The sequence below is a fragment of the Eurosta solidaginis genome, chromosome 4, assembly GCF_040869045.1.
Source record: "Eurosta solidaginis isolate ZX-2024a chromosome 4, ASM4086904v1, whole genome shotgun sequence".
Lineage (NCBI taxonomy): Eukaryota > Metazoa > Arthropoda > Insecta > Diptera > Tephritidae > Eurosta > Eurosta solidaginis.
This window is the reverse complement of record NC_090322.1, coordinates 222,378,296-222,522,474: the sequence shown is the minus strand read 5'-3', so window position 1 is coordinate 222,522,474 and position 144,179 is coordinate 222,378,296. Positions and strand designations below refer to the sequence as shown.

The 144,179-nt window shown below is 37.3% G+C and overlaps 1 protein-coding gene across 1 annotated transcript; it reads right to left on the bottom strand.

Moving 5' to 3' along the window:
* Positions 1 to 28,018: 28,018 nt before the first annotated feature.
* On the bottom strand, positions 28,019 to 134,852 carry LOC137249075 (odorant receptor 63a-like). The gene is made up of 10 exons (XM_067780227.1): positions 134,732 to 134,852; positions 134,563 to 134,662; positions 131,260 to 131,398; positions 130,981 to 131,172; positions 64,188 to 64,286; positions 53,219 to 53,384; positions 52,954 to 53,059; positions 46,656 to 46,757; positions 30,875 to 31,030; positions 28,019 to 28,660 (listed from the first exon to the last, which is right to left on the bottom strand). The coding sequence occupies exons 3-10, from the start codon at positions 131,384 to 131,386 to the stop codon at positions 28,607 to 28,609; spliced, it is 1,002 nt and encodes a 333-aa protein (XP_067636328.1). The 5' UTR covers positions 131,387 to 131,398; positions 134,563 to 134,662; positions 134,732 to 134,852; the 3' UTR covers positions 28,019 to 28,606.
* Positions 134,853 to 144,179: the final 9,327 nt, after the last annotated feature.

Sequence of the window (144,179 nt, the reverse complement as noted above, 5' to 3'; positions counted from 1 at the left end):
TGCCCCCTTTAAAAAAAAAAATTTTTTTAATTAAAATTTTTACAAAAAATTTAATATCTTAACAGTATATAAGTAAATTATGTCAGCATTCAACTCCAGTAATGATATGGTGCAACAAAATACAGAAATAAAAGAAAATTTCAAAATGGGCGTGGCTCCGCCCTTTTTCATTTAATTTGTCTAGGATACTTTTAACGCCATAATTCGAACAAAAATTAACCAATCCTTTTGAAATTTGGTAGGGGCATAGATTTTACGAATTTAACTGTTTTCTGTGAAAATGGGCGAAATCGGTGGATGCCACGCCCAGTTTTTATACACAGTCATCCGTCTGTCCTTCCGCATGGCCCTTAACATGATAACTTGAGCAAAAATCGACATATCTTTAATGAACTTAGTTCACGTGCTTACTTGAACTCACTTTATCTTGGTATGAAAAATTAACGAAATCCGACTGTGACCACGCCCACTTTTTCGATATCGAAAATAACGAAAAATGAAAAAAATGCCATAATTCTATACCAAATACGAAAAAAGGAATGAAAAATGGTAATTGGATTATTTTATTGACGCTAAATATAACTTTAGAAAAAACTTTATAAAATGGTTGTGACACCTACCATATTAAGTAGAAGAAAATGAAAAAGTTCTGCAGGGCGAAATCAAAAGCCCTTGGAATCTTGGCAGGTATTACATATATAAATAAATTAGCGGTATCCAATAGATGATGTTTTGGGTCACCCTGATCCACATTTTGGTCGATATCTGGAAAACGCCTTCACATATACAACTACAACCACTCCCTTTTAAAACTCTCATTAATACCTCCAATTTGATACCTATATTGTACAAACTCATTCTAGAGTCACCCCTCGTCCACCTTTATGGCGATATCTCGAAAAGGCGTCCACGTATAGAACTAAGCCCCACGCCCTTTTAAAATACTCATTAACACCTTTCGTATGATACCCATATCGTACAAACAAGGTCTAGAGTCACCCCTGGTCCACCTTTATTGCGATACCTCGAAAAGGCGTCCACCTATAGAAGTAAGTCCCACTCCCTTTTAAAATACTCATTAGCTCCTTTCGTTTGATACCCATATTGCACAAACGAATTCTAGAGTCACCCCTGGCCCACCTTTATGGCGATATCTCGAAACGGCGTCCACCTATGGAACTAAGGACTACTCCCTTTTAAAATACTCATTAACACCTTTCTTTTGATACCCATATTGTACAAACAAATTCTAGGGTCACCCCTGGTCTACCTTTATGGCGATATTTCGAAACGGCGTCCACCTATAGAACTAGGGCCCACTCCCTTTCAAAATACTCATTAACACCTTTCGTTTGATGCCCATATTGTGCAAACAAATTCTAGGGTCACCCTGGTCCACCTTTATGGCGATATCTCGAAACGGCGTCCACCTATGGAACTAAGGATTACTCCCTTTTAAAATGCTCATTAACACCTTTCTTTTGATACCCATATTGTACAAACAAATTCTAGGGTCACCCCGGGTCCACCTTTATGGCGATATCTCGAAACGGCGTCCACCTATGGAACTAAGGATTACTTCCTTTTAAAATACTCATTAACACCTTTCATTTGATACCCATATCGTACAAACGCATTCTAGAGTCACCCCTGGTCCACCTTTATGGCAATATCTCGAAAAGGCGACCACCTATACAACAACCACTACTCCCTTTTAAAACCCTCATTAATACCTTTAATTTGATACCCATATCGTACAAACACATTCTAGAGTCACCCCTGGTCCACCTTTATTGCGATATCTCGAAAAGGCGTCCACCTATAGAACTAGGGCCCACTCCCTTTCAAAATACTCATTAACACCTTTCGTTTGATGCCCATATTGTGCAAACAAATTCTAGGGTCACCCTGGTCCACCTTTATGGCGATATCTCGAAACGGCGTCCACCTATGGAACTAAGGATTACTCCCTTTTAAAATGCTCATTAACACCTTTCTTTTGATACCCATATTGTACAAACAAATTCTAGGGTCACCCCGGGTCCACCTTTATGGCGATATCTCGAAACGGCGTCCACCTATGGAACTAAGGATTACTTCCTTTTAAAATACTCATTAACACCTTTCATTTGATACCCATATCGTACAAACGCATTCTAGAGTCACCCCTGGTCCACCTTTATGGCAATATCTCAAAAAGGCGACCACCTATACAACAACCACTACTCCCTTTTAAAACCCTCATTAATACCTTTAATTTGATACCCATATCGTACAAACACATTCTAGAGTCACCCCTGGCCCACCTTTATGGCGATATCTCGAAACGGCGTCCACCTATGGAACTAAGGACTACTCCCTTTTAAAATACTCATTAACACCTTTCATTTGATACCCATATCGTACAAACGCATTCTAGAGTCACCCCTGGTCCACCTTTATGGCAATATCTCGAAAAGGCGACCACCTATACAACAACCACTACTCCCTTTTAAAACCCTCATTAATACCTTTAATTTGATACCCATATCGTACAAACACATTCTAGAGTCACCTCTGGTCCACCTTTATGGCGATATTTCGAAACGGCGTCCACCTATAGAACTAGGGCCCACTCCCTTTTAAAACATTCATTAACACCTTTCGTTTGATGCCCATATTGTGCAAACAAATTCTAGGGTCACCCTGGTCCACCTTTATGGCGATATCTCGAAACGGCGTCCACCTATGGAACTAAGGATTACTCCCTTTTAAAATGCTCATTAACACCTTTCTTTTGATACCCATATTGTACAAACAAATTCTAGGGTCACCCCTGGTCCACCTTTATGGCGATATCTCGAAACGGCGTCCACCTATGGAACTAAGGATTACTTCCTTTTAAAATACTCATTAACACCTTTCATTTGATACCCATATCGTACAAACGCATTCTAGAGTCACCCCTGGTCCACCTTTATGGCAATATCTCGAAAAGGCGACCACCTATACAACAACCACCACTCCCTTTTAAAACCCTCATTAATACCTTTAATTTGATACCCATATCGTACAAACACATTCTAGAGTCACCCCTGGTTCACCTTTATGGCGATATTTCGAAACGGCATCCACCTATTGAACTAAGGCCCACTCCCTTTTAAAATACTCATTAACACCATTCGTTTGATGCCCATGTTATACAAACAAATTCTAGGGTCGCCCCTGGTCCACCTTTGTGGTAATATCTCGAAACGGCGTCCACCTATGAACTAAGGCCCACTCCCATTTAAAATACTCATTAACACCTTTCTTTTGATACCCATATTGTACAAACAAATTCTAGGGTCACCCCTGGTCCACCTTTATGGCGATATCACGAAACGGCGTCCACCTATGGAACTAAGGATTAATTCCTTTTAAAATACTCATTAACACCTTTCATTTGATACCCATATCGTACAAACGCATTCTAGAGTCAACCCTGATTCTCCCTTATGGCTATATCCCTAAATGGCGTCCACTTATAGAACTATGGCCCACTCCCTCATAAAATACTCTTTAATGCCTTTCATTTGATAGACATATCATACAAACACATTCCAGGGTTACCCTAGGTTCATTTTCCTACATGGTGATTTTCCTTATTTTGTCTCCATAGCTCTCAACTGAGTATGTAATGTTCGGTTACACCCGAACTTAACCCTCCTTACTTGTTTGAGACAGGTTGCCTTTTGTGTGGCTTTCCAACAAACGAGAACTCCATAGTATAGGAAAGGGCTTAAAATCGCTGTAAAAGCCCAATGAGAAAGAGAGGGCGATAAGCTCCACGTGCAGCCCAGCATTCTTTTACATGCATAAAGTGCCGTTGAAGCCTTCTTCACCCTCTCCTCCACGTTGAGTTTCCATGACATCTTACTGTCTAGGATGATTCTTAGATACTTTGTGGAAGATTTTTCCTATAGGGTCATTCCACCTAACTTAGGCGTGATGCAATTTGGGACCTTGTACCACTTTGTAAACAAGACCATATCCGTCTTATCCGCGTTGACTTTCAACCCGACATTTGATTCCCAGGTATGAATATCCCGAAGCGCCCGGTCCATCAAAGAGGTAATCATTGCAAGGAACTTTCCACTTATGACAATTGCAACGTCATCTGCGTAAGCCGAAGGTTTTACGGGTCCCTCATCAAATCGCCTGAGCAGTTGGTTGATGACCAGCGCCCACAGCAGAGGTGATAGCACCCGTCCCTTCGGCGTTAGCCTGTCCACTAATTTCGTGGCCTCGTACAATCCCCATTGTGATGTAATCTTCCTGCAATTTAACATGCAGGTGATCCATGTGGTTAAGGCTGGATGTACTTTAATGTAATTAAGACCATTCATAATCGCCCATTTAGAAACATTATTGAAAGCCCCGGCAATATCTAATAAGACTCCTAGAGCATATTCCTTATATTCCAGGACTTTCTCTACACTTATTACAATCCAATGCAATGCGGTGTCTACCGACTTACCTTTGGTGTACGCATGTTGTGTTGTGGAGAGCAGCTTTTCATCCACGTTGGACTTTATGTACACACCTTTCAGCCTCTCAAAATATTTGAACAGAAATGATGTTAAGCTAATGGGTTCATAATCTTTGGGATACACGTGACCAATCGTCCCCACCTTTGGTAGGAAAGCTACACGAGCAGTTCTCCAAGAGTGCGGTACATGATTCAGTCTTATGCACCCATCGAATATTATTTTAAGCTATTCCACGACCGCCCTGGTTGAAACTTGTAGCACGGCCGCGAATATACCATCTGGACCCGGCGATTTAAACTTAGAAAACATCTTCACTGCCCAATCGATCTTGGTATCGGTCACCAAACCCGGCACTACCCGCTCCGTTATCGAAGTGTGAGTGCTGTCTGCTGGCTCCACTAAACCATCTCCCGATGCGAAATATGTATCGAGAAGCACATCGTGGGATTCCTCACTATTACCTGACCATTCCCCATTCTCTTTCTTTATTTGTCCCTGGACTATATTTCCCTTTCTAGGACTTTCCTCAACCGTGCTGTTTCGCTGTAGCACTCTATGTCCATACAGAAATTCTTCCATGAGATTCGCTTCGCCCTGAAAATTTCGCGCTTGTAGATCCTGCTTTATGCAGATGGTGGAAGCTTTTTATATGCAGAAGACACTTTCGAAAATTTAATAAATAGCATTACACATGACTTGGAAGAAATCAGGAATTGGTTTGAAAAAATCTGCTTAAAATTAACTTTTCGAAGACGAGCTTTATAATCTTTAAGAATTTTAGACCGCTTCCAGACATAAATAAGTTCTCTGTGATCATGTATAATAATATAAAAATTAGAAGAGTGGAAAAACTTAATTATTTAGGGATATGGTTTGACTCCAGCTTAAGCTGGACGGAACACATAAATAATTTTAAATTAAAATTAATCTCATTTAATTCCGCGCTTTATAGAAATTGGAACATTATTTCTCGGAAACAACTATGGCTGTTATATAATGCCTAATTACTTTCGCACATCAACTGCTTAAACGCCATCTGGCGCCGATTCGCGGATTATAAAATGAACGACCTGCAGCGGTTGCAAAACAGAATAATAAAAAATATATTTTCACTCCCCATTAGAACGCCTACAGCAAGTCTGTATGAAAACAGACTAGACGCTAAAAAAATTAGTACACTACAAACGCTCTTAGCAGTGTTTAAAATTAAAAACCACTTAATAAAAAATAATCTCTTACTAAATATAATAGAAAATGCATTATACAATCTTCGAAATACAACAACTATTAGAACTACGTTTTTCAGAACAGGGAAGAGTGCAAATTGTATACGCAACTATGGCGTAAAATTATACAATAAAAATATAAAATAAATGTAAGGCGCGATAACCTCCGAGGAGATCTAAGGCCGAGCTTCTCTTCCAATTTCCGTCGTGCTCCTCTTGATTTTCCATGCAAATTGGCCGGACGGGACCTACATGTTTAATGCCGACTCCGAAAGGCATCTGCAAGGCAGATGAGTTTTCACTGAGAGCTTTACATGGCAGAAATACACCCGGAGCGCTTGCCAAACACTGCCGATGGGTGACCCCGCTTAGAAAAATTGTCTTCTAATTGAAAAACCTTATTTCGAAAATTTTGATGTTGCTTTGCCCGGAGTGTGAACCCAGGGCATACGCTGTGGTAGGCGGAGTACGCTACCATCACACCACGGTGGCCGCCAATTATACAATAAACTACCGGCAAATGTCAGAACGTGCCGTAGTATAGATACCTTTAAAAAATACGTAATAATGATGTTACCTCAAAACTATGATTTTAACATTGTATAAAATACACAAACATGGCCAGCAGGAAATTATCTGGGAAGTACTATACATGGATTTATTCCTTTCTTTTTAATATTTTCTTTTTGAAATACTCCTTTTTAATTCGAATGTTTTATAAACATGTAGTTTATTATTATTATTATTATTATCTTTTTTTTTTTTGTTACGTGGAAGGAGGAAATGCTTTATGCACTAACCGGGTAGGTAAGCCTCGGTGCTACTCTCTGTAGCAGCGAGCCTCTCCGAGTGTAGTACTCCCTTTCTTCTTCTTCATGGGCTACCCACTAAAACCTAACCTCCCACGGCCCGCGCATTTTCCGCACCTGGACCGCGTTTAGCATAACTTCGGGTACGGAAGCGCGCTACGTGAGCTCTTTGGCTACTCTCACGTTACTGGGCTAGGCAACCATCTTGCCGTTTAGCGAGGAGAATATTCCTTGCATATCTGCTGACCATGTCCCATCTGTCATTTCCGCAGGTCATTTTATGGATGACACTGCCCGGGCATAGGTCGCCTAGTGTTACTTCCGCTCTTCTTCGTTGCTGTGCGAAGTGATCGCATTCGAAAAAGGTGTGGCGTACTTCGTCTATGAGCCCACAGTATAAGCAATTCAGATTTTCAACCTTGCCCATACTGTGGAGGTATTCCCGGAAGTAGCCGTGGCCACTTACAAACTGTGTCAGGTAGAAGTCGACCTCTCCATGTGGCCGTTTTAACCATGGCTCTAGCTCGGGAATCAGTTCCCTGGTCCACTTGCCTGCAGTACTACAGGTCCAATGTTGTTGCCAGCGTCGGATAAAATCTTTTCGCGCCTGCGCGGCAGCAACATCTCTGCATACTTCTCCTCGGAGGTGGTAAATTGATTTCCTCTCCTCAGCGAGAAGATGTATCCGCATGGTTCCCTCAATAACAAGAACTGCGTCTGCGGATACCGTGCGGTAAGCTGAGGCAATTCGTAGCGCCCCTCTGCATTGGACAGAAGTAATAGCTGCTCGGTACTTTCGGAATTTCATTGCTTCCGCCCAAATTTCTGCACCGCACAAGAGTATAGAATCCGAAGCGGAAGCAAGCAGCTTTCTTGTACATGGCCTTGGCCCACCTGTGTTTGCCATTAATCGACTTAAGTATCCTAAGACGCAAGTATCGACGCAAGAATCCTTAATCTGCACGAGCTTACAGTTCCGTGCTGTAATTACGGCAGCCACGTCGTCTGCGAAAGCGACAAGAAAAGCACTTTCAGGCATGTCCAAATGAAGGAGGCTGTCATACGAAGCATTCCAGAAGTGGTGACCTAACACCGATCCCTGGGCTGCTCCGCCTGTTATCCTCACCTTTCTCTGACCTTGATTTGTTTCGTACGTGAGCCAGCGATCTTTTAGGTAGTCCCTTAATATGGCTAGTAGATAAGGAGGTACCTTGAAAGAATGTTTCAGTGCATCGAGCATGTCGTCCCACCTGACGGAATTGAAGGCATTTTTCACGTCCAGCGTGACCAGTAAGACAACCATCCTAGCTTGGTGGCACGCGGTTTTGGTTTTCCTTTCAGTATTTATAACCACGGCTATAGCATCAATTGTGGAGTGACCTTTCCGGAACCCATGCTGCCGATGGGACAGACCACCTCCATCTTCAATGGCTGCTATCAGCCGTTGTTTAAGGAGGTTTTAGATCATTTTCCCGCCCGTGTCGAGCTTGCATAATGGTCGAAAAGATGACGGGGAGTTCAAGTCTCCCTTGCCCTTCGGGATTAGCATGAGGTGCGCTATCTTCCACCTTGTAGGAAAGATCTTGTCTTCCAGGCATTTGTTATACATATGCAGCAGCAACTCAGGACTGCTCTTAGCAGCCAGTCTTATTGCTTCAGCTGGTATCCCATCCCTCCTGGCGCTTTACCGGGCTTCATTCTGTGTAGGGCCGCTTTTAGTTCACCTTCATTGAACGGCTGCACGTCGTGGTCTTCGTGGGTGACGTGCTCACCCTCTCTGCTTTTGCGAGTGAGGAATGAAGCTTCTACTATACTTCACATCTTTCCCTCATCCTCGTTTGGTTCGGTGGGCGGAATTTTCCCATTATTATTTTATACCCCTGTCCCCAAGGATCACGATCAACTTCTTTGCAAAGCTTTTTCCAGCTATCAAGTTTGCTTTGCTTTATGGCGGCACAGAGAACCTATTTTGCTCTTTTGCATGCCTCCGCATTATCTAGCGCGTCAGGCCTGCTGCGTGCGCGGTTTGCCAGCCTTCGCTTTCTGTGTTATACCCTGCGTAGTTCGGCGATTTCGCTTCTCCAGCAGTGCACTGCTTTTTTTACCTCTCCTAGGCCCTTTTCATGGCATTGAGGTCTTGTATTCGTGGTTCGGGCAACGTATGGTGGCTTCTACCGTAGCGTTCGCCGCTTCGGCACTGTCGACTATCTGTCGTGCGCTCGCTTGTACAACAGCGGAGAACTTTGCAGCGTCAAAATTAGAGGCATCCCATTTTGTTTTCATACGGGGGGTCTCCCTGTCCGACTTTGCCCTGAGTCATTAAGATGGAAGGTGATGTAGTTATGATCACTACCCGTGAGATCCTCCATCACCCTCCATCCAGCCGCCTTTGACACCAGGTTTTCCAATACTAATGTAATATCATTGATAAAGTGTCCAAAGCCTGGCCCCTGATATGTCGGGGTCGTGCCGGTATTCAGAATGACCAATCCAAGTCGGGCAGCCACTTCTAGCACTAGCCTTCCTCTGGACTTAGTCTGGGGCATTCTAGCTTATCTATAACCCCTTGAATTGGATCGTTTGGGGACAGGTAGCAGCTCACTAGTGTGATGTGCGCCATTGTTATGCGTATGTAGCCGTTTCCGACAACACGACTTCGTACGTGGGTGCCAGCGTCTACGATCCAGATCGCAGCAGCACCTGTTAAGTCTACGTGCCAGTCACTCCTGACTCTATAAGGTTCGCAGATAATGGCATAGCTGGCTCTGTTTTCAAGAACCAGTTGGCCCAGCAGACTATCGGCTAACCTGCTTCGGTGCAGGTTGCCTTATATGAACCTGGTCACTCGCACGCCTGTTTGGCCTTTGCGGCAGCTAGTGCCTCCCTGAAGGTGCTGCATGCTCCAGACCCGGGAAAGTGGTCGACCTTCTCTGACTGGCATAAAAAGCACTTTGGAGTTTCCGTGCAGGCCGAGGCCTGGTGGTCACTCTGTCCGCACTTCCAGCAAGCACAACTTCTATCAGGGCCTTTGCAGTCTGGTTTTTGGTGTTCGCTTGACACCTGAAGCATCGCTGCACGTCTACCCTCTGTCTAAGCCTGCATTGCCGCCAGCCGATATAGATCTTGCCATTGGCTAGTAAAAGGACGGCAACAGCTTCGTCCACTTCAATGGCTGCCATCTTCTGTTCACGCTGGTTTGCCTGTCCCCTCATTTCCCCGCCAGCAGCTTTCCTAACCGCCTCGGCAACTTATTATTATTATTATTATTATTAATATTAATATTATTAATGTTAATATTTTATGATATAAACATAATAACTAATTCAATTAGTATATACCTCATTAGTTTGTTTTCTTTTTCTTCTATTGATAATTATATAAACATGCTAATGTATGCGTAAAATTTGTAAATTGAATGGATAAATTCTCTCAAAAAAATTTTTTTTTTTTTTGAGAATGTATACGTAGAATTTACTGCGTATACGCATGAAATAAAAAAAAAAATATTCCGTCACTGTTTTTATCGCCAAAAAATGTGTTGTTCAAGTTTAAGTGTACATCGTCGAGCATACGTGATATCTACAAAACCGGTAAAAAAAAGTACTACAATAAGATTCCAGCAACTTACAAAGCAATCAGTTGAGAAGCTTCAAGTCTGCCAACACAATTCTCTAGACTTATTATATACCTTCTGATATGCCTCCTAAGTTGGGTATCAGGAATTCATTTCACGGTTGTCTCATTGGTACAGATCTAGGAATATACTCTGTAGCGTGATGCGATAGGAAAATCGATTCCAAAGCTATCAAAACTTAAAAATTTCCGTTTTCCCTATATCCTGTTCTATATCTTTTAACCTCATTTTTAAAATACGATTCTCTAAAACAAAATATTAATGATACTATATGCCTCTTTCGTATTAAAAAAATTTCAATTCATATTCAGAAAATCCACTTCATATTCAGAATGTTACAATTTTTATTAAAACTGTTCCAATTCATTTTCAGAATTTATATTTCATATTCAGAAAATTTCATTTAATATTCGGAGTTCCATTTTATATTCAGAAAGTTCCAACTCATATTCAGAACTTCCATTTCATATCCAAAAACTTGCAGTTAATGTTTTGAGTTGAAACAATTTAGTACTCTTTTTTTAAAATTTATTGAAATATTTATCATTTCCATCGCCTAAAAAGTTTTCATATTCTCACCACTGTGGATAAAACAGGTGTCATAACATCTGCAAAGACGTCAAAATTACAAAAGAATGGATCTACTGATTTTCAATTGACTATCGCCGTCTCATTCTGTATCTCATTCTATCAACCGCTGAAGATAGCTGGCCTTATGCGCCGCCATATTGAACACCTCGTCAAAACGCTGCCAAAATGCTAAAAAGTGGCCATATTGAACAACCTTTCAGGCCGTTGACGGATAAGATATCACACTTAATGATGCTCACGATCTCTCCAAAATTATATACACATTGAAAGAGCGTATTTAATCACTAAATAATTTTTTTCCAATTGATAAATTCATTTTTTCAAAAGCGAAAACAAGGGCTATTCAAAAATTTTTATATTGAAGTGCAAATCAGAATACATATACAAAAGTGTATGTGTGTACACTGAAACTTTTTTAAATTGAAAAAAAAAAAAAGTTTATTTTAAATCTTTAAAGACTTAAATGAATAAAATAAATTTAGAATTAAAATTTTTCTCAGTGCTACAATATTTTTAAAAATTTTATGTTGCCAATTTGTTGGTGTAAATTTGAACATCATACCGAAATGCCTGGCTTCATATGAAAGTGCTTTTTCTTTGCACTTTGCACAGCATAAAGGCTAGTTCTGTTTCTTTTATTGTGCAGTCGTCTGCGTAAGAGGCTATGGTGACTCCGTGGAAAAGATTGAAATTAAACTTCCACTTCTGTATGCACTTTATTATGTATTCTTGCTTATTTGAATTTTTCTATTTGCTCTGTTATAATCAGAGTTAGGCGTCGTTCGAATAAATTTTTATTAGGATAATTATTTGAATGAAAACGTATTTTATAGATAATTCATTTTTGAATAATATTCAGAATACAATTTTTTTTTTCAAAACCTCATTTAAATATGAAAAAAAAAAATATGTTTGAAAGGAAAAAGTTTCTTTTCTTGTTTGTTCATTATTCGAATAACAAACTAAATAATTTATTCGCCACTCAAATAAAATTCCTTTAAATTAATAAAAACTATCCGTATTCGTAAATAACCGACAAAAAATCTAATATATAAAATTCTTCTGTCACGGTTTTAGAGGCTGATCTCCTCCGAAACGGTTGAACCGATTCTCATGAAATTTTGTGAGCATATTGGGTAGGTCTAAGAATCGGCCAACGTCTAACTTTTTTTCGCTACGTGCCTAGGGTCTTGAAATCAAAACGTGGACCAGGGTTCCCCTAGAATGTGTTTATACAATATGGATATCAAATAAAAGCTGTTGATGTGTGCTATAGTACAGGATAATTTTCATACAACTGGGAAGCTAGGGTCTCGAGATATAGCCCAAAACGTGGACCCGGTTACCCCTAGAATGTGTTTATACAATATGGATATCAAATGGAAGCTGTTGATGAGTGCTATAGTACAGGATCATTATCATACAACTGGGAAGCTAGGGTCTCGAGATATAGGCCAAAACGTGGACCCCGATACCCTTAGAATGTGTTTATACAATATGGATATCAAATTAAAGCTGTTGATGAGTGCTATAGTACAGGATAATTTTCATACAACTGGGAGGCTAGTGTCTCGAGATATAGCCCAAAACGTGGACCCGGATACACCTAGATTGTGTTTTTACATTATGGGTATCAAATTAAAGCTGTTGATGTATGCTTTAGTACAGAGTAAGTTTTACACCGCTGGATGGCTACGGGCTCGAGATATAGGCCAAAACATGGACCCGGATACACCTAGAATGTGTTTTTATATTATGGGTATCAAATTGAAGCTGTTGATGTGTGCTATAATGCAGAGTTAATTTTACGCCGCTGGGTGACTAGGGTCTCGAGATATAGGCCAAAACATGGACTCGGATACACCTAGAATGTTTTTTTTATATTATGGGTATCAAATTGATGCTGTTGATGTGTGCTATAATACAGAGTAAGTTTTACACCGCTGAGTGACTAGGATCTCGAAATATAGGCCAAAACATGGACCCGGATACCGCTAGAATGTGTGTGTATTATGGATATCAAATGAAAGCTGTTGCTGAGAGCTCTGAAGTTCATTGTGATATTCGATTTAGTCGCATCAACAAGGCATGATAAATATGTATGCGAAGCCGAAATAAAGACAAGAATTAATAATACCCACATACCTATTTACATACGTCCTATTCGATTTGCCTGAAATTTCATATATAAATTTGCCTATATTGGCATTTACGATGCTTTTTTCCGGGAAGTATACCAGAGGCGGACTGGGACTTGGATTAGGACTAAGACTGGGACTGAGACTGAGACTCGGGGTTGGACTGGGACTGAGACTCGGAATGGGACTGGAACAAAATACATACCACCCTCTGGGACTGGAAATAAGAGATGAAGAAGAAGGAGAAAACCTTGAGAGAAGGAGACTGAAAAAGAGATAGAATGAGACGAAGATGGAGGTGACGGAGGGAGGAGTGAATAAAAAGATTAGGAAAAAGTGTAGAGGGGGGGACAGATAGGCCAAATTTAGGGCAGAACAACGTCTGCTGGGTCTGCTAGTGATTTATATATTTTCCGTTATTCGAATAAAATTTGCCCAACTCTTGTTATAATGTAGTGAGCGATTAAATTTCGTATCATTTCAAAACTCCGAGCGCTAAACGACAAATCAATACAAATAGTACTCACTTTAAAACTCTTGAAATGCTCGTTCATGAGTGAGTCTTTATAAGCGGGGAGTAGATTGTGATAAAAAAATTGCTCCACAACGCTTCTATGTAAGTGCGTATTTTGATGGTTTTCTGAACCCTGCATAAATGCCACACATTTTCTTTGCCAAATACATAGTAATGTTTCAGTCTAGCAAAAAAATTATGCCTAGCGTTGGACAAAGCAATTAAATGAACACAGCATTGGCTAAGCAAAGAAAATATTTGATAATAGCGAAGAAGGGTTAGTAAGTAAAATTATACCTAAACTAAAAACGCACAACAATACTGGCAACGGAGAGTAGCTAACATTGCTGTCAAATGCAGAATTGCATAGAAGAAATGTGGCATGGAATTTCGGTATTCAAACAATCTGCAAAAATGTAAATGTGTCTGGAGAGTGAAAGCGCAGTAAAAAAGCACAAGCAAACGGGTTTGAATGCATGCTTGTAGTATTTTTTTTTTTGCAGTAGGTATGTTCTTACAATGTGTAAAAGTCTGCTGTTAAATGTGAAGTACATACCTAAAGAGAAGATGCGAAAAAAATCGAATATGAAGTGAGATTTAATTCAAAGTTAGCAATTCGAGTCCATTTATAACAAGGGAAGTCATTTTTAGCAGATGTTGAAGCTGATGCAAAAAAAAAAAAATACTTTTTCCAAACCATACAATTATTCACAAACTGCTAAAAATTTAGCAATATGGACACCTGCAAAAAGAAAGAAAGGTTTTCAGTCACTTGGTCGACAATTCATGAAAAAAAATAACAATAATTAATTGTTTATGTTTTATGTTTTAAAATTTAGGCCATGATACGAATAACGAGAGCAAAATTCAGGTTTTGAAGGCATGATGCGTTTTTCTGATTTGTCTCCCCTCGTCTGGCAAAGGCCGTCCAATGCGGCCAAGCGCATGGCAGTTGGTTAAACCGCATTACTGATGACCTGACATGAAACTTCTTCCTCTCTGAAAGCACGCGAAAAGCTTACATTGGCCATAGATGGCATCATCCTTAAAAAAATTTGGTCATTTTAAACCAAATTTGACGTTTTTTACATGATAGAGTTTTAATTTATGATTTTCACTGAAAATTTTCTCAAACTGGTCAAATTTGGTATCGCAAGTTTAAATCAGGAGTAGAAAGTCGAAGAAAAAAATTATTATTTTTTACCCATTAAGAGTTTGTCCTTGAAAGGCCGCACTTGAAATTTGTTTTAGTAGTTACCTTCGATTGGTGAAAAGTTTTAATTCTTAATCTCCGTATTAAGATGAGAGGATGGTTAAAGGTCATGTCTTTGTGTTGCGTTGCGTGTTTCTTTTTTTGTGCGTTTTGCACATTAATGGTTTATTTTATGATTCCTACTGAAAGTAGTCGAATGGGTTATCCAAACACGTCTTTTTATATTATGGCTAAGATCTTGAAGATGGAAACAATTTTTTTTTTCCGTTCAAAAGCTATCTGTGGAATTCCGTTTCATTGGTGGCCCGCGAAGCAGAATGATATTCTGCGTTGGTCGCGAGTGTTCTTCCACTAATCTGGGATTAGGACTAGGACTGGAACTGAGAATGAGACTGAGACTTGGAGTGGACTGGATCAAAATACATACCACCCCCTTGGACTGGCAATAAGATATGAAGAAAAATGAGAAAAACTTGAGAGAAGAGAGAAGTAGACAGAAAAAGAGATAGAATGAGACGAAGATGGAGATAAATGAAGCGAAAAATACAGAGGGAGGAGTGAATACAAAGATTAGGAAAAAGTGTGGAGGGGCGAGGGCAGAGTTAGACGGAAAAAGCTTATTAAACTGTATGCAGACAGACCAAATTTAGGGCAGAACAACGTCTGCCGGGTCTGCTAGAATTGCAACGAATTTACTTGCAAATCCTCTTATTTGCAACCTTCTGCTAAGTTCGAATCACGAAACTGTTGAATAAATAACTACAATATTGAATAATGGAAAAATGGCCTTTATTAAAGTACTTCACAATAACTCTTATACTTTGCAACTATCTTTGCTTAATAACCAAACTGTTTGATAGCTCAAATGAAACTGACTTTTTGCGCCTCCTCTGTCATGCCTTTATACTTATTGATTTCTCATTGCATACTTCTAGGCTTTTCCATTCCAGAACTTACTAGTTAGTTCAGCTACAACTACAGATGTATAACTTTTATAGCTTCTCTCATACCCCATGTGCTTTTATGTATGAGCAACACTTCCACAATTATAATTGCATACATTTAGGAGCATCTCAGTTAAGATATCTGCATGTGTTTATGCATCTATTTTCTGCTGCGTGTACGTACATATGTGTAGACATAATGATTGAATTATTGATGTGCAGTACGTCACTGCTTAGCATCGGCTTAGAGATGGCAGTACCCCCTAATATTCGTAACACCACCCTCCACCTAAGTCTGATAGTCCCGTTTAGACAAATATCTCGATCTAAACGCTGCTAACCTCTCCACCTGAACCACTTTCATTTTGGTTCGTGGTTTGCCAATATTTTGAATGCGGTAATCTACATCGTTGATCCGTTTTACAACTTTGTATGGGCCTTCCCAGTTACACTGCAATTTCGGGGAGAAACCTTTTTTTCGTTGTGGGTTGTATAGCAGAACCAAATCTCCTTCCTGAAACCTTCCGAATTAATTGCTTCATCGTACCTTGCCTTCATCTTGCCATTCATAATCTTTGCTCGTTGCCTTACCAGATCGTGTACCTCTCTCAGCTCTTCTTCCAAGACACCAGTGGATTTCTTGACATTCCTCTCCGCATCGGCAACGATCCCATACTTCAAATCAGCTGGCGGTCGAAGGTCATTGCCAAAAATTACCTTTGCGGGAGTTTGGCCCGTTGTGTCATGTACTGCCGAACGGTAGGCCATCAAGCATAATGATATGTGTGTATCCCAGTCCTTATGGTACTTGTCTACTACTTTCCTTAAATGCTCTTCCAATGTTATATTGAAACGTTCAACCATACCATCGGACTGAGGATGTAATGCAGTTGTTCGTGTTTTTCGAATGCCCATCTTCTTGCACATTTCTTGGAACACAGCTGATTCAAAATTCCTGCCTTGGTCAGAATGTAACTCCATTGGTACACCATACCTTGCAACCCATTCGTTTGTAACCACTTCTGCTACTGTTTCTGCTTCTTGGTTTGGGATTGGGTATACCTTTGGTCATTTACTGTTATAATCCATAACCACCAGTACTTATTTGTTTCCGCGGTTGCTAGGAGGAAATGGACCTGCGACATCCATGGCGATCCTTTCAAATGGTGCACCTGAAATATACTATTTCATCTGGCCATGACTTCGGGGTTTGGGCCCTTTCGCTCTGTTGCATACCTCGCAATTGGCAATCCACTCGGTGACCGACTGACGGCAACCAACCCAATAGTATCTGTACTTAATTTTCTCGACCGTCTTCGTGATTCCAAGATGACCTCCACTTGGACCGTCACGTAGCTCACTGAGAACGTCGGGAATCATTTTCCTTGGAGCAACTATCAGTTTCCTCTTACTTTGACCATCCTCACTCACCCATACTCGATGCAAGCAACCGGATATCAATTCTAAACTGTTCCACTGTGCCCAATATGACTTCGCAATGGGACTCTCTGCTGACATCTCCTCTTTGCTTGGTCTTTCGTTTCATTCGAGCCCTTGCATAACATGTGACAGATCTGTATCTTCTAGCTGACACTTTCTTAGTTGTTCCTTGTCCTATTTATCCGTACACGTTATAGTCATTAGCCGGACTTCTATAATGTCTTCTTTAGCCCCGGCCTTTGAACAGTGCTTGCATTCCAAACTACATGGTCTTCGTGACATTGCATAGTCGCTCGATCCACCGTGCCAATTGTCCTTCCGGATTAGGGAAATGCTGAAGCCATTTCAAAGCTGCGTGATCAGTCCTGACACGGAATCGCTGGCCGTAGAGGTATTTGTGAAAATGTTTAATGCACTCTACCAATGGCAACAGCTCTCTCCGCGTAACGCAGTAGTTCCTCTCTGGTTTTCCAATCGAACGGCTGTAATATGCAACTACCTTTTCCTGTCCATCGACCAGTTGTGATAAAACGCCTCCTATAGCATATCCACTCGCATCTGTATCTAGAATAAATGTTGCTCTTGGAATCGGATATGCCAACAATGGGGCAGTGCACAAACGCTCTTTCAATGTTTGGAAAGCCAAGTCTTGCTGCTTCTTCCATTCAAAAGCTTTATTTTTTCTTGTAAGCTCGTGGAGGCAATGGGCTAGGCTGGAAAAATTTGGTACAAATCGCCGGTAATATGTGCACAGCCCAAGGAAACTTCTCAATTCATGCAGATTCTGTGGTCTTGGCCAATCCTTCACTGCTTCTATCTTTTCATTCGCGGTGCAGATGCCTTCTGTCGTTAACTTGTGACTCAAATAATTTACTTCCTTTTTAAACAGCGAACACTTTTTGGGACTAAGTTTCAGACCAGCACCAGCTATTCTTTGGAAAACCTACTCCAAGTTCTTCAGATGTTCTTCGAAATTGTTTCCCAATAAGATGATGTCGTCTAGGTACACTAAGAATGTTTTCCAATTTATTCCTTTCAGTACCTGATCCATGAGTCTTTCAAAAGTAGCTGGTGTATTACATAGTCCAAAAGGCATCACTGAAAATTGCCAAAGATCATCGCCGACACTGAAGGCTGTTTTCTCTTTGTCTTCCTCCTTCACTTCCACTTGCCAGTAGCCGCTTTTCAAGTCTAGTGTGGAAAACCATTTCGTGGGTAGCTATCCTTTTTCGCAACGTCATTCAACTTCCGGTAGTCCACGCAAAACCTCATTTTTCCATCCTTCTTCTATACAAGTACTACCGGTGAGTCCATGGACTAGCTGATGGTTCGATGACACCGCTGTCGCTCAATTGTTGTATGATTTGACTTACAGTTTCACGCTTCGCCAGTGGAACACTACGTGGAGCTTGACGGATCGGCCTCGCATCTCCATTGTCAATTTGATATTTCACAACATTGGTGCGGCCTGGTTTGGAACCATCCTGGTCAAATATATTTACGTACTTTAGGGGCAGTTGCTTTAACTTACTCTGATAGGCTTCCTCCAGCCCTTGCGTCCATGCCGTGATGTCATTTGAAAGATCAGTATTACTAGATTAAAAGTGTTCCTGGAGCTGTTCACAGTTAATAACTACTTCGGTCTCTTGGCATCTTCCCAAAATAGCTCCTTTGGTCAAATTGAATGGTGGCTTGAACTCATTGAGTACTCTTACCGGAATACGTCCATCTTGTTTTGTCATAGCCAGGGTTTTTCCTACAAGTATGTTCAGTGCTGATATATTTGTTGCTTCGAAAACCCACAATTTATTTGTCCCACAATCTCCATTAACCTTTACCCAGATGACTGCTTCTGATTTTGGTGGTATTTGCTGACTCTCTTCCACCAGCACTCGTTTACTGCTGTAGCCTCTCTCGTAGCCGAAATTAAGTGGCGCATCCATGTTCTTATATCGCATCGTCTTGCTTTGCATATCGATCTTGATGCCTTGGTTGATTAAGAAGTCCACTCCAATTATGATTTCATCAACAATACCTGCCACTATAAAATTGTGTAGTATCGTGACGTTCCCAATTCCTACTTCACATTCATCTTCTCCAATTACCTGGGTGTCCTCTCCCGTGGCTGTACGTAATCTTTCTCCAAGCAATGGTCTTATCATTTTGTTGACTAAATCCGCTCGAATGATGGAATGAGATGCACCCGTATCTACAGTCAGTAAACGTTCCTTTCCATCCACATGTCCTCCAACAGTAAGATTGCTCGATCTTCTTCCAATCCGCGAGATAGAGATTATGGGGCATTCAATTGCGGGAGCCAGCTGTCGCCCCTTGCGGCTGACTCGATTTAGTTTAACGATTGAGTGGTCTTGGAGATTTGCTCATCTCTTTCTGCTCTGTGTTACGACCACCCACATTGTTCAAACTATTAGGGTTGGTGTTGCAATAACGCGCAATATGCCCTGGCTTTCCACACTTAAAGCATTTGACTGCATCATTAATCTTCTGCTGCGTACCCTTCAATGCTTCCAAAATTGCGTCTACCCAGTCTGGCCTTTCCACTTCTACGCGATGAGCTTTATATGCGGGCTTACTCAAAATTGACGCTGTTTCCTGGGTCAGTGCGTGGGATACCGTTTCTGCGAATGTGGGTTTTGGGTTTGCATATGTTGTTCGTTTTGTTTCGACGTCCCGTATGCCATTTATATAACTCTGGATTTTTACCCTCTCGGTGTATTCCATGGGTGCGTCCGCATTTGCCAATGAGCCAACTTTTCAACATCCGAAGCAAACTCTTGCAAAGTCTCATTAGCTTTTTGGTAACGATTTTGCAATTCTATTTGAAATATCTGTTTCCTGTGTTCGCTTCCGTATCGCGGTTCTACAGCAGCCATCAATGCGTCATAACTGTTCCGTTCATACTCTGGAATAGTCTGTAAGATTTCGGCAGCTGGTCTTTTCAATGCTACGAAGAGTGCAGCAACTTTATCTTCAGCATCCCAGTTGTTCACTCTTCCGGTCTTCTCAAATTGTAGCTTAAAGGCCTGGAAAGGAACAGAACCGTCAAAGGATGGTGTTTTTACCTTTGGATTACTCATTGAAACTGCTGGGCGATTTAGTTGCAACTGCTCGATACGTCCTCTCAAAGCATCTACCGCGACCTCGATTTTTTCTTCAAACTGTAAAATTTTGTATCTTGCGCCTGCACTTCGAGGAAATACGTCCTTCTTGCTCTTCCAGTTGAGCAGAGATCTGCTATGATATCTGTTCCGAAATTTGTGTCGACATTTTAGATATACGTGTCTCTTGCGCTTCCAGTTGAGATGCCAAATAAGTCTTCTGTTCTCCAATTGTTATGTTTTACGGATTTCCTGCGATTCCAGTTGGGATGCCATCTTGGTTGTTATGCGTGACTCTTGTGATTCCATCTGTGTTGACATATACGTTTTCTGTTTTTCCATCTTGGATGTTATACGGTTCTCCTGGGATTCTAGTTGAGATGCCACTGTCGATGTTTGAGCAGATATTGCAGCCAAAATCATGTTTAAGTCTGTGCTGGTAACTGTCTGCGATGTTTCTTCCATTTTTGTTGTTTCCTCGCCATCAAGATGAAAGTCATACTCTTCCACGTTAATTCCTTCTAATTCCATTGCCTGTCGAAGTCGTTCCTGAAGTTCCAGTTTAATGTCGGTTGTATTCAGTCTACGGTTCTCCAACTCCTTCTTCAGTTGCTGGATCATCAATTCACTTAACTTTGGCATGTCCAAGTTGTATTCGAAGTCTTCGGAATTTATTCAACAATTCCTCTTCTGACACCAATTGTAACGAATGTATTTGCAAATCCTCTTATTTGCAACCTTCTGCTAAGTTCGAATCACTAAAATGTTGAATAAATAACTCCAATACTGAATAATGGAAAAATGGCCTTTATTAAAGTACTCCACAATAACTCTTATACTTTGCAACTATCTTGCTTAATAACCAAACTGTTTGATAGCTCAAATGAAACTGACTTTTTGCGCCTCTACTGTCACGCCTTTATACTTATTGATTTCTCGTTGCATACTTCTAGGCTTTTCCATTCCAGCACTTACTAGTTAGTTCAGCTACAACTACAGATGTATAACTTTTATAGCTTCTCTCATACCCCATGCGCTTGTATGTGTGAACGACACTTCCACTACTATAATTGCATACATTTAGAAGCATTTCAGTTAAGATATCTGCATGTGTTTGTGCATCTCTTTTCCGCTGCGTGTACGTACATATATGTAGACATAATGATTAAATTATTGTTGTGCATTACGTCACTGCTTAGCATCGGCTTAGAGATGGCAGTACCCCCTAATATTCGCAACAGTATTTACATAAATACTAGCTTAACCTGGCGTACGTTGTAACGCCCGAGATCGAATGAATGTTGCGTTATTTTTTCTGTTTTGTTTGTTGATAATTTAGTTTGTTTTTCTGTAAATTGAATTGAATTTTGTACGCATACTTGGTGAATTTCTCGTTTAAAACATTTTATTATTGTATCTTATTGTAATGAAAGTGGGTATAAAATTTTTTTTTTCGTTCGGTGCAAAGGTAAACAAATTTTTTGGCGTTCCAACTCTAGAGCGAGCAACATATATGTAGCTGGTCATGGGAAAAGTACGGACTCTCTAAATTTAATCCTGCAACTGTAAGTGATTGTCCTTGTGCTTTGTTGATTTTAATTGCGAAAACAAGGCGTACAGGAAACTGTAAGAGCTTAAAATTTAATGGCAAATCTGTAGGAATCATTGGGATCCGTGGTATGAGCACATCTTCACTTTTGCTTTTACCGCTGATGATTGTTGCTTCGATTACATTCGGCATTCATTTCTTAATGCAAAGTCTGGTTCCATTGCTCAATTTTTTAAGCATGATTGGTGAGCTAATTTACAAAGTTAATATATGCACAGGCATTCCAGGTGGTTCTAATGAGTTTATAAATTCAATTTGAAATTCACAATTTGATTTTCATCTGTAACTGTGTCGATCGATTTATATTTCGTCACTTCACCAGGAATTCAGTTTTGAATGCGGTTATTGATTTTGTTGACATGATCATTTTTGGGAGCTAAGATTCCTCGTTCGCGTAGCCAAAAAAAAAATTTATTTAAAATTCTTAATTCTGAAATATGAAATATGAAAAACCTTCTTCTTGATCGAAGAAACCTATAGCCAAAACTTGTTGTTGATGGAAGAGTGGGAAATACGTTTCCAGAGGGAACGCACACACAGAATTTGATTTTTATAGAAAATGCAGATAGACTGAAGCTAACAAATTTTTTTAACGGCGGCAGATTAGTAAACGTCCAAAAGGAAGAACAGCCAAACTCAACAATGCAGTCAAACTTTAGGTGTTAAAATATATATGGAAGGTGCCACAGCCCTTTTTTTCCCAATTCCACATTTTACTGGAGGTATTAGGACTTAACGTCACATAGCTCCTTACCAGTTTTCATTATCCTACCATTATTACATCCAGAGATATGCAGTATGATATATTCCATTTGTATGGGAGGTGCCGCGCCCCTTTTATATATCGAAATTATTTTTAGCCTAAAACCTTCGTGTTGATCGAAGGAGCCTATATCCAACATTTGGTGATGATTGAAGTGTGGGAAATACTTTTCCATGGCGAACACACACACACACACACACACAGAATTTGATTTTTATAATATATAGATGTACATATTTCCTACCCAGCAAACATTGAGAGTCATAAAGGAGCCAAAAAAGACACCGAAATCGGAGCGCTAAGGAAGCGTGCGAACACACACACACACAGGAAATTTGATTTTTATTTGTATAGATGTAGATAGACTGATGCTAACAAATTTTCTAACGGCGGCAGATTACTAAATGTCCAAAAGGAGGAACAGCCAAACTCAACAATACAGTCAAACTTTAGGTGTTAAAATAACCTAGGTTTGTACAGCAGCCAAAGTTCTGAAAAATCACATTTGTATGGAAGGTGCCATGCCCCTTTTTCCCAATTACACATTTTACTGGAGGTGTTAGGACTTAACGTCTATAGCTCCTTACCAATTTTTATTATCCTACCATTACTACATCCAGAGATATGCAGTATGATATATTCCATTTGTATGGGAGGTGCCACGCTCCCGTTTTCCCAATTCCGCAAGTTCTTGGTGGTGTTAGGGATTGACCTCATATAACTCCTTAGTGAATTTCAATGTTCTGGCATGTATACCTTATGTAGTACCAAAGATTCCATTCGTATGGGAGTTGCCACGCCCCCTTTATATATCGAAATTATTTTTAGCCTAAAACCTTCGTGTTGATCGAAGGACCCTATAGCCAAAATTTGGTGATTATTGGAGTGTGGGAAATACTTTTCCATAGCGAACACACACACATACACAAGAATTTGATTTTTATATATTTAGATATACATATTTCCTACCCAGCAAAAATTGAGAGTCATAAAGGAGCCAAAAAAGACACCGAAATCGGAGCGCTTACAATCGTTATGAGCTCATTCAATAGCCTGAAATAAGTGTATTTCCCTTCCTGCAATGGTTGTCCAATATAAGCCTTATTTCATACATTTTGTGAGCCTAAATAGGAGTCCGATCAGACTCCTGAGTAGGAGTCCAATATGAACCCTAAATAAAAATCCAATCAGACTTATATTACGCTCATACAAAGCTCATAATTTACTTCTTATATGACTCCTATCAGATCCATTTGTATGCATTATATCAGACATTAGGATTGCCCCATACAGGGCAGATATTTGACGCTAGGCATTAAAAATGGGTTAGAATATTGGGAACCCTTCTTGGAATGTACGAGGTTTGAAATGAAACCACTTAAAGGTGGGGCACAGCGACGTCAGCGCTTATCGAAGGTATACGAAGGCTCGAGTCTCCACTCGGGGTATACCGCAGAGGCAATTTGTTGGTACAATCAAAAAAGTACAAACAACTTACATGTATTGGTATTATGCGGATAATTAACAGATGGCTAAGCGAAGCGTCCAGAAACTCCTTTGCATGGTTCAACTATATGGTTGGCTCATTTCTATAGCAACAACATACTTTTGTTCAAATTGTCCAAATCTGCGTATTGGTGTGAGTCGAATGGAATGAAGAGAAAACATAAAACTTTGCAATTCTTGTGCGTTACGAGAAAATATTGCGCTAAATTGTGTATGTATTGTATTGTATTGTATTTATTTTATAAATTCGATTTACTAAAAAATAACTTAAAGTGATGTGAAACTACCACCACGGTAGTAAATAATTATCAATGTGTTAGTTCCATTTTGCACTTGCCATCTCCTTTTGACAATCCCTAAGCCAGTGAAATAAAAAAAAAAAATTAAGTGATGAGATGAGCAAACCATATACTTGAGCCATGTTACCCTATAAACTGAACACTTTTGAAATAAAGCTCAAATTCTTCACCATATCGGAGTCATAAAAGACTCCTTAATGATCATATTTCTGAGGGTCATATTTTTTACTTATTTCGGTGTCATATAGGATTTTTTAAATATGAGTGCTATGAGAATGTTGGAGGAGTTTGTACTCATTAAGACTGATGTACTTACTACTACTACGTCCTCGGAGCGCTCACAACTAAGGAATACGATAAGAGTTCGAAATATGTGAATAATATAGCCTCAGAAATTTTTTCTTATATGAGTCTTTATGACCCTCATTTGATAAAATTATATGCAAAATAATTATGAAAATCAATAAACTTGCCAGCTTCTGAAGAGAAGTTCACAAATTTCTTTTTTTTTTAAATTCTATTATAACGGACATATGTAATTACAAACAGCGATGGAAAAGCTGGTTGCTTCTGTTATGATCTGCCTTCCGGTTACTTTTTATACTCAGTTGAGCAGAGCTCACAGAGTATATTAAGTTTGATTGGATAACGGTTGGTTGTACAGGTATAAAGGAATCGAGATAGATATAGACTTCCATATATCAAAATCATCAGGATCGAAAAAAAATTTGATTGAGTCATGTCCGTCCGTCCGCCCGTTAACACGATAACTTGGGTAAATTTTGAGGTATCTTGATGAAATTTGTTATGTAGATTCCTGAGCACTCATCTCAGATCGCTATTTAAAATGAACAATATCGGACTATAACCACGCCTCTTTTTCGATATCGAAAATTTCGAAAAACCTAAAAAGTGCGATAATTCATTACCAAAGACAGATAAAGCGATGAAACTTGATAGGTGGTTTGAAGTTTTGACGCAGAATAGAAAATTAGTAAAATTTTGGACAACGGGCGGGGCACCGCCCACTTTTAAAAGAAGGTAATTTAAAATTTTGCAAGCTGTAATTTGGCAGTCGTTGAAGATATCATGATGAAATTTGGCAGGAGCGTTACTCCTATTACTATATATACGCTTACGAAAAATTAGCAAAATCGGAGAAGGACCACGCCCACTTTAAAAAAATTTTTAAAGTAAAATTATAACAAAAAATTTAATATCTTTACAGTATATAAGTAAATTATGTCAACATTCAACTACAGTAATGATATGGTGCAACAAAATACAAAAATAAAAGAAAATTTCAAAATGGGCGTGGCTCCGCCCTTTTTCATTTAATTTGCCTAGGATACTTTTAATGCCATAAGTCGGACAAAAATTTACCAATCCTTATGAAATTTGGTAGAGGAATAGATTTTATGACGCTAATGTTTTCTGTGAAAATGGGTGAAATCGGTTGAAGCCACGCCCAGTTTTTATACACAGTCGTCCGTCTGTCCTTCCGCATGGCCCTTAACACAATAACTTGAACAAAAATCGACATATCTTTACTGAACTTAGTTCACGTACTTATCTGAACCCACTTTATCTTGGTATAAAAAAGGAACGAAATCCGACTATGACCACGCCCACTTTTTCGATACCGAAAATTACGAAAAATGAAAAAACTGCCATAATTTTATACCAAATACGAAAAAAGGGATAAAACATGGTAATTGGATTGGTTTATTGACGCGAAATATAACTGTAGAAAAAACTTTGTAAAATGGGTGTGACACCTACCATACTAAGTAGAAGAAAATGAAAAAGTTCTGCAGGGCGAAATAAAAAACCCTTGAAATCTTGGCAGGTATTACATATATAAATAAATTAGCGGTATCCAACAGATGATGTTCTGGGTCACCCTGGTCCACATTTTGGTCGATATCTGGAAAACGCTTTCACATATTCAACTACCATCACTCCCTTTTAAAACTCTCATCAATACCTTTAATTTGATACCAATATCATACAAACAAATTCTAGGGTCACCCCTGGTCCACCTTTATGGCGATATCTCGAAACGGCATCCACCTATGGAACTAAGGATCACTCCCTTTAAAATACTCATTAACACCTTTCTTTTGATACCCGTATTGTACAAACAAATTTTAGGGTCACCCCTGATCCACCTTTATGGCGATATATCGAAACGGTGTCCACCTATTTCACTAAGGATCACTCCCTTTTGAAACACTCATTAACACCTTTCATTTGATACCCATATCGTGCAAACAAATTCTAGATCCACCTTTATGGCGATATCCCTAAATAGCGTCCACCTATAGAACTATGGCCCTCTCCCTCATAAAATACTCACTATACGCCTTTCATTTTATAGACATGTCATACAAACACATTCCAGGGTTTCCCTCGGTTCATTTTCCTACATGGTTATTTTCCCTTATGTTGTCACCATAGCTCTCAACTGAGTATGTAATGTTCGGTTACACCCGAACTTAACCTTCCTTACTTGTTTGTATTGGTATGAATGTTTTACCTTTTTTGCCGGTGTAAGTTTTGCATCTTATCGATTTAGGTATTTTAGACATTTTGTGATTGTGACGTTCGCGTTATTATCTGGCATGCCAGCTAATCCTGTCCTGCTTTTGTGTCCCCACATGACACCAACCATCTTTTCAATTGTAATGTGGAACTCACGCCTCTAACACCAGCCTCTCTATGGGCCGCCTCTGTTGAAACTGCCAGTTTCCTTGGACTCACGTTAGAGGACTTTGTTGAAGACTTGTGAGTGGTTGCACTCATTACATAGGGGGCGAAGTACTGCTCACACAATAACAACAACCAGCCCTATAAGCAAATTTGTCTCAATAAAAGTTTGCTTTTTGTCAACAGAGATATAATCTTAACTATATATGATCTATGCTTTCGGAATATATGTACATAGGCGAACGGATTCTCATTAAGAGCTCAAGTTTTCTTATTCCTCGGTTTGAAATATGTAGCGGGTTTTTTTCTCAGGTCACATAACAATATTGATTACAATTAGAAAAATAATACTTATTAGTGTGTGAGAACTTTAAGCGTGTTCGTCGATAGTGTTCTTACCTTTATTTACAATTTTAATCAAATTATAGCAAAATCAAAGTATTTAGTAACTGTAAAAGTGAGAATTGCACGTACATGTTGTAACTGTTTTGTTTGCTAGAGCTGTCATAAGATAGAGGCAAAAAGGTGCGAAACAGTCGCCAGGACCAGATAGTATCCATAACTGCTGGTTGAAAAAATGTACAACAAGGCATCGTGCAATAGTTCACCATACAACTTTCCTCCAAACAGGATCAATTGCTGGGGTAATTATTAACGAAAGGCCAAAAATATCTTCAAGAATATATAAGAAATGCCGAACCCCATAGGCCGATCGATGGGCTAAGGAGAAGTACACAATAACCCCTTTAGCTCAAACATCGGTATGCCGTGTTGAAGGGGTTTGTTTGCCTTAATGCGCCAAACCTCCCCACTTAGCTTGGAAAACGGGTGCGATAACCTTAATGGTGGCCATCCATCGTCTTAGCAATCAAAATGTTACCCTTGCCATGACAACATCCGCGACCTCTACCAAATATCTTGATTTCTCCCTAGGGTGAGACAAGATTTTCATAGTTAACAAAATGTTGGTTTGTGGTTTGATAAAAGCTTTTATTTTTTATAATCTACATATGAAGTTTTCGTTCAAGCTAAGAAAGAAGTAAACCATTAATAAACTTATTATAAATCAAGCACGGATATGATATCTATACGGAACTTTGATTAGGTTATAGCTGTTGTATCGGTACAATACCATAGTCTATGCTAGTACATTTATAGTCAAATATGAAAGTACAGTTGCGACATTTTTATCAATCTTCATCAGTTAAACTCTTGTTTTTTATAAAATAATGCATCGTATCGAAGAAATTGAAAAACAATCTCTTGGCAAACAAAAAAATTCTCAAAATCACTTCAAATTTATACAGACCTCAAACTTATACTTTGTTGTTTTAAAATTAATTCTGAAAACCCAATTAAGTAATTCGAACTTTACGTAAAATTTTCTCGAGTTTTCGAGTTATACGAAAACGTTTTAGAGATTGGCTTGCAAAAATTTGTGCAATTTTTTTCTTGAATTAATAAAAAAAAAATTCAAATCACGAAATTTTGTAAAAACTGACTGCTATTTTCGTTTTCGCAGCTGTATGTATATAAACATGTATATATATATGAATTTCAAAAGCACCGCTCATTCCTTGCTTAATCCGCTATATCCTGTAGAAGCAGGAAATATGAATAGCTCATTTTGAATATCTGAAATAAAAAGAACATATTTAAAAAAAATTTTTATCTATATATGTATATAAAAGAAACTCAAGAAAGGATGAACCGATTTGGCTGAAAATTGGTGGAGAGGTAGCTGAGAACCAGGAACGGACATAGGATACTTTTTATCCCGTTCTGGCTAGGGTCTTGAGATCAAAACGTGGACCTGTGTAATCCTGGGATGTGTTTGTACCATATGGGTATAAAATGGAAGTTGTTTATGAGTACTTTGAGACTGGGTATTTTTCGTACCCCTGGGTGACTAGGGTCTCGAGATATAGGCCAGGCCAAAACGTGGGCCAGGGCACCCCTAGAAAGTGTTTATACAATATGGATATCAAATGAAAGTTGTTGATGAGTGATTCAGTACAGGGTAGTTTTCATACCTATTGGTGACTAGGGTCTCGAGATATAGGCCAAAACGTGGACCTGGACACCCCTAGAATGCGTTTATACAATATGGATATCAAAAGAAAACTCTTGATGAGTGCTTTAGTACAGGGTAGTTTGCATACCTATTGGTGACTAGGGTCCCGAGATATAGGCCAAAACGTAGACCCGGCCCCCCTTGAATGTGTTTATACAATATGGATATCAAATGAAAGCTGTTGATGAGTGCTTTAGTACAGGGTAGTTTTCATACCTATTGGTGACTAGGGTCTCGAGATAAAGGCCAAAACGTGGACCCGGGCACCCCTAGAATGTGTTTATACAATATGGATATCAAATGAAAGATGTTGATGGGTGTGTTAGTACAGGGTAGTTTTCATACCAATTGGTGACTAGGTTCTCGAGATATAAGCCAAAACGAGGACACGGGCCCCCCTAGAATGTGTTTATACAATATAGATATCAAATGAAAGCTGTTGATGAGTGCTTTACTAGAGGGTAATTTTATAACCTCTGGTAGACTAGGGTCTCGAGATATAGGCCAAAACGTGGACCCGTATATCCCTAGAATGTGTGTGTATTATGGATATCAAATGAAAGTTGTAGATGAGTGCTTTCGTAGAAGGTAATTTTCATATCCCTGTGTGACTGGGGTCTCGAGATAAAGGACAAAGCGTAGATCAGGGTAACACTAGGATGTGTTTTTAAATTTTGGATATCAGATTGAAGCTGTTGATGTGTGCTTAAGTACAGAATAAGTTTTACACCGCTGGGTTACTAGGGTCTCGGGATATAGGCCAAAACATGGACCCGGATACCCATAGAATGTGTGTGTATTATGGATATCAAATGAAAGCTGTTGATGAGTGCTTTAGTAGAGGGTAATTTTCATATCCCTGGGTGACTAGTGTCTCGAGATATAGGAAAAAACGTGGATCAGGGTAACAATAGGATGTGTTTTTAAATTATGGATATCAAATTGAAGATGTTGATGTGTGCTTTAGTACAGAGAAAGTTTTACACCGCTGGGTGACTAGGGTCTCGGGATATAGGCCAAAATATGGACCCGGATACCCCTAGAATGTGTGTGTATTATGGATATCAAATGAAAGCTGTTGATGTTTGCCTTAGTACAGAGTAAGTCTTACACCTCTGGGTGACTAGGGTCCCGAGATAGAGGCCAAAACATGGACCCGGATACCCCTAGAATATGTGTGTATTAAGGATATCAAATGAGCTGTTGCTGAGAGCTTTAAAGTAATTTTGATTGTGATATTCGATTTAATCTCATCAACCTGGGAAAACTTATTTATATGCATGCGAAGCTGAAATAAAGACATTAATTAATAATAGCCACATACCAACTTACATACGTCGTATTCGATTGGCCTCAAATTTGGTATATAAATTTGCCTATATTAGTATTTACGATATTTTTTCCGGGAAGTAGACCAGAGACGGACTGGGACTGTGATTGGGACTAGAACTGGCACTGGGCCTGAGACTGAGACTCGGAATGGGACTGGAACAAAATACATACCACCCTTTGGGACTGGTAATAAGATAGATTGAGAGAAGAGAAAAGAGAGAAGGAGAAGCAGACTGAGAAAAAGATAGAATGAGACGAAGATGGAGATAGATGAAGCGAAAGATTCGAAGGGAGGAGTGAATACAAAGATTAGGAAAAAGTGTAGAGGGGCGAGGGCAGAGTTAGACGGAAAAAGCTTATTAAAATATATGCAGATAAACCATATTTAGGGCAGAACAACGTCAGCCGGGTCTGCTAGTTATAGATATTTGTATCACTTTTACCTTAACCATAGTATCGTAGTTCAAACGTGCAAACCAAGATATATCAAAATGAAATTCGTCTTTAGTTCGAAGTAACATCATTTGGACCAATTTTTGAAATTCCTTAGATTCTTGATACCATATACAATTATATAGAGCATGCGAGATCTCTTCACTCTGTAAAATAATCAAAAGACAAAAAAGCTTGGTAATTTAGAATGATGATAATTTCCTCAGAATCAACAAAAACAAGTAAGGGCAGAACCGTCTTTGGCTGTGCCGAAAAATGCATACATTTCATAAATGGAACCAAGCACTAAACTTCCTATGCGTAATATCCGAATAATCGGCTTTATAGGATATGTAATATATAGTAAACAGATGGACATACTTAAGCGACACTTTCGATAAATATAAAATAAACATGTAAGAAAGTCTAAGTTCGGGCAAAACCGAAACGCTGTTAACCAGTGTACAAGTAAAGTTGAGTATAAAAAGTAGGAGAGGCGATTTCGCTCATTTTCAGAGAATTAAAACTATAAAAAAATGTTTGTGCCAAATATCGTTCGGATTGGGAGATTTTTAATTAATTGTTATGCCTTCTAAAATACTTTTAATGGCATAAGTCGAACAAAAATCTCCCAAAAGCAGTATAAATAGGCTTTTTGACCATTATTTGCTTAGTGCAAAGTTAAACTAAACTCCACTATTTCGGCTCAACCTTTCGCTCCTGAAGAAACTAAGGTGCTTAGCGAAACGTTGATCCGAAATAGTGGAGTTTAGTTTAACTTTGCGCTAAGCAAATAATGGTCAAAAAGCCTATTTATATTGCTTTTGGGAGATTTTTGTTCGACTTATGCCATTAAAAGTATTTTAGAAGGCGTAACAAAAAAGGGGCTGGTCAGGTTCATTTTCAAAATTTTTTTAAGTTTTGTTTCTAGCTCAACCATACAACTACTGAGGTAGAATATCAGTCAAATATAGCTAAATACGATAGGGCTATTGCAAAATTTGTTAAGGTTAGACCGCTAGGAAAAGAGGGCGCGATTGTTAGCCGATTTTGATTATCCTCACTTAGTCTTTATAATTTGGCAAGGCCAATGTCTCCGCCAATTTTCAATGTAATATCTTTTGGTTTACGGCTTGTTAAACTTCCAAATTTTCTTAATCTAAATGTATGTGGTGCACCCCCAAATTCCAAAATTTTTTGAAATTAAATTTTGCGTCATAAGACCAATCCATCTGCCAAATTTTATTATCATAGCGGTATTTGTTTCAGAATTATCTAATTTTTTCCATTTTTCTAAATTTTTGATATCGAAAAAGTGGGCGTGGTTATCGTCCGACTTCGCTTATTTTCAACACCAATCTATTTTGGTAAGCCCGTATAACGAATCTCAATCTTTGCTCAAGTTATCGTGTTAACGGACGGACGGACATCAATTTTTTATTGATATTGAAGATTTTGATATGTGGGAGTCTATGTCCACCTCGATTTCTTTATACCTGTACAACCAACCGTTCTCCAATCGAAGTTATAATACCCTGTGTACAAGTACAGCTGGGTATAACAATAGATCGGTACTTTGTGTGGAGATACAAAATTTCTCATTTCTTGCGGCCTGCATAAGTCAGTTATGACCATAAATCACTTATCTGAAAAACATATGACATACACGCAAATATTTGATGAAATTTTAAGCTGCTAGTTGTGGGACAAAATTAACGAAAAGCTCCTTAACTGAACATTTGGTTTTATGTGACATCTATATACATATATAAAAATCAAATTCTGTGTGTGTGTTACCTATGGTAACGTATTTCCCACACTTCAATCATCATCAAATTTTGGATATAGGCTCCTTCGATCAACACGAAGATTTTAGGCTAAAAATAATTTCGATATATAAAAGGGGCGTGGCAGCTTCCATACAAATGGAATTTTTGGTACTGCATAACTCTGAAGGTATACATGCCAGAACATGGAAATTTAGTAAGGAGTTATATGAGGTCAATCCCTAACAACACCATGAAAATGTGGAATTAGGCAAAAGGGGGCGTGGTACCTCCCACACAAATGGAATATATCATACTGCATATCTCTGGATATAGTAATGGTAGGATGCAAAAAATTGGAAACGAGCTATATGACGTTAAGTCCTAACACCTCCAGTAAAATGTGGTATTGGGAAAAAAGGGTCGTGGCACCTTCCCCATAAATGGGATTCTTCAGAACTATGGCTGCCGTACAAACTTAGGTTATTTTAATGCCTAAAGTTTGACTGCATTGTTGAGTTTGGCTGTTATTCCTTTTGGACGTATAGTAATCTGCCGCCGTTACAAAAATTTGTTAGCTTCAGTCTATCGACATCTATATATAAAAATCAAATTCTGCGTGTGTTTTCCCTATGCAAACGTATTTCCCACACTTCAATCATCACCAAATTTTGACTATAGGTTCCTTCGATCAAGACGAAGGTTTTTCATATTTCAGAATTAAGAATTTTAAACTAAAATTTTTTTTTGGCTATGTGAACGGGCAATCTTAGCTCCCAAAAAAAAGATGATAAAAAATTTTTAAGGACTACCTTTATATAAATGGACCAAAAAATAGAAGGCAATTTTTCCTTTAATACAGACATAGTCTTGTTGAATTTCGACTAAAAAACTTTAACAATAGCTCTTGTAAAAGAATTTTGGGACTTAAAACTATACAGGTGGAGCGCAATCTTTCAATTTAAGACAAACCATGTACTTGATTAATTAATTGATTATTTAAAATTTAAACACGCACTCTACCTTTATAATTATAAATCCCAAAATTATTTTACAAGAGCTATTATTAAAGTTTTTTAGTCAAAATTCAACAAGGCTATGTCTGCATTAAAGGAAAAATCGCTTTCTATTTTTTGGTCCATTTATATAAAGGAAGTCCTTAAAATTGTTTTATCATCTTTTTATTTTCAATTTTTTAGTACTGTCTACAAAAAAGCAATTGCAACTTTGATTAGTAATTTAAGTAATTCCTAAGTGAAAATTCTTATCTTTATTTATTTCTTCAAAATAGCAAGATTTAAGAGAATTAGTGGAATTTTCGCTCACACCACTGGCGAAGACAACAGAATTCCACCTCGCATCATAACAAAAGAATTCCACCTCGTTTGTCAGCTACTTAATTTGTACAGCTGTAAACCGTGGTGAAATTCGCATACGCCTGAAAGTCTAAAAGAATCGTGGTGAAAGTCGCGTACGCCTAGAAAGTATGCAAGGACAACACTCAGGAAGCTAGCCATGATAGCTAAAAGTTTTTGATCAAACATTGCACTGTCACCGAGTTTTAAACTATATTACAGGTTTCAAGTCTCTAGATAACCAGGAAGTTAGTTAAAAATCGATTGACATATTCCTAAATTAAAATTAATTTTCCTAATATCTCGATCCGTACGCCAATCTGGAAATCGAAGAGCCTAGAAGTATGCAGCGTAAACTATAAAAGCGGGGCAGGCGAGTAAGTAGTAATTCAGTTTGAGTTGAGCAATCAATTAGTTATTGATTAAGCACGCGATCTGGCGGCCAATAGTAGAGTTTAATTTGAGTTATCAATCAGTTTTGTTATTAAGCCAGCGAGTAGCAAAGTATAAGTGTTATTGTGAAGTACTTTAATAAAGGCCATTTTTCCATTATTCAATATTGGAGTTATTTATTCAACAGTTTAGCGATACGAACCTAGCAAGAGGGCAAATAAGAGGATTTGCAAGTAAATTCGTTACAATATAAAGGTAAAAAAGTGATAAATTCGTGGTGAAGTGACGAAATATAAATCGATCGATACAGTTACAGATGAAGATGAAATTGTGAATTATCCAATTGAATTTCTAAACTCATTAGAACCGCCTGGAATGCCTGTGCATATATTAACTTTGTAAATTGGCTCACCAATCACCAATCTTCGGAATTTAGACACACCAAAATTGAGCAATGGGACCAGACTTTGCATTAAGAAATGAATGCCGAATGTAGTCGAAGCAACAGTAATCAGCGGTAAAATCAAAGGTGAAGATGTGCTCATACCACGGATCCCAATGATTCCTACAGATTTGCCATTCAATTTTAAGCTCTTACAGTTTCCTGTACGCCTTGCTTCCGCAATTACAATCAACAAAGCACAAGGGCAATCTTAGAGAGTCCGTGCTTTTCCCATGACCAGCTATATGTTGCTTGCTTTAGAGTTGGAAGGCCAAAAAATTTGTTTATCTTTACACCGAACGAAAAAACCAAAAATATTGTGTACCCACATGCATTACAATAAGATACAATAATAAAATGTTTGAACGAAAATTTCACCAAATATGCGTACAAAATTCATTTCAATTTACAGCACAATAAACTAAATTATCAACAAACAAAACAGAAAAAATAACGCAACATTCATTCGATCTCGGGCGTTACAACGTACGCCGGGTAAAGCTAATATGCTATATAAACGACCGAAGAATCACTCTTGCTAATAAATGCTACTTTGGACAAGGTAGGCAATTGAAAATAAAGCCCTCTCTCGGCAAACGAAAGTCACTTTTCGTACCCGTTGTTGTTGTTGTTGCAGTGCTTCGCCCCACGATATAGGAGCGACCGATCACAAATTGTCATCAATATCCTCTAACGGGAGTCCAAGGAAACTTGCTGTTTCAACAGGGGGAGAGAGGTGTTTGAGGCGTTGGTTCCACATTACAATTGAAGAGATGGTCGGCGTCAAGTGGGGACACATTGCAAGCAGGACATATATTTTTATGTCGGGGTTGATTCTGGATATGTAAGAGTTTAACATGTTACACTACCTAGATCAAAGTTGAGCTAGAGCAATGGTTCCCAAAATATGGTCCGCGAATGATTTGAAATTTAACGGTTGGTAAACAAAAACTATCCACATATGGCATGGCAAAATAACGGTTGCTCCACATATAAATATTTATTTTCCATGTATTTGGTTTCTGTAATTTGAGCCTAATGCCAAATCGTATTACCAAAAAAGTTATTATGCCAAATTTCGCTGCTGTAGGACCCCCCTCCATAAAATAAGAATACATAAGTGAAATCGGAATAGCGATTGTGATTTTCATAAAAAGTAACAGCTATTGAAGGTAGCAGTCACTCTCTTTACTGATACTGAAAAAACAGTGCGTCGCTCATAACTAACCCAGTCATTTGTTATATTTCAGTTTCTGTAATAGCATTTCGTATTACTTTACTGTGTGAGGAAGGGAATTGATCATTACTGATCGTTGTTCTTAACTTTATTTTTTGAATTTGTCCGTTAATGGTACAGGTAAGTAGACATTTTAATTAAATTGTTTTCGTTGGTCTAAAAAACTTCGATTTCTGGAATACCATGTACATCTTAAAAGCGTATATTTCTGTTTAAGTGAGCTCACGATTATGTGTAAATGGTATTGAATCAGTGCATATCAAATTGCTGTTGTGATTTGTATATGATTTGATATGATATCATAATTTTAATGAAACATCAGTATAGGTATATGCATATGCACATGTGAAGTAACATGGTTCAATTACAAGGTTACCTATTCCATGCAAGGAAGAACAGCTGATGTTCCTTGTAAGAACACTATCGGTTAGATAACTAGAGGTCACGACTTTAAATGTTTATGAACTTCTAAAAGTCGAATTGATAATTCTAGTGCAAAGATTTGTTATTCGTGGGTTCGTAGTACATTTTTTTTTTGTTTTTGTGTTATATAAAAAATAAGTACCTCCCGTGACAAAACCAAAACAAGTAAGTATCGATTAGTTTTCCACCTGCTTACTTGGTTATGCATTTGTCACGAGAGAGCTACTTACTTGGATTTGTTGTGTCACGGGAGAAGCTAGCTTAGGCTACGCGCACACTGCAACCGATTTTTGTAGTCCGGCACGGCCGGCAAATTCGAGCGCGTTCTATTTGCACGGACGAGCAAAAGTTTGTTTACATTCGGGTGAAATCGAATGAAACTTGCGAGCACATTTAAAACACATGTGTGCGGATGTGTGTTTGCTGATGGACGACAGAAGTCGGTTGCAGTGTGATCGTAGTGTAACACCATGATAAATATTTTTTATAATGTCTGAACTTACGGTTTTTTTCCTAGTTTGTATTTAGCTCTATTTTTTTTTTTTAATTTTATTTTAAGGACATGGCGCCCAAGAGAAAATACGACAGTAACTACATAAAGTTTGGATTTACCTCGATAGTAAATAAGGGAGAAATAAAACCACAGTGTGTTATATGCTCAACTGTCCTCGCAAATGAAGCTTAAAAACTTAGACACGGTACATCCGAATTTGTCTGACCGTCCAGTAGAATTATTTGAAGGAAAATTAGAAAACCTAAAAAAATGAAACTCGGACCTAGTGGTACGAGATTTTCAGCTTCACAAAAATCATTAGTAGCTTCGTTTGAGATTTCTAAATTGATAGCACAATCTAAAAAACCTCATACAATCGGGGAAACGCTTGTGAAACCCTGTATGATCAAAGCCGTCGAAGAAGTACTGGGATTAGAGGCCAGGAAAAAAAATCAGAATATACCTCTGTCCAATAACACCGTCAAAGCCCGAATTGAGCTAATGTCAAATGATATAGAGGAGCAACTTGTTTCAAAAATCAAAAAATCTCCATTTTTCGCTTTGCAGTGTGATGAATCGACCGATATTTCAAATTGTTGTCAACTACTGGTATTTGTTCGCTTTTTAGATGAAAACGTAATTAAAGAAGAATTATTGATTTCACGGGAGCTGGAAACAACATCGAAAGGTATGGACGTCATGAATTCAATAGCGGAATATTTTGGTAAGCATAATCTGATGTGGGATCACCTCGTTTCTCTCTGCACTGATGGTGCTCCAGCAATGTTAGGTTCACGTTCTGGTTTGTCGACTTTAGTTAAACAGAAAAATCCCAATGTAATAACGTCACATTGCTTAATTCATCGCCAGGCATTAGCTTCTAAGACTTTACGCGTATGCCTTAATGATACATTGCAAATGGCCATAAAAGTTGTGAATGTAATTAAAAGCAGCGCATTAAATACACGCCTTTTCAAAAAGTTGTGCACTGATATGGAGTCTAACCATGAAGCACTTCTTTTTCACACAGAAGTTCGATGGCTTTCGAAAGGTAATATGTTGGCAAGATTGTACGAACTAAGGGCAGAGGTTGAGATATTTCTGGTTGATAAAAAAATGAATGATATTTCAAAACAGTTTACTAATCCGACGTGTCAGCTAAATTTGGCTTATCTTGTGGACATTTTCGAACATTTGAATAAACTGAATATGCAACTGCAAGGTTCCGGAAATAAACAATTACAAAACGTCGGAAATATATTCATTTTTGAAGACAAACTTCGAGCTTTTATAACTTGAAGAAAAAAATTATTCTGCGTTTGCGACATTTAAAACTCTTGTGGAAGACAAAAAGTATGGCTCGAGTGTAGCAAATATCCAAAAAAACATTAAAACTCATTTACAAATGTTGATTGATGAATTCAATCGTTACTTCCCAGGATATGCCGAAGAAGCTATAGTTGATCAAAAACTGATTCGTAGCCCTTTTACCATGAACGTAAGTGAAGTTGCTGAAGGAATCCAGGAAGAACTGATAGAACTCCAAAATGACAGAAACTGCAAGGATGCTTTTGAATCGAATTCAATAGAGTCGCTTTGGTGTAAAAAAGCAATTTTTTATAACAAACTTCGAGAAATTGCCTTGCGTTATTTGATATGTTTTTCAACGACTTATTTATGTGAGCAGGGATTTTCTGCTTTGATGGTAATTAAAAACAAGGCAAGGAATCGTTTGGAAGTAAGTGATGATCTGCGTGTAGCTTTAAGAAGCATTAGTCCGAGGATCCACGAGCTCGTACAGAATATACAAGCTCAAAAATCACATTGATACCAAATTACCGAACATTTTTTAAATTTATTTTTGTGTACATAAATACCCATTGAGGTTTTAAATAAAGTTCAATTTGATTTTTAAATTTTTTTATTATACCTACTTAACTAGTGGTCCCTGGCACCAACAGAAAGGTAAAAGTGGTCCCTGGCCTAGAAAAGGTTGGGAACCATTGCTATAAACGATTGTTTGACCTTCTACTACTGTTATGTAAACTCTTTTTAATTGAAAATTATTTTCTATTTTTTAGTTCGGTTTGCTATAAAAGCGCGTTTTTTTAGTTTTTTTAAACTATTATTTATTTTTAATTTTTTAGTTCAAGTAATTTTAAAAGTTTTAGTCGAGAGTGATGAAACCTCGAAACGCTAGCGGTCCATGGATGAATCCAACCCCACGGCACCGAAAAGGGCCAAGACACAGGGAGGCTCAACGTGGTCTTTCGCCGAAATTGCTAAGGGTCGGCAGATCATTGGCATTATAGACGAGAGCAGCGAACATGGCATGATCCCGAAACAACAGTGGAAGGGGATCGAGGCCACGCTCGCTACGGTGGCCGTTAATGTTAAAAAGACAACCCTAGTCCACCGCCATCTTACACCGATGCAGGGTGATTCCAGGGCAATGTCAAGCTAATTCCCTGTGACGACACCAGGTCGGTCAACCTCTATAGGGCCGCCGTCACGCTATACCACCCCTACCCGGGCGCGCGCCTCAAGGTAGTGGAGGCGCGTGATATCCCCTCACGACGACGAGCCTGGGTTCCAGTGACGCCAACGGACCCAGCTGGCATCCTGGAGCTGCTCCAGGAGTACAACCCGCCACAGGTTTGGAAGTCAACCCGGATAAAACCGAGTTTGTTCTCTTCACGAGGAGGCATAAAGTACCAAGTCTTACACCGCCAAGAATTGGGGGTACGTTCTTAGCGTTTAGCGATCAAGTCAAGTATTTGGGAGTCATTCTGGATAGGAAGCTATTATGGAGTGACCATATAGTGGAGCGATCCAAGAAGGCAGCAGCAGAGCTGTTCACCTGCAAGAGGGCAATTGGCACGTCCTGGGGATTCTCCCCTAAGGTGACCTACCGTATTTACACAGCTATTGTGCGCCCGATTCTTCTTTATGGTGCCTTGGTCTGGTGGCCTACACTAGCTAAAAGTACCTATCGTAAAATGCTCCAAAAAGTGCAACGGAGTTCGGAGCTCTGCATTACGGGGGCTTTCGGCTCCACTCCAGATTCCGTTACATACATACATGGATACATAGATACATAGATAGATACAGGCCAATCTAATAAAAGCGTTTTAAAAAGGGTTCCAGTATGCTCTTTCGTAGATGTGCCATGCATCCACTTCTATCATTAATAAAGGAATTCGTTTTTCGCATTATGTGCAAGGTTTCAAATCTATGGCCATTTGGGGTGGTCACAAGTTCAATTGACCTTATGTCCGCTAACCTTATGTGACCCCACCATCACATTATTGCATTGTCATCGAGCCTTGATACGTGTGCAAAGTTTCAATTAAACTTATGGCCATTCAAAGTGGTAATAAGGCCAATTGACCTTATGGCCGTTGACCTTACGTTACCACACCATCACATTAATGCATTGTCATCGAGCCTTGATACGTTTGCAAAGTTTTAATCAAACTTATGGTCATTCAAAGTGGTAATAAGGCCAACTGACCTTATGACCGTTGACCTTATGTCACCACACCATCAAGTTAATGCATTGTCATTGGTCCTTGATACGTATGCAAAGTTTCAAATTAATCAGACTTCTAGAAACCGGTGAAAATTAAGCTCAAAGATTCCGTTACATACAGGCCAAGCTAATAAAAGCGTGTTAATAAACACATGTCTAGTATGATTTATCCTTCCTTTCTTTTGCTGTCATAGCTCACTTGAAAAAAATATTGTATAATTAAGTAATTTATTATTATTATTACTTTGTAATCGTATTTCAACTTATATATATGTAATATTTTTATTTCCAAATGTTGATGTACTTTAAGAGACAATAGTCTTACTTGTACAAATTTTTAAATAAATTGAAATTGAAATTTTTTTAAATTCAAATGAAACATTTTTAAATTCAAATGAAACTTTTTTAAATTCAAATGAAACGTTTTTAAATTCAAATGAAACGTTTTTATATTCAAATAAAATTTTTTAAATTCAAATAAACTTTTTTCAAATCAAAATAAAATTTCTGTCAAGTCAATTCAAAGTTTTTTCAAATGAAATAAAACTTTTTTTAGGTAAAATGAAACCTTTTTCATGTGAAATTAAACCTATTCGAAGTCAAATTAAACTCACTCCAAGTAAAATCAAATATTTTTTCAAGATAAATGAAACTATTTCCAATCAAATGACATTTTTTTCATTTCAAATTAAAATTTTATTCATTTCAAATATCCAAAAAAACATTAAAACTCATTTACAAATGTTGATTGATGAATTCAATCGTTACTTCCCAGGATATGCCGAAGAAGCTATAGTTGATCAAAAACTGATTCGTAGCCCTTTTACCATGAACGTAAGTGAAGTTGCTGAAGGAATCCAGGAAGAACTGATAGAACTCCAAAATGACAGAAACTGCAAGGATGCTTTTGAATCGAATTCAATAGAGTCGCTTTGGTGTAAAAAAGCAATTTTTTATAACAAACTTCAAGAAATTGCCTTGCGTTATTTGATATGTTTTTCAACGACTTATTTATGTGAGCAGGGATTTTCTTCTTTGATGGTAATTAAAAACAAGGCAAGGAATCGTTTGGAAGTAAGTGATGATCTGCGTGTAGCTTTAAGCAGCATTAGTCCGAGGATCCACGAGCTCGTACAGAATATACAAGCTCAAAAATCACATTGATACCAAATTACCGAACATTTTTTAAATTTATTTTTGTGTACATAAATACCCATTGAGGTTTTAAATAAAGTTCAATTTGATTTTTAAATTTTTTTATTATACCTACTTAACTAGTGGTCCCTGGCACCAACAGAAAGGTAAAAGTGGTCCCTGGCCTAGAAAAGGTTGGGAACCATTGAGCTAGAGTGACGATCGTTTCCACTGGGACAGCGCATTCCTCTTCTGCTAGTTCTGGGTATTTTTCTTTAAGTACTGGATTCGCCAGGCAATTCCTGGCATAAAGGTCCGATGCCCGTTTGTGGAGATCACTGATGACCTGCTTGTGATATTTTGCTTCATACAACTGTGTTCTCAGGAACCGTATTTCCTCATAATGCTTACGGATATGACCCCTTAAGCTCCTGGGAGGTGTAGCCTCATCGATCAGACGTCTTTTGGGATGCCCAGATTATCATATAATTTCATTTTCATGAAATTTTATTAAGAATTTTTGCCGTAATGTACTATGCCAGCTTCGAACACACACGCAACATTTTTATACTCAGCTGAGCAGAGCTCACAAAGTATATTAATTTTGTTCGCATAACGGTACACTGTAACGGCATAAACTAATCGAGATAGATACAGACTTCTATATACAAAATGATCTGGGTGAAAAAAGAAATTAATTTAGCCATGTCTGTCCCTCCGTCCGTCCGTCTGTCCGTCCGTAAACACGATAACTTGAGTAAATTTTGAGGTATCTTAATGAAATTTGATATGTACGTTCATGGGCACTCATCTCCGATCGCTATTTAAAATGAATGAAATCGGATTACAACCTCGCCCACTTTTTCGATATCGAATATTTCGAAAAACCGAAAAACTGCGATAACTCATAACCAAGGACGGATAAATCGATGAAACTTGGTAGGTGGCTTGGCCTTATGACGCAGAATAGAAAGCTAGTATAATTTTGGACAACGGGCATGGCACCGCCCACTTTTAAAAGAAGGAGATTTAAAAGTTTTGCAAGCTTTATTTGGCAGTCGTTGAAGATATTATGATGAATTTTGGCAGAAACGTTACTCCTATTACTATATGTGTCCTAAACAAAAATTTGCAAAATCGGATGAAGAACACGCCCACTTTAAAAAAAAAAATTAAATAAAATTTTAACAACAAATTGAATATCTTTAGTAGTATATAAATAAATAATGTCAATATTCAACTCCAGTAATGATATGATTCAAAAAAATACAAATATAAAAGAAAATTGCAAAATGGGCGTGACTTCGCCCTTTTTCATTTAATTTTTCTAGAATACTTTTAATGCCATAAGTCGAACAAAAATTTACCAATCCTTGTGAAATTTGGTGTGGGCATAGCTTCTATGACGATAACAGTTTGAAAATGGGCGAAATCGGTTTGAAGCCACGCCCAGTTTTTATACACAGTCGAGTTTCTGTCCTTCCGCTCGGCCGTTAACACGATAACTTGAGCAAAAACCGATATATCTTTGCTAAACTTTCTTCACGTGCTTATATGAACGTAATTTATCTCGGTATTGAAAATGGGCGAAAACCGACTATGACAACGCCCACTTTTCCGATATCGAAGTTTTCGAAAAATCTAAAAAATAACTGTATACCAAATATGAAACATGGTGATGGTATTGGTTTTTTGATTCAAAATATAATCTTAAAAAAAACTTTGTAAAATGGGTGTGACATCTACCATATTAGGTAGAAGAAAATTAAAAAGTTCTGCAGAGCGAAATCAAAAGCCCTTGGAATCATGGCAGGAATACTGTTCGTTAGGGCGGGTCGATTTGTGGGGAGGCAAAAAGATCGCCCATTGCTCTGTGAAAATCATATTCTAGGGATCAAACTAAGAAGCTTTGCCGAAGGAACCATACCTCTAAAACGAATTCTGATGCCCCCCCAGGTAGGGGTAAATTTTGAAAAATTCCACTTTGACCCGTTTAGAGTGCTCCAATCGAGTCCAAATGTATGACCGACCCCCACAAACATTTCAAAAAATCGTCGGTTTTGCACTTTACATGAAAAAATCAGCGAAATGCCTATGTTTTTTCTTTTTGGAGTTTATTTTTCTCTTTAGAAATTTATTTAGTCGGAACATATGTAAATGCAAAAATGAATTTAACTTAGTAATAGAAAAGAAATTTTAAAAAAATTATTAGAAATTAGCGTTTTTACAACCCTTTTAAAACCAAGGCATCACTGTGATGCATTTGCATGTCGTAAAATTGCTTGTGTTGTTTTTTTTAAGCCACCATAAGACACAGCAGGTAGAATTGAAATTACCATTTCATTCTTATTACCTCGTCTCGTAGACCATATATAACGCGACGGTTTTTGTGAATGCTTTAAGTCGCTGTGAAGAACTCAAAGTGTGAAGTGCTAATTTCAGATAAAAAAATATTTAAAAAAAAAAAATAATAAGTGAAGTGACCATTCCAAATCAAAAAGTTTACAATAAATCCACCATCCTCTACACCGAAAGATGAAGCAACTACATCAACAACTATCGAAAACCCAATGAGTCATATACCCAAGCATGATGTTACTGTTTTTGGTGTGTCTGCTGATTTAACTGATCTTAATTTACCAACCCATCTGGATATCTTGAGATATTATTTTTACTTAAGCGAACGTGCTAAAACAAAACAAAAAAAGTTTTCCCATAAATCATTCACTATTCAAGTACAAGATAAGTTGATTGGAATTTGGGAAAACTTGGTATGGAAATAATGCTGAAAAAAGTGTATTTAATTAATTGAATAAAGTGCTTGACAAGTATCAAGAGGAAATAAAGAGAAGAAACTACACCCAACAATTTACATAGTATGTAAAATCTCTGGAAACAATTTTTTACATTGAAACATGTAAATGCAATTTGAAGGCGGCTCCATGTGCATGCGGCTGGGTTCCCGAACGCCTCAAATAGTTCATACACGATCAACATAATCAGAGAAGACTAACAATTGATGCATTTATGATGGCAACTGAAGAGCAAGGAGCAACGTCTATGTCATCAATGCCAACATACCAAGATCCCGATGATTCAACATACGCATCGCCACCGGTTCAAGAAGATATGGATAGAAGCACAAGTTCACAATACACAGAGAGATACGATTGTTTTAACTTTGCCTTGGTATGTGACAGTTTTGGTGTGTCTGACAGAGTAGCATCAGCATTGGGAACCGCTCTTTTGCAAGATTTTAAAATTAAAGATAAGCATGGGAAACCTCTCATCATGGATAAATCAAAAGTTCACAGAGCAAAAGAGAAATGCAGACAAGAAGTGCTTCGCAAACGGTTAGATGATACCAATTTGTTAGCGTTTTCATTCGATGGCAGAAAAGATGATACTTTAACGATAGATAAAATTGATGAGAATTATCATACTAGGATGGTAAAAGAACCTCATCTTTTTATTTTGAGAGCACCCAATTCTGAATTTATTGGTTACGTAAGACTGGAACATAAAACGGCTGAATACAAAACAACCAAATTAAATGGTGTTTTCAACGATAAAAATATATCAATGGATGCATTAATTGGAATATGCACTGACGGTGAGCCGTCCGAAATTGCCCAGAATTGAAAGTAAAAAAGACTTCAAACAATAATTTTTTTTAGTTTCTTTTCTATAACTCACTTAAATTAATTTTTTCATTTACACATGTTCTGACTAAATAAATTTCTTAAGAGAAAAAATAGATATTATTATAAATAAATAAATAAAAATAAAGAAAAAACATAGCCATTTAGCTGATATTTTAATGTAAAGTGCAAAACCGGTGATGTTTTGAAATGTTTGTATGGTGAACCCCCAGGGGGCTTCCAGATTGGAGCACTCTAAATGGGTCAAAGTGGGATTTTTCTAAATTTGCCCCTACCTGGGGGGGGGCATCAGAATTCGTTTTAGAGGTATGTTTCCTTCGGTAAAGTTTCTTATTCTGATCCCTAGAATACGATTTTCACAGAGCAATGAGCGATTTTTATATCGACCCGCCCTACTGTTCGTGGTATTAAATGTATAAATAAATTAGCTGTACCCGACAGATAACATTCTGGGTCACCCTGATCCACATTTTGGTCGATATCTCGAAATCGCCTTCACATATACAACTAAAGGCCACTCCCTTTAAAACCCTCATTAATATCTTTAATTTGATACCAATATCGTACAAACACATTATAGAGTCACCCCTGGTCCAACTTTACTGCGATATCTCTAAAAGACGTTCATCTATAGAACTAAGGTCCACTCCCGTTTAAAATACTCATAAACACCTTTCATTTGATACCCGTGTGGTACAACACACATCCTAGAGTCACCCCTGGTCCACCTTTATGGCGATATCTCGAAAAGTCATCCACTTATAGAACTAAGGCCCACTTCCCTTTAAAACACTCTTTAATACCTTTCATTTGAAACCAATGTCATACAAACACATTCCAGGGTGACCCTAGGTTCATTTTCCTACATGGTGATTTTCCCTTGTTTTGCCTCCAAAGCTCTCAGCTGAGTATGTAATGTTCGGTTACACCCGAACTAAGCCTTCCTTATTTGTTTATGATAGTATGGGCATGTAGGCGAATTCACTAACTTTTATCGATACGACATGTCGAAATTTTATCTAACGATTTTTCAGTTGAGAGACTGTGTTATTTATTCACTAACCCAGTTTGGACATCGCTGATGTGATGACAATCTTTGATCAAGGGACAAAGAAGTATCAAGTGCGTAGAAAAATATGCTGCATTAAATAATCTATGGTCACAGGCTGTATTAGCCTAACGCCTACACTTTCACATAGGACGAAGGCAGTTATTCCTTACGACCGATCGCATGGTACTAAGTTTTGCAAGCTTTCTGCGCACTTGATATTGCTTTAGAGATCTTTGGCGATGTAGCTTTAGCGTTAACGAAGGTTGGAATTTGGTGGCTGGTCTAACTGATTGTTTATACTTACAGTGTTGCTGAATTGTTGACCATTATAACAATAAATGCCGCACATGGCAATGGCGGCTATATAATATATTACCATACGAGTTAATGCGAGCTTGTCAATTTCCTATAATATGGATGAAAAATGCGGGTGAATTTTTGTTTTTTTACATTTTGAGATATTTACAGCAAGAAACAGAAAAACTGCAGTGGATAAATTTTTCAAATTTCATCACTTTATTTATCTTGTTTTAGTTTCCATATGGGCATTTTCACAAAAAGGTCAACCACGAGTGCAAAACTCAAACTGTTCCTGAAAACTTCTTGTTGATGAATAATAAATCTCAAATGTGTTTACTTTATAAATATAAAAGAATTTTTATTTTCTTTTAATTTTGAGCCGAAATATACAACGAATATACAAAATTTACAAAAATCTAACTCAATTGACCAAATATACCAAAATTTTTTCCTTGTTCCTTATTCAAAGTAATACTATGATGTTTTTATAATTTAAAAATTTTCTACTGATAGTAACATAATGTTTAACAAGCAGACAGACTTAGTGGAGATCGAATAACGGTTGTTTTTTTTTTATTACTTCTGCTTATATTCGTATGTCGCTTCCGTTACCGTAAAATAGCATTTATTGTTCTCAATAGTGCACAAAGTGTTGAAGTGTAAATTGCTTTCAGACTTTAAGCAAATAAATTACATATTTCACTTAAGAAAAGTAGCCATTGACTCTCGGCAAAAACGATTAATAAAATTTATTGGTGTTTGAAATTCGCCGCGTCCGTTACCGCAAACCTTAAATATTAAATAAAGTCGTAGAAATTGCACAAGAGTAAAATTTTATAGATGGCAAAAACGGCAAAAGAAACAAGAAAAGCAATAACAATGAAATATAGAGAGAAAATGAAAGCAAACGTCGAGAAATGGTAGGAATACAAGAAGAAAGTAGGTAAACGAAAGCGAGAGTACCGAAAAAGATTATAGCAAAAAATTAAAAGTGATAGCAATTTATTAGAAAAGAAGAAAGAAAAGGACCGTGTTAGGCACCAAGGTTTAGCGGACAAAAACAGTGCGTAAATAATATTGATAATTTGAATTGCGAAATTTACAGCTTTAAGCAAACGATGGGAAAAGCAATGAAAAAAGTTGAGCGTGCGTTACCTAAAAACCTGAAGAGAAAAACAGCTATCCTCAAACCTTTATGCAATAAATTTCTTAGGCCTGCAGAAACGATGGACGAAAATACTACCAAGTTATCAAAAAGTCAGATGCGTGAAAAATTATTTGAAAAATCCTTTTTGCAAGATGGAATAAGCGTTCAAGCTCCTGGGAGAAAGGATACAATGCTAATCAATGAGAAAGTAGTCTCAAAATGTTTTATGCTTATGACCTTAACAGAAGCATATCAACTTTCCAAAGCCCAATATATCGAGGAAAAAGTATGTAAAACTATTTTTATTAGTTCTAAGCCAACTTACAATCAGTTAATCAATAATTTACGACAAAATATGTGTATCTGTAAGTACCATGCAAATTTTATTTTTTTACTAGAAAGCTGTGCAAAAGATTATACCGCAGATTCCTGCCAAAGCTGATTTATTTCTTACATCAGTTTGCTGCGACGTTATGAATGAAAAGTGCATGGCTAATACTTGTGACAGCTGTGTATGCGATATTAAAGACGCTCTAGTTCCAATAAAGTTTATTAATAAATTTAATAAGCATATCAAATGGAAACAGTGGAGAAAAGTAGACGATCGCATAACTTTAAACTATACTATTGGTCCATTAAGCGACTTAGTTCATGATGTAGAGATTCAGCTACCAGCTTTTAAAATGCATTGTTTTGTTAAACGTCACCAACAAAATTACTTTGAAACTAAAAAGAAAAATTTAGCAGCTAATGAAATTGTTGTTCAAGTTGATTTTGCTGAAAATTATCGCTTGACATTCCAAAACGAAATTCAAGATGCCCACTTTAGTTATAGCCAAGTAACAGTGTTTACGTTCGTAGCTTGGTGAAACCAAGTCCTATGCTGTTGTCAGTGATATATTGACTCACAGTAAATTCCAAAATTGGCGGCCACCGTGGTGTGATGGTAGCGTGCTCCGCCTATCACTCCGTATGCCCTGGGTTCAACTCCCGGGCAAAGCAACATCAAAATTTTAGAAATAAGATTTTTCAATTAGAAGAAAATTTTTCTAAGCGGGGTCGCCCCTCGGCAGTATCTGGCAAGCGCTCCGATTGTATTTCTGCCATGAAAAGCTCTCAGTGAAAACTCATCTGCCTTGCAGATGCCGTTCGGAGTCGGCATAAAACATGTAGGTCCCGTCCGGCCAATTTGTTGGGAAAAATCAAGAGGAGCACGACGCAAATTGGAAGAGAAGCTCGGCCTTAGATCTCTACGGAGGTTTTCGCGCCTTACATTTATTTATTTATTTTTAAATTCCAAAATTATCAATATCTTACAAAACCAGTACAAAGGAGTTACCAGCATTTATATTTTCTCTTATGGAAGCACTTCCCAATTCCCAATTCAAAAATAAATTTATTCTTTCTAGTATTCCAAGACTTGCAACTGAATTTCATTGCGGAATCTTAGAGTGGAATTTTTTCGCCACTTCATATGGCAAAGGTGCTGTAGACGGAATAGGTGCCGTAACATTTTGTATATCTCTGGAACACAAATTGATAGTTTTTCTAATCAACTGTCAGAGTTATGGCAAAATGTTCAAAATATCAAAGGAGTTAAAAGTATGCATTGGTTTTCATATTTCGACAGTAAATTCATTAAAGTTGCTCGGACCGCCTATTCATTAAAGAAAATAATTAAAATAGACCATACTAAAAACTAATAACTTTCTTAATTTTTTAAGTCGTTTTTACCATAATGTTACTTGAGTTTTTATTTTCAATAAAATTGAAGTCTTATAATGAAAAAAATTCAATTTCCTAGCTCATGAAAATTTTGTCGCGTCCATTATGTCGCGTCTGTATTTTCCCTATACTCTATTAAAAAACTAGGAGAAAATTTGTATATATATAAAAATATTTAATTTACTGAATTTTGTATATTTCTGAATGCGCCTCAAAAAAACTTTTATTTTTTGCCGCGTCCGCAACACTTTATAATTGCTTATAACTACGTACTTATTTGTAAAAGATCCTTCCCGTATATATTAAAATCTAGCACTCCGTCAGCCCTTTAAAACAATATCATTGTTTCGGATGCACTTAAAAGCGTATCGATTTCGCGTCCGTTACCGTGGAAATGCCCATATTTAAAAATAAATATATTCTATAAACTTTTTAACTGAAACTATGCAAATAAACCTTAAGAACTTTTTCGAAAACTTCCGAAAAGAATTTGACGAAAATTTCAAACTTTTTATTTAGAGGTCCCAAAATTTATTTATTTTTTTAGTTGTACAGGTTTATAGCCCAGTCAATTTTAGTATTATAAAGCACAAGTTAAAAGTCTCTCGAACTTTTTTCCGAAATGTCTCTTAAATTTTCAGCCATAAAATATTTATATTTGCATACTTTGTATGAAAGAAAATAATCGTAAATCAATGCGCAAAACTACAAAACAGCATATTCAAATTCACAAAGGTTAGGTTAAGTTGAACTGGCGGGTCAACAAAAACCTCGCATAAACTGAATGTGTTCATAGTATTACCAGAAAATATTTAATGACCAAACGGAAAAATCCCTCTCCGCCCACTTGGCAAACATTAAAGTTTTCTACGACTTTGCTTAATAGCAACTCTGCCGGCCCTAATAGGTGGAGCTTTGACCTGGCGAGCGCAGAACATGAACACGGTACGTGCTCAACCGTTTATTCCTGCAGCTGCACTTCCGTCACCTAATGTTATTGACGAGGCGTAATTTATAAGCATGTGTCGCCATAGGGCAGTTTCCAGTTAGTATGCCCATTGTCAACCTTAAGTCTTCTATCTTCAGTATGAGCCAATTTGTGAGTCTATTATCGTAAGCTTTGCACGTGAGCTTGATGGATTATATGCCACTCATGTCTTCTTTTGATTTTTCCCAAACGGAGTGGGATGTTTATCGTCGATTCAACGAGTGTTGCCAACCCATTAAATTCACAGAACTCTAGATAAAAACTTTAAGATTTTCGAAAATTTTAGAATATTTTAGAAAACAAGTTAGTTAGTTATAAATTTTATAAAAGCTTTTTCTTAAAATATCAAAAATAAAAAATTTATTAACGGGGTCAAGTTAGGTTAGGTTGAACGGGCCGGTCCATGAGAAACATAGACTGAATGAGTCCGTAGTGTTACCAGAAGTTTATTTTAATGACCAAACTGAAAACCCCTATCAAAACCCAGGACCAATGTCCTCTTGGCAAATAATAAACGCTTTCTTGACTTGCTGCTTCTAGATCTGACAGCTGTATTACTCCTAATAGCTGGAGTCCTAGCCTGGCAAGCGCAGGGCACGAGCACAAAATGTGATCGATCGTTTTCTCTTCCAACCCGCATTTCCTGCTTCCCTGCTATCACTGACCAAGCCTAGTTTAAAGACATGTGCCGCCAGAAGGCGGTGTACAGTCAGAATATCCGTCATGATTCTACAGTCCTCTCTTTTTAATGATAGAAGCAACTTTGTTAGTCTAATGTTGTAAGACCTACACATAATCTTCGACACTTTACAGCACCGCGCTTGAAAACACGCATTTCCCCCTTGGCCGATCACGTGCGCCTCTCGTCTTCTCTTAATCTCGCCCAAACTAGTTGGGACGCCTAAGGAACAAGCTTCAAGGGATGCATCCTTTTTAGCTGGTTCATCTGTTTTTTAATTCCTATATGCTCTGAAACCCAGTACGGATGTATGCTTTCCCTGTCTCGATTATTTCCAGAGACTGCTTACACTCTTGCATGCATTTAGGTTCTGTGCTATGCGAGATTATTGTCTCAATCGCTGCTTTGCTGTCAATATAAAAGTTGACACGGTTGCAGTTTAAGCTATTCTCTTCCAGTGTTTCTACTGCTTTGGTTACAGCTAATATTTCCACTTGGAAAATGCTACAGTAATCTGGCAGCTTGTAGGATCCGTTTATTTACGTATCAGCACTGAGGAACTGAAGCTGGTTGCAGTTGTTAACGCTGTGTTCTTTGCTGCAAGGTCTACAGGTGGAATGTGCAGAATGGCATACAGTGCAGCCGCCGGTGTTATTTTTAGGGCACCCTATTGCTAAGCATTGATAGCCTACATATCCCCCTCTAATTTTTTGAGGTAGGTTCTTTTTTGTTTGGCTTTCCACCGAAAAACTCTATAGTATATAATAGGGTTTACAATCGCTATAAAAACCCAATGAGAAAGAGAGGGCGATAAGCCCCACGTACACCCCAGCATTCTTTTACATGCATAAAGTGCCGTTGAGGCCGTCTTTATCCTTCTCCCCACAGCTCACGATCTAGAATGATTCCTATATATTTTGTGCTAGGTTTTTCCTGTAGGGTCACCCCTCCTAACTTAGGCCTGGTCCAAATTGGGGCCTTTTAACTCTTTGTAAACAAGACCATATCCGTGTTCTCCGCGTTAACTTTCAACTCGACATTAGATGCCCAGGTATGAATATCCCGCAGCGCCAGATCCATCAAAGAGCTTATCATTGGAAGGTACTTTCCACTTATGACAAATTCTGAGTAAGCCGTAAGTTTTACGGGTCCCTCATCAGCAGAGCTGATAGCACCCCTCCCTCCGGTGTGCCCCTGTCCACTGATTTATTGGCCTCGTACGATTCCCTTGTGATGTAAACCTGCTGCATCTTACCGTGCAGCAAATCTATCAGTTTGGGCTGGATGTACTTTAATTTAATTAAGACCATCCATAGTCGCCCATTTAGAAACACTGTTGAAAGCATCGGCAATGTCCAGGAAGACTCCTAGCGCATATTTCCTTATATTCCAGGGATTTCTCTATTCTTATTACCACCTTATTCAATGCGGTGGCTACCGACTTGCCTTCGGTGTACGTATGTTGTGTTTATTAATGAAATTTGATAACCATTGTCACTGCGATTTCTTCTAATTTCTATACTTTTTATTTGCTATTAACGAAAGATTTTCCCGTACAAGTAATTCATATTTGTTTTTATATATTTATTATTAAAAAAATTAAAAAAAAAAAACCTTTTTAAATTTAAGAAAAAAATTTTATTAAATAAAAATTTAAGAAATTACCAATAATAAAAACAATTAAGTAAAGCAATATGAGTATTTCTCGCTAATTAAATACAGATAAAAAAATTACCTTAATAACAAATTTCTCTTCTACTTACCAACGATTCACTAATTTTGAACAAAATCATGGCAGACTCCAACATGATCATTAAGAAATGCGATAAATTTACGTGCATGAACATCTTCTGAGTATTCTTAAAGAACCTGCATTTAATCGTAAGTATATATATTAGTTGTCATTTTTGGAATGGCTTCTTTTTATTTTTTTAATTATCAACAGAAAAAAAATGTTTTCTTTTTTTTAAATAAACGGCTCTAAATATTAAACTCATACATAAATTTTATATTTGCGTATATACCTACTCGTAAGTATTTTGATAATGGCTAATGCAATAACACATGTATTCCACACGGGACTCTTTTGGCACCAAATCCGAGGTAGAGCGCGAAATCATTAAGCAAAGTACCTTGATGAGGCCAATACAATGAACGCACTGGATTACAAATAATAAATCGAAGCAAAGACAACCTAAGAGGGGGATTTGATTGATTAAATAATTACTATCTCGTGGTCAATTAAAGCACAACAACAACAAGTTTGTCACGAAGTGATAACCGAGGGCTAATTCACGTCCTTGAAGTGATAAAATGAAAACGAATTTTCATACATTTGAAAAGATGTTTGTATAAGTTTTTTTTTTTTCATTTTATGACTTAGCAGCTCGTGATTGGACCCGAGGGCCGATATCGTGCGATATGATCCGTGATGAATTTATTTTTTAAATCACAATAGAAATGGTTTATTGAAAAATAAATAAGCTCGGGTGAAACCGAACATTACATACCCAACTGTACACTTGAAATACTGTTGTTGTTTGTTTTGTGTGCTTAATAGTGTTAAAACTTATACATATTTAACAAATTTGTACAACTAAGAACTTAAAGCCTTTTATATGTACATCAACTGACATTCAAAATTTGTGCTAATACATTTTATGTAAATGGGAAGTTCACAATATAAAATTTAAAGAAAATTAAAATTTACGTACTGACATAAAGATATGCATTTTATAAATGCATTTACACAAATTAATCTTATAACTATTACCAATTAATCTAGATACATGAATAGTGGAGGAACAGAAAACAATGAAAGACAGCGCTAATAAAAAACAATCTGCTAGACCTTAAGTATTTGAACATTGGGACCACCAATCTACGGTTTCTTTGAGACCTGGTAAAATGCAGTTTTTCATAAAGATACTTGGAGACCTTACATTCTAACAGTTTAAACATGAACATGAAGTTTCTGGCAGCCAAATAATTAAGTATGTTGCATCCCAGAATTTTATCCCTCCAGAGTGATATGTGATCGTACCGACCTACCCCATACACGTACCTGGTAACATTATTTAAAGTTACATTGATCTTGTTGGCGGGCTTCGAGTCAAGTTTAGTATACACAAGTTCAAAGTATGTAAAGTGGGGTAAAATTAGCTGCATTGCAAACATGTGATGAGTTTCCTGTGGTGTGAACGGTGCCGATATGCGTAAGGTCCGCAGTATTACATAAACATTACTGACTACTTTATTAACATGGTCAAAAGAAGTTAGTTTGTTATTTAATACAAAGTCCAAATTTTTAACTTTGTCAGTGGTACTAAGGTCCTGCGAGCCGATCTTTAAAGATGGAATACATTCAGGGTCGATTTCATTTCTGGATATCGGCATAACGTACGGTTTTGCAGCGTTAAGATTCAAAGCGTTGTTTTTAGCCCAACATAATACAGCAGGCAGATCACAGTTTACTTTGAAGCATAAGTCTTCAACGAGGCCAAAACGGTTAGAAAGGTACAACTGAATATCATCAGCATATGCGTGGACATTAACATACTTACACACGGAAAACACATCATTGACAAACATACTAAATAAAAGAGGACCACGAACTGATCCCTGAGGAACACCTGCTTTAATGGATTTGAATTCTGACGAAGCTTTCTCTCCTCTGACCTTTTGTTCCCTACCTTGGAGGTAACTAGCCATGACTTTAATGGAACTATCGGAAAAGCAAAAAAGTGATGGAATTTCCAGCACAATAGCTCTTGGTTGACCAAATAGAATGCCTTAGAGAAATCCAATATGCAAATAATGGTTACGTCACCGTTATCAAATGGCCCTCTGTTGTCATCCATGATTTTTACCATAGCAGTGGCACAACTGCGTTTAGGCTTAAAGCCAGACTGTAGAGGAGAGCAGGTTGTTTTCTCCAACAAAACTAGATATTTGTTCAGCCATTAAAGATTCGCACACTTTTGAGAACGATGGTACGATATTAATCGGTCTAAAGTCCGAAGGATCCGCAGCAAGTGGTTTCTTAGGGACAGGCACAACTATTGCGCTCTTCCAAGCAGAAGAAAAACAACCACTTGTAAAACAGTTGTTAGTAATGTGGGTCAGAGGATTTACAATAATAGGAAGAACAATTTTTACGAATTTTAACGAAACCCCATCATTACCCACGGCACAGGACTTTATAGAACAAATAGACTTTATTATGTCACACTCACTAACACACTTAAACTCAAACATATTAATAAAAGTATTGAATAGTTTAGGCATTTTATCAGGAGAGACAGAGCCGGAGTTGTTGCTGGAACCGATGAAAAAATTATTTAGTATGTCGGGGTCAATACTGCATTCCACCTTATTTCTCCCATAGACCTTTAGGGGTTTAAGGTTACGCCATAGCGCTTTTGATGGCAGAGAAGGATCCAATTTGCTATGAATGAAATTCTTTTTGGCCTGCCTAATTACAGCAGTCGCTTCATTGCGAGCAGCTTTGTACAAAGCCCATGAAACATCATTTCGGGACCTTCTTCATTTGGCGAGCAGCTTATTGCGATTTTTTATTCCAGAAATAGCTCTTCTACTAAATCAAGGGCAAGATTTATTTAAAACGTAGACAGTACGTGTAGGAACATGACGATCAAATACGACATTTATGTTTTGGTTAAGATGTTCAAGTTTCTTATCTACCGTATCTAAATATCAACAATCATTCCAAGGAATACAAGAACAATCAATGAGCAACACTTTGGTATACACAGAACGGAAACCACGATATATATAAACATATAGCACAGGACGATTAAACCCACCGTTAACAGTACAAAAAATTAGATCATGTTCTGATACAAAACAAAGCTGGTCAAATTTAAGAATATATGTCTAGTCAGATATCATAAAATAGTCTAATAAGCTGGAATTGGAGTTGTTGGCATACCACGTAGGTATTGTGTTGTTTAATATGGCTAAACCAGCTGTTGAAACTTGATCACACAGATTTTTACTATAGGAGTCATTTAAAAGTAAATTAACACATTGAAATCGCCACTAATGACGTAACATTCATTAGTACATTAGTACACGGACAACGCAGTAAAAAAACCATGTAACGTACGACATTTAGGCGGGTTGTAAACACAAGAAGCTAAAGCTTTTTTACACCATCAGAGACCTCAGAAGTGATAAACTCAACATCTAAGTCGACAGACATACTCAGAGGCTTAATGCTAAGATTTTTCTTGTAAAAGATCGCCACACTACCCCCTTTCTTACGTTTCCTGTCATTCCGAATGACATTATAGCTACTAATGCAAGAGTTTAGATCAGAGTATTTTCACTAAACCATGTTTCTCTTACACAAATAGCATCAACCAACGATTCCTCAAAAATGTATCTAACATAATCCATTTTATCAGAGCTTAAGCTGCATGCATTAAAAAGAACCCTGTTAAGACCAACAGATTGTTTACACAAAATATTAAACAACAACTTATGATTACCACTAGCGCCGGTAATTGAGTTAGCAGTTACGTTAAATTAAATATTGTGGGCTAGAGACATCATTGCATTACTACAAAACACATGTCTTTGAAAAAGAGTGGAGAAAAGTAGAAAAAAAGCAATAGAGGGTATACAAATAGAACACGGAAAGAGAAAGGAAAAAACATTGTGTCTTAAATTTAGAAATTCTTTTATACTCTTAAAATCATAAAGCTTAAATAACATTATGTTAAAAATTATAAATTTTTACAGTTTTATGCTCTGCCAACAATTTCATCAATGTCTATCTTATAATTAAAGGCCGTGACACAATTATATTTTTCATATAGATGCGTTTAACACAAGCTTATGTATTGCAAAAACATCGCCACAATCAACCAAGATGTTGCGTTTGTAAATATGAAGGAACTTCAGACTTGGCAATTGAAGTTTTTTACGCCTTGCCCATTCACATACAAAATTTCGCGAAGCATTGTTATAAACATTCTGCCTATACAACAAAAATACTTGCTAACATACTTCGTGTCGTAATCGATTGTTATATTGCAGTTTTTAATTGCCAAAAATGCTGGAAAATTTACCAACCAGTGGGAAAAATAATTTCACTTGCAAAGCGCGCCAACACCCTTAGCCAAACCAAATGTCAAATACTACTTCTTATAATTTGCTTGGAACAAAATTTGGGAGATGGCTACTTTTCAATATCAGATGGCGCCAGTGTCGCTCATTCTACCGTTCTCCATAAAAATACGTGCAATCTACTCGTAATGCATAGGCTTGGGTTAAACTCATCTATATGAAAAACTGCTTATGTGTCGGAGCTATTACCCTAATTGCATTTTCGCTATTCCTTTTTCGAACCATCACCTGTCTTCGCACAGAAAAAGCTATTGCTAAAGGCCGCGGTACAATGACATTTTTCATATAGATGCGTTTAGCACAAGCTTATGCATTCCAATAACATCGCCACAATCAACCAAGATGTTGCGTTTGTAAATATGAAGAAACTTCAGACCTGGCAATTGAAGTTTTTTACGCCTTGCCCATTCACATACAAAATTTCGCGAAGCACTGTTATAAGCATTCTGCCTATACAACAAAAATACTTGCTAACATACTTCGTGTTGTAATCGATTGTTATATTGCAGTTTTTAATTGCGAAAAATGCTGGAAAATTTACCAACCAGTGGGATAAATAATTTCACTTGCATAGTGTGCCCACACTCTTAGCCAAAGCAAATGTCAAATTCTTCTTCTTATGATTTGCTTGGAACAAAATTGGGGAGTTGGCTACTTTTCAATATCAGATGGCGCCAGTGTCGCTCATTCTACCATTCTCCATAAAAATACGTGCAATCTACTCATAATGCATAAGCATGTGTTACGCTCATCTATATGGAAAACTGCTTATGTGTTTTTGATTAATAATATTTGTAAAATTGATTTTATCATAAGTGGGAGGTGCCACGCCCATTTTAGAAAAATTTATCAAATTTTTATCAAGAGTCTCAATATCAGTCCACACGTAAATTTTCAACATTCTAGGTGTATTATCTACTAAATAATCAGGTCTTATGTGTTTTCCAAAATGTTATATATATAAAAAGTGTGAGTGGTTATCATGCGATTTCGCTCATTTTCAATACCAATACATTCTGGGTCAAGGTAAGCTCGTGTACTGAATTTGGTGAAGATATCTCAATATTTACTCAAGTTATCGTGTTAACGGACGGACGGACGGACATAGCACAATCAAATTTTTTCTCGATATTGATGATTTTGATATATGGAAGTCTATATCTATCTCCATTCCTTTATACCTGTACAACCAACCGTTATCAAATCAAAGTTATAATATCCTATATAAAAGTACAGCTGGGTATAAAAAAAGGTTGAAAGACTCATATATTTCATTTGAGTTAAACTGGTTTTTCATCCGCGATAGTATACACGATACGGGCTCTGGTACACACAAATGCATACTGACAAGTGTTTAAGTGACTCAAACTATGAAAATTTTTCGTTCGTTTGTTTCATTAGCCAGTGAGTGTGCTTGCAATTCTCAACTGGTTAGTGAAATATTCCAAAGACATAGTTTAAATTTTTTATCCCAAGGGGTGGGAGGGGGAGGGGGGGTTCAAAGCAAAATAAGGTTGCTCAACCCGCAGCCACTACATTAGAGCCCCAGTGCTCGCCCCCAATAAACACAAAAAAGGTGTAACAGGTACATAGCTATCTCTCTCTAAAAATAATAATATAACATACAGTCCACAAAATTACAAATAATATAATTATATAAAACAAGTAAGGAAGGCTAAGTTCGGGTGTAACCGAACATTACATACTCAGCTGAGAGCTTTGGAGACAAAATAAGGGAAAATCAACATTTAGCAAAATAAACCTAGGGTAACCCTGGAATGTGTTTGTATGACATGGGTTTCAAATGAAAGGTATTAAAGAGTGTTTTAAAAGGAAGTGGGCCTTAGTTCTATAGGTGTATGTCTTTTCGAGATATCGCCATAAAGGTGGACCAGGGATGACTCTAGAGTGTGTGTTGTACGATATGTGTATTAAATGAAAGGTCCTAATGAGTATTTTAAAAGTGAGGGGGCCTCGGTTCTATAGGTGGACGCCTTTTCGAGATATCGCCATAAAGGCGGACCATGGGTGACTCTAGAATGCATTTGTACGATTTGGGTATTAATTATATTATTTTATATTTACATAAGTCGAACAAAACTTTAGCAATCATTTTGAGATTCGGTGTGGGCATAGCGTCTATCCCCGTAACTATTTTCTGTGAAAATGGGCGAAATCGGTTGAATCCACGACCAGTTTTTATACACAGTCAGCAGTCTGTCCTTCCTCTTGGCCTTTAACACGATAAATTGAGCAAAAATCGACATAGCTCTACTAAACTTAATTCACGTACTTATCTGAACTCACTTTATCTTGGTATTAAAAATGGGCGACCACGCCCACTTTTTCGATATCGAAAATTTCCAAAACTGAAAAAAAAATGCCATAAATCTGCACCAAATACGAAAAAAGGGATGAAACATGGTGATTGGATTGTTTTTTTGGCGCAAAATATAACTTTGTAAAATGCGTGTAACACCTGTAGAAGAAAATGAAAAAGTTCTGCAGGGCGAAATAAAAAGCCCTTGGAATCATAGCGGGAATACTGTTCGTGGTAATGCATACCATATAAATAAATTAGCGGTACCCGACAGATGGTGTTCTGGGTCACCCTAGTCCAAGTACCTTTATTTTGATATCCATATAGTACAAATACATTCTAGAGTCACCCCTGGTCCACCTTTATGGCGATATCTCGAAAAGGCGTTATCCTATAGAACTAAGGCCCACTCCTTTTAAATTACTCATTAACACATATGTATGTATATTTGTATTTTTTTCATATTTAAAAAAATATTCCACAAAACCATTCAAATTAAGCCAATATTAATGTCTGAAAACCCAGGAGTAGAATATCTAACTGTTAAGCTATTCAATAGATCTGTTAAAATGTTAGTGTCATGCGTGTACAACCCACATAAGTCTATAAGTCTCGACACATTCTTTTCGTCTTTAGCCTCTTATGTAGTAGATTTTGATTATTTCGTTATCTGTGGGGACCTAAATGTTAACTTACTTGTTTCTAATAGCTCTAGTAATATATTATTAGAGAATATTGCCCAGGCTGGCTTTTCTATTGTTAATAGAAACGTACCCACAAGATATACCAATAACTGCTGTCTAAGTCTGCTGGATTATTTTATTGTTTCTGATCCTAAAATTGTTTTAAAATTTTACCAGCTTTCGTTTTGTCTTGACTTAATTTTTGTGCCCTGAACTTTAAATTTGATCAACCCAGAATAGAAAGTACATATAGTTTTAGAGACTACCGTTTAGTTGACAATAATGCCCTTTTTTCTGATTTGTCCCGTGTCGATTGGTATGAATTTTTGCATCTCCCATCTGTTAGTGACAAGCTTGACTTTCTCAATAATAAAATAGTTGAAGCTTTTGACAAGCATGTCAATTAATAATGCGTTTGTTAGTAGTGCTGTATCTACTTTAAGTCCAATGAATGTTCTTTTTAGTGAATCTGCTTGTTTTCAAGGTGTCGCAGATGTGTCAGAGCCGAGCGAAATAGTTACTGGGGTCCCCCAGGGATCTATACTTGGCCCTTTGCTTTTTAGTTTTTAGTTTTTTTATTGATGATGTGTTCAATGTATGCAGATATGTAAATATGCACGCTTATGCTGATGATATTCAGCTGTACTTGGCTGGTGACTTTAGTGCTACTCCTTATCTTTGCCTTAAATCCAATAGTGACTTATCGGCGATATTTGGTTGGGCGAATAACAATGGGCTGTGTCTCAATGCTGGAAAATAGTACTGCTTGCCCATTGCGAAAAAGGATGCTTCGAGGTTTGAAATACCTAAAATAAGCATCGGGAACGCTGTTATAACAACCGTCATTAAAGCTAAAAACCTTGGAGTTTTGTTGAGCTCGAGCCTCACTGCGATCGATCATGTTAACACAGTAGTGGGTAAGGTATATGGGACTCTTCGTAATTTGAGGCAAACTGCGCCCTATACCCCTCTTCAATTTAGGAAAAAACTTGCAATCCAACTCATTGCCCCTATCTCTACGTATTCTGGGTTAGTTTACAACAAGCTAGACTCAAGTTCGGCTCATAAAATTGAGGTTGTGTGTAATCAAGTTACGCGTTATGTTTATGGACTGGGCAAGTTTGACCATATATCTGCATGGGAAAATCGAGTTTTAGGATGCAATCTATTCGATTATCATAAAGCTAGGAGCTGCATTTTTCTTGTACGTCTTATTTCAACAAAGACGCCGCTGTAAGTGTATGATAAAATAGTCTTTAATAAATCGACTAGATCATGCACCTTAGCTGTTCCTATTTTTAACTACGTAGAGTATACCAGGTTGTTTTTCGTCAACATCATACGTCTCTGGAATTCTATTCCTACTGCTGTAAGAAACTCTCTAAACCAAAACAACTATAAACAGATTCTATATAGTTTTTTCTCTGGTGATAGCACTTTTGATATCTACATATTTCGCTATACTCCTTAACTTTTCTGTTTCTACTTCACTCTCATCTATTTTTTTTTTTTTTTTGAAACACAGCTTAAGATATAGAACTATATATGTAAGTTAATTAGTATTATTTAAACCACAATGGTTATGACAGCTGTTCGTTGTCCTATAAAAGATTTCATAATCTTAATGTACTAATAATTAAATTGCTTAAATAAAATTGCCTAAATTGCCTAAAACGAATTGATAGCTGAAGAAATATAGCAAAGGCAAGTTGCTCCACTTTTTATACTCAGTTGAGCAGAGCTCACAGAGTATAATAACTTTGATTGGATAACGGTTGATTGTAAAGGTGTAAAGGAATCGAGATAGATATAGACTTCGATATATCAAAATCATCAGTATCGAAAAAAAATTTGTTTGAGCCATGTCCGTCCGTCCGTCCGTCCGCTAACACGATAACTTGAGTAAATTTTGAGGTTTCTTGATGAAATTTGGTACGTAGCTTCCTGGGTACTCATCTCAGATCGTTTTTTTAAGTTTACGAAATCGGACTATAACCACGCCCACTTTTTCGATATCGAAAAATTCGAAAAACCCAAAAAGTGCGGTAATTCATTACCAAATACAGATAAAGCGATGAAACATGGTAGGAGAATTGAATATTATATATAGAATAGAAAATTAGTAAAATTTTGGACAACGGGTGTGGCACCGCCCACTTTTAAAAGAAGGTAATTTAAAAATTTTGCAAGCTGAAATTTGGCAGTCGTTGAAGATATCATGATGAAATTTGGCAGGAACGTTACTCCTATTATTATATGTATGCTTAATAAAAACTAGCAAAATCGGTGAACGACCACGCCCGCTTTTAAAAAAAATTTTTTTAAGTCAAATTTTAACAAACAATTTAATATCTTTACAGTATATAAGTAAATTTGTCAACATTCAACTCCAGTAATGATATGGTGCAACAAAATACAAAAATAAAAGAAAATTTCAAAATGGGCGTGGTTCCGCCCTTTTTCATTTAATATGTCTAGGATACTTTTAATGCAATAAGTCGAACAAAAATTTACCAATCCTTGTGAAATTTGGTAGGGGCTTTGATTCTAGGACGATAACTGTTTTCTGTGAAAAAGGGCGAAATGGGTTGAAGCCAAGCCCAGTTTTTATACACAGTCGACGGTCTGTCCTTCCGCTCGGCCGTTAACACGATAACTTGAGCAAAAATCGATATATCTTTACTAAAGTCAGTTCACGTACTTATCTGAACTCACTTTGTATTGGTATAGAAATGGCCGAAATCCGACTAGGACCACGCCCAGTTTTTCGAATTCGAAAATTACGAAAAATGAAAAAAATGTTATAATTCTATACCAAATACGAAAAAAGGGATGAAACATGGTAATTGGTTTGGTTTATTGACGCAAAATATAACTTTAGAAAAAAAACTTTGTAAAATGGGTGTGACACTTACTATATTAAGTAGAAGAAAATGAAAAAGTTTTGCAGGGCGAAATCAAAAGCCCTTGGAATCTTGGCAGGAATACTGTTCGTGGTTTACATATATAAATAAATTAGCGGTACCCGACAGATGATGTTCTGGGTCACCCTGGTCCACATTTTTATCGATATCTTGAAAACGACTGCACATATAAAACTAAGGGCCGCTCCCTTTTATAACCCTCATTAATACCTTTAATTTGATACCCATATCGTACAAACACATTATAGAGTCAGCCCTGGTCCGCCTTTAAGGCGATATCTCGAAAACGCGTCCACCTATAGAACTAAGGCCCACTCCCTTTTAAAATACTCATTATCACCTTTCGTTTATACCCATATTGTACAAGCTCATTCTAGAGTCAACCCTGGTCCGCCTTTATAACGATATCTCGAAAAGGCGTCCACCTATAGAACTATGGCCCACTTCCTCTTAAAATACTCCTTTAAAACCTTCCATTTGATACACATGTCATACAAATACATTCCAGGGTTACCCTAGATTCATTTTCCTACATGGCGATTTTCCCTTATTTTGTCTCCAAAGCTCTCAGCTGAGTATGTAATGTTCGGTTAGACCCGACCTTAGCCTTCCTTGCTTGTTTTTAATATGATTTGGTATTAAATTTTTTGACGATTTTGATCTCAGGCCATCGAATAACAAAAACAAACTACATGTTATTTGTACGTTTGTTTGTATGTATGCCGCTGCCATCTCGTATGACTCCGCCAGACGGAGAGGCATAAAGAGAAAGAACCCAAGAGTAAGAGAGTAAGAGGTAAAAACTTCTTAAAAGTTATGCAGATAGATTAAAGTTACGTTAGAAAGGCGGCTGCGGTTCTGCTATTTCCTCTATAATATTGGCTGCAATAAGTATTAATTGAAAAATGTGTACTTACCGCAGGCACATGCATAAATTCCGGTTGCATCCAAAAACAAGTGTATATAATAAAAAGGAAATGACATTGACTTATCATCAGAAAAAGACGAAGCACTTACTGCAATGAAAAATATAAAAAATGTATGAGACAGTGATTGTGTAAAAATGCGCTTATAATTGAAATAAAATAATTAAAACAAGTAATTTCCTTTCATGAATGGGGCTGTACAATAATCTTATCCCGTTTGTAATCTCCAAATAATCGGTTGTATAAAATAAGAAATATATAGTGAACAGATGTACATACCTAAACGATTTTTAAGATAAATATAAAATAAAAAATGGCAAAAAACCCCATTATCTGAACGATCGGTTGTATGGGATATATATTATATATAGCTCCGATCGAAATGATTTTTACAGGAAATCTTCTATGATATATTAGAATATCTTTCTATCTGAACGATCGGTTGTATGGGATAGGTATATACTATATACATACAGCTCCGATCAAAGTAATTTCTTCAGGAAATCTTCTATGATATATTAGAATAAATATTACCAAGTTTAACGTTTTTATATTGGAAATTAACGGAGAAATTGCCAAAAACCTTTCTATCTGAACGATCGGTTGTAAGGGATATATACTATATATAGCTCCGATCAAAGTGATTTTTTCATAAAATCTTCTATGATATATTAAAATATATATCAACGAGTTTCACGTTTATACTTTCTAAATTAAGGGAGGAATGGCCAAATATCTTTCTATCTGAACGATCGGTTGTATGGGATAGGTATATACTATATACATACAGCTCCGATCAAAGTAATTTCTTCAAGAAATCTTCTATGATATATTAGAATAAATATCACCAAGTTTAACGTTTTTATATTGGAAATTAACGGAGAAATTGCCAAAAACCTTTCTATCTGAACGATCGGTTGTAAGGGATATATACTATATATAGCTCCGATCAAAGTGATTTCTTCATGAAATCTTCTCTTATATATTATAATAAATATCACCAAGTTTAACGTTTTTATATTGGAAATTAACGGAGAAATTGCCAAAAACCTTTCTATCTGAACGATCGGTTGTAAGGGATATATACTATATATAGCTCCGATCAAAGTGATTTTTTCAGAAAATCTTCTATGATATATTAAAATATATATCACCGAGTTTCACGTTTATACTTTCTAAATTAAGGGAGAAATGGCCAAAAATCTTCCTATCTGAACGATCGGTTGTATGGGATGTATATTATATATAGCTCCGATCGAAATGATTTTTTCACGAAATATTCTATGATATATTAGAATAAATACCACCAAGTTTAACGTTTTTATATTGGAAATTAAGGGAGAAATGGCTAAAAAACCTTCCTATCTGAACGATCGGTTGTATGGGATATATATTATATATAGCTCCGGTCAAAGTGATTTCTTCATAAAATCTTCTTTGATATATTAGAATAAATATCACCAAGTTTAACTATTTTATATTGGAAATTAACGGAGAAATTGCCAAAAACCTTTCTATCTGAACGATCGGTTGTAAGGGATATATACTATATATAGCTCCGATCAAAGTGATTTTTTCAGAAAATCTTCTATGATATATTAAAATATATATCACCGAGTTTCACGTTTATACTTTCTAAAATAAGGGAGAAATGGCCAAAAATCTTCCTATCTGAACGATCGGTTGTATGGGATGTATATTACATATATGTAGCTCCGATCGAAATGATTTTTTCACGAAATCTTCTATGATATATTAGAATATATATCACCGAGTTTCACGTTTGTACTTTCTAAATTGCGACAAGAATGATCAAAATCTTCTTATCTGAACGATCGGTTGTATGGGAGATATATGTTATAGTGGTCCGATCCAACCGGATCGGACAAATGTTTAATATAAAACAAAAATACATTCTTGTACCACATTTCATTGAGATGTCTCAAAATTTGAGGGACTAGTTTGCGTTCAAAATGACAGACGGACGGACAGATGGACATGGCTATATCAACTCAGTTCGTCGCCCTGATCAATTCGGTATACTTAATGGTGAGTCTGTCTTCTATATTTCTCAACGTTAAAAACATCGGACCAAAGTTAATATACCATTTCATGTTCATGAAAGGTATAAAAAGTGTTTAAATTAAACGGTTTTATTGAAAACAATACTTACATGAGGTAATAATAATATTAAAAGCTAGAAAATAATTAGGTAGGTCATAGGTACTAGCCATCACACTTTTCATCAATCTAGGGCGTTGATCAGACAATTAAATAAAAGCGTTGGACGTGTCAAATTTCTATTGATAATCAAAAGTAAGATCAACTGAACCTTAATAAGGTTATGCTACGCCTTAAAATTTTATAAATTTTACGCGCCCAACGCTTTTATTTAATTGTCTGATCAACGCCCTAGATTGATGAAAAGTGTGATGGCTAGTACCTATGACCTACCTAATTATTTTCTACCTTTTAGTATTATTATTACCTTATGTAAGTATTGCTTTCAATAAAACCGTTTAACTTAAACACTTTTTTTAATTATTTTATTTTCAAGTTTTTAGTCTCTATTTAATTCCTTTTATTCCTCATTCTATATAGTGACTCATTATTACAAGGACTCTTTCCTGACTATTTGTTAAAATCTAAGTCCTCAAGACATAATCCTTCCAAAGACTTTACTCGAATCAGCGCCACGTATGCTCGTCCCTCCTCGAACTCCAAACATTTCGATGTCACTTCTACCGGACTGGGTCCTATTAAGGTGGTAGACACACTATAGCATACAACAATATTATATATTAAATAATTTATACCTCATTTATAAGCAATTTATTACCCCAAAAAAAATTTAAAGCTGCGTCCGGTTCCGAGTAGCGTGAGTGTCTGCTAACTTAAGACTCAAACCAGCAGATACTTCGTGAAAACACGACCTACAGCTTCCTTATTTGCAATTTATTGCCACAAAAAATTTTTAAAAATGCGTCCAGTTCCGAGAAATGGGAGTGTCTGCTAGCTTAAGCCTCACGTGAAAACACGACCCACAGCTTCCCATGGCGGAACGATACAAGGTGGCAGCATGGTGACATACCTACAAACATAAATAAAAATTCCATGTACTTTGTTTTTGTAAATTCGATGGACATATCAAATAAAAAAAGTTAATAATCAGCTGTCCCATGCTGCCACCTTGTATTGTTCCGCCATGCAGCTTCCGAACGACTTGAATAATTGATATCATATTTATTGGTAATTTATAACCGCAAAACAAAAATTTTAGCTGCTTCCGGTTCCGAGAAAAGTGAGTGCGCTGAAGAACCAAGCCAGCAAACACTTCTTGAAAACATGATCTACAGCTTCCGAACGACTACAATAATTTATACCTCATGGATTGCCTAAATTTTTCGTTGCTTAAAAAAAACCCTCACCAAAGATGGGTCCTATAACTCCACTCTACGGGGTACGATATTTTTATTTTATTCTCCCATTTCGTTAACATGGGAAAAATTATTTTTGGTCCTTGAATTTACTCAACTTTTTACGAAAATTTGCATGCGGTGTTTTGACTAGTTTTGAGGTCGTGTACAGGTTACAAACAGTTTTTATGATTTTTTTTCTAATCATACCATTTGAGAACCCTGTTAAGATATTGAGAACTTAATTACGAATTTATGTTATTATTATATTATTTTAGTTATGGCTTTTTGAATTTATTCTTTATCATTTCAATACACTTTATAAGTGTCAGATAACTGCTTACACAATTTCGTCAAAGAACATAACTTCAAATAGCCAGGACTTTTGGAAAAAATCGTAATTAAGATCTCAATACATTAAAGAGTGTTTATAAATGATATGATTAGAGAAACAAGTAAGGAAGGTTAAGTTCGGGTGTAACCGAACATTACATGCTCATTTGGGAGCTATGGTGACAACATAAGGGAAAATAACCATGTAGGAAGATGAACCGATGGTAACCCTGGAATGTGTTTGTATGACATGTGTATCAAATGAAAGGCATTAAAGATTATTTTATTAGGGAGTGGGTCATAGTTCTATAGGTGGTTGCCATTTAGGGATATCGCCATAAAGGTGGATCAGGGTTGACTCTAGGATTTGTTTGTACGATATGAGTATCAAATGAAAGGTGTTAATGAGTATTTTAAAAGGGAGTGATCCTTTGTTCCATAGGTGGACGCCGTTTCCAGATATCACCATAAAGGTGGACCAGGGGTGACCTTAGAATTGTTTGTACGATATGGGTATCAAACTAAAGGTGTTAATGAGTATTTTAAAAGGGAGTGGGCCTTAGTTCTATAGGTGGACGCCTTTTCGAGATATCGCCAAAAACGTGGACCAGGGGTGACTATAGAATGCGTTTGTACAATATGGGTATCAAACGAAAGGTGTTAATGAGTATTTTAAAAGGGAGTGGGTCTTAGTTCTATAGGTGGACGCCTTTTCGAGATATCGCCATAAAGGTGAACCAGGGGTGACTCTAGACTTTGTTTGTACGATACGGTTATCAAATGAAAGGTGTTAATGAGTCTTTAAGGTGGACCAGGGATGACTTTAGAATATGTTTGTACGATATGGGTATCAAATGAAAGGTGTTAATGAGTATTTTAAAAGGGCGTGGGGCTTAGTTCTATAGGTGGACTCCTTTTCGATATATCGCCATAAAAGTGGACCAGGGGTGACTCTAGAATGTGTTTGTACGATATGGGTATCAAATTAAGGGTATTAATGAGGGTTTTAAAAGGGAGTGGTTGTAGTTTTATATGTGAAGGCGTTTTCCAGATATCGACCAAAATGTGGACCAGGGTGACAAAGATCATCACCGGTTGGATACCGATAATTTATTTATATATGCAATACCACGCACAGCATTCCTGCCAAGATTTCAAGGGTTTTTATTTCGGCCAGCAGGACTTTTTCACTTTCTTCTACTTAATATGGTAGGTGTCACACCCATTTTTTTTTTTTGTTTTTTTTTTTTTTTGTCTCGGACGTTGTGGCAGCGCACTGCCCTTCAAGTGGCCCGATGAAACCAGGCTAAGCCTGTTTTTTTTTTTTTTAATTCATACAAACAATTTTTTTTTTTATGTGTTATTTATAATTTTTTTGTTACCGAGTCTTTGAGAGGCAGTGGCTTTTTAAGCGCCGAGATCTAAAACCGCTCAGCTACAGAGAAACTCATCAGCTGAGAAATATAGATTCACAAAGTACAATAGACTAAAAGTATAAATATAATTTTTTAATTATTAAGAGAAGATAGAACCGACTTTTTTATGGCAAATAACGAGTCCGGAACATCAATTATTCTCGAGTGAGAGTCATAATTTTCACACAAACATATAAAAGGTTCGTGTAGTTGGAAATTGCTTCTGCATTGTTTAAGAATTATAGGTTTATAATGCCTTGAAACTCGGCATGGAACATTCAAGTTTACTTCGTTCAAAAGAAATGGGCTTGAAATCGATCCATTTAAAAGTCTAACCATAAATAGTACACCTAGCATTTCTCTACGACTTGCAAGTGTAGGAAGATTTATTAGTTTAATCGATTAGTGTAAGGAGGAAGATTATACGGAGAGTACCATTGAAGATTTCTCAAGGCGAAAAGTAAAAACTGTTTTTGAATTGATTCTAGTCTATCCACATGAACGTGATAACGCGGATTCCAAATTTTCGATCCATATTCTAATATCGGCCTCTCCAATGATGTAAAAAGGGTTTTTGTAACGTAAGGATCACTAAACTCTTTTGCCCATCTTTTCACAAATGCTAAAACTCCTCTCGCTTTATTGACTGTGGCATTAATATGAAGGTTGAAACTAAGTTTGCAACTCATTGTAACTCCCAAGTCGACAAAAACATCAACGCTTTACAGAGTTTGGCCATTAATTGTGTAGGAAGCTGATTGTATGTTCCCACGTGAAAAACACATGGATTTACATTTTTCTATGTTGAGGGGCATGAAATTCGCATTACACCAAGTAACTAAACTATTTAAATCCGCCTGGAGTAGAGAACGTTCTTCAACCGACGCGTATGACTTAAAAAGTTTTACGTCATCGGCATACATTAAAATTTTAGAATATTTTATAGTTGTGGAAACATCGTTTATAAAGATCAAAAATAGAACAGGACCAAGATGGCTGCCCTGAGGCACACCGGAGGGAACATCAATGAAATTCGAACAAATGTTTTTAAAATGACTCTTTGAGTTCTACCGCAAAGATAGGAGGAGATCCAGCGTGTTAGGCCAGGTTGAAAACCAAGCAATTCGAGTTTATAAACAAGTAATGAGTGGCGCACTTTGTCGAATGCTTTGCTGAAATCAGTGTATATAACGTCGGTATGATGATTGTTTCTAAACCCATTAAAGACGTGAGTTGTAAATTCAAGCAAATTGGTTGTGGTTGATTTGGCTCTGAAAAAGCCATGCTGAGAACTATCTATCAATGTAGAAATCGAAAATGTAAGGTGATTAGTAACGATTGCTTCGAAAAGCTTAGGGATAGCGGAGAGCTTTGCTATTCCACAAAAGCTTTGCTATTTACAAAGTTTTTTTCTAAAGCTATATTTTGCGTCAATAAACCAATCCAGTTACCATTTTTCATCCCTTTTTTCGTATTTAGTATAGAATTATGGCATTTGTTTTCATTTTTCTTAATTTTCGATATCGAAAAAGTATGCGTGGTCGTAGTTGGATTTCGGCCATTTTTTATACCAATTCAAAGTGAGTTCGGATAAGTACGTGAATTGAGTTAAGTAAAGATATATCGATTTTTGCTCAAGTTATCGTGTTAATGGCCAAGCGGAAGGACATATAGCCGACTGTGTATAAAAAATGGAAGTGGCTTCAACCGATTTCGCCCTTTTTCACAGAAATAAGTTATCGTCCTAGAATCTAAGCGCCTATCAAATTTCACAAGGATTGGTAAATTTTTGTTAGATTTATGGCATTAAAAGTATCCTAGACAAATTAAATGAAAAAGGGCGGAGCGTCGCCCAATTTGAAATTTTCTTTTATTTTTGTATTTTGTTGCACCATATCATTACTGGAGTTGAATGTTGACATAATTTACTTATATACTGTAAACATAATAAATTTTTTGTTAAAATTTTACTTTAAAAAAAAAAATTTTTTTAAGTGGGCATGGTCGTCCTCCGATTTTGCTAATTTTTATTGAGCATACCTATAGTAACAGAAGTAACGTTGCTGCCAAATTTCGTCATGATATCTTCAACGACTGCCATATGACTTGCAAAATTTTTAAATTACCTTCTTTTAAAACTGGGCGGTGCCACGCCCATTGTCCAAAATTTTACTAATTTTCTATTTTGCGTCATAAGTTAAACTCACCTACCAAGATTCATCGCTTTATCTGTCTTTGTTAATGAATTATCTCACTTTTTCTGTTTTTCGAAATTTTCGATATCGAAAAAGTTGGTGTGGTTATAGTCCGATATCGTTCATTTTAAATAGCGATCTGGGATGAGTGCTCAGGAACCTACATACCGAATTTCATCAAGATACCTCAAAATTTACTCAAGTTATCGTGTTAACGGGCGGATGGACGGACGGACATGGCTCAATCAAATTTTTTTTCGATCCTGATTATTTCGATATATGGAAGTCTATATCTATCTCGATTCCTTTATGCTTGTACAACCAACCGTTATCCAATCAAAGTTAATATACTCTGTAAGCTCTGCTCAACTGAGTATAAAAATCATAAAAATTGTTTGTAGCCTGCAAAAGACCTTAAAACTAGGAGGGGGTCCGTTTTTCGGGTACGTCTTAGGGTTGAGTAGTAGGACCAAACTTTGTTGAGGGTTTTATTTTTATATCAAATGGAAACATTTGAGAGAATAGAAATCGGACAAATTTTTTTCGAACCACCCTAATGTGCACTTTTTCATATGTACCAGAGAACAGCAAAAATCGCACACAACAACGTTCGATTACATTCGGCAACATGATCGTGTTCAATGATCCAACTTGCTTAAACGAACGTAATCGACATAGATTTAAATTCAACCAACTTATTGCATGCGTGAATATAATCAATTCAGGCATTTGCTCGTTTGCCTCAACAACGATTACATTCATCGGATTGAAAAGGCAAATATGAAAACTCCATGCGTCTGAATATTTGCATGGCTCTTATACCCTTACGTTACGGCGACAAGTTACATATAAACATAAATATCAACATTTCTTACGATTCTGTTTGTTTGCCGAACTAAACGGTACTAATTCTCGTGCTTTGATTTTATTCTTCGCTTGCCTTCGTGTGATCAATACAATCGTACGCAAAACCTGTTCGGTCATTTGATCGCGATCATGCTAACGGAGTCTAGTAAAGACAGATGCTGAGTTTATTCAATTATGAGTTTATTCAATTATTAGTTTACTCAATTATGAGTTTATTCTTATGACTGAATGTGAATGCAAGTTTTAGTGGTTGATTGACCAAAAAAGTTGTGATTTTTGCAGTTCTCTGATATGTAAGCGTTAGCGCAGAAATCCTGCGCGCATGCCATTTGAAGCATATCGAAATACAGACTTTTCTCTGATTTTCGAAAAATAGAGCGAGATGTATTTTAGAAACCATTATAGTAGCAAACGCATCATTTTGTGCTAACACATACACAATCAACATATTCATGCAACTAAATTTACTCATTACTCAAATCATTTGTAGTAAGTATGCTTGCTAGCATGAACATATGTTCCAGCGTTGCCACTTGCGTAATTTTTTTTGTTCCAAAAGTGTATCATTCCTGAAAAAATGTATCATGTATCAAATGTTTGAGTCATTTCGTCTGAATTTTGTACAATGTGTGAAACAAAATTCTGAAATTAATAATATTTAAAACAAAACAACGCCACACTATTTTTTCTAAACGGATCGCACAACTGAAATTTATAAAATTTTACCAACGCTCAGTTTTAAATAAATGTCGCTGTTATAAAGGTTTTTCTATTTAACATATCGAACCGCGTTTATTTAAACGTTTTTATTATTTATACCTTTTTTTTGACAAACACTACTTATTTTAAACAAAACTAATACCAACAAAATAATTATGTAGAAGAAATACAGTTTTTTTTTATAAAACTGCATATTCAAACATTTTGTTGGCATTATCGCGTATAGGGGAAGTAGCAGAAATTCATTTCAGGAAATAACTCTCGCAGCCAATGACGATCATGCTACAATGTTGCGCAGGACTGCAGCATTAATGGGTCACTATGTTGCAGTAGTAAAACGTGGCAATACTTGGCATGAATTCGATGACATAAAATGCATAAAATAAAACAAAAAATTGGTACCACAACTTTTCTTTTTCAAATAACACCAGGTTATACCCTACGCTTTCATAAATATATGCAAAATAAAGAAAATATTTTTGAAATTTCAAACTTTTGGTATGGTTGTATATTTGATACTTTGTTCCTCCCTTTAACTCATTGAGCTGTTTTGAGCTGGGTTAGAAATATTTAAATATCGGTGTTCCAAACAAGAACTATCGCTTTAAAAATTTTTGCACAGAATTTTTTTGTCAAAAATTTTAAAGGTGTTACTTGTGTTTGGCACGTTGTTCTTTAAAAACTCTCAATATCCGTCGGTATGCTTGACCATGAATTAGGTGAGTGGCAATAATATAAATCTACCTAGTTTCGTTCTTTTACTTAGTTTTCAGTTCATTGTCGTATAGCTTAGGGACACACGTGTATTTGAAATATGTATATTTTACGCTAGACTAGTGACAAAAATTTATCACGAAAAGGGTTTGATAACCGATCGAAATATCTAGTCATTAAAATAAGACTTTTTTCTGATAAGTCCGTTGTTTCATTAACAATTAATGACAATGTCTTTGTCCAAATATCCAACACTTCTCTTTTTAATGCCTCGCCATTTTGTTGACTGAGCAATTTTTGTAGTAAGAATTCCATTGGAGTAAATTGAAAATTATATGTGGGTTGACGAGTGTGTGGCAAATTTTGTTAACAGTATTTTGAATTTTTCCCTCAGTGAAAAGGAAAGAAAAGTAGCAAAATCGTGGCTACTTCCTAAAAAAGACCAAAATAGAAAAAAGGAACCAACGGACCAAATGGCGTTGGAAGGGACCAAATTGGCAACAGTACTAAGTGTGCGCACTAACATGTACATATGTACACTGAAAGAAATGTTCTAGTAAAATCAACAAATCGGTTCTATTGTTCTTGATTTAGATTCGGTGAAATTTATCGAATTGTGGTTAATTCGACCGAGTTCTTTGTCAGACGAACAAATTAGTTTAGTCATTTCAACAGGAGAGAAATTACTGCTCTTAAGTTAACAAAATTCCGTAAAATTGGCAGATTCCTGGTCAATCTAACTGATTTTTCTGTTAACACAACTGATCTTACAGGTCATTTCAACGGCGATCAACTGTCAATACGAGCAAATTTCAAAGAGAATTTTACGCTCACTGCGCTCTCTACTTTGTACTTATGACGATGGTGGCACTTATTAAAAAAAAAAGAAAAAACACCAAAATAAGAAAATCATTAAATCGAAAAAACACACAAATTGAGAAAACAATAAAAAACTAGTTTTTCAGTTATCAATACCAAACGAAAAACCCTTTTTTGAATTTACTATGCAAAAATTATAAGATAAAGGGACACCTATTTATCGCGTACAATTTTGCAACTTCTCTGCGCCCTCTTGTTGCAAAAGTTATTTATACTTGAACGAACAGGATTTTTCAAAAGTTAGTAACATTTTGTTCAAGTTTTTATGAATTTTCACTCACGTGAACGAATCTAATAAGATAATAAAAAAACATCCTTTTTAATGTTGACGTTTCCGACAAAATAAAAGTTAAGTTGTTTTGGAATCGTTTCAACTTAAAATGTTACGAAACTTAAACTTGCCGAATTACATTAACGCTACTCCAGTGGTGAATTACCTTCCTTCGATTGATTTTTTAAATAAATAAATAAAAATATATATATAACTTAAAAGTTCTCTTTTTAAAATATTACGTCCAATATTTATACTACAAAATTTTTTCGAAAAAATCAAGTCTGGCAACTACATGCGAGAGAAGAAATTGAGAATGAGCTGAGCTGCAACTGAAAGAATTGAGTATTAGTTTTGTGACTACTATTTTCATTTCTATTTGCAAAGCGAAGTTCAAAACTATAAATTAAATAAACTATAAAATATAAAATTTGGTGAAATTGCGTTTTATAAAACATAATAATAAAGTGTATAATGTTTAATGTGTCAGCATATTTGATGTAAGCCCAATTTACTTTCGGTTAGTAAGTGCCACCGTTGTGTGATGGTAGCGGGCTTCTCCTGCCCTGGGTTCGCACCCCGGACAAAGGAACATCAAAATTTGAGAAATAAGGTTTTTCAATTAGAAGACAATTTTTCTAAGCGGGGCCGCCCCTCGGTAGTGTTTGGCAAGCGCTCCGAGGGTATTTCTGCAATGAAACGCTCTCGGTGAAAACTCATCTGCCTTGCAGATGCCGTTCGGAGTCGGTATAAAACATGTAGGTCCAATCCGGCCAATTTGTAGGGAAAATCAAGAGGAGCACGACGCAAATTGGAAGAGAAACTCGGCCTTAGATCTCTTCGAAGGTTATCGCGCCTTATATTTATTTATTTATTTATGTATATGGCAACATAGGTACTTTCGTACAAAGCTGTCGCAAAAACTTTTCTGGTTCATTTGGCTACTAAAACGGTCAATTACGAATCAACGATTTGTGCGAAGCTGATTTAACATCTTGTTGCGATGGATAAAAATTAATATAAATTTCGGTTGAATTGACACGTCGCAAAAACTTTTCTGGTTCATTTGGCTACTAAAACGGTCAATTACGAATCAACGATTTGTGCGAAGCTGATTTAACATCTTGTTGCGATGCATAAAAATTAATATAAATTTCGGTTGAATTGACACGTATTTCGGTTGATTTTACCAGTCTTTTTCTTTCAGTGTATGTACAGTTGTGAACACGAAAATAGCAGTGAAATTCTCGGCCGAAAAGCTCCAAATAATTACAAATGGTATGGTTTTCACACTATGCACTTGAATATTATATGGACTGTTAAAGGTGTAATTTTATGTACAATGAAATTGTTGCGCCTAAAATTAGTACTGCTAAATTGCAATATGCATTATACTCAGTTGCAACTGAAATTAGCCTCTCCGTTTTCTCTCCGCGTCATTCTTCACTTGTATGACAGAAAATGGGTGGGTGTCCACCATTAATCTCAACCGATTCAGCTATAGGTTATAAACTATTACCAACAGAGGTGGGTGTCTCAGCTATTCTGAACAATCCGTTTTGTAGCAAGTTATTTGCCACTGCCGCGTGTCATTAATAATTACCGCTAGATGGGTCTCCTAAACATTAACTAAGCGTTCTTTTAACCACAAACGTAGATGTATATGAAGAGTATAGAAGAGCAAGATGTATTTCATAATTTATGTTCTTTAGGATGGGCCAGATATAAAAAGTAAATTTTTTTCTTTTGGTGTAGTAAAAATATTGTTCAGGACGACCAATAAGGTGGTCCTAAAAAGCATTTAATTTTTATGTTAAGAAGTGACTCATCGCGATTTTAGTTTCTCCATACACAATTACATGGAAAGGTTTTGATTTTTTATTTGAAGTGTACCTGCGCTTTAACGACTGGGTCTTAAATGATGAGCAATACCCATTCGTATAAAAAATTGGACGATCTACAAAAAAGGTCTAAAGAGATTTTTCAATAAGACTAATTATTTGAAAGATATTCTGGGTTGAATGTCAACCCCAAATGCAAAGAGCTGCATATTTTACCTAAACTTTTAACAATTGACTTAGGCTCTTAAGAAGAATTCTGGTTATGCCGTGTTGAAGCCAAATAAATTTGAGTAAGACAAAATGTGAGTTTCAAGTAGTTGAGAAGCCGTGTTGAATTTAAAAGAATTTTTTTTAAGACTAACTTACGCACTTTTGCCATATATTCGAGGAGAATAATAGAGTAAATGGTAAAGCCTCAATAGAGTTACTACTACCCCAGAAAATTTTTAACATTTATAGTGCATGCAAAGAACATAAATGGTTACCCCGTGTATTAGTTGATTTTCACAAACACGCTGTCAATGACAATAAAAATTCATTAGCAATTATTTCCCTCATTTCAATTTTCTTCCCTAAAAATTTATGAAGTTATGAAACCAAATTGCCAAGATCACCTGGTTTAGCAGAGTTGCAGAGTTGCACTGCCACACCGCCATTTTTTGCAGGGTAAAGTGTAACGCTTTTTTTTTTTTTTTTTAATGGACGTGGCAGCGCGCTGCCCTCAAGTGGCCCAATGAAACCAGGCTAATCCTGTTCACGCGATCGATTTATATATAAATATATATATAATAACTTTTTTTTTTTTTTATTTTGCCGAGTCTTTGATGGGCAGCGGTTTGTCAAGCGTCACGATCTGAGACTGCTCAGGTACAGAAGAAATTTCACCAGCCAAGCGTAATACTTAAAGAGAACAGAAGCAAACGTATTATACATTAATTTAGAGAGGTGAGAACAATCTTTTTTATAGAAAAAAGGGAGTCCGAGCTATCAAATGTGTTTGAGTGAGAGTTACAATCTTGGCATAAACGCCGAAAAGGTTCATTTTGTTCGAAATTCGTTCTACATTGTTTCAGCAGAAGAGTTTTGAAGTGTCTCGATGTCCGAGAGGGAACGAAAAAGTTCACTTCATTCAGAAGGAATGGGCTCGAAATTGATCCATTTAAAAGTTTTGTCATAAATATTACACCAAGCATTTGCCTTCGACTAGCAAGAGTTGGAAGATTGATAAGCTTTAATCGATTAGTATAAGGTGGAAGATTAGTTAAAGAGTCCCATTGGACATTTCTTAAGGCAAATAGTAAAAACTGTTTTTGTATTGATTCGAGACTGTCTGCATGGACTTGATAACGCGGATTCCAAATTATCGAACCGTATTCTAATATTGGCCTAACTAATGTTGTAAAAAGTGCTTTAGTTATGTAAGGGTCGTTAAATTATTTTGACCACCGTTTAGCAAATGCAAAAACACCTTTGCTTTTAATCACTGTAGCATTAATATGAAGATTGAAACTAAGTTTGGAATCCATCATAACTCCCAAGTCAATAAAATTATTTACAGTTTCTAGACTATAGTTGTTAATTGTATATGAAGCTGGTGGCGAAACTTTCCGAGAAAAACACATGAATTTACATTTTTTGAGATTGAGCGGCATATAATTTACATTGCACCAGGTAACCAAGTGATTTAAATCCATTTGAAGCAAGGAATGTTCCTCAACCGAGGCACATGATTTGAAAAGTTTTACATCGTCTGCGTACATCAAGATTTTTGAGTATTTAATTGTACCAGATATATCGTTTATGAACAACAAGAACAGAATCGGACCAAGATGGCTGCCCTGAGGAACACCAGAAGAAACATTGATGACCCCAGAAAGTATATTTTTAAAGATTACTTTTCGCGTACGATAACCAAGATACGAAGAAATCCAACATATAAGACGGGGTTGAAAACCGAGTTGACTGAGCTTATGAATAAGTAATGGGTGTGATACTTTGTCGAAAGCTTTACTGAAATCGGTGTAATTTCATCAGTGTGAAGGCCTTTTCTAAATCTATTAGAAACGTGGGTGGTAAATTCTAGTAAATTGGTGATAGGTGATTTGCACTTACAGAACCCATGCTGCGAGCTTGCAATTATGGGGGAAATAGAGAATGTTAGGTGGTGGGTAACAATAGCCTCAAATAACATTGGGATAGCGGATAACTTTGCTATGCCCCGGTAGTTTTCTATTGAAGACTTGCTTCCATTTTTATGAAGCGGAATAAGAAAAGATTCCTTCCATATTGTTGGGAAAACGCCATAAATTAAAGATAAATTAAATAAATCTGTTAGGGCTGATAGATGTTTGCAACACATTTTTTAAGAAAGTGTGTCGGGATCCTGTCTGGGCCGTATGAATATGATACTTTTAAAGTTTTTAAATAAGATAATACATCTTCTGAAGATATAAATGGAGCTCTGATTGAATAACATGAATCAATATGGTATGGGTATTCATTAGGTGGAACGTTGGTCTCAATAGAGTAATCTGATTTGAAAAATTCCGCAAAGAAGTCGGCGATCTCTTGATCATCGCTGGAAATATTATCTTGGAATTTCATGGATGATGGAAACCCTTTCACCCTGCGTTTAGAGTTTACGAATCCGTAAAATTCCTTCGGGTTACAAGTTATATTTCTTTTCATTTTACAAAGATAAGCTTTGTAACACTTTTTGTTCAATTGAAAATACTTGCAGCGTAGAATCGAGTACTGCAAGTAATGGTTATGTAAACCCGTCTTTTTGAACAACTTGAAAGATAGAGACTTTTTATTCTTTAAAATTTTCAGCCCTTCAGTGAACCATACTTGGCTTGTATCGGAATGTACACAAATCCGCTTAGGTACGTTTTTTTCAAAAAGACAGTAAATGGTATTGTAAAAGTGAGAAACGCTTTGCTCCACATCAGCACTAAATATTGGCCACACTATTCGAGATAGATCACGATTTAATTTTTTAAAATTGGCCTTCGCAAAGTCGAAGCGATAACTGGAGTTGTATCGTTTATTTCTGCTGTTACAAGCATTACTTACAACTTCGTAAACTATTTTGAGGGAAGGGTGGTAAGCATCTTCAGGTTCAATAATGGGTTCGCATCGACTAATGGAATATTTAGAGTCATCATCCACAAAGGCTAAATCTAACACTCTTCCGAATTTATTCGATTGAATTCTGATTTGGTGAAGGCACAGCTCAGACATTCCGTCTAGAAATTCATTGTTGGAAGACTTTGACGAAACTGGTACGATATTAAAGTCAGAGATGCACCATGATATGTGTGGCATATTGAAGTCACCCAAGACAGTGATGGAATCGGAAGGCTTTAGCATCGAATTAACAGTTCTTAGCAAGGAAATGTGATGCATATAAGCGGACAGTTCAGAAGATGGAGGGATATAACAGATGGCCAAATAAATGTGGATATTTGCTAGTTGTGTGCGTATGCACAAGAACTCAGTTGTATCGGTGGCGGTTACGCAAATCTCTTCAGATGGTATTGAAGAGTGTACAGCAAGCAGAACTCCACTTCCAACCCTGTTCAGGCGGTCATTTCGATATATCTGGTAGTCATTACAGAGGATCTCTGAGTTAAAAACATGAGGTTTCAGCCAGGTTTCGGTTAAAGCTATTATATCGTAGCTTGAGTTAACTGATTTTAAAAACAGTTTTGTTAACTCGGTGTTTAAGCCTCTAACATTTTGGTAAAGTATATCTAAACCAGATTTTTCGTTCAGTTTTTTGACTTAGTGTTATTAACAGGGATCTTTGCTAAGTTTGGAACACTCTTATTCCGCCTATATTCAAATTCCCGCACAAGTGCCCAGAGGGCCAAAAATCGTTACTCAAGATAGTGTCAAAATGTTCAATAGGTACATCTAATCTAAAGGAAGATACGTTTCCTTCATAACTAAAATTAATTTCCGAATTGTTACGTCATGGCTTTTCCTTTTTGAGAAGATATACGATTTCAGATCCTCCTCAGTAGTATCCCTCTCGAATCTTGATACGAATATAGATTTTTTAGGAGGGACTACAACCAACTTCCTAGTTCCAGGCTGAGTCGCCTGAGAACGGTTTGCAGGTTCAATAATTTTTCTAGCTGCTAGTTTTGTTGGAGGTGCCTTTGATGTTGAAGGCTCTACTGTTAGAGGACTTGGAGATGCTAAGTTTATTAATTTTATCGTGCTGGGTGTAGGAACGATTGGGTTCTGGATGTTTTGAACGGGGTCTAGGGTCAGTACGCCAGCCGAGACATCAGTTCGTTTTCGTTTGCTGTCACGACTGTCGCTGTTAGCATTAGCAGCTGAATCGGTAATACATTTGAAAGTTTTAAACAAGTTTTCATAATACTTGAATTTATCCCCTAATGTAGAAAGTTCCTTACCGATTTCGGAAAATGCGTTTCGGGCTTGTTTGAAAAGCTCTAAAAGATCCACTTCCGTGGATCTGCATTTCAAGCACGACCAACGCATACCCTTGTTATCGTTGATCGCATCACACACCTTTGCTGTCAAACTAGCGCACTTCATATGAACAAGCTCATCACAAAGCCAGCACTACACGAAACGCTCGGTATCACCTTTCAATTGGCAGTTAACAAAATTGCAAGACATTATAAGTTAAAGTAAAATTGATTAAACAGACGGAGGCAGTGAAAATTGTTTGGAGATCACAGTAAGAAAATCACTGTTTGAGCAGTTTGAAGATCACTGTATGCGCAGTTTAAGATCGCTATTAACTGACGCTTAACAACACACAATGCAAACAGCTGTGGCAGTGAAAAGAAAATTAAATAAATGTGCACGAGCAAATAACAATTGAAAACTGAAAATAAAAAAAAAGCCAATCAAATGCAACAACAAATATGCAAAGTGACTGGGCAAATATGTATGTATGTATGGATATACACACTTTATCAATTATTTTTAAGATACAATTTATTTTAGTACAGAAAAGCAGAACTTTAAATTGCTGAATGCAGTACACAACGTGTTTACACTTATTTTTAATTATTTAAACAAACAAATTTATTGATTTAAGACAAAATAAGGCACAGTAGAAATCAAAACACAACTTCACAGCTTGACGTTCGCACTATCAGCGTTGCTGCTGGCAACAATTTTCACAAAAGAACGAAATACCCCGTAAAGACGTTACCTGATTTTTAGAATAGAACAAAATATATTTACAACCCTTGAGCGGGGTGCAAAAAGCGTAACACTATAGTGCTACAAGTTTTTTGGTTGAACTTTTCCGGACCATTTAAGTAAAAGTCATTCCCCATGTAATTTGTAAGAGAAAACTATATTCGCAGGATCCACCTCTTAACATTAAAGTTAAAAGCTGTAAATTTTACAGGATAAATTTTTCGTTGTCCCCAACAATATTTTCTAATAGCATGTGTGTAGGAGATCTGCCCTAGTGCGTACATATGAAAACAGATATGTACAATGTGCATGCCAGGGTTGCCGTTTGGATACAATTGTATACATTTGAATACATTTTTAATGAGTAGATACAAAATATCTAAAATGAATACATTTTTACTTTGGAAGATTCAAGCACTGTCCCAGTCATGGAAACTAAAAATTTTCAGTAAGATTTCTAAAAAATATTTGAATATGCAGTTTTATAGTAAATAAAATTTTAGAATATTTATTTTTTCCTTTATATCTATATTATATATATAGATAAACCGTATTTCTTCTACATAATTATTTTGTTGGTATTAGTGTTGGTTAAAAAAGGTATAAATAATAAAAAAGTTTATATAAACGCGATTCGATATGTTAAATAGAAAAACCTTTATAACAGCGACATTTAAGCTGCAGTTACCCACGAACGTACGTACTAAAACGTGTCAGCTGACACGACCTATCGTATGAATGTACAGTGTAAACGAAAATTCACCGACATTCAGCGCACGTACGTACGTAGCCCGGAACGTAGAAATTAAAACAATTTTGATTTTTTCCGTAAGAACGTGTAGTTTAAAAAATTGTGGAAATAATTCGAAATAATTATGTAAAAGTTCAGATTATAAATATGTAATCTATTTATACTTATTTAATATTAATTCCAGCCTTTTACATCATCAAAAATTAAAATACAAAAAGTTGATGTTTCCATAAGCATGCATTCAAGCAGGTCAATGGCAATATTTTTTTCGTCGTGACTACGGGCATAAATTTCGCTGAAATGTGTGTATGTACGGCATACGTATACGTACGTTACACACGTCGGTGGGTAACTACAGCTTTATTTAAAACTGAGCGTTGTTAAAATTTTATAAAATTCAGTTGTGCGATCCGTTTAGCCAAAATTGTGTGGCGAGGTTTTGTTTTAAATATTATTAATTTCAGAATTTTGTTTCACACATTGTATAAAATTCAGACGAAATGACTCAAAAACTATATGTTATGCCCCCATTACGGTATACAACTCAACTTAGTTGGGTTGTAATTAAAACAACTCAACTTTCAGACAACTCAACTCCTGTTTGGTATTACGAATTACAACTTATTTCAGTTGAAGTTGAATTGGTGTTGCCAACCTCAGAAAGTGATGATTTGACAGATAACTGAACAGCTGATCAATCTGTGACGGAAATGTAAGCATTTGCAAAAGTGATTTTGTTATTACAAGATATTATATGATATGAAATCTATTTTATAATGGCAAAAATCTTGGTGATTGATATGTCACGAATACGGAAAACATTCGCGTGATCATTCCAATCTCTTGGAACTACCAAGCACCAATTAAGAAAATGTTTAAGTGACAAATGATGAGCTTCTAATGAAGTTAATTTTGCAGATTTGAAAGGAAGCAGTTTGCTCATTACTAAACAAAATTAAGGATCATTTCCCCATACGCGTTTAAAATAAAAAAAAAAAACGCCTTTGTATTTTAAAATTATGCGCCACACTCCGATTCCTTGCTGACGGCAGCTATCAAATATGCTGTGGAAATGATTTTGGTGTTATACTGCTTTTAGATATTATTGAGGAGCATATTTGTGCGAAGTGGATTAAAATCAAAAGAGCAAAAATTGTATTTTACTCTAAAACAGGATTCCCAGGAGTAGTGATTAGTATCAATGGGACTCACGTTCGCATAGTTTCACCTATATTGGCTGCATTCGAACTGCGGCCAGCCTCGTCCAACTTCGGAATGTCGCTCCATAAAGTCAAAAAGTTATTCAATGAAATCCTTCGTGTAAACGTCGTTTTTTCATTAAGTGTGTACAAAATTCTTGATTATTGTTTGATTAAAAAAGGTTTACTACCGGCTTTAAATGTTTTTTTTTTTTTTTTTTTTTTTGGAAACGTTTTATGAATCCGTGCACCATCTAACTCTTATCAAAGGTGGTATCGAAAGACGCGTTTCGATCTACGTTTTTAGAATTCGAAAGCGGAAATTAAAAATTTTATTTCTGTCGAAAAATATTTACAAAAACCCACAAAATGGCCCGAGGGTCCGAAATATGAGGCCCGATTCACAGTTTTTTGCACAGAACATCTTTCTGCGTTGGCAGCTTTTGGCCGTGATTTGTAAAAATAACCCTGGGTGGGTCCAACGCCTTTCTGCGTTAGTGTGTACAAAACATCAAACAAAATACAACCACATGAAAACTTGAACCGAAATGATAAGAGAGAAATTAAATTTTTAAGTTTTGTTTTCGGATTCTTAAATCTGAGGTCGAAACGTGCCTTCTGATACCAACTTTGACAATTTTTGTTAAAAATTAGGTGGTGAACCGTTTTGTAAAACGTTACATTTTGTCAAAACAACTGCAAAATTGTATGAGTAAACTGCTAGTCGTCAGTTGTAAGATTTTGACGGCTTTGACAACTACACCAACACAAGGGTGTATACGGTAATGCCACCAAAAGTTGCTAGACTAGACAACTCAACCGACATGTTTTTTGACAGGTTGAGTTTTATTCTGTAATACCAAGTTCAAGGCGAATCCATACCAGGTGGTGTCAAAGCGAATTCAACCAATTCGCCGTGCAGAAGAATGTCAAGTCAAAAGAAAATTTTCATTGATTTCGATTAACTGACATATTGTTGTACAAGGCTTTGTATGGAAAGTTATCAAGAAGAAGCAATCAGCTGTTGGGATAACACCACCTCTACTGAATTCGCCTTGACCAAGTTGCGAAATTTCAAACCAACCAGAGTTGAGTTGTAAACGGTAATAGGGTCATTAATATATTGAAACGCAAAAAATTGCGCAAGTGGCAAGGCTGGAACATACATTCATGCTAGCGAGCATACATACTACAAATGATTTGAGTAGTAAGTAAATTTAATTGCATGAATATGTTGATTGTGTATGTGTTAGCACAAGGTGATACGTTTGTTACTATAACAGTTTCTAAAACACATCTCGCTCTATTTTAAGAAAATCAGAGAAAAGTTTTTATTTCGATATGCTTCAAATGGCATGCGCGCAGGATTTCTGCGCTAACGCGTACATATCAGAGAACTGCAAAAATTACAACTCTCTTGATTTAATCAAACACTAAAACTTGCATTCACATTCAATCATGCGAATAAACTCATAATTGAATAAACTAATAATTGAATAAACTCATAATTGAATAAACTCAGCATCTGTCTTTACTAGACTCCGTTAGCATGATTGCGATCGAATGACCGAACAGGTTTTGCGTACGATTGTATTGATCAAACGAAGGCAAGCGAAGAATAAAATTAAATCACGAGAATTAGTATCGTTTAGTTCGGCAAACAAACGGAATCGTAAGCAATGTTTATGTTTATTTTTATATGTATCTTGTCGCCGTGGCGTAAGGGCAGAAGAATCATGCAAATATTCTGACGCATGGAGTTTTCATATTTGCCTTTTCATTCCGATGAATGTAACCGCTGTTGAGGCAAACGAGCAAACGCCTGATTTGATTATATTCACGCATGCAATAATTTGGTTGATTTTAAATCAATGTCGATTATGTTCGTTTAAGCAAGTTGGATCATTGAACACGATCATGCTGCCGAATGTAATCGAACGTTGTTGTGTTCGATTTTTGCTGTTCTCTGGTACATATGAAAAAGTACAAATTAGGGTGGTTTGAAAAAAATGTTGTCCGATTTCTGTTCTCTCAAATGTTTCTATTTGATGTAAAAATAAAACCCTGACCAAAGTTTGGTCCAATTACTCCACCCTAAGAGGTACCCGAAAAATGGATCCCCGCCCCCTAGTTTTAAGGTCTTGTACAGGCTACAAATTATTTTTATGATTTTTTCTCTAATCATATCATTTATAAACACTCTTATATATATTGTAAACAGTTATCTGATACTTAAAAAGTGTATTGAAATGATAAAGAATAAATTAAAAAAGCCATAACTAAAATAATATAATAATAACATAAATTCGTAATTTAGTTCTCAATATCTTAACAGGGTTCTCAAATGGTATGATTAGAAAAAAAATCATAAAAACTTTTTATAACCTGTACAAGACCTCAAAACTAGTCAAAACGTCACATAAAAATTTTCGTAAAAAGTTGAGTAAATTCAAGGACCAAAAATAATTTTTCCCATGTTAACGAAATGGGAGAATAAAATAAAAATATCGTAGAGTCGAGTTATAGGACCTATCTTTGGTGAGGGTTTTTTTTTTTAATAAAATAGAAACACGGGGGCAAAATATAAAAAGCTAAATTTTTCCTTTTGGTATAGTCAAAATATTTCTCAAAACAACGAAACATTTAGGCAATCAATAAGGTATAAATTATTGTAGTCGTTCGGAAACTGTAGGTCGTGTTGGCAGCATGGGGCAGCTGATTATTAACTTCCGGCGCAGTACAATTTTGATATTTGTCCATCGAATTTACAAAAACAAAATACATGCAATTTTTATTTATGTTTGTAGGTAAGTCATCATGCTGCCAACTTGTATCGTTCCGCCATGGGAAGCTGTAGGTCGTGTTTTCACGAAGTGTCTGCTGGCTTGAGTCTTAAGTTAGCAGACACTCCCGTTTCTCGGAACCGGACGCAGCTTTAAATTTTTTTTGCGGTAATCAATTGCCAATAAATGTAATATCAATTATTCAAGTCGTTTGGACCAGGCGCAGCTTTAAAATTTTTTTTTTTGCGGTAATAACTTGCCAATAAATGTAATATCAATTATTCAAGTCGTTCAGACACGAAGTGTCTGCTGGTTTGAGTCTTAAGCTAGCAAACACTCCCGTTTCTCGGAACCAGACGCCGAATTTTGTTTCACACATTGTATAAAATTCAGACGAAATGACTCAAACATTTAATACATGATACATTTTTTCAGGAGTGATACACTTATTGAACAAAAAAAATTACGCACGGGCAACGATGGAACATACATTCATGCTAGCGAGCATACTTACTACAAGTGATTTGAGTAATGAGTAAATTTAGTTGCATGAATATGTTGATTGTGTATGTGTTAGCACAAAATGATGCATTTGCTACTACAAAGGTTTCTAAAATACATCTCGCTCTATTTTTCGAAAATCAGAGAAAAGTTTGTATTTGGATATGCTTCAAATGGCATGCGCGCAGGATTTCTGCGCTAACGCTTACATATCAGAGAACTGCAAGAATCACAACTTTCTTGATTTAATCAAACACTAATACTATTTTCACACAGACGGCTTATTGAATAATAAAGGCAATTTTCTACATTAAGACGCTTATTGAGCTCAATCTTCCCTACAAATTTCGAATCTATTATTATTTCATTAGTAGCTAATCGAATGCCTAATGAAGTCAGAAGCACAATGCAACTCTGTTTGCAGCCTTCCTCTTCCGTTTCCGCTTCTTAGTTTTCAAAGCAAATGTCATTGTTTACATGGCGGAACGATACAAAGTGGCCGCATCGAACAGCTGATTATAACCTTTTTTATTTGATTTGATACATCAACTACCGGCGCAGTACGATTTTGACATTTGTCCATCGAATTTACAAGTACATGGAATTTTTTTTGTTTGTAGGTATGTCACCATGCTCCCACCTTGTATCATTCCGCCATGATTGTCTGTCTCATCCTTCATACTAATCGAGCAGTTACTTCTGTGTGAAAGCAAAAATTTACGATTTCATTAGCAGGTGAAATGAGATCATTAAGTTTCTGTGTGAAAACAGTATAAAACTTGCATTCACATTCAATCATGCGAACAAACTCATAATTGTATAAACTAGTGGTGGACGATATGGCTATTTTGAGCTATCAGTGAAAATAGATATGGATTTTTTTGAATCACGGCTATGTTTTATAGCTATAGCGATTTTAACAAGTGATTCTATACAGAAGATATGATGGGCAATACAGCGATTTTGAGCTATCAGTGAATATAGATATGGCTATTTTTTACAGCTATGGCGATCGCTTTCATTTATCTTTGATAAGCGAATCTGCAATTATTTGTATACTTGGATATAAAAAATGAATGTTTAAGTTTGTTTACCGGAGTAGATTGAATGTTATACATTAATTTAATTTAGTATACAGAATATGTGAACCAAAATGGGAATATAAAGACAAAAATATGTACCTTTTATTGTAAACTGATGTAATGTGAAATTCTAGTTTTCTGAGATGTTATGATATATATTATTAACTGGCTTACGATAATATGTTCAGTTTCGTATTACACTCAATGAGATGAAACTAGCTGAAATAGATGTCTATGCATCTTTGTTTTATAAATTGTGCTAATTGAAAATGCTTTGATTTTTAAATGTAAGATGAATCAACCCGAAATAAATCTGTATATGTAACACCATAAAAATATGATTTATTTACTATATAATACTAGACCGATGTATTCAGAAATACTCCGTATGAATTTATTCTGAAAGTTGTAATTAGTTGCATAATATTTGTATAGTAAAGTGAATCAATTTTTAATGAAAAATGCAGAGCAAAATATAGCAAATTTTTCAAATTATTATAAAAATATTCTTGAGCAGAAAATTAGCCACCCACTTCAGTGCCCTAGAAATTAGCCGGAGAATTCAACCATATAAAAACCATATGACAAAGCTTGAATTGCATTCTCCCAAAAAACTTAAATTTTTAGTTAATCTGTTTACAATAAGACGAGTGATATATGTTTCTATAATTCTTTTATTTTTCCATAAAAACACAAATTTTATAAAACTGTTAACGGCTACAGCCTAGCAGTATTAAGTTATGAATAATGCATGCACTAGTTTCATGTCCGAATCAGTTTTAGCAAGCGTAAAATATGCTTTTGTTTTTTTGTTTAGGCCAACGTCCCATCTTATTGCTATATCCTCCTGTGTTTGCGATTCTTTTAAATTTTTATCGTATTCTGTTTCTAGGCGCACAAGTGGACCAAAAACTTTCTCGTATTGAAAAACATCTTCATAACGCAATAGAACTTTTGATGGATCAGTATCTATACCTGTCTTCTCTAAATTCGGAAATGTTGCATCAATATTTTCCTTTCATAATTCCTCTAATTTGTTTATTTGTGCTGCTGAGATTTGTCGTGCACGCCACTGCTCTTGCTCGGTAGGCACCTAAACCAACCACGGCAAAAATGAACGACCAGTTATAAGTGGCTTCCATGTTCTTCTTCTTCTTGATCCCAATTCATATTACGTACGCCACACGAGTAACATTTTAGTACTGTTTCTCCAAGTGGACCTTCAGAATGTAGGATGACTTCCCTATGTTTAGCCCTCACCGAAAGATTTATAATTTGAGATCCAGATGTGCTTCCACGCCCATTGCAAAACCATTTTTTGCAATTATTGCATATCACTTCGTCGTCGAAATTGTTGTTGCACAAGTTTGCTGTTTTCCGTTGGCCGTTTCCACAATTTCTCTGCACAAAAAGCACACTTTTTTCCCCCCTATTTACCACTATCTCTTGACGAAAATTTTTTTTCGTTGTGCAGTTCTTAAGACAACTATCCCCATTTTCCGATAATAGCTGGCAAACTTTTGTAAAAGTATATTTTTTTCCAATTTTAGAGAAAATTATTCCAAATAAACTTTTTACTCAGTCGGAGAGTAAAGCACACAGATGAGTAGTGATGGACGATATTTCACTATCGATGATTGCATCCCCGCTATCAATATTAGTATTAGAATTTCATGCTGAAGGAAAATCGCCAATCGCTATTGGCGATATTCTGCCAGAGGTGATTGTCATTCAAAACAATTGAATGAAGGAAAATCACCAATCACTGATATATTTCAATTGCAATAGCTATAGCTATTAGCGATTTGTCAATAGCGGCGATGCAATCACCAATAGCGAAATATCGTTCCATCACTAGTATAAACTAATAATTGAATAAACTCATAATTGAATAAACTCAGCATCTGTCTTTACTAGACTCCGTTAGCATGATTGCGATCGAATGACCCAACAGGTTTTGCGTACGATTGTATTGATCACACGAAGGCAAGCGAAAAATAAAATCAAAGCACGAGAATTAGTATCGTTTAGTTCGGCAAACACACAGAATCGTAAGCAATGTTTATATTTATGTTTATATGTAGCTTGTTGCCGTGACGTAAGCGCAGAATAATCATGCAAATATTCAGACGCATGGAGTTTTCACATTTGCCTTTTCATTCCATTCTAAAATACTCACTAACACCTTTCATTTGATAACCATATCACACAAACAAATTCTAGAGTCACCCCTGGTCCACCTTTATGGCGATATCTCTAAAAAGCGTCCACCTACAGAACTAAGGCCCACGCCTTATTAAAATACTCATTAACACCTTTCATTTGATACCCATATCGTACAAACAAATTCTAGATTCGCCCCTGGTCCACCTTTATGGCGATATCTCGAAACGACATCCACCAATAGAACTAAGGCCCACGCCCTTTTAAAATAATCATTAACACTTTTCATTTGATACCCATATTGTACAAACAAATTCTCGAGTCGCCCCTGGTCCACCATTATGGCGATATCTGGAAAAGGCGTCCACCTATAGAACTAAAGGCCACGCCCTATTAAAATACTCATTAACACCTTTCATTTGATACCCATATCGTACAAACAAATTATATAGTCGCCCCTGGTCCACCTTTATGGCGATATCTCGAAAAGGCGTCCACCTACAGAACTAAGGTCCACTCTCTTTTAAAATACCCATTAACACTTTTCATTTGATACCCATATCGTACAAACAAATTCTAGAGTCACCGCGGGTCCCCCTTTTTGGCGATATCTCGAAAAGGCGTCCACTTATAGAACTAAGGCCCACTCCCTTTTAAAATACTCATTAACACTTTTCATTTGGTACCCATATCGTACAAACAAATTCTAGAGTCACCCCTGGTCCACCTTTATGGTGATATCTCGAAAAGTCGTTCACCTATAAAACTAAGGCCCATGCCCTTTTAAAACACTCATTAACACCTTTCATTTGATACCCATATCGTACAAATAAATTCTAGGGTCACAACTTGTCCACCTTTATGGCGATATCTCGAAAAGGTGTCCACCTATAGAACTAAGGCCCACTCCCTTTTAAAATACTCATTAGCACTTTTCATTTGATACCCATATCGTACAAACAAATTATATAGTCGGCCCTGGTCCACCTTTATGGCGATATCTCGAAAAGGCGTCCACCTATAGAACTAAGGTCCACTCTCTTTTAAAATACCCATTAACACTTTTCATTTGATACCCATATCGCACAAACAAATTCTAGAGTCACCCCTGGTCCACCTTTATGGTGATATCTCGAAAAGGCGTCCACCTATAAAACTAAGGCCCACGCCATTTCAAAACACTCATTAACACCTTTCATTTGATACCCATATCGTACAAACAAATTCTAGGGTCACCCCTGGTCCACCTTTATGGTGATATCTCGAAAAGGCGTCCACCTATAGAACTAAGGCCCACTCCCTTTTAAAATACTCATTAACACTTTTCAATTGGTACCCATATCGTACAAACAAATTCTAGAGTCACCCCTGGTCCACCTTTATGGTGATATCTCGAAAAGGCGTCCACCTATAAAACTAAGGCCCACGCCATTTCAAAACACTCATTAACACCTTTCATTTGATACCCATATCGTACAAACAAATTCTAGGGTCACCCCTGGTCCACCTTTATGGTGATATCTCGAAAAGGAGTCCACCTATAGAACTAAGGCCCACGCCCTTTTAAAATACCCATTAACACTTTTCATTTGATACCCATATCGTACAAACAAATTCTAGATTCGCCCCTGGTCCACCTTTGTGGCGATATCTCGAAACGACGTCCACCTATAGAACTAGGGCCCACGCCCTTTTAAAATAATCATTAACACCTTTCATTTGATACCCATATCGTACAAACAAATTCTCGAGTCGCCCCTGGTCCACCATTATGGCGCTATCTGGAAAAGGCGTCCACCTATAGAACTAAAGCCCACGCCCTATTAAAATACTCATTAACACCTTTCATTTGATACCCATATCGTACAAACAAATTCTAGATTCATCCCGGGTCCACCTTTTTGGCGATATCTCGAAAAGGCGTCCACCTATAAAACTAAGGCCCACTCCCTTTTAAAATACTCATTAACACTTTTCATTTGATACCCATATCGTACAAACAAATTCTACAGTCTCCCCTGGGACACCTTTATGGTGATATCTCGAAAAGGCGTCCACCTATAAAACTAAGGCCCACGCCCTTTTAAAACACTCATTAACACCTTTCATTTGATACCCATATCGTACAAACAAATTCTTTAGTCAGCCCTGGTCCACCTATATGGCGATATCCCTAAATGGCGTCCACCCATAGAACTATGGCCTACTCCCTCTTAAAATACTCTTTAATACCTTCCATTTGATACACATGTCATACAAACACATTCCAGGGTTACCCTCGGTTCATTTTCCTACATGGTTATTTTCCCTTATGTTGTCACCATAGCTCTGAACTGAGTATGTAATGTTCGGTTACACCCGAACTTAACCTTCCTTACTTGTTTAATATATAATATTTTTGTTTGCTATAGTGTGTCTGCCACCTTAATAGGACCACCGGATTGTATGTAATATTTGTTCCAAATATGAGCCAAATCCGAGCCCAAATACGATTTTTTATACTCAGCGTGCTTTGCACACAGAGTATATTAACTTTGATTGGATAACGGTTGGTTTTACAGGTATAAAGGAATCGAGATAGATATAGACTTCCATATATCAAAATCATCTGTATCGAAAAAAGAAAATGATTGAGCCATGTCCGTCCGTCCGGCCGTCCGTTAGCACGATACCTTTTGTAAATATTGAGATATCTTTACCAAATTTGGTACTCTCGCTTATCTGGACCCAGAATAGGTTGGTATTGAAAATCAGCGAAATCGGATGATAATCACGCCCACTTTTTATATATATAAAATTTTGAAAAACAGAAAAAACCAAATAATTTAGTAAATAATACACCCAGAATGTTGAAATTTGACATGTGGGCTGATATCGAGACTCTTGATAAAAATTTGGAAAACATTTTTAAAATGGGCTTGGTACCGCCCACTTGTGATAAAATCACTTTTACAAATATTATTAATCACAAATTAAAAATCGTTAAACATATCGTAACAAAATTCGGCAGAGAGGTTGCCTTTACCATAAGGAATGCTTTAAAGAAAAATTAACGAAATCGGTTAAGGAGCACGCCCATTTGTATATAAAAGATTTTTATAGGGTTGTGGACGAATTAAATAAGTTATATATTTGCAAAAAAGAGCTTTATATCAATGGTATTTGATTTCACAAGTGGATTTATAACAATAAATAGGAAAAACTTAAAATTTAAACAAATGGGTGTGGCACCGCCTCTTTTATGACTAAGCAATTTCCCATGTTTCGGGAGCCATAACTCGAAGAAAAATTAACATATCGTAATGAAATTGTGTACATATATTTCCTTATAGCAGAAAATATTTCTAGTAAAAATGGACGGGATCGGTTAAAGATCACGACAACTTAGATATAAAACAGGTTTAAAAGGGTCGTAGATTAGAATAATAAGCTATAACTTAGGAAAAATAGTTTTGAATCAATGATATTTCACTAATCAAGTTTTATTGTAAGAGGAAATGGGGAGACATTTTTTTAAAAGGGCGGTGCCACGTGTTATTATTGCATTGTCTTCGGGCTTTGAGCTATATTCCAAGTTTCAAGCTTGTAGCTTATCGGGAAGTTACTTAAATTTTAATTACAAGATTCGTTCACAACAACCGCCCGCTCTGCCGGCCACTACACAGAGTCAAACTAAATAAAACCGTTTAAAAAGGGGTGAGTATCAAGTAATCGAGAAGTTCAATATAGGTGTAAGGCTAAGATTATACAGCCTTATTGTAAACTTCATGTGAATAAATCAATCCCATGAATTTTTTATTTCCCATGAACAAAAAATTCGTATTGTCACGGATATTAGCATCACTAAGCTATACCATCACTAAGGCGATACTAAGGCCATGCCAAGCAGTATTTACGTCAATAATCAAATCATGTATACATATATATAAGGCAGCCGAAAGAGATGTCACACACAGATGCATTTACTTATACGTCTATGTGTACTCGAGAGACTGTAAACTACAAACATTCACATCAATAATTCAATCATTATGTATCTAAATAAACGAATAAATAATTGCGTCTACACATATGTACGTATACGAGCATCGGAGCGGAAATGCACAAACACATGCATATATCTTATCTGAGTTGTCACAAGAGAGGGCAATAATTTGTGCACGTAGTTGTGGCTGGCGATTTTGTAGCCGAAACTAACTAGTAAGTTCTGGAAATAGAAGAGCCTAGATGTATGCAGCGTAAACTATAAAAGTGGCGCAAGCGAGTAAGAAGTAATTCAGTTTGATTTGAGTTGTCAAGCAGTTGCGACTAAACGATATCTAGCGAGCAATAGCAGTATTATTTTGAATAGTAGAGTTTCATTGAGCTATCAATCAGTGTGGTTATTAAACAAGCTATTCGTTGCACAGTTTGAATGTTATTGTGAAGTACTTTAATAAAGGCCATTTTGCATTATTACAAATTGGAGTTATTTATTCAACAGTTTAGTGATTCGAACTTATCAGAGGATTGCAAATAAGAGGATTTGCAAGTAAAATCGTTACAATTGGTGTCAGAAGAGGAATTGTTGAATAAATTCCAGAGGACAAGAAGGACATGACAAAGTTCAGTGAATTGAAGATCCAGCAACTGAAGAAGGAGTTGGAGAGCCGTGGATTGAATACAACCGGCATTAAACTCGAACTTCAGGCACGACTACGAGAGGCAATGGAATTAGAAGGAATTGACGTGGAAGAGTATGACTTTCTTCTTGATGGCGAGGAAACAACAAAAATGGAAGGGACAGTTACGCAGACAGTTACGAGCACAGACTTGAACATGATTTTGGCTGCAATATCTGCTCAAACATCGACAGTGGCTTCTCAACTAGAATCCCAGGAGAACCGTATAACATCCAAGATGAAATCCCAAGAGACACGAATAACATCAAAGATCGAAGCACAAGAAACGCGTATTTCAGAAATGTAGACACAGATTACATCAAAGATGGAAACATAACTGAACGAACAAGAGGCACGCATAACAGTACAACTCGAAGCGCAGGAGGCGCGTATATCATCAAAACTCGAAGCGCGTATGGACGAGAAAATACCTCAGTTTGAGGAAAAAATCGAAGCCGAGGTGGATGCTTTGAGAGGTCGTATACAAGTGTTGCAATTAAACCGCCCAGCAATACAAAGGTAAAAAGACCATCCTTTGACGGTTCTTTTCCTTTCCAGGTCTTTAAGCTACAGTTTGGGAAGACCGCAGCAGTGAACAACTGGAATTTGGAAGATAAAGTTGCTGCACTGTTCATGGCATTTAAGGGGCCTGCAGCTGAGATTTTACAAACCATTCCAGAGGGCGAACGGAACTGTTATGAAGCATTGGTGGGCGCTCTAGAGAGACGATACGGAACTGAGCATAGGAGGCAGATATACCAAATGGAGTTGCTTAACCGCTTCCAGAGGCCTGGTGAAACATTACAAGAGTTTGCGTCGGATATTGAAAGGCTAGCACATTTAGCGAATGCGGACGCACCCGTGGAATACACTGAAAGGGTAAAGATTCAGAGCTTTATAAATGGCAAACGGGACGTCGAAACAAAGCGAGCTACATACGCAAACCCAAATCCAACATTCGCAGAAACGGTGAAACAAGCTCTGATTCAGGAAACAGCGTCGCTTCTGTGTAAGCCAGTTTTCAAAGCACGCCGTGTGGAAGTAGAAAGGCCAGAGTGGGTAGACGCAATATTAGAGGCACTGAAAGGATCGCAAAAGCGAAGTGAAAAAGTTATCAAATGCTTCAAATGCGGGAAGTCCGGTCACATAGCACGTCATTGCGATCTTGGTCTTAATAGTTCCAACAATGTGGGTGGCCGTAAACGCAAAGCTGGAGGAGATGAGCAAGAGCGAGTAAGAGGTAGAGAGCTAGATCCAGCTATTGAATGCCCTGTGATATCTGTGTCGCAAATTGGTAGAAAATCGAGCAGTCTTACCGTCAGAGGGAATGTGGATAGCAAAGAACGAGTACTGACTGTAGATACGGGCGCATCTCATTCCTTGATCCGATCTGACTTGGTCAACAGGAGAGTAAAACCGTTACCTGGTGCAAAGTTGCGTACGGTCACTGGCGAGTATAACCAAGTTCAGGGAGAAGTGATATGTGAAGTATTGATTGGGAAGGTCATGGTTCTACACAAATTTGTTGTGACGGAGATTGTTGATGAAGTTATATTGGGAGTGGATTTCTTGGTTGACCATGACATCAAGATCGATATGCAGAGAAGGGTGATGCGTTATGAGAACCAAGGTGTGCCACTTAACTTTAGTTTGGAAAAAGGGTTCAGCAGTAATCGGGTACTGGTGGAGAAGACTCGACGAAGGCCACGAAATTCAAAGGTAAAGGTTGATGGAACAAATGGGCCAAACAAATCAAAACCGAAGGTACCTGTGAGAGAAACACTGGCATTGAAAAGCCCTAACGGACGTACTAAAACGAAGAAAGAATGCAAGGGTGGTTTCAAGCCAAGGCACACTACTGTTGTGAAATGTGGGAACGATACTGATTATGCGAAGCCAATCCGTCAAGCGCAAGCTCTACGAAGTAGTTCATTGGCCAAACAACAGAGTGTGAAGGAACGAACCAAGGTATTGAGTGGTACGATGAAGCACAGGTACCATGAGAACAATAATTCGAAAGGTTTCTTGGTGGGAGATTTGGTACTGTTATACAACCCTCACCGGCGGAAAGGTGTTCCATCCAAATTTTGGTGCAGTTGGGAAGGCCCGTACAAGGTTGTGAAGAAGATCAGTGATACCATCTACTGCATACAAAGCATCGAGAAACCACAGAGTAGAAGAGTGGTACATTTGGCGATGCTAGCAGCGTTTAGATCGAGAGATTTGTCTGATCGGGACGATCACACTTAGGTGGAGGGCAGTGTCACGGATATTAGCATCACTAAGCTATACCATCACTAAGGCGATACTAAGGCCATGCCAAACAGTATTTACGTCAATAATCAAATCATGTATACACATATATAAGGCAGCCGAAAGAGATGTCACACACAGATGCATTTACTTATACGTCTATGTGTACTCGAGAGACTGTAAACTACAAACATTCACATCAATAATTCAATCATTATGTATCTACATAAACGAATAAATAATTGCGTCTACACATATGTACGTATACGAGCATCGGAGCGGAAATGCACAAACACATGCATATATCTTATCTGAGTTGTCACAAGAGAGGGCAATAATTTGTGCACGTAGTTGTGGCTGGCGATTTTGTAGCCGAAACTAACTAGTAAGTTCTGGAAATAGAAGAGCCCAGATGTATGCAGCGTAAACTATAAAAGTTGCGCAAGCGAGTAAGAAGTAATTCAGTTTGATTTGAGTTGTCAAACAGTTGCGATTAAGACGATATCTAGCGAGCAATAGCAGTATTATTTTGAATAGTAGAGTTTCATTGAGCTATCAATCAGTGTGGTTATTAAGCAAGCTATTCGTTGCACAGTTTGAGTGTTATTGTGAAGTACTTTAATAAAGGCCATTTTGCATTATTACAAATTGGAGTTGATTATTCAACAGTTTAGTGAATCGAACTTAGCAGAGGATTGCAAATAAGAGGATTTGCAAGTAAAATCGTTACAGTATCGTTAATTTCATGTTTATACTCAGCTGAGCAGAGCTCACAGAGTATATTAATTTTGTTCGCATAACGGCATAAGTTAATCGAGATAGATATAGACTTCTATACATCAAAATGATCTGGGCGAAAAGAGAAATTCATTTAGGCGTGTCCGTCCGTCGGTCCGTCTGACTGCCCTTAAACACGATAACTTGAGTAAATTTCGAGGTATATTGATGAAATTTGGTGTGTAGGTTCCTGGGCGCTCATCTCATATCGCTAATTAAAATGAACGAAATCGGACTATAACCACGCCCACTAAGTGTGAGAATTCATTACCAAAGACGAGTAAAGCGATGAAGCTTGGGAGGTGGATTGAACTTATGACGCAGAATAGAAAATTGGATAAATTTTGGACAATGGGCCTGGCATCGCCTAATAAGGTAGTTTACAAGTTTTGCAAGCTGTAATTGGCAGTCGTTGAAGATATCATGATGAAATTTGGCAGGAATCTTACTCTTATTACTGTTTGTGTGCCAAATAAGAATTGGCAAAATCGGACGAAGAACCCCCCCCCCCCCCCCCCCCCTCCCACCCAACTTAAAAAAATTTTGTTCAAGTCAAATTTTAACAAAAAATTTAATATCTTTACAGTATATAAGTAAATTATGTCAACATTCAACTCCAGTAATGATATGGTACAACAAAATACAAAAATAAAAGAAAATTTCAAAACGGGCGTGGCTCCGACCTTTTTCATTTAATTTGTCTAGAATATTTTTAATTCCATATGTCGAACAAAAATTTACCAATCCTTGTGAAATTTGGAAGGACATAGAATCTATGACGATAACAGTTTTCTGTGAAAATGGGCGAAAACGGTTGGGGCCACGCCCAGTTTTTATTATCTGTCGACCGTCTGTCCTTCCACTCGGCCACTAACACGATAACTTGAGCAAAAATCGATATATCTTTACTAAACTTAGCTCACGTACTTATCTGAACTCACTTTATCTTTCTATAAAAAATGTCCGAAATCCGACTATAACCACGCCCATTTTTTCGATATCGATAATTACGAAAAATGAAAAAAATACCATAATTCTCTACCAAATATGAAAAAAGGGATGAAATATTGTAATTGGATTGATTTATTGACGCAAAATATAACTCAAAAAAACTTTGTAAAATGGGTGTTACATATTAAGTAGAATAAAATAAAAAAGTGCTGCAGGGCGAAATCAAAAGCCTTGGAATCTTGGCAGGAATGCTGTTCGTGGTATTACATATTTAGATAAATGAGCCGTGCCCGACAGATGATGCTCTGGGTTACCCTGGTCCACATTTGGTCGATATCTCGAAAACGCCTTCACATATACAACTAAGGGTCACTCGCTTTTAAAACCATCATTTATACCTTTAATTTGATACCCATATCGTACAAACAAATTCTAGAGTCACCGCTGGCCCAACTTTATGGCTATATCTCTAAATGGCGTCCACCCATAGAACTACGGCCTACTCCCTCTTAAAATACTCATTAAAACCTTTCATTTGATTCCCATATCATACAAAAACATTCTAGAGTCTCCCCTGGTCCACTTTATGGCGACACGTACCTAAGCGTAAACGTGTTTCCACTGAACTAGTCCAAATATGGTTTACCAAAGAGCTGAAATCTTTAAAAAATGAAATATCGCGTTCCTTCAAGCTGTACAAAAAGACGGGTTCCCACTCTGACTACTTGAAGTACTCTATATTGCGTCATAAATATTTTGTTTTAAACAAAAAGTGTTATAATACCTATCTCTGTACGACGAAAAAGAAAATAACTTGCAATCCGAAAGCTTTCTATGATTTCGTAAACTCTAAACTTAGGGTTAAAGGGTTTCCTTCTGGTATGAAATACCGTGATGATTTCTCTAGCGACGATCAAGAAATTGCCAACTTCTTTGCACAATTTTTCAATTCCAACTATTGCCCTGAATTGATTTCCTTGTCTAATGAATACCCGTATCAACTTAAATCAGTTAACGCAATTAATATTCCAGCAATATCTCCTGAGGAGGTTTTTTCACATTTAACGTCTTTGAAGGAATCTTACAAATACGGTCCTGATTTTTTATTCCCACATATTTTCTTAAAAAATGCGCTGAATATATTTATCAGCCACTAACTTACTTAAGTATTCAATATGTCCCTAAAACATGTAGTTTTTCCTCCTGCTTGGAATGAATCTTTTCTTATACCTTTTCACAAAAAACGGCAGTAGTTCATGTGTAGAAAATTATCGAGGAATTGCAAAATTTTTCTGCCATCCCAAAGGTATTTGAAGCCGTTGTTACTAATCAGCTAACATTTTCCATTTCTACTTTGATTACAAATTCACAGCACAGGTTCTGTAAAGGCAAATCTACCATTACCAACCTACTTGAATTCACAACTCATTTTCCAATATATTTAGAGAAAATCTTCACACCGATGCTATATACACTGATTTCAGTAAAGCATTTGATAAAGTTTCACACTCCTTGCTTATCCACAAACTTGATCGACTTGGCTTCCAACCTGGGCTCATCCAGTGGATCTCTTCGTATCTCTGCGGTAGAACGTAAAAAGTAATTTTTAAAAATACTCTTTCAAAAGTTATTAATGTTCCCTCTGGCGTCCCACAGAGCAGTCATCTCGGTCCAATTCTGGTTTTGCTATTTATTAATGATATCTGTACCACAATAAAATATTTAAAATTTTAATGTGTGCTGATGATGTAAAATTTTTAGGTCCTATGCGTCTATTGATGAACGTCCCTTGCTTCAAGCAGATTTAAACTGCTTAGAGGCAAGAGGCAGTGATCGGCTGAACCTGAAAAGCCTGCTTTTAAAGGGCAGAAGGGGGAGGGTAAATGCTCCAGTCCAAGAACCAGGTGGAGAATTAGCCGGAATGACAGGAACCAAACCTCAAAATCTGCAAAGTGGATAGAAGAGAGAAATGTAAGTACTGGAAAGCCATGTACCTCAAAAGCTGTAATACAGGAAGAGGAAAGCAAGGGAGATAACAATCTGATTCCACCTTAATCGATGATACTAAAGGGAGCTAACGCTGAGACTCCGGTTTTCACCGAGAAGAAGATGAGCGAAGTTGCGAAGCAATCTCTGACTGCATTTGTATAATGTTTAATTACTACGTAGGTATGTTTTCTGCTAAAATGAATGGAAATTAATGAAATATTTATATTTTAATTTTTTATTTATTGCAGTTTTGTGTGTTCCTTTTTTATCTATGTAAGTATATTTTCGGCGGCCACCGTGGTGTGATGGTAGCGTGCTCCGCCTATCACACCGTATGCCCTGGGTTCAACTCACGGCAAAGCAACATCAAAATTTTAGAAATAAGGTTTTTCAATTAGAAGAAAATTTTTCTAAGCGGGGTCGCCCCTCGGCAGTGACTGGCAAGCGCTCCGGGTGTATTTCTGCCATGAAAAGCTCTCAGTGAAAACTCATCTGCCTTGCAGATGCCGTTCAGAGTCGCCATAAAACATGTAGGTCCCGTCCGGCCAATTTGTAGGTAAAATCAGGAGGAGCACGACGCAAATTGGAAGAGAAGCTCGGCCTTAGATCTCTTCGGAGGTTATCGCGCCTTACATTTATTTATTTTTTAAGTATATTTTAACTGAGAATGAAAGAATGTTTCCGTTTGTTTTTCTTAATGTTTAAGTAATAAGTACCTATGCAAGATCAATGAAATTAATGAAAAATGTGCAAAAGTTTATTTTTTGTTGTAAAATGTTTGGTTCAGGCCAAGGTAAATTCTTTGTTTAGTACTTATTAATAGCTGTATTGGCCTTTGAGTTTAAAGCAAAAACTAAATTTTTATACTCAGCTGAGCAGAGCTCTCAGAGTATATTAACTTTGTTCGCATAACGGTAATCCGCAACGGCATAAACTAATCGAGATAGATATAGACTTCTATATATCAAAATGATCTGGGTGAAAAACAAAATTCATTTAGCCATGTCCATCCGTCCCTCTGTCCGTCCGTCCGTTTGTCCGTCCATCTCTAAACACGATAACTTGAGTAAATTTTGTGGTATCCTGGGCCCTCATCTCAGATCGCTATTTAAAATGAACGAAATCGGACTACAACCACGCCCACTTTTTCGATATCGAAAATTTCGAAAAACCGAAAAAGGTTGATGAAATTTGGCACGCACATTACCCCTATTATTATATATATTCTATATAAAAATTGGCAAAATCGGATGAGGAACACGCCCATTTAAAAAAAAAAAAAAATTTAAGTCAAATTTTAACAAAAAATTTACAATCTTTACAGTATATAAGTAAATTATGCCAACAGTCAACTCCAGTAATGATATGGTGCAACAAAATACAAAAATAAAAGAAAATTTCAAAATGAGCGTGGTTCCGCCCTTTTTAATTTAATTGTTCAAGAATACTTTTGATGCCATATGTCGAAAAAAAAATTTACCGATCCTTGCGAAATTTGGTAAGAGCATAGATTTTATGACGATAATTGTTTTCTATGAAAATGGGCGAAATCGGTTGAAACCACTCCCAGTTTTTATACACAGTCGGCCGTCCGTCCTTCCGCACGGCCCTTAACACGATAACTTGAGCAAAAATCGATATATCTTTACTAAACTTAGTTCACGTACTTATCTGAACTCACTTTTTCTTGGTATAAAAAATGGCCGAAATCCGACAATGACCACTCCCACTTTTTCGATATCGAAAATTACGAAAAATGCCATAATTCTATACCAAATATGAAAAAAGGGATGAAACATTGTAATTCGATTGGTTATTGACGCAAAATATAACTTTAAAAAAAACTTTGTAAAATGGGTGTGATACCTCCCGTATTAAGTAGAATAAAATGAAAAAGTTCTCCTGGGCGAAATCAAAAGCCCTTGGAATCTTAGCAGGAATAATATTCGTGGTATTACATATATAAATAAATGAGCGGTACCCGACAGATGATGTTCTGGGTCACCCTGGTCCACATTGTGGTCGATATCTCGAAAACGCCTTCACATGTACAAGTAAGGGTCACTCCCTTTTAAAACCCTCATTAATACCTTTAATTTGATACCCATATCATACAAACACATTCAAGAGTCACCTCTGGTCCACCTTTATGGCGATATCTCGAAAAGGCGTCGACCTATAGAACTAAGGCCCACTACCTTTTAAAATACTCATTAACGCCTTTCATTTGATTCCCATATCGTAAAAGCACATTCTAGATTCATCCCTGTTCCAACTTTATGGCGATATCCCGAAATGGCGTCCACCTATAGAACTATGGCCCACTCCCTTTTAAAATAATATTTAATACCTTCCATTTGATACCAATGTCATACAAACACATTCCAGGGTTACCCTAGGTTCATTTTCCTAGATGGCCATTTTCCCTTATTTTGTCTCCAAAGCTCTCAGCTGAGTATGTAATGTTCGGTTACACCCGAACTTAGCCTTCCTTACTTGTTCTTTTTTAACTCCGACGATTTTCGACACGATATTTTGTCCTGTTTATTTCAAACACGAAAACACAATTATTTAATATTTAATACAATTAAAATTTTTCACTACATACCTTAATATATAGTTGCACAGTTTTTTTATGGGTGACATTTATTTACATTTATAACAAGTAAGGAAGGTTAAGTTCGGGTGTAACCGAACATTACATACTCAGCTGAGAGCTTTGGAGACAAAATAAGGGAAAATGGCCATCTAGGAAAATGAACCGAGGGAAACCCTGGAATATGTTTGTATGACATGTGTATCAAATGAAAGGCATTAAAGAGTATTTTATGAGGGAGTGGGCCATAGTTCTATAGGTGGACGCCATTTAGGGATATAGCCATAAAGGTGGATCAGGGTTGACTCTAGAATGCGTTTGTACGATATGGGTATCAAATGAAAAAATGAAAGGTGTTAATGAGTATTTTAAAAGGGAGTAATCCTTAGTTCCATAGGTGGACCCCGTTTCGAAATATCGCCATAAAGGTGGACCAGGGGTGACCCTAGAATTTGTTTGTACAATATGGGTATCAAAAGAAAGGTGTTAATGAGTATTTTAAAAGGGAGTAATCCTTAGTTCCATAGGTGGACGCCGTTTCGAGATATCACCACAAAGGTGCACCAGGGGTGACCCTAGAATTTGCTTGTGCAATATGGGCATCAAACGAATGGTGTTAATGAGTATTTTAAAAGGGAGTGGGCCTTAGTTCTATAGGTGGATGCCGTTTCGAAATATCGCCATAAAGGTGGAACAGGATTGACTCTAGAATTTGTTTGTACGATATGGGTATCAAATTAAAGGTATTAATGAGGGTTTTAAAATGGAGTGGTGGTTGTTGTATTGGTGGTCGCCTTTTCGAGATATCGCCATAAAGGTGGACCAGGAGTGACTCTAGAATGCGTTTGTAGGATATGGGTATCAAATGAAAGGTGTTAATGAGTATTTTAAAAGCGAGTAATCCTTAGTTCCATAGGTGGACGCCGTTTCGAGAAATCGCCATAAAGGTGGACCAGGGGTGACCCTAGAATTTGTTTGCACAATATGGGTATCAAAAGAAAGGTGTTAATGAGTATTTTAAAAGGGAGTAATCCTTAGTTCCATAGGTGGACGCCGTTTCGAGATATCGCCATAAAGGTGGACCAAGGGTGACCCTAGGATTTCTTTGTACAATATGGGCATCAAACGAAAGGTGTTAATGAGTATTTTAAAAGTGAGTGGGCCTTAGTTCTATAGTTGAACGCCGTTTCGAAATATCGCCATAAAGGTGGACCAGGGGTGACTCTAGAATGCGTTTGTACGATATGGGTATCAAATGAAAGGTGTTAATGGGTATTTTAAAGGGAGTGGGCCTTAGTTCTATAGGTGGACGCCTTTTCGAGATATCGCCATAAAGGTGTACCAGGGGTGACTTTAGAATTTGTTTACGATATGGGTATCAAATGAAAGGTGTTAATGAGTATTTTAAAAGGGAGTGGGCCTTAATTCTATAGGTGGACGCCTTTTCGGAATATCGTTATAAAGGTGGACCAGGGTTGACTCTAGAATGCGTTTGTACAATATGGGTGTCAAATTAAAGGTATTAAAAAGAATTTTAAAAGGGAGTTTTGGTAGTTGTATATGTGAAGGCGTTTTCGAAATTTCGACCAAAATGTGGACCAGGGTGACCCAGAACATCATCTGTCGCTTACCGCTAATTTATTTATATATGTAATACTACGAACAGTATTCCTGCCATGATTCCAAGGGCTTTCCATTTCGCCCTGCAGAACTTTTTCATCTTCTTCTACCAAATTTCACAAGGATTGGTAAATATTTGTTCGACTTACGGCATTAAATGTATCCTAGACAAATCAAACGAAAAAGGGCGGAGCCACGCCCATTTTGAAATTTTCTTTTATTTTTGTATTTTGTTGCACCATATCATTACTGGAGTTGAATGTTGATATAATTTACTTATATACTGTAAAGATATAAAATTTTTTGTAAAAAATTCACTTTAAAGTGGGCGTGGTCGTTATCCGATTTTGCTAATTTTTATTAAGCATACATATAGTAATACATGTAACGTTCCTGCCAAATTTCATCATGATATCTTCAACGACTGCCAAATTACAGCTTGCAAAACTTCTAAATTACCTTCTTTTAAAAGTGGGCGGTACCACGCCCATTGTCCAAAATTTTACTTATTTTCTATTCTGCGTCATAAGTTCAACCCACATACCAAGTTTAATCGCTTTATCCGTCTTTGGTAATGAATTATCGCACTTTTTCGATTTTTCGAAATTTTCGATATCGAAAAAGTGGGCGTGGTTATAGTCCGATATCGTTCATTTTAAATAGCGATCTGAGATGAGTGCCCAGGAACCTACATACAGCATTTCGTCAAGATACCTCAAAATTTACTCAAATTATCGTGTTAACGGGCGGAGGGACATGGCTCAATCAAATTTTTTTTCGATACTGATGATTTTGATATATGGAAGTCTATGTATATCTATCTCGATTCCTTTATACATGTACAACCAACCGTTATCCAATCAAAGTTTATATACTCTGTGAGCTCTGCTCAACTGAGTATAAAAATATCAAGTGCATCCAATCGCGATTGTGGTAAACTGCATGATGCAAATAACGAAAACACTGCTTGTCACGTACCTTTTCAATAAAAGCATCCATATTGTTTCGCTAATTTCGCTCAACTAAATCAAAATATTTTGGTTGAAAATTTTCGTCGCTTGTAATCGCTCAATTCGCTTTACGCTAAATCGCTTTGTCACAAACATCTCCACAAGGCGAATCGACACCAGGTGGTGGCAAAGAGAATTCAATCAATTCGCCGTGCAGATGAATGTCAAGTCAAAAGAAAATTTTCATAGATTTCGATTAACTGACATTTTGTTGTACAAGGCTTTGTATGGAAAATTATCAAGAAGAAGCAATGAGCTGATGGGATAACACCACCTGTACTGAATTCGCCTTGCATCTCCATATGCACTAATATAATTAATCGTTAACAGCGATTCTCGTCGCATCGCTTGATGCGATTACGCTCGATCATAAACTTAGCCTTAACGTTTAAAATCAAACATCCACACTTTTCCCCAGCTGTTGTCATTTGTTTTGTATCACAAATTTCTTCTTTGAAATTCATTGCACATTTTTTTTTTGTTGTTGGATACGAAGTCCTTCCATTGTTAGTGTTTTCTTCGTATTTCCTTCTATATCTAATATTAGCGCGTTATCAAAATGAGGTGTATGCTCGCTTTTTGTCAGGTGTTGAGCCAACGCAGTGGGCATCTTTTTGTCTTTCGCTTCTGCTTTGTGCTCTTTAATTCTGATCCCCAAAGCTCGCTTCGTTGTGCCTATGTATACTTTATTACAATGTTCGTCGTCTTTACCATTGCAGTTTATTTGATATACTACGTTGTGTTGTTGGTCTTTCTGTACATTGTTGTGGTTGTTGTTGTAGCAGTGCTTCGCCCCATCCAATAGGTGCGACCAATCACAAATTGTCATCAATGTCCTCTTACGGGAGTCCAAGGAAACTTGCAGTTTCAACAGGGGTGGACCATAATGAGAGGGGTGTTAGAGGCGTTAGTTCCACATTACAATTAAAGATATGGTTGGTGTCATGTGCGGACACATTGCAAGCGGGGCATACATTTTGTATGTCGGGGTTGATTCTGGATAGGTAAGAGTTTAACCTATTACAGTATCCAGATCGAAGTTGAGCTAGGGTGACTCGCGTTTCCCTGGGGAGTATGCGTTCCTGTGCCGCAAGTTTTGGGTACCGTTCTTTGAGTACTGGATTCACCGGGCTATTCCTGGCATAAAGTTCCGACGCCTGTTTGTGGAGATCGCTGAGGACCTGCTTGTGTTTTTTGGCTTCATACGGCTGAGTTCTCAGGTGCCGTATTCCCTCATAATGCTTACGGAGATAAATCATTAAGCCCCTGGGCGGTGTTGGCTCATCAATCAGATGTCTGTTGGGATACCCAGGCTTCTGGGTATTCAACAAAAAATGTTTGGTTAGCATCTCAGTTATCTCCCTGATGGGGAGAATTCTCGCCTCCTTATATAGATGGTGTTCTGGGGACATAAGAAAACAACCCGTGGCGGTTCTGAGGGCAGTATTTTGGCAGGCCTGTAGCTTCTTCCAGTGAGTGGTCTTTAGGCTTGGTGACCATATCGGGGACGCGTAGCATGCAATCGGCTGGCCAACTGCTTTGTAAGTGGTAATGAACGTTTCTTTATCTTTTCCCTAAGTACTGCCAGCGAGAGATTTGAGGATTTTATTACGTCTCTGGATTTTCGGTACAATTGCGGCTGCATGCTCACCAAAATGTAGATCCTGGTCGAACGTCACACCCAAGATTTTGGGGTGTAGAACAGTCGGTAGCGTTGTGCCATCGACGTGGATGTTCAAAATGGTCTACATTTGGGGCGCCCATGTTGCAAATAAGGTCGCGGAGGATTTAGTGGGTGATAATGCCAGGTTTCGCGAGGCGAAAAAACTGAAGAGATCAGGGAGGTAGCCGTTTATTCTGTTGCAAAGCTCATCGATCTGTGGGCCTGGGTCTGTGGCCATTATTGTGCAGTCATCTGCGTATTAAACTATAGTAACTCCTTCTTGTGGCGAAAGTAGCTTTAATATGTAGAAGTTAAACAAAAGTGGGGATGGGACACCACCCTGTGGCACCCCTTATTTAATTCTTCTTGGTTTAGATAATTCGTTTCTAAATTGCACCGATGCCTGCTGACCACCCAGATAATTTGCGATCCACCTTCTAAGACATGGGGAAGGGTAAACCCTTCCAGGTCTTTCAGTAACGTGCCATGGTTGACCGTATCAAAAGCTTTTGATAGGTCTGGCGCAACGAGTACTGTTCTATGGTGGGGGTTTTGATTTAAACCGCAATTTATCAGGGTGGTGATGGCTTTTTGCGTGGTGGTGGTGCTATATGTTTTCTAAAGCTATGCTGATGACAGGCTAGCTGCAAATTTGCTTTGAAGTAGGGGAGCAAAATGGCTTCAAGCGTCTTGGCTAGTGGCGATACCAGAGATATCGGGCGATATGACTCTCCTATGTTTGCTGGTTTCTCGGGCTTTAGTAGCGGGACCACCTTGCCCATTTTCCATTTTTCGGGTATGACAAAGGTGGAAAGACACAGGTTGAAGACATGTGCTAAATATTTGAAACCCTCTTTCCCTAGGCTTTTAAGCATCGGCATGGCCATGCCGTCTGGGCCCACTTCTTTTGATGGTTTAGCATGACCGATGGCATCCTCAACCTCTTTGGCGGTGATGGTAATTGGTGACGCGCTGAATTTATGTTTATGTGCGTGTCTGTTGGCCCTCCGTCTATCTTTGTGGACCGTAGAATGCATTACATATTGACGGCAGAAAGCGCTCGCGCATTTTTTCGAATCCGACAGCACTTTATCCCCGAAGGCGATGGAAACTTTGTCATTGTGCTTAGACGGATTCGATAGGGACTTTACGGTGAACCAAAGTTTACCCACACCGGCAGAGAGGTTAAAACCTCTTAGGTGCTCCTCCCATTTCGCCCGCTTGTGTTCATCCACAAGCAATCTGATGCGTTGGTTTATATCCCTTTTTGGGGGTCGCCTGGGTCGAGCTGTCTTATAAGGTCACATTCTCTCGCTAAATTTGCGGCCTCCACCGGGAAGTGGGGCCGAATTTCGGGAATTCTACCGGCGGGAATGAAACGAGCCGAGGCGGATTCGATGACCTTGCGGAAAGCACGCTCCCCTTGGCGGGCATTAGTCGGAATAGGGAGGGCAGCAAAGCGGTTGTATGTAAAGAATTTGTAATCGTCCCACTTTCCTTTTTTAAAGTTTATGAAAGTGCGTTTTTCTGTGACGATGAAGTCTGCGGTACGCTCGAGCGAAATAAGTATAGGCAGGTGGTCGGATGCCAATGTTACCATGGGCTGCCGGTTGACGCAGTTTACGAGTTCTCCGCTCACGATTGAAATATCCGGCGAACTGTGACAGCTTCCGTCAGGGTATCCGTCGCGGATACCAGAACATCTAGGATAGTGGCACCGTCCAAGCAGGAGCTACATTGGGCGGATGTCGCAAACATATATATTCTGTGCTGGAAAACGGTGCAAAAGGTGGTTGGGACTAATAGTCTGTTTCCCTGACCTACACGATTGCTGCCGGAAAAGAGGGGGAGAGAAGACGGGGGCAGGGGCTGCTGCTCGGCATTGCTTCCAACTCTACTACGGATATTGTAGGTGTGAGTGGGAGCAGCCGTATGAGTTGGTGGCGCCGTGGGGCGCGAGCAGCAGCGAATACTTATTGTGGTTTGCTGAGCAGCGGGGCTGCTGGAAGGTAGTGGGGGCGCACTAAGGCGTAGACTACGGGACGCCCTTGGGCGTGAACAGCAAGGAGCCACAAAAGATTTATAGAAATTACGTGAACGTCTGGTTTTGGGATCTAGCCCAGAATAACCTGTCCGATGCAACCATCCCTTACACGAGAGACACTGACAAGAGTATGACCGTCCTAAAAAGATTCTTTTGCGGCAGACGCGGCAAAACCATTTCCCAGGACCGCGGTCAGGAGACGGACCCGGATTGGATTCGATACCTTCTCGGAGCAAGAGAATATGGAGCAGTCCCACTGCAAGGAGCTGCTGGGAGGATGAAAATTTGTGAGAGGGACGCAACAAATTGAAATGACAGTCCTTGGTCGGGAAAAATCCCGACTCGCTTCGGTACATAGAACCGACTGCCTTGGGAAGCGTTCTTTACTTTGTCTTTCACTTTTGTAAATACTGATCTGAGTGTGTGATGTGGTCGAGAGGCAAAATTTATTTTGTTGTTGGGTATGAATGTGCTTAACGTTTTGTTATCTGTTAAACCTGGTAGGTATGCTTTGCCAGTAAATCTTTTTATTTGTATGTTTGTTGTTGCATTATTACTGCTTCCTTCATTTCTATTAATATTTGTTGTTATCAATTTTTCTATAAGTGCGTTAGCGTATCCGTTTTTGTATAGAATACTTTTAATTTTCATTTTGTTTTCTTGTCTGAACTCCTGGTCGCTGAGTTTATACATTTTATCGATAAGGTTTTTGGCAGATTCCTTTTCTGTGACCAAGCATGATTTGAATGAAAATAGATCATCCTGGATGATGCTACAGTTTTCGAGAACCAGTTCGTTGTAATCACGTTGTTTATATATTTCCATATCTAGGTAGGCTAGTCTCCTGTTGTGTTCCTCCTTCATAGCAAATTTGATTTGTGTGTACTGAGCATTAACGGTCTTGAGAATAACCTCCGCATCCGATATTTTAATTATGGCAAACACGTCGTCTACATATTTATTTATGTATTTTATGTGTATGTTTTTCGACTTAAGTTCTGCGATACTGTCGTCCAGTATTTTTTCTAGAACGATGTCCGCTACAGACGGGGATAGGGGGTTTCCCATGGGCATCCCATATATTTGTTGGTACGTGACTCCATCATAAACTAAGTAATTATTATCACGCAGACAAAACTCGAGAACAGCTTGAAAAATTTGTCTTTTTAATTGATGTTTGGTTTTGTAGAATTGCCAATTTTTGCATTATAGTTCGAATCGCTAGATGTATGGGTGTGTTGGTGAAAAGCGATACCACATCAAAGGATACAAATATTTCATCCTCTTCTATTTAGATGTGCTTGAGATTCTCCTTTAATTGTAGTGAATTTTTGATATTGTATACCTCCGAGACGATGCTTTTTAACCCTAGAATATCATACTTCGTCGAAACGACGACGCATGTTTTTGTTTTTGGTTTTTCCCCTTAAATTTTATGTGTTTTTTTGCTTATTTTTTGTATTTTATTATTTCATTATTAATATTTATATTTATTATTTCATTAAAATACATTAAAAAGAATTTATTAATACAAATTTAAACATATTTTTTAAACAGGAGACATCCTTTTACCCTTTTAAATATTACCGTAGTCGATTCGACGAAGTACGATATTTACGTATTAAAAAAAGGTATGATATTCTAGGGTTAATAGTGTTCCTATAAATTTGGCCAATTTTTGTTGTTGTATTAATTTATGAATTTATTTGGTTTAAATATTAAATAAAAATAAAAAGAACGTTATAAAATATTTTAAAACATTACAAAACAATTATTTTTATTTTGTCTGGTTACTGGCAAATTCTGACTTGTATCAAAACAATAATTTTTACACAGAATAGAGAGTTTTTTTTATCGAAGTGGCTGATTTTATTAGATTTAGAATTAAGCAATAGTAATTTTAAAATTCAAAGCTTTTTAATATAACTTATAAAATGTAACCAAGAAGAGTTCAAAAACAAAAAAAAGTTAAGTGTCCGGTTACTCGTGCATCCACCCTATTTATTATTCGTAGCGAACAATTGAGGAGGCGTCGGTGGTTAAAAATTTATGTACATGGACATACATACATAAAAGAGTATTGAAATTCGCAAAATTTCTAGAACGATCAGAAACAGTGAGAATTTTTCTTGTTAGATTCCAATAAGAATTGTGAAATGGCAACAATGGTGAAAATCGCGCCATTGAAGGTGGAGCAAATCAAAGAGCAACTGCGTGCTCGTAATCATTGTGGATAATGCGGCAGTTACCCACCGACGTGTGCCGTAAGTACGGACGTTTGTCGTACGAAACACGTTTGACCGAACTCTCAAGTCCATAGGAATCAATGTGTGCGTCTGTGTACATCTACATAACATATTTGTGTGTGTATTGTTTACAGATAAGCACTGTTGCCATTGACCATTTTGCATGCATGTTTATGGAAACATGAACTTTTTCCAATTTAATTTTTGATATTGTAAAAGCCGGAATAAATATTAAATAAGTATAAATAGATTAAATATTTAAAATCTGCACTTTTACATAATTATTTCGAATTATTTTCACAATTTTTCAAACTTTAATTAGGTGTTTTCGCATAAAACTGCAAACGGTCAAAAATTAGCGCACAAAAGTTTACTAGGCAACTCTGCCTAGTGAGAGAGCGATCAGCTGACACGTTCTTACGGAAAAAATCAAAATTGTTTTGATTTCTACGTTTCGGGCTACGTACGTACGGGCACTGCACGTCGGTGAGTTTTCGTTTACATTGCACACTCATAAGATAGGTCGTGTCAGCTGACACGTTTTTGGTACGTACGTTCGTGAGTAACTGCCGCATAAAACAAGTGTGATATCTTATCCGTCAACTGCCTGACAGGATGTTCAATATGGCTACTTTTTAGCGTTTTGACAGGGTGTTCAATATGGCGGCGCTAAGGGCCAGCTATCCCCCTGCAAAAATCGTTGGATCATATGGTCCACTGGAGTACTTACCATTATACTCCACTGTAATGCAGCAATGGACCAACTCATGTTTCTACACGAACATATTGTAAGCCGATCATTGCTCATTTTTAACGATTGTAATCACTACACGATGTTTATTGGACTGTGGGTACTCCATGGATTACTCTGATGTAATGCGGAGTTGGAGTATATGGTCCAGTCCTAGGACATCGCAATGTTAATTGGACCATATTTTTTGTATGAATTGTGGTTAATTTTGGAGCACTCGCTTGGTCTATAGCGAGTACTCCATACATGAATGCATGGAGTACTCGCGATTTTTGCAGGGCCTCAGCGGGTGAAAGAAAGAGATACAGAATGGGACAACGATAGTCAATTACAAATCAGGTGATCCATTCTATTTGTAAGTTTGTTGTCTATGCAGAAGTTATCACACTTGTCTTATCCACAATGCTCGTAATCTTTCTACAACAGGCACAAAAACCGAGTTAGTACTTCGCATATCGGAGAGTGTAAATGCAGATGAGATAGAAATTCAAAATAACGATAGTGCGTTACAAGTGCAAGTGAACGAATTGCGTGCAATTATGGAGAGCATGATGACAGCTGTTAATAGCTTAGGTGGGCAAATGCAAAATAATACAAATAGTGAGACAGTGAGAGAAAATGTGGAACAAGTAACAACAACGAATTCACCACAAAGTGCGAATGTAACAGTGGGACGAAATGTTAGTGTTAAAGAAATTGCAAAAACAATTCCTGAATATGACCCCACTAATGAATATTCTTTAACAGTGAATCAATTTGTGGATCGTGTAAACAGTGCCGTAGATGCATATAAGTGGGACGAGAAGTGTTTACTGTTGGCAGTGTATGGAAAAATTAAAGGGTGCTGCAAGATTGTGGCTTGATGCATCACCTAAATTTCATTCGGGTTGGACTGAGTTTGCTAATAGTTTAATTAATGAATTCGGGTATGAATTAAATGAAGCGGAAGTGCATTTTAAAATGATAAACGCTATACGTAAAAGCGAAAATTTCATGGACTATTGTTTTCGAGTCAGTGGACTTGGTCGTCGGTACGGTTTAAGTGAAAATGCAATAATGAAATATTTGCGTAACGCACTAAAGCATCGAGAGCTAGAGCTAGCTATATCTTCGGTTCGGTTTAAATCCATGAAAGAAATTGTGATGAAACTATGAATAAAATGATCGTACAACGATTACGGATCACCTCTGACGAGGCCTTGTACGTGGCGAAGCGTGCATGCTAGTTTTAGTCTGGTCTAAGCTCGCCGGATTGGGGTGGTTCTTGCTTGCCACGCAAGTACAAGTTTAACCCATTTCACAAAAAAAAAAAATGCAAAAAAATCTTTAACCCCAAAAAAAACTTCCCAGTATTAACGTACAGACGGACTTAAAGAAAATTTGGAAATGCCCCAACTAAACCGCAGAAGCAATAAAAACGCTTCTCTTCTCTCCTCCTACCCAACCATTGAGAGGTAACTTGCAACAACCAAAAACAAAAATCCCAAACCCAACCATAACTATAACGCCCGAATCTTACCTTACCTCACATTTATTTTTTTAAATAAAAAGTTAGCACCGATTCATTTTTAAATTCACAAATCGATTACATATTTATTCATTTATTAATAGAGAGTTAAAACTTATTTTGCAAATAATTCATAAACTAGCTTTAAATTTCAGTTTAACCTATAACATTTAATTAAATTGGATATACACACACCTTATTAATTAAAAGATTAGAGAAGAAATTCGAAATTAAAAAAACAAAATTTTCGAATTCTATCGCAAAATGTATCTATAATTTGTGTTTAAAAACATCCCTAATGCTAAACATATTTCAAATTCAGCAACCTACTATTTTCTAATTTGATCGATATGTGCGAATTGCCCTTAACATATATTTATAAGTGCTATGACAAGCCCTGCAAAAATCGTTGGATCATGTGGTCCACTGGATTACTTACCATTGTACTCCACTGTAATTCAGCAATGGATCAACTCATATTTCTACACGAACATATTGTAAGCCGATCATTGCTCGTCTTTAAGGATTGTAATCACTACACGATATTTATTGGACTGTGGGTACTCCATGGATTACTCTGATGTAATGCGGAGCTGGAGTATATGGTCCCGTCCTAGGACCTCGCAATGTTAATTGGACCATATTTTTTGTATGAATTGTGGTTAATTTTGGAGCACTCGGTTGGTCCATACGATTTTTGCAGGGAGGTTAAGAGGAAAATTTCAAACAAAAGGATTCTAATTAGAATCTAAACCTTTTAATAAGGTCAATTAAAATTTTAGAGTGGCAACCATAATAATTGTCAAGTAAAGCATAACTACAGAAAATTATAGGGGGACTCATTTAACCTTATAAATGCCTTATAAAGTGTGTAAACGTATAAATTTATCCAGTGCGTAAGCGAACTGTCAAATTTTGTATGAAAAATCATTTACACAATTTGTATAAATTTACGCGAACATTTCATGGTGTAAACGCGGTAAACTCAAAGGAATGTAACCTTGCAAACATAATTGCAGTCCTTTTCTTCAGAAATCTCCGGCATCAGCAAGTCATTTACAAAAATTTCTTAGTAAAGATATTTTAGTTTTAATTTTTCAGTTAATCTTGGCATTTTTTTAATTTATATAACAAAACAAAAATTTTTTGGCAATCATACCGCTGATCGACAATAAATTTTATCAAGAATATTACTAGGTGCGTTCATATAACAGCGTGTGTAAATGGATATAATTTTACACCTTATAAATTTATATGCTTTAATGAGTCCCCTTTATGTAAAACTGAAAGAGGGTAACATGATGACTCCATAATGTGCAAAAATATGCATTCCGTTTTCATGTTACTTGCCTTCTTACTAAGAAATTACATACACATTTATGTATATGTGGTTACAAATTACAAGAGAAACAATATACATCTTACTCCAACGTTGTCAGCAGGCGCCAGTTGAGTTGAGTTGGTAGCTGAAAATTTAAGTAATTTTTCCCTCTCTCTCTACATTATGATTCTTATTGGAATCCCAGTTCCGTGTTGGTATAATATGTATGTATGTATATGAAGTTACATATTATAAGGAAATAAGAGGCAATTTGTCCAATTTAACCCTTGAAAAACAATTTTTTTCTCTTTTTTTTTTCTGAAATTTTAATTTGCTTTTAGATCAAAAATCTTCTTGAGGTTATTTAAAAAATGGAAACCAATACAACCTTACCCTTTCTTAGCTGAACTGCAATAGTGAGGTGGCATTTTATTTATTAACCGATCATAATAATCTTTATATATCGTTTTTAAATTAATTATCTTTCACTTAGTCTTCCTTCTTCCTCTTCTTCTTTAGTAAAATCATTTCTTCTCTCTAGTTTTAACTTAGTTTACAATTGCTTTACTACATTAAAATTTGCATACAAACGTATGTATGTACATTACACATTAGCATGTGAATATATTCAACAAAAAAAATATTTGTAATTCCATTTATTTTAAATCACCTGAAGCACTTTTAAAACAGTATCAAGAGGTTTCAAGTAGCCTTTTTTAAACTTTAATGAATTTTATGAGGTTTTAATCCAACTAAAATTTTCTTTTTCTTGGATTTTCGTTTCATAGATTACACTCTTTCTAGGGAATTTTAGTTTAGCTTCAAGTAACTAGGGTTTAAAACTAATTTCCCCTATCTATAATTAACTTAAAAAAATTACACGTAGCTACATAGCTTTGGCTGCCTGAGCTGAACTGATAATTTCAAGAATCTGCTGGTCCTTCGGCTGTGGGTCCACAAACTGATCCGGATTCAATGTTCTTGCTCTTCTCATGCCCGCAGGATGGATTAAAAAAAAAAAAATAAATGTAAGGCGCGATAAACTCCGAAGAGATCTAAGGCCGAGCTTCTCTTCCAATTTGCGTCGTGCTCCTCTTGTTTTTTCCCTACAAATTGGCCGGACGGGACCTACATGTTTTATGCCGACTCCGAACGGCATCTGCAAGGCAGATAAGTTTTCACTGAGAGCTTTTCATGGCAGAAATACAATCGGAGCGCTTGCCAGGCATTGCCGAGGGGCGACCCCGCTTAGAAAAATTTTCTTCTAATTGAAAAATCTTATTTCTAAAATTTTGATGTTGCTTTGCCCGGGAGTTGAACCCAGGGCATACGGTGTGATAGGTGATGGATTAATGTTTATTAATTACTAGCAGACCTGGCAGACATTGTTCTGCCCTAAATTTGGCCTATCTGCAGTTTTTAATAAGCTTTTTCCGTCTAACTCTGCCCTCCCCCACCCCTCTTCACTTTTTTCTGATCCTTTTATTCACTCCTCCTTCCGTTTTTTCGCTCCATCTATCTCCATATTCGTCTCATTCTATTTCTTTGTCAGTATCCTTCTACTTCTCTCTTTTTTCTTCTCTCACCTTCTTCTCATTCTTCTTCATCCCTTATTGCCTGTCCCAGAGGTTGGTATGTATTTTGTTCCAGTCCCAGTCCCAGTCCCACTCCGAGTCTCCGTCGTGGTCCTAGTTCTAATCCCAGTCCCAGTCCGTCTCTGGCTAACTTCCCGGAAAAAGGGATCGTAAATACTAATATAGGCAAATTTATATATCAAATTTTCAAATTTTGAATTTAAAAAAAAAAAGAAATCATAACTCAAGAATGGCTAAACCGATCTGGGATTTCAAAATCAACTAACCATCATCTCTCCTTCGTATATCTTTCCTAAAAATTTCATGGCAATCTTTCTATCCGTTCTCGAGTTATGGAGTGACAATCAAATTGTACACTTCTTTTTATATATATAGATATATAATATTATATATTAGTGATCGCGGTTATATTTATTGATATAACACTTGAACCGCATTTTTGTACAAGTGACTATGCACCATTCTAAAACGATTAAAAAGCACGACTTTACTCTTGAAGATCTCCAACCAGCAAGAAAGAGCTAATTTTTGCGAAAAACACTTTGACCTCATTTTTCTTTATTCTCCTTTTCGAAAGCCCATCATGCCCGCAGTTGGACCAATTGCCACAGGTGTTGCCACTGAGCTAATTTCTTTTAACTTTAACCCTAGTAGGAATTTGTGAAATCAAATGTTACCAAATGTTGCCAATTGTTGTCCTCAAAGAAATCAACTACCAGGTCGGTCTATGTGAGTACAACTTACTAATATTACGAGTAAAAATATAACAATTCGAGTAAAAACATAACAAGTGAATCATTCGAAAAGCAAACAGTAGACGCACGTGTTAAAAATGAAAATAGCAAAACCAGTATTGAGAAAAGAAATATTAAATGTGATCTTACAAATCAGTAGCACGATATAACAACAAAAATTGTTAATACATCGCAGAGCACGGGGAAAAAGTGTCAATAAAATATGACACTATGGCAGCATTGCCTTCAAACAAGTCCAATTTTCACACTCATTCTGCAACAGATGTCGCAGTGTTGTGAATGATAATTGGCAACAACCAGAATAGAAGTAGGATTAATGAAGACAAACAAAAACCCGCTGTGATGGCTGAATGGTTATAGCAGCGGCGCCTAAACGTTGCCGATGTAGGAATTTAGCAGTTCCCAAAATGGATCTATACAACGAGCTTTGGCAGTTGTATAAATTTTTTCTTTCTTCTATTCTAATTTTAAAATTTTTTCAATTAAGAAAAAATTTATCATAACAATAATAAAGATAAAATAATTATTGTCAGGCCTTGAGCTCGATTCAAACCCGCGATCTTACAAATCAGTAGGCCGATATAACAACGAAATATTAAATGTTTTAATTGCCAAGAACTTGGGCACTACGCGCAAAATTATCAAAAGCCAAAGCAGCAACGTCGCGGTAAAAACTGTGGAAAATTCCATGGTAGGGGTGAACCAGAGAATTGTGGGATGAAAAGTATTGTAAAACGAACGCAGATAAATCAACAAAATAAATCCGGCGAAAAAGTAATCACAGTAAATGGTAAGTAATTTTTGGCTTTTATAGATAATGGTAGCGAATGCAGCATGATTAAACGTTCAGTAGCAGATAGTTTACAAATACCTCTCAGAAATGTTTGATGGAAATTTTTGACATATGGGGCGGTAGAAGTTGCCTAACAGAAGAATTGAATACATCAATTGGTTTGGACAATGAGGTAGCCAATGTAGATTTGTTTGTTGATATTCATATATTGCAGATATTCTTTTGGGACAAGACGTATTCCAATGCAATAATGTAGTAGCAGAAATTAAAAATAACGAGTTCCAGTTTTCGTGAAAAGTTGCAAGAGCGGATGTAAAACCAACAAGTAAGGAAGGTTAAGTTCGGGTGTAACCGAACATTACATACTCAGTTGAGAGCTATGGAGACAAAATAAGGGAAAATCACGATGTAGAAAAATGAACCTAGGGTAACCCTGGAATGTGTTTGTATGACATGTGTATCAAATGAAATGTTTTAATGAGTATTTTAAAAGGGAGTATGCCTTAGTTCTATAGGTAGACGCCTTTTCGAGATATCGCCATAAAGGTGGACCAGAGGTGACTCTAGAATGCGTTTGTACGATATGTGTATCAAATGAAAGGTGTTAATGAGTATTTTAAAAGGGAGTGGGCCTTAGTTCTATAGGTAGACGCCTTTTCGAGATATCGCCATAAAGGTGGACCAGAGGTGACTCTAGAATGCGTTTGTACGATATGTGTATCAAATGAAAGGTGTTAATGAGTATTTTAAAAGGGAGTGGGCCTTAGTTCTATATGTAGACGCCTCTTCGAGATATCGCCATAAAGGTGGACCAGAGGTGACTCTAGAATGCGTTTGTGCGATATGGGTATCAAATGAAAGGTGTTAATGAGTATTTTAAAAGGGAGTGGGCCTTAGTTCTATAGGTGGACGCTTTTTCGAGATATCGCCATAAAGGTGGACCAGAGGTGACTCTAGAATGCGTTTGTACAATATGTGTATCAAATGAAAGGTGTTAATGAGTATTTTAAAAGGGAGTGGGCCTTAGTTCTATAGGTGGACGCCTTTTTGAGATATCGCCATAAAGGTGGACCAGGGGTGACTCTAGAATTTGTTTGTGCGATATGGGTATCAAATGAAAGGTGTTAATGAGTATTTTAAAAGGGCGTGGGCCCTAGTTATATAGGTGGACGCCTTTTCGAGATATCGCCATAAAGGTGGACAAGGAGTGACTCTAGAATTTGTTTGTACGATATGGGTATCAAATGAAAGGTGTTAATGAGTATTTTAAAAGGGCGTGGGCCCTAGTTCTATAGGTGGACGCCTTTTTGAGATATCGCCATAAAGGTGGACCAGGGGTGATTCTAGAATTTGTTTGTATGATATGGGTATCAAATGAAAGGTGTTAATGAGTATTTTAAAAGGGCGTGGGCCCTAGTTCTATAGGTGGACGCCTTTTCGAGATATCGGCATAAAGGTGGACAAGGAGTGACTCTAGAATTTGTTTGTACGATATGGGTATCAAATGAAAGGTGTTAATGAGTATTTTAAAAGGGAGTGGGCCTTAGTTCTATAGGTGGACGCTTTTTCGAGATATCGCCATAAAGGTGGACCAGAGGTGACTCTAGAATGCGTTTGTACAATATGTGTATCAAATGAAAGGTGTTAATGAGTATTTTAAAAGGGAGTGGGCCTTAGTTCTATAGGTGGACGCATTTTTGAGATATCGCCATAAAGGTGGACCAGGGGTGACTCTAGAATTTGTTTGTGCGATATGGGTATCAAATGAAAGGTGTTAATGAGTATTTTAAAAGGGAGTGGGCCTTAGTTCTATAGGTGGACGCCTTTTTGAGATATCGCCATAAAGGTGGACCAGGGGTGATTCTAGAATTTGTTTGTACGATATGGGTATCAAATGAAAGGTGTTAATGAGTATTTTAAAAGGGAGTGGGCCTTAGTTCTATATGTGGACGCCTTTTTGAGATATCGCCATAAAGGTGGACCAGGGGTGATTCTAGAATTTGTTTGTACGACATGGGTATCAAATGAAAGGCGTTAATGAGTATTTTAAAAGGGAGTGGGCCTTAGTTCTATAGGTGTACGCCTTTTTGAGATATCGCCATATAGGTGGACCAGGGGTGACTCTAGAATTTGTTTGTACGATATGGGTATCAAATGAAAGGTGTTAATGAGTATTTTAAAAGGGCGTGGGCCCTAGTTCTATAGGTGCACGCCTTTTTGAGATATCGCCATTAAAGTGGACCAGGGGTGATTCTAGAATTTGTTTGTACGATATGGGTATCAAATGAAAGGCGTTAATGAGTATTTTAAAAGGGAGTGGGCCTTAGTTCTATAGGTGTACGCCTTTTTGAGATATCGCCATAAAGGTGGACCAGGGGTGACTCTAGAATTTGTTTGTACGATATGGGTATCAAATGAAAGGTGTTAATGAGTATTTTAAAAGGGCGTGGGCCCTAGTTCTATAGGTGGACGCCTTTTCGAGATATCGCCATAAAGGTGGACAAGGAGTGACTCTAGAATTTGTTTGTACGATATGGGTATCAAATGAAAGGTGTTAATGAGTATTTTAAAAGGGAGTGGGCCTTAGTTCTATAGGTGGACGCCTTTTTGAGATATCGCCATAAAGGTGGACCAGGGGTGATTCTAGAATTTGTTTGTACGATATGGGTTTTAAATGAAAGGTGTTAATGAGTATTTTAAAATGGAGTGGGCCTTAGTTCTATAGGTGGACGCCTTTTTGAATATCGCCATAAAGGTGGACCAGTGGTGATTCTAGAATTTGTTTGTACGATATGGGTATCAAATGAAAGGCGTTAATGAGTATTTTAAAAGGGAGTGGGCCTTAGTTCTATAGGTGTACGCCTTTTTGAGATATCGCCATAAAGGTGGACCAGGGGTGATTCTAGAATTTGTTTGTACGATATGGGTATCAAATGAAAGGCGTAAATGAGTATTTTAAAAGGAAGTGGGCCTTAGTTCTATAGGTGTACGCCTTTTTGAGATATCGCCATAAAGGTGGACAAGGAGTGACTCTAGAATTTGTTTGTACGATGTGGGTATCAAATGAAAGGCGTTAATGAGTATTTTAAAAGGGAGTGGGCCTTAGTTCAATAGGTGGACGCCTTTTTGAGATATCGCCATAAAGGTGGACCAGGGGTGACTCTAGAATTTGTTTGTGCGATATGGGTATCAAATCAAAGGTGTTAATGAGTATTTTAAAAGGGAGTGGGCCTTAGTTCTATAGGTGGACGCCTTTTTGAGATATCGCCATAAAGGTGGACCAGGGGTGATTCTAGAATTTGTTTGTACGGTATGGGTATCAAATGAAAGGCGTTAATGAGTATTTTAAAAGGGAGTGGGCCTTAGTTCTATAGGTGGACGCCTTTTTGAGATATCGCCATAAAGGTGGACCAGGGGTGACTCTAGAATTTGTTTGTACGATATGGGTTTTAAATGAAAGGTGTTAATGAGTATTTTAAAAGGGAGTGGGCCTTAGTTCTATAGGTAGACGCTTTTTCGAGATATGGCCATAAAGGTGGACCAGAGGTGACTCTAGAATGCGTTTGTACAATATGTGTATCAAATGAAAGGTGTTAATGAGTATTTTAAAAGGGAGTGGGCCTTAGTTCTATAGGTAGACGCCTTTTTGAGATATCGCTATAAAGGTGGACCAGGGGTGACTCTAGAATTTGTTTGTACGATATGGGTTTTAAATGAAAGGTGTTAATGAGTATTTTAAAAGGGAGTGGGCCTTAGTTCTATAGGTAGACGCTTTTTCGAGATATCGCCATAAAGGTGGACCAGAGGTGACTCTAGAATGCGTTTGTACAATATGTGTATCAAATGAAAGGTGTTAATGAGTATTTTAAAAGGGAGTGGGCCTTAGTTCTATAGGTAGACGCCTTTTTGAGATATCGCAATAAAGGTGGACCAGGGGTGAATCTAGAATTTGTTTGTACGATATGGGTATCAAATGAAAAGTGTTAATGAGTATTTTAAAAGGGAGTGGGCCTTAGTTCTATAGGTGGACGCCTTTTCGAGATATCGCCATAAAGGTGGACCAGAGGTGACTCTATAATGTGTTTGTACGATATGGGTATCAAATTAAAGACATTAATGAGGGTTTTAAAAGGGAGTGGCGGTAGTTGTATATGTGAAGGCGTTTTCGAGATATAGACCAAAATGTGGTACAGAGTGACCCAGAACATCATCTGTCGGGTACCGCTAATTTATTTATATATGTAATACCACGAACAGTTTTCCTGCACGATTCCAAGGGCTTTTGATTTCGCCCTGCAGAACTTTTTCATTTTCTTCTACTTGATATGGTAGGTGTCAGACCCATTTTACAAAGTTTTTTTCTAAACTTATATTTTGCGTCAATAAACCAATCCAATTACCATGTTTCATCCCTATTTTCGTATTTGGTATAGAATTATGGCATTTTTTTTAATTTGTCGTAATTTTCGAAGTTGAAAAAGTGGGCGTGGTCATAGACGGATTTCGTTCATTTTTTATACCAATATAAAGTGAGTTCAGATAAGTACGTGAACTGAGTTTCCGCCGAGCGGAAGGACAGACGGTCGATTGTGTATAAAACCTGGGCGTCGCTTCAACCGATTCCGATCTTTTTCACAGAAAACAGTTATCGCCCCTACCAAATTTCACAAGGATTGGTAAATATTTGTTCGACTTATGGCGTTAAAAGTATTCTAGACAAATTAAATGAAAAAGCGCGGCGCAACGCCCATTTTGAAATTTTCTTTTATTTTTGTATTTTGTTGCACAGTACTATAACTGGAGTTGAATGTTGATGTAGTTTACTTATATACTGTAAAGATATAATCTTTTTTTAAATTTGACTTAAAAAAATTTTTTTTTAATGTGGGCGCGGTCGTTCTCTGATTTTGCTAATTTTTATTAAGCGTACTTATTGTAATAGGAGTAACTTTCCTGCCAAATTTAATCATGATATCTCCAACGACTGCGAAATTATAGCGTGCAAAACTTTTAAATTACCTTCTTTTAAAAGTGGGCGGTACCACGCCCGTTGTCCAAAATTTTACTATCTTTCTATTCTACGTCATAAGTTTAACTCACCTACCAAGTTTCATCACTTTATCCATATTTGGTAATGAATTATCGCACTTTTTCGATTTTTCGAAATTTTCGATATCGAAAAAGTGGGCGTGGTTGTAGTCCGATATCGTTCATTTTCAATAGCGATCTGAGATGAGTGCCCAGGAACCTACGTTCATCAAGATACCTCAAAATTTACTTAAGTTATCGTGTTTAGGGACAGACGGACGGACGGACGGTCAGACTTGGCTCAATCAAATTTTTTTTTCGATACTGATATATTATTATATATATTGATATATGGAAGTCTATATCTATCTCGATTCCTTTATACCTGTACAACCAACCGTTATCCAATCAAAGTTAATATACTCTGTGAGCTCTGCTCAACTGAGTATAAAAACAATATAGGCAAATGACATAGTTTCTAGCTTTAAAGATGTGCATGTTAATAAAAACCTGCATATATTTTTGAAAGAGTATAGTGATATTTTTGCGGAGGGTTTACACAACATTCGGTTAACAGATATTGTCGAGATGAACATCGAATTGACAACAAAATACCCAATTGTACAAAAGCCATACAGGGTACCAGAGCCGAAGAAATGTATCACAGCAAAAATGATAAATGAACTTCTTGAGTATGACATAATTACGAAGTCTCGTTCGCAAACCCAGTTGTTTTAGTAGCAAAGAAAAGTGGGGGTGAACGTCTTTGTGTAGATTATAGCCGATTGAATAAATATACTGCGAAAGAAATGTATCCTACTCCGAATATCGAGAAACGTTTGAGCGAAGCAATGAAGTTTAAGTATTTTTCAATACCAAACCTCAACAGCGGATATTATCAGGTGCCAATTCAAGAGGGTTGTAGAAAGTTCACAGCATTTATAACCACTGAGGGTCTATATGAATTCAAGAGAATGCCGTTTGGACTCAAGAATGCGCGTGCTGTATTTCAGAAGTTGATGCAGAATATTGCGGATCGAACAAAACCTAGAGATATGGTTCATTATATGGACGATATTTTAGTAGGCAACAATAGTATTCAAGAAATGCATGGGAAATTAGTGAAAATTAAAGTTAACATTGAACATTAACAAATGCGAATTTCTAAAACAAACTACTGAGTTTTTGGGACATGAATTACATCTAGGTGGTATCGGTCCAAGTAGGGTGAAGAGAGCAGCTATTGAATGTTTCCCTGTACCCAAATGTGTAACCGATGTCAGAAAGTTTCTTGGTCTTCGCGGATATTTCCGTCGATTTGTTCCGGTATATTCCATAACTACCGAACCATTAAGAAGATTGTCACAAAAGAGTCAGTCATTTGATTGGACTGAGCAGCAAGAGGCGTCTTTTTGTGAGCTAAAAGCAGCCTTGGCATCGAAACCGGTAATGACAGCATATAAAGTTGAGGCAGATCATCAGATCCATACTGATGCAAGTTCTGTGGGAATTGCAGGATTATTAATGCAGAACGACAATGGCGATTGGAAGCCAGTCGCCTATTATAGTAGATCTATTACAGATTCAGAGAGAAAATTTCATAGCTATGAACTTGAGGCATTAGCAGTAGTCAGCAGCTTAGAGGGTTTCAAATATTATGTTCAGGACAAGAATGTTGTGTTTGTTACTGATTGCAGTGCGGTTTCGGTAACTATGAATAAAAGAGAGCTTATACCTAGAATAGTACGTTGGTGGCTATGAATTCAAGATTTTAAGATAACGTTCGAACATCGACCAGGAAAGCATACGGAGCATGTCGATTTTTTGAGTAGAATGCCTAATGAAGATAGTGTGGAACTTGACACAGCATCATTAAAGGTAGCGAAGATATCATTAAAGACGAATAATTGTGTTTATACAATGCAGCATCAAGATTACAAGTGAAAGTTAAAAGATGTGACAAAACTTTAGGTGAAGATTATACCGTAGAAAATAGTCGACTTTATCGTAAGGGGAAAGGCAAAAACCTATGGGTAATACCTAATACGATGCATTATAAGATAATACAGACTGTTCAGAAAAGGTAAAGCACTCAAGCACTGAGAAGACACTTGAAGAAGCACAAAAATATTTTTGGTTTCCAAGAATGCGCAATTTTGTCAAATCTTTTATAAAGTCATGTTTAGAGTGTGCATATAATAAGCAGCGAGGCGGTCAACAAAAGTGTGAATACCACTTTACTGAATTAGGGCCTGTACCTTTTAAGATAATCCATATGGATCACTGAAGTCCGTTTCCGAAGAGTAATAAGCAAAATGAACATGTTCTAGTTTTCGTAGACTCACTTACAAAGTTTACGATTATCACAGCTGTTAGAAGTACACCGCCACGTCATGTCATCGGACTATTAAACGAAGTAAGCAGTTATTTCGGTGTACCAACTAGGATAGTGACCGATCGAGGTACAGTGTTTGTCTCAAAGGACTGCAACTTCTGTCTCCTTTTGATTTCTCCCAACCGGATTGGTACGTCTATCGTCGACTTAGCGAGTGTTGCACCCTCCTTTGCCAACTCATCGTCCTTTTCACCACCTTCTACCCCTTTACGACCGGAAACCCAGTAAAGATGTTTGGTTCGGCCTAAGCGAAGTTTTTCCAATGCTTGTTTGTATTCCAGAACACAGTTATGTGCGAGATTATTGCCTTACTCGCAGCCTGACGCGACTGCAACTGAAGCAGGCTTCCTCCAGAATTTCTGTTGCTTTCTTCACTGTTATATTTTCCTCCTAAAAAACGCTTTAGTAATCTGGCAGCCTGTAGCAGGCCCAACCCCTTCCATTAATTTGGAGCTATCCGAAGACACGTGTATAGTATGTTCTGTCATAGATGACGCTATACTGCTGTGGTCATAAGGTCTGCACTCAAGCTGCCCGAGGCCTTAAGCCTTGTTGCAGTTGCTAACTCAATATGTTTTACCGTTAGGTCTGCAGGCGGGATGTGTAGAATGGCATGCAATGCTGTTGTCGAGGTAGATTTTGAGGCTCCTGTTATGCCAACCATAGATACTCTGCATACCCTCTAATGTTTTTTGGTATACGCACTCTTTGGTGCGGCTGTCCACCAAAGAAGAACCCCATAGTAAAGTATGGGTTTGACAATTGCCGCAAATACCCAATGTGAGAGTTCGGGTGATAGGCCCCACGTGCATCCTAGCATCCTCTTGCATGCATACAGTGCCGCAGAGGCTTTCTTCGCTCTCTCTTCCACATGGAGTTTCCACGACAACTTACTATCTAGCATAACTCCTAGATACTTTGCACTATACTTTTCTTGTAGGATTACCCCTCCAAGTTTAGGCTTAGTGCAATTATGGACCTCATACTTTCTAGTAAATAATACTAGATCGGTTTTTCTGCGTTGGCGGTTAACCCGACTCCAGATGCCCAGGCATGTCTATCGCGAAGTGCCTGATCCATCAGAGAGCTAATTGCTGTTAGGCATCTGCTGCTTATGATGACTGAAACGTCATCTGCATTTGTCGTAAATTTGACTGGACCTCCGTCCAACCGCCTAAGCAATTGCCCATTAAATTTTGGTATTTTTCACCAATCCTGGTACCACCCGCTTCGTATTAGGACTATATACGTGGTTACATAACTATTACGCACCATCTCATGATGGGAAGTGTGTGATAAGTAGTGCCTCAAGGGACTCTTCACTATTGTGTGACCATTTCCCGTCGTCCTTTTTTATCAGCCCAGAACTACACCGCCTTTAGATATGACTTTCCCCAGTCTCGCTGTTTTGCTGACGATTTCTATGTCGGCACAGAAATTCTTCCATGAAACTCGCTTTGACTAGTTGATTTACGTTTATAATCATCAAAACACCTCTGTATTCGTCCCAGCACTCCTCGCGTTCCGCAACTTTTGCCAGCTTAAAAATATTTTTTAACTGCTCTCTAGGATTACTCAGCTCCTTGCTTCACCATGGTGGCTTTTCTTTCCCCTTCAATCTTCTCAGAGGTCAAGTTCTGTTGTATGTAGTTGTCAGCGCCTTTGATAAGAAGTTGCTGTACTCCTCCAACTACTCTAGGGTGGGAACTTCTTTAGGCTGACCAAGTCTTCCTGATACAAATTTCCAAAATTTGTACCAGTCCGCTGCCCAAGGGTTTCTTATGGTTCTCGCCTTCTCTACCCTCTTTAGGGAGATTCGGAAGTTGATATATGCATGGTCTGAGAAAGATGGCCGGTCAAGGACTCTCCATTCATATCCCGTTACATCCTGCTCAGAGCTCAATGTGATATCAAGCACATTGCTTTACGTAGGACCAGCATATGTAGGCACGCTGTCCCTGTTGGCCACTGTAGACCACTCTGTAGTATGTAACAAAAAAGGGACTCACCTCTATCATTAATATCGTCCCTTTCCAATACGCTGTGATGCGCATTCGCATCCGCTCCCATGAAAAGGCGTCATCTGCACCCTTCTTTAATCACCAGCCATTTGAAATCCTCTAGTGAGGCTTCCACGTTATGGGCCATGTAGCAGGATGCCAGGATAAGGGATGGTTCTTCCTTTCCCTCTATTGTGACTACCGCTAGGTCTTCGGTGCTGAAATTAGATAGAATGCACGAGTGTAGGTGTTTCCTTGCCACGACTGCAGCTCTAACCCTGCTCTCCGTCTTTGCGCAATAAACGCTGAATCTGCGAGCGCTGAGCTCAGTAACTTTTCCTCAAGATGAGAGCAATTGCTCCTGTATCAGTTCCACATCAAACGAACCCTCCTCAAGGGTCAGGGAGAGCTCGCTCGATGCCACTTTACTGTGTTGGAGGTTTATCTGTAAGACTAGCAGCGCCATTGAGGTGTTTTTCTCCCTACAAATTATCATCTACTGCACTCACGCAATGCATTTTTCCGCCGTTTTCTGATTCTGAGGCCCGTTTCTCCGTCCCCTGTTCGAAGCGTCTTTGTTATACTCCCAGCATCATTGAGCTGTTTCTCCACTTCCAAAACCTAAACCTCTACGCCTTTACTCTTACCATTTCTTGCTACTTCCAGGCCTTCGTGGTCCTTTTTTACCCCTCTTGCTTTAAGCATGCTTTGATTCTTCTTAAAGTTCTCAGCACGATTGATCGTGCACCTCTGCCACTGCGCTGTTTCCCCGTCATTTTCCGCCACTTTCAGGTTCTCGAGGTCCTTTTCCACCTCCCCTGCTTTAAGCGTATTGCGGTTATTTTTCTGAGGAGTTCCCTTTTTAAAGCGAATATCCACCATCTTCAACCTTGCGCCCTCTTGTTTTTGAAGATCTGGAAAAACTCTCTGTCGCCATTCTAAAGTCTCTTTATTATGCCTTTATTCGTTGTGCCATCCAGCTGTTCCGAAGACTGGTAACGGTGTACGGTTCATAATGCATTATTTTGATAATGATACTGATCAGCTCCTCTTCTACGGATCTCCACCTTTCGGTTGACATCTGCCCATTGGGGACGCTGCAATCTAGTAGTGCCACAGTCAGGAACTACTTCGCATTCGCTCATATTCTTCACGCCACGCCTTAGTTGATGACAGCTCATCCCAATTGCTTCTTTTCATAGATTATTCATGTCACAGTACATAAAATATGTGTGCCAAAGCTACGCTATCTGTTTTTGCCGGTTTCAAGGCCGGAGAACTGGTATATGCTGTGTTCTTTGCTTAAAATAAATGTCTTCATACATTTAAAGCAATGAGGGTAATCCCCGTTTAATCAATACATATATAAAACATTGGTTAATTTTTTTTATATCTATAAATAGAGCAAAGCAAACGCCAGTTCTTTGAAACCGCCAACAACAAAACGCGTATCTTTGACACGTGATAGCGTACAAATTACGCAACTCTGCAAAGAAGGCAACTCTGCAAGAAGGCGAGTGCGAGTTCGAGTCCCCATCCCGGGGTGGAGTGTGGCCGAAACACAATAGTAGAAAAACAATGGACCTGTTAAATAGGCCATGAAATAAAATTTTTAGATCACTGCCACAACAACGGGACACTGGTCGCTCGCCCTGCATGTTGAGAGAATTTGGATCTCTGTCAACATCTATTGCAGGAGCTGCGACGCAGATGGCAGCGAAGAAACAGTCGCACAATATCTTTGTGAATGCCAAGTCCTAGCTTACACTAGGTTTATTACTATGTGCAGTAAAATACTGCCGGAACTTCAGGAAGTAGCCAAATGCAATGTAAAAGATATTAACAGGTTCATTATCTGTAACAATTGGTTTGAACGGAAAAATGCCTACCCATGCTAAAACAGCAGCAGCAATTGGTTTCAGACAAATGTGTGAACAAAACGGGGCCATATGCGCTACTTGGGCTCGCATCTTTGGTTTCCGTACGGCACATTATACAACCAAGAACAAATTAAATTTTAGTTTACCTAATATTACCTAACAATTAATCGCAATTTTGACTGCGAAAATATGACTTACTTACTTACTTACTTAATTGGCGCTTAAAATAAATGTAAGGCGCGATAACCTCCGAAGAGATCTAAGGCCGAGCTTCTCTTCCAATTTGCGTCGTGCTCCTCTTGATTTTCCCTACAAATTGGCCGGACGGGACCTACATGTTTTATGCCGACTCCGAACGGCATCTGCAAGGCAGATGAGTTTTCACTGAGAGCTTTTCATGGCAGAAAATACACCCGGAGCGCTTGCCAAACACTGCCGAGGGGCGACCCCGCTTAGAAAAATTTTCTTCTAATTGAAAAACCTTATTTCTAAAATTTTGATGTTGCTTTGCCCGGGAGTTGAACCCAGGGCATACGGTGTGATAGGCGGAGCACGCTACCATCACACCACGGTGGCCAGAAAATATGACACTCTTAACATTACTTAACCGAGAGAAGTTGACTACTTACCAGACATGTAGGCATAGTTGGGCGTTCCTTTGAATTTGTGATAATAATTTATAATAATGGGTGGTATGATATAAATGAATAATCCGCTTATGTATACAGTTAAATACACCTTTAACTGTTTACACACTATTTTCCAATTATTATCCATAACAGCATTAATCTCCTCTTTTAATATTTTATTTATTGGATATGCTGCAAGCAAAAGATAGAAATCTTGTTCAAGTTAATTCTAAAATTTAAATCCAAAAAAATTCAATTAGGTTTTACTAACTCTAATACCTTTCTTCAAAATTCCAATTTTTTGCAGCACACCATGATTTAAAACTCGCTCCAATTGCGCATAGAATTTATGTTGGGTAAAAATCATATAAATCAATTTAACAATACCAATTACAAATTGACACATTACGATAATCGACTGGAAAATAAAATATATATAAATACATAAGTAAACTAATATACACAGGAAAACACAAAAAGGACGAAAAAGCTGTGGAACATTGGACAATCCGCAGTTTTGAAGATTTTGTATACCTTTATATCCTTGGTATTTTCTAAGTATCTAGAAGGTTGGAGTCTAAGAGAAAAGGCCGGCAACATAGAAGAGATTTACCTTTCCAATGAATAAATATAGCCATTAAAACGAAATACAAAAAGAAGTTCAGTAAAAATAAGACAACTCTATAGAACTTTCTTTAGAAGCTGTATGAAGAGTCCCATTTTTACTGATTTTTTATTTTTTTTTTTATTTCGGTTTTACGGATATGTTTACAAGTTTTTTTATTCACTTCTAAATGAGTTCTTGGCCCATAAGAAAGGGGAATTAGCAATCGAGCCAACTTTTTACAAATCAGCCTTCTCAGTATGGCACAAAAGTTCCTGTTAACCGTAGAACGCATAACCAAAAATACCGCGGAAACGCATAACGGGGGTACCCGTGTGTCCAGATTGTGTGCTGAGCAGTGAGTTACTTACTTACTGCGACAAGCTCGAGAGAATCAGTTACTGGATCATGCTACCTATGTTATACTGAAACCTTCAAGCGAAGAAGAAAAACGCGAAAAGCATGCAGCATCTGCAAAAAACAATGTGCCTGGTACATTCGGTGACAAATTGTATCTGCACCGTTTGCGAGCAGAAAAATTAGTATAAATACAATCTTGTTTGTTTTAAGATTCATGTTTTCTAATATATTTTTACAATCCGCAATAAAAATTTCATATTAAAACAAATAAATTTTTTGATATTTAATGGGTATACGGTTAATCGGTTATGCGCTCGCGTAGGTGTCGACTTTGGGAATTTATATCTGGTGAACCCCTCAACTGAAACCAACAAGCATTGACTTAAACGATGCAGAGATACCGTAGTTTCCTAGATTAGAAGGTTCAACACTCAAGTGACAGTGGTTCTCTCACTAAAGTAGTTTAAAGTCGCAACTGGACGCACGGGTACCCGGTTAAACGTTCTAGGGTTAAGTTTTTTGTGTGAATGACTGGAGCCCGCTCTAAGCAGTGAGACTGCACATTATCAGTGCGTCTTCAAAACTTTGTTAAATTCACCTTCGAACAGATTTTTAATATGCGCCATATCGTCTCGTTTATTCGATAACCGCGTAACAACATTTTTCGAGAAAATCAGTTTTTTTTTGTGAAAACACTCATAAGGCATCGATAAACGCGATGAGATGGTCAGCTTGTCAAAATTAATTAAGTTTATGGTTTTAAGCTCCTCAATTTACCAGAATCTCATTTTTTGTATGGAATACGCAAGCTGTTCGCTTCGCCGAAAATGTCTCAATTGTAGATACGAGGCTAACCAATAAACGGAGCGATATACCGCTATATCTGAATTTGATTTCCCCACAAAACTAAAACGGCTGTGAAAAAAGATGTTGTGCAAACACTATCCATTCAGGAGCTTTGTAAACTGTTGAAGGTTTCAGGCAATGTGGACCCTGTAATGAGTTTGATGCTGAAAAATTTGCCGGCTGCAAAATCTTTAAGCTCTTAAAAAATATTTTTTATTAGTATGCAGTTACTGGTATATGCTGATTACATGGACATAAGCCTGATTCGTTTACCAACGAGCGGCTAAGGAATATATTTTACCTCATCATGTGCAAATAAAACTTATAGTTTTTTATACCAAAACGAGGAAATATCGATTTATACAATAAAGCGGTGATTCAACATTATTTTTTAAAAATAATAAGACATAACCGATCACTGAATCAAAGGTGGGACTTTTTCAAGATTGTTACTAAACATTTCGCTATAACTTCAGGAACATTAAATTATTTTAAAGGTCATTTGGAAAGTACTTGGTTGTAATTTTTTTTTTTTTTAATTTGGAACAATTTACTATTTAACGTGTCATTACAGGAGAACTTCAAAATCATTTTGAAACTGTCTCGGGACTGTTACGGCAGAGTTTTAGCATCGTCAATTTTTGAAACATTCTGAGACTACTTTGATATCAATTCGGAACAAGTTTTGAACCAGTACGGGATTATTTTATGTATCAAAACTTCAGATTTATTCCGTTCCTTTTTGGCAACAATTTGGAACATTTAAGGATCACTTCCGGTATCATTACTTATTCCAAACTGGTAACGAATTAGCTTCGAAATAACTTTGAAATTTGTCTGAAGTCATCCCGAAGTGTTCCTGTAACTATTCAGAAATGGTTTCGAAATAGATTCAAAATAATCTCGAAGTGATCCTGAAACTTTTCCGAATTTGTCTCGAAATAGTCTCAAAATGATACCAAGAAGAGTTCCAAAGTTAAATGGGAAATTATATAAAAATTTTCCTTAAATTGGCCCGAAACAGCTTCGCAATAATTCTGAAGTTTTGCCGAAATGACACCTTAACTACTCCCGAAGAGATTTTCCAAATTGGTTACGAAATAGTCTGAAAATAATAATGAAAATAGCTCCAAAGCGTTTCTGAAGTTATCTTACAACTGTCCCGAAATGATCATCAATCTTTTATAAATTGGCTCTAAAGTAGTTTCGAAAAATTTTGAACATGTCACATAATGATCCGGAAATAGCCCCAAATTTGCAGCCAAATTGTATTTAACTGATCTTAAAGTCAAAGTAATCCCGAAGTAACCGCAAATCTGATGAAACTGTTGCAAATTAGTCCTGTAAAGGCCTCATAACTCCAAAAATAATCCAAAAGTGATCTTGAATATACCCAATAATAATTACATAGTTTCGAAAAGATTTATAAAATAATTAAAATCATGCTGAAATGTAAACGAAACAACACATCTGAATCGATGTGTCCTTCCCCCTTGTTAAAAAAAAAACGGCAAGTCCTCATTGTAATCGATGTGTATTATATAGTTTTGTACCGATTTTTCTTCTCTTATCGTACTTCTATCGATATTTTTTATAAGTTGCGCTTTAATGTATCTAATATAAAACCCATTTTCGTATTTTCACTTGCCAACCGTTTACACGTTAGCCTCTACAACTAATAGTTCAAAGATCCACAGTTTTTTATTTTCATTATCTCTCGAGTCCTGTTTTAGCTTTCACACTGTACATTTTTCTATTTTTAATACCAATACCTCAGTTGCTTTAGTTATACTTCCGCCTAAATGTGGTTTAACTTCCCTCCAGTGTCCATAAAAATCAACTAGGATTACAGCAATCAAAATACAAGTAACGCTGCACAGAAATGAATAGATTTGATTTTTATTTTCTACCGGAAAGGCGTTTCATATAAATTTAGCTTACATTTTAAAAGAATCTCTAAAGCGCGATGGCGCCGCTATATTGACTCCCAGTCCATAGAAATAAATTAATACAACTGCTTTTATGCGTTCATAATTTTCCGCACGTGTTTTGCGTATTTCACTCACTGACCACATTTTCAATCAAATTATTCCAACGATCTGAGCCAAATGACTTAAATAACACGTTTTATATTGTTCGGCTGTATTTGCGAGTTTTCCATAAATTTGCTAAAATCTTTTGCAGTCTTGGTGCAATAAAACAACCACCGTCCTTAAATAAAAAAAAATAAATTCAAGAGAGGCCGAGCTTCTATTCCAATTTGCGCCGTGCCCCTTTTAGTTTTTCCTACAAACTTGCGAAACGGGACGTACAGGTTTTACGCCGACTCCGATGGCATTTGCAAGACAGATGACTTTTCATTGAAAAGCTTTTAATGGCAGAAACACAATAGTAGTGTTTGCAAATCAACTACGCTTTGAAAAACTTTTGAAATTAAAAAAACTTGTTTCTGATTTTGCTTTGCCCGGGACGAGAACCGAAGATCTTCGGTGTGATAGGCGCAGCGTGCTACCACTCTGGCTGCCTTAAATATGTTCTTTATATTATAGGTAAACTGCTCACATAGGATCATAAATAAAATATCTCGTATTCATAAACATACGCATTCACATGATTCCATTATTGGAGGTTACCCATGTAGCATTGCGTCACCCTGTACTTTTCTCTTTCCAATCTCCAAAACGTGCTTAATATGAAAAGTATTATACCTTTTCCTGTTGCCCTGAGTACGGCCTGCTTTTAAATAGTGATAAAGAACCTATCCAAAGTAGTAGCACTTTCATAAACCTATTGGTTCTAGGGTCATTCATTCAATGCTGCAGATAAGACAAGATGTAACACATAAATTTATGAGGGCGACTATTGCGACTCCATTTTGTAATAATGACTTCACCTCTCTGGTTTGTTGCATCATGCTGAAAATAAAACTTTGCTAAGCAAATTTCCTTAATTATATTTTTCTTTATTTTTATCTCTCCCTGGGCTTTACTAACCTTCCTGTCTTAAAAGTGGATGGCATAATTTTCAAGGTGTTCAACCGCCTATAATCAATTCACCGCATTATTTGCCTGAAGGATATTAAGTTAATCATGGTTATTATCGAATATAAATTTTAAGCAAATTTTTGAAATTACGAATTTTCTTAACGTGATTTGATGTTTCACTGTATTCCACTATTAACTCTATTGGTAATATTCTCAGGCCCACTTGCAGAACTTTTTAACTCAGAGAAGCTACTTACTTACTTACTTAATAGGCCCCCAACCGTTTAAACGGTTATGGCCGTCCAACAACGCGCCAGTCGCATCTTCGCTCTGACATATGGGCCAATTGGTCACACCAAGGGAGTCATTACCGGTTGCCACCTGGTCCATCCAGCAGAGTGGGGCCGTCCTCTTCCCTTGCTTCCATATATGGGTTCCGAAAGAAACACTTTCTTATCCTTAGCGTCGTCTTTCATTTGCATAACATGGCCTAGCCAGCGTAGCCGCTGCATTTTAATTCGCTGGACTATGTTGATGTCTGCGTAAAGCACGTACAGCACATCATTAAATCTTCTTTGGTACTCGCCATCGCCAACGCGTAGAGGTCCATAAATCTTTCGAAGAACTTTTCTTTCGAATACTCCCATTGTCGCTTTATCTGATGTTGTCATGGTCCGTGCTTTTGCACCATATAGCAGCACGGGTACGATAAGTGACTTGTAGAGCATGATTTTCGTTTGGTGAGAGAGGACTTACTTTTAAATTGCTCACCTAGTCAAAAGTAGCATTTATTGTCAAGAGTGATTATTTGCTGGATTTTAGAGCTGATGTTCTTGATAACTCTCCGTTTCGCATATTGTATCAATTTTTGTGCCTTTTAGAAAAGTGCTTTTAATTTTCCCCCTTCTCCTCTTCTAAACAACAACCATTAGTGCGGTGGTGTCTCATTTTTAAAAAATCTGTATCCGAAATACATTGCATATTCATGTGCCTGGTTTTATCTACATCGTAGCCAATCCTGGTCACTATCATAGTGCACTTATTTATGAAGAATGTGGTGGTTTCTTGATATCAAAAGCTATCTAGTATTACTTCATGTAGCACGCTCCCTTTGATTGTCCTCGCCAAGAAAGCTCAACCATCATATCAGTTACTTCATTCAAAATTAAACAAATTTATAAGGCTCATAATCCAATTCTTTTCATGACTTACGTGTCTAGATGTTGTCATTTAGAAGTCGTCCGGGAAATTTCACTATGTTACGTGGCTGACTGTTTGGGGTAGTGAGGAGCGGAGGCAAGAAGGTATGCCTGCATCCCAGGCTAGCTCGTCGTCTTGGGCGGGGTATTACACTACCTACCTCACCCGCAGCCACATGAAAAAAAAGGTTCATACCTGCAAATGTGTTGAAACGAAAGAAAAGCTGAAAAAGATAGAAATGGAAGTGAGGGGCAAGGTTAGAAAGGGGAAAGCATCAGGGGAGAAAAGGGTGAAGGCCTGTCCTGTCAGGTGGAGTATACCCTCCCTCTTCAGCACAACTTGCGCTAAACCATGGGTGCTGTGCTGACTCAGCCACGTAAAAACTAGTCAAATTTCAAAGCATTTTACTCTATTCCTCATCTCTGCTAGTAATAAAAGAAACACTAAGTTTCTTAAACAGACTGTTCTAGGAGAGTTCTTGTCCGTTTTTGTATAGATAGAGAAATTATTAGCGACAACTACAACGTGGACAGTTTCACATATATGCTCTTTTCAGAGTTCCAATTTCGACAATGTAGAATAACGCTGCTCCGGCACTTTACTGTTTGTGGATCAATTTTATTATTGGATAATCTCAATATCTTCATAATAACTAATTTTCTCGTCTTTGGAAATAAACTCAACTCTGGTCGTTTTTATACTCAGTTGAGCAGAGCTCACAGAGTATATTAACATTGATTGGATAACTGTTGATTGTATAGGTATAAAGGAATCGAGATAGATATAGACTTCCATATATGAATATCATCAGGATCGAAAAAAAATTTGATTGAGCCATGTCCGTCCGTCCGTCTGTCCGTTAGCACGATAACTTGAGTAAATTTTGAGGTATCTTGATGAAATTTGGTATGCAGGTTCCTGGGTACTCATCTCATATCACTATTTAAAATGAACGATTTCGGACAATAACCACGCAAACTTTTTCGATATCGAAAATTTCGAAAAACCGAAAAAGTGCGATAATTCATTACCCAAGACGGATAAAGCGATGAAACTTGTTAGGTGAGTTGAACTTATGACGCAGAATAGCAAATTAGTAAAATTTTGGACAATCGGCGTGGCACCGCCCACTTTTCAATGAAGGTAGTTTAAAAGTTTTGCAAGCTGTAATTTCGCAGTCGTTGGTGATATCATGATGAAATTTGGCGGGAGCATTACTCCTATTACTGTATGTACGCTTAATAAAAATTAGCAAAATCAGAGAACGACCATGCCCACTTTAAAAAAAAATTGTTTAAAGTCAAATTTTAACAAAAAATTTAATATCTTTACAGTATATAAGTAAATTATGTCAAGATTTAACTCCAGTAATGATATGGTGCAACAAAATACAAAAATAAAAGAAAATTTCAAAATGGGCGCGGCTCCGCCTTTTTTCATTTAATTTGTCTAGGATACTTTTATTGCCATAAGTCGGACAAAAATTTACCAATCCTTGTGAAATTTGGTAGCGGCATAGATTCTATGACGATAAGTGTTTTCTGTGAAAATGGGCGAAATCGGTTAAAGCCGCGCCCAGTTTTTATACACAGTCTACCGTCTGTCTTTCCGCTCGGCCGTTAACACGATAACTTGAGCAAAAATCGACATATCTTTACCAAAATCAGTTCACGAACTTATCTGAACTCACTTTGTATTGGTATACAAAATGGCCGAAATCCGAATATGATCACGCCCACTTGTTCGATATTGAAAATTACGAAAAATGAAAAAAATGCCATAATTCTATACCAAATACGCAAAAAGGAACGAAACATGGTAATTGGATTGGTTTATTGACGTAAAATATAACTTTAGAAAAAAACTTTGTAAAATGGGTGTGACACCTACCATATTAAGTAGAAGAAAATGAAAAAGTTCTGCAGGGCGAAATAAAAAACCCTTGAAATCTTGGCAGGAATACTGTTCGTGGTATTACATATATAAATAAATTAGTCCGACAGATGATGTTCTGGGTCACCCTGATCCATATTTTGGTCGATATCTGGAAAACGCCTTCATATATACAACTACAACCACTCCCTTTTAAAAACCCTCATTAATACCTTTAATTTGATACCCATATCGCACAAAAATATTCTAGAGTTACCCCTGGTCTATCTTTATGGCGATATCTCGAAAAGGCGTCCACCTATAGAACTTAGGCGCACTCCCTTTTAAAATACCCATTAACCCCTTTCATTTGTTACACATATCATACAAACAAATTCTAGAGTCAGCATTGGTCCACCTTTATGGCGATATTCCTAAACGGCGTCCACCTATAGAACTATGGCTCACTCCCTCATAAAATACTCTTAAAAACCTTTTATTTGAAACACATGTCATACAAACACATTCCAGGGATTCCCTCGGTTCATTTTCCTACATGGTTATTTTCCCTTATGTTGTCACCATAGCTCTTAACTGAGTATGTAATGTTCGGTTACACCCGAACTTAACCTTCCTTACTTGTTAAACTATGGGGTACATGATTAAACCAAAGTTTACCAAAAAACCAACAGCAAGTTTTTACTGCGCTGACAAAAGATTGTGGTTATTTTATTTGCCATTAATCATTACCTATACTTCAGTGACGCAATAAATTGTTACTGTTATCAAAAGAGGTCAGTAGTTTGAAATCACAAATTTTATAAGAAAATCGTAGTCTGGATTGGCATTCAGACTCAGCGCATTCGAGGTTTTAAGAATACTTTGAACCCATATACCTGAAGGCTTAGCACGCATAAGAGAGATATATGCCATAGTGGTCCGATCCGGTTAAGGGACTAGTTTGCGTTCAAAAAGACCGACGGAGAGAGAGATCACCTCAGCTCGTGAAGCTAATCATTTTGGTATGCTTATTAGTGCGTCAATCTTTTCTGCTTTAAGGACTTTCAGTTTCGAGACTCGGACCAAAGTTATTAACTAACTTAAAGTTGACAGTTCCACGTGAATCCCGAAAGTTACTCGTTTCTAGTTAACTAAGACAAGTCAATTGTTAATTGATTGCTACGTAGTACTACCTTTCTATGGTAGACACTGTAACAGACAATTTGAGAAAATCAAACCGAAACAATTCTATTTAGGAAAATTATTAGTAAAAAATAATGTTAAATTTAAGATTTCTTTTTTCTTCTTAAGCCGTTCTGTGTGTAAGTTTGTACTAATTTCATTCAATAACCCCTGCAAAAACATTTATAGGTGTTTCATCATATCTACCGACTACCTTAAATAAACAATGATTTGGGTGGGTGGTCTTGGAATCATGTCCTTTCCATTCCCTTTATCGCTACTTAAATTATAAGGGTGGCTGGCTTGGAATCACATCCTCTCTTACCTCACAGACAACGCAGCCCTTATTAGTGTGTGGTAATAAACATCAGCTGCTCGAAGTCACGTTCATTCCGACAGCACTAATAATCGAAAAAGAAGCGGTAAAGATAGGTTTGATGGTGAATGAGAACACACCGAAGTACCTGCTGTCATCGAGCCAAGAGTTAGCGCATTATGCACCTTGGAAACTACGCTACTGTTGGCAGCCATAAATTCGAAATAGTTAAAGGCTTCGTTTATTTGGGAAGCAGCTTTAACACTAACAACAACATCAGCTCTGAAATACAGCGAAGAATAACTCTTGCCAATAAATGCTACTTTTGACTAGGTAGACAATTGAAAACTAAAGTCCTCTCTCGGCAGACGAAAATCATGCTCTACAACATCACTTATAGTATCCGTCTTGCTATATGATACAAAAGCATGAACCATGACAATATCAGATGAAGCGGCTCTGGGAGTGTTCGAGTTAAAAAGTTCTTTGAAAGATTTATCGACCTCTACGCGTTGGCGACGAAGAGTACCGAAGCAGATTAAATACTGAGGTATACGAGCTTTACCCAGACATCAACAAAGTCCAGTGAATTAAAACGCTGCGTCTGCGCCGTCTAAGCCATGTTATGCGAACGAAAGATTACGCGCTGAAAGATGACGCTCACGGGAACCCGCCTATGAATGCAGAGGAAGAGGGCGGCCCCCACTCCGCTGGAAGGACCAGGTGGAAAACGATTTAAACTCCCTTGGTGTGACCAATTGGCGCCAGATGTTAGAGCGAATTAGCGCCAGTTGGCAGAATCTTGTTAAACGTCTAAGTACCCACCAAGTAAGTAAACAAGTTTAATTGATAATTTTGTAGACTAATAAATAAATAATTTTGCCTTTAAAATTTCTTTTATAATTGCAAAGAAGTATAAAAATAATATAACGGAAATAATAAGTCTTCCTCCTCTACCCCAAATATGATTCCTTACATACCGATCAACTGAATGGGGCGAAAAACTGTTCACACAACAACAACAACAACAAGCCCTATAAGTTTGCTTTTTGTCAACAGAGAGATAAACTTAATTCATTATGATCTATGCTTTCACAATATGTGTACTAGCATAGATCAGCGGGTTCTCATTAAAAGCTTAAGTTTTCTTATTCCTGGGTTTAAAAAATGTACTCGGTTTTTCTGCAGGGCACATGACAATAAACACAAATTAAAAAGATATATTAGCAAAAATAATATTTATTAATTTGTGAGAACTTTAGGCATGTTTATCGATAATATGCTTACCTATTTTATAATTTTAATCAAATTATAGCAAAATCATGTATTTAGTTTATATTAATGTGAGAATTTCAAAGTCAAGTTGCAACTGGTTTGTTGCTAGAGTTGAGGTGCATGATTTTGTAATAAGATAAAATTTTTATTGGATCTTTATATGGCTTTTTAATATACTAGCGGACCCGGCAGACGTTGTTCTGCCCTAACTCTCTCTCTCTCTATCTCCACCAATCTTTTCTCTTCTCTCTAATTCATATTCTTCTCTATCCCTTATTCGCAGTGCCAGTTCCAGTTACAGTCCTAGCACCAAAGCTCAAATGATACCAGACAAATCCAATTCAGTACAGAGTCCGAATAAAACACAAAGAAACCCTCCAGAAAAGAAGGATGACAGTCACGCGGAACCAAAAATATTATAAATATAAATATCATAGAGCGCAAGGTTATAGAAACTCGAAGGAACTAAAAGGCTACTAAGCCCAGGTACATATACAGCCCTAACGAATTTAGATAAATAGGGGCTTCGGAAATATTCGTGAGGAAAAAGTGATATAGCAGAAAAGCACATTTTTAAACTTTTAAAAACAAGAACAAATTTAAAATATCTGGCATGGCATTCAGACTCAGCGCATTCGTGGTTTTAAGAATAATTTGAACTCATATACCTGAAGGCTTAGCACGCATAAGAGAGATATATGCCATAGTGGTCCGATCCGGTTGAGGGACTAGTTTGCGTTCAAAAAGACCGACGGAAAGAGAGATCAACTCAGCTCGTGAAGTAGATCCTTTTGGTATGCTTATTAGCGCGTCTATCTTTTCTGCTTTAAGGACTTTCAGTTTCGAGACTCGGATCAAACTTATTAGCTAACTTACAAGTTGACTGTTTCACGTGAATCCCGAAAGTTACGCGTTTCTAGTTAACTAAGACCAATCAATTATTAATTGATTGCTACGTAGTACAACCTTGCTATGGTAGACGCTGTAACAGAAAAATTGAGAAAATCAAACCGAAACAATTCTATTTAGGAAAACTATTAGTAAAAAATAATGTTAAATTTGAGTTTTCTTTTTTCTTTTTAAGCCGTTCTGTGTGTAAGTTTGTACTAATTTCATTCAATAACCCCTCAAAAACATTGATACGTGTTTCATCATATCTACGGATTACCTTAAATAAGCAATGATTTGGGTGGGTGGTCTTGGAATCACGTCCTTTCCATTCCCCTTATCGCCAGCTTCAATTATAAGGGTGGTTGGCTTGGAACCACGCCATCTCTTACCTCACAGACAACGCAGCCGTAATTAGTGTGTGGTAATAAACATCAGCTGCTCGAAGTCACTTTCATTCCGACAGCACTAATAATCAAAAATGAAGCGGTAAAGATGGGTTTGATGGTGAGCGAGAACACAACGAAGTACCTGCTGTCATCGAGCCAAGAGTCAGCGCATTATGCACCTTGGAAACTACGCTACTGTTGGCAGCCATAACTTCGAAATAGTAAGAGACTTCGTTTATTTGGGAACCAGCTTTAACACTAACAACAACATCAGCTCTGAAATACAGCGAAGAATCACTCTTGCCAATAAATGCTACTTTTGACTAGGTAGACAATTGAAAAGTAAAGTCCTCTCTCGGCAGACGAAAATCATGCTCTACAACATCACTTATAATATCCGTGTTGCTATATGATACAAAAGCATGGACAATGACAATATCAGATGAAGCGGCTCTGGGAGTGTTCGAGTGAAAAAGTTCTTTGAAAGATTTATCGACCTCTACGCATTGGCGACGAAGAATACCGAAGAAGATTTAATAATGAGGTATACGAGCTTTACCCAGACATCAACAAAGTCCAGCGAATTAAAATGCAACGGCTGCGCCGGCTAGGCCATGTTATAAGAATGAAAGATGACGCGCTGAAAGATGACGCTCTGGCTAACAAAGTGTTTTTATCGGAACCCGCTTATGAATGCAGAGGAAGAGGGCGGCCCCCACCCCGCTGGAAGGACCAGGTGGAAAACGATTTAAACTCTCTTGGTGTGACCAATTGGCTCCAGTTGGTAGAGCGAATTAGCGCCAGTTGGCAGAATCGGCGCACCTTGTTAAACGTCTAAGCGCCCATCAAGTGAGTAAACAAGATTAATTGATAAATTTGTAGACTAATAAATAAATAACTTTGCCTTTAAAATTTCTTTTAAAATTGCAAAGAAGTATAAAAATAATATAACGGAAATAAGTCTTCCTCCTCTACCCCAAATATGATTCCTTGCATACCGATCAGTTATTGTGAATCTTTGTTGGATGTGATGCATCGCAGATCAAGAATGATTTTAAGTATAATAGTTCCATATAAAACTGGTCAATATCCTTATTTACAATTCCGATTTTTTTTTTCTACAGCTTGAAAGTTTGTTCTGCTCACTCAGAAACAAAAATATTAAGCAGAAAAACATAAACAAACAGAGCAACCCGGCTATCTCCCCAGTCTTTCTAGTTTCATTCCCCCAGATGACCTGGCATCATCACCAACCAAATCCACGGCCACTATGTTTATGACGT

What these genes read in the sequence shown, in the direction of transcription:
- LOC137249075 (XM_067780227.1), bottom strand. Translation starts at nt 131,386, where the DNA reads ATGTGTCAATTTGTAATTGGTATTGTTAAATTGATTTATATGATTTTT. An exon ending in AATTTATGCATGTGCCTGCG is followed by an intron (nt 53,385 to 64,187) that starts GTAAGTACACAT and finishes TCCCCCTCTTAG; the next exon opens with GTTGTCTTTGCTTCGATTTA. An exon ending in ACTACGATACTATGGTTAAG is followed by an intron (nt 28,661 to 30,874) that starts GTAAAAGTGATA and finishes TTTTTATTTCAG; the next exon opens with ATATTCAAAATGAGCTATTC.